Below are 144,179 nucleotides of genomic sequence, written 5' to 3'. Positions count from 1 at the left end.
CCTCCATGGCTCTCAGGCAACTTCCCCATCCAAAGGCTACTGAATAGTACACGATTGGACTCAATTGGTCCCCACGTTCCTGGGTTGGGATTGCTGTCATTTATCCTTCTCTCTCATGAACAAACAAAGTGAATAGTTTCCCATTCCCGTACCAGCTGAGAATTCTGAATTCTCCCTCTGTGTACCCAAACTGGTGCCGGAATGTGGCAACTAGGGGCTTTTCACAGTAACTTCATTGCAGTGTTAATGTAAGCCTACTTATGACAATAAAGACTATTTATTTATAAAGATTATTTATTATTTGGAATTCCTAAAGCTGGTGCTGAGCAAAAAGGCCTGTTCCAGATTCACAAAGGCTTTTTTCTGTCCTGTTGTAAGGATGATTTTTCTCTTTTGATTTCCAATTTCCCTTCAAAGGGTCATTCAATGATTGTGCTAACTGTGTGTATGAATCAATCCAACTTCTGTTAAAGTTACACAAACCCAAAAAAGATCTCAGTTCTTGGATAGTGGTGGGCTCTTTGGCAGCCTGAATTGCCTCTGTTCTATCTTGGGTAAGCTCTCTCTTACCCTTTGAAATTTTCTGACCTAAATAGATTACTTCTTGTTGAGCAATTTGTGCTTTGGCCATGCTGGCTTTATGTCCCCTATGGCTGAGATAGTCCAGAGGAACACGTATGTCTCTCTCATGATCCTCTTCTTCAGTGGTGGCCAACGGAATGTCATCTACATACTGGATAATGGTGGAGGGCAACTCAGGCAATTCCCTTAAATGGTTCCGTGTGTGAAACACAGTAGGGCTGTTATGAAAACCCTACGGTAGTCTTGTCCAGGTGTACTGTTGCTGTTAAATGGTAAAGGCAAATCATGGTTGCACCTCCTGTGCCAGTGTAACCGATCAAAAGCCATTGGCCATGTCTGTAACTGAAAACTACTCAGGTTCTGGTGTTAGGGCATTAAAAATGGTGGAAGGGTCAGCCACCAAAGGGGCTTTCTTATCAATACACAGGTTCGCCTTCCTGTAGTCAATGGTCAGGCACCATGTGCCATTTGCTGTTTTTACATGCCAAACTGGACTATTCGATGAGTTGTGTGTTTTAATCAATACACCCCTTTCCTCCAGTTGCTTTCCTACAAGTAGTATTCTCTCAATGGAGGATGCGTTGATGGTTTGGTGCATGGTGGGGCAATTCCAGTAAATGATGTCTGTTTGATGTGTAGTAGGCCACAATCATTCTTATCTTTGGCCCAAATTGGATGTTCGTCGAGCTGACCCTTCTTGAAGGTTCTAATTGACCATGTTACTTATCCATTCTCAAAGTTTAGAGAAGAATTCAATTGGGCGAGAACATCCAGACCCAAAATGGCCTGGTCCACTGGGCCTACCCAGACTGGAGAAAGCAATCACGTCAGTCAAATTCTATTAGCATGGGATGAGTTCTTTTGATACCTAATGCATCACCTCCTACGCCATGGGCTACAGTTATTTTGTGACCCAAAGGAAACTATTTTGCAGATTCAAGAGGAAGGCATGTTTACTCTGCCCCGTATCAAAAAGACAGTCTATTTCTTTACCGCCCACCCTCAATGATACATACAATTCATCCCTCCTGTTGTCAATCAAAAATTGAAGAGAGGAAGGAACAAGGGACTGAGGGTGGGATTTCCTAGTTTTTTGACGTCTCTATCAGTGCAGCCTGGTGCTGTGGTGACAATTTCCTCAACACACCCACAATACAAGACTCCTTATCAGACCTGAAAACGTATGGTGACAATTGGCAGGGCGTATACATCTCTCTATTTGGCTCTCTGTAATACATTCCTGTGGGTGGTTCTCTGTAATACATTTCTCCAGGCGGTGACAGTGGGCGGGGCCTGTACGGCTCCCTGTTCATCTCCCTGTACAGAGACACTGGGCGGGATACGTACGCTTCATTATGCGTCTCCCCGTAAGGACAGGCACGTCCCTGTCCTTTCATCCGGCACGACTTGGCCCAGTGCCCATCCTTTCCATATTTATGGCATTTCCCCCAGTTTTTGGTTTTAAACTCCCGTGGAGCATTTGAATTAGATAGGGCATTATGTGTTGACTTAAATGGTCAATCTTTAGGATGAAACTCGATCTGGGGAGCACGAATCCTAGTTTCCATATCCTGGTCAATGCAAATACGTCAATATATTAATATTGCCTCTGTTGTTGATACTCGGTCCCACTCAGGAAACACCAATTTTAATACATTAGACAAATCCATTCTCAAACCAGCAACAAAGGCAGCCTTCAATGGCCCCAAAGTTCTTGTGTCCTAAGTCTCCTGCCCCTCTGGCATTTCCATTCCTGAGTGCTCCTTCCATACTTCCTCAACCTTTCTTCATATTCTGATACTTCCTCTGCCTTCTTCAGAATACAAGCAGTGACTTTGCCCAATTTTGGTGGATTGTATTTTAACAGCCACTGCTTAACTATAGTCCACCCCTCTTCTAATTGTTTGTCAGCCCCCAGTGCTTCATTAACATCTTTGGAAAGCTGTCTACATTACCGACAAAACCTGGACTCCGTCCAACGGGTGGCAATTGTTAATGTGTCGTAATCGCTCAAGCCCCTCCCCTGTTCCCATTCCCCCTTTCTTGGGATTAGGTAATTCTGTCAATCTTTTCCGGATCAACTGGTTCATGAGCAAACTTGGCTCGGGTAATTCTTTGTTCCCTGTCCGAAGAGACTGTTCTCACTGACTCAGTCTTTTACTGTTTTGATTTTAAAGGGGCTAACAGTAAGCTGTGTGTCCTTCGGGACATTATTTTTTCCTTCCGGGGTGTCTCCTCCCCCTGATTAGTGTCTCCACCAGAGTCATTATAGGATTCCAAGGATTCCGAATCAGTTACAAAATTGGGTTCTGAGACCACCTCTGGTGGTTTCTTTTTCGAATGCTCTTGTTTAATTGCTTTTACTTCGGGATGAAATAAAACTGCTGTGGAAAAGCTTGCGGTTGCGGTTGGCTTCGTTTTCATTGGGATGGTACGTCTTAACGTCGGGAACGGCCTCTATAACCTCGCAGACTGGCTCAGGTGGGACTTCTGGAGTTGGATCAACTATTTCTAGGACAGGCTTTGGTTGTATGGGTGTCGAGGGCCCGTTGAAAAGATGTTCCTCCAGGTCAGGGATTTATCTGGTCACCTCTCTTTAAGTTCCCTATTCTGGATCAGAAGATCTTGTACTCCCAATTGGAATCCTGATACTTCTGCTTTAAGCTTCGTATTTTCCGATGCTAACCCGCCATTTTTCTAACTGTAGCTCATCTTTTTCCGAGTTCAGCTCAGAGACTTCACATCTGAGTCTCGCAACTTCTTCCTGTAAATTTTCTAGCTTTTCAATTTTGGGCTTCTCTCTGTTTAGCTCCTCACAAACTGTCCGTTGTTGCTCCTTCTGTTTTTTTATTTCGCGATCGTAGTTGGTACTTGCTGTAGTCTTGTTTTTCTTTCAGAGCTGGCTCATTACAATCAGCGACCATTTGGTCTGTTTTTTATGATGTCTCATATGGGTAGTTTTTTCCCCAAACTCTTTTTATATCACCAAGGGACCATTGTGTCCTTTGAAAGTATTGTGCTTTAGAAGTCTCTGTTCAATCTCTTTACCGGTTTCAGTCAAGTGAAATTTCTGTTCTATGTAACTCTTTGTTATCTGGAACATTTCTTCAGCAAATTATGTGGTGGGGGCTCAGCTGCCACTAGAGGTCGCAGACAGATTTTTGGCCGCCATTTCAACTCCGAAATAGTATTTTCTAACCCTGGGCTCAAGTCACAGACTATTCTTTAGTCAGGGGAATCACATATATATATATATATATATAAGGCTGTATAATACATATATACCAACATCAAACACCTGTTACTGGCATTGGGCCAATTTCAACCTGGACGTTTTTGTAAGGGGTGCATAGGAAGTCACCCGACTCTAAACGGCCGCAGATGTGAGCGTCGCTTATCTCGGCTCTGCCGATCCGCTGCCCGATGCCTCAATGTGGTATTCAGTCTCCTTCTCCCAGCACTCCTGGCTGACTCACCAAAATGTTGGAGCTCTTATTTTACCTCCTAAAAATAGTCGATAGTCCGGTTGATTGGAGGTATCAAAATACAATTTTATTGCTAATTATTCACTTGAATATAATTGGTTAAGAACTGAATCAAAACATTATAAATGAAATATCAACCGATGCATAAAAGAGTTGAACTCATGGCAAAGAGCATCAAAGATAAAATAAATCACTTTAAACACAAACAAACATATAGATGATTCAAGTATTCAAGAATTCAGGAATGCAGAAATTGAGGAGCAAGACATCAACCATGAGGTCCTACTTTTAAGGGAATTCGTATCCCTGGTTTAATCCTTTATTTACTCTCATTGGTTTCTAATTCTCAGCTAAGACCTCCTGGTTTGTTCAAATGGATGTCTGTTACTTAGAGGATGATTTATTTATTATTTTTTTAAAATAAATTTAGTGTACCCAATTGATTTTTTCCAATTAAGGGGCAATTTAGCATGGCCAATCCACCTAACCTGCATATCTTTGGGTTGTGGGGACGAAACCCACGCAAGCACGGGGAGAATGTGCAAAATCCACACGGACAGTGACCCAGAGCCGGGATTGAACCTGGGACCTCGGTGCCGTGAGGCTGCAGGGCTAACCCACTGCGCCACCGTGCTGCCCAGAGGATGATTTATTAATCAAACATTGGACATTACTTCAGATTGACTGGTGCTTATCAGCGTCAGCGTACACAGCCGTAGGAAAATTACTGGATATGTTTCTCATGCCAAAGCAGCTCTACCCGGAAACCTTGCTGTCACTGATTAGTTGGTCCATTCATATTGCTGAATACCCTGAAATACAATGGCTGATTCATTATGTGAAACATTGACTGAAACAATGTCTGGATTCCCACAGTCAATACACTTTTAATAATTTTTACCTCTCTGCTACATGGATTCAATTAGCACCCAAAACTATGAATAAATCAATACTCTATCAGTGGGGCAGTGCGGAGGGCGAGGGGGATGCAATATAAATATGAAAAGAAAGCCAGCTGCTTGTTGGTCTACCAGCTATGGGGGCAGGCCGCATCCAGGGAAATTCTGAGGGTGCGGACTGGATAGGGGGAAGTAGTGTTGGAGCCAAGAGGATAAATGAAGTGTTTAAGGAGTATTATGAGAAGTTGTACAGGGCTGAGCTGAGCGGTGAGGAAGGATATATGGAGAAGTTATTGGATGTGCTGGGGTTCCCAAGGCTGGAGGAAGAGAGGAGGCAGGCGTTGGAAGACCAGTTGGGGCTGAGGGAGGTGATGGATAGTATAAGGAGGATGAAGTCAGGAAAGGCCTCTGGACCAGATAGCTACCCGGCGGAGCTCTATAAGGGGTTCAGGACATAGTTGGCACCACATTTGCTTGGGATGTTATGCAAGGCACTGGAAAAGTGAGGGCGACCGGAAACATTGACACAGGCGTCGATTACATTAATCCCGAAGACAGGAAAGGACTTGCTAGAGTGTGGGTCATATAGGCCTATTTCATTGTTAAACATGGATGTGACAACGCTGGCCAAGTTAGTGGTGGGGAGGATGGAGCAATGTGTACCAGTGGTGGTTACAGAGGACCAAACGGGCATTATAAAGGGCATGGAGCTCTCCAGTAACATCAGGAGGCTACTAAATGTGATTATGACTCTCATCGGCTGGGCGGGTACTGGAGGTAGTAGCCTTGGCGGGCCGGGTATCGGAGGTAATAATCTCTATGAATGCGGAGAAGACTTTCAATCAGGTGGAGTGGAGCTACCTCTTTGTGATCTTGGGAAGGTTTGTGTTTGGCCCAAAGTTTGTGACGTGACTGTTGTATGCAGCACCGGTGGCGAATGTACGGACAAATGAGATGAGTTTGCTGAGTATTGGGTTGCATAGGTGTGCCTACTATTGCTGCAGCTGTTCATGCTGGTGTAGAGCCATTGGCGATGGCTCTTAAGGGGTCATTGGAGTGGCAGGGGATTGTGATGGGGAATGGGCAACACCGGGTGTCGCTGTAAGCGGATGACCTGTTGTTTGTGTCGGACCCGTTGGAGAATTTGGGGAGATTTATGGACATACTGGAGAGATTTGAGGCCTTTTCGGGATATGTTAAATGTTGGGAAGAGTGAGGTGTTCCCGGTGAATGTGCCGGGTTGGGGAGCCAACCTCGGGGCGTTGTCATTTAGGATAGCCAGGGATTGGTTTAGGTATTTGGAGGTTCAGGTGACGGGGGAAGTGGGTGATGATGTACATGTGAAATCTCATAATGTTGATGGAGGAGGTTTGTGGGGATTTTAGGAGATGGGATAGGCTGAACCTGCATTGGCGGGGAGGGTTGGACCAGATGGTTAAAATGAACCGACAAAAGGTTTGTATTCTAGACTCTCCTGATCTTTAACCCTCAAGGCCTTTTTCTGGAAATTGGAGGCAGTGATCTCGGAGTTTGTATGGGTGGGGAAGGTATCAAGGGCAAAGAGGGCCCTACTGCAGAGGCAGAAAGGGGGGCTGGCACTCCCGAACCTGTTGCATTATTACTGGGCGGCAAACGTGGAGAAACTGAGGCGGTGCTGGGAAGTGGGAGGGTTAGAGTGGGTTAGGAAATAGGAGGAGTCTTGTAGGGGTTCAGCTTGAGGGCCATCATGATGGTGCCACTTCCGCTGACTCCAGGGAGGTACACGGTGAGCCTACAATCAGGGTGTGGTATCAGCTGAGGAGACACTTTAGGATGGAGGGAATATCGGTGCTGGTGCTGCTGTGCGAGTGTCATAGGTTAAAGCAGGGGGGAGATATATGCCATGTATGAGAAGTGGAGGGAGGGAGGGTTGGTGAGGGCGGGGGATGTGGTGAGAGCTAATGTTTCGAGTGCAGGTGATCCTTTGTCAAAGCTTGACCAGCTTGATAACCAGCTTTGACAAAGGGTCATCTGGATTCGAAATGTTAGTTCTTTTCTCTCCCTACGGATGCTGCCAGACCTGCTGAGATTTTCCAGCATTTTCTCTTTAGTATCAGATTGCAGCATCCACAGTAATTTGCTTTTAGAGAGGTTTGCAGGTCTGGAAGAACTGCAGGAGAGGTTTGACTTGCCGAAGGGAAGTGAATTCAGGTATATGCAAGTGAGAGATTTTGCGTGGAAGGAATGAAGAGGGTTTCCCAAGCAGCTGGAGTATATACCATGTTGGAGCGGTTGTTGCTCCCGGATGTGAAGGGGGGAGGGCAGGATTGGTAATATATATGGTTGGCTGGGGGAGCAATGGGGAGTGCAGATGGTAAGAATAAAGAATAAATGGGAGGAGGAGTTTGTGGGGGGGGGGGGAGATCGGATGGAGAGTTTGGAATTAGGCGATGTGCAGGATGAAATCGACCTACTCGTGCACAAGATGAGTTTGATTCAATTCAAGGTGGTGCACAGGTGTATAGCTGTAGTGGGTGTACCTTTAAGAAATGGGTGTTTATTACTGCAGTGATGTCACACTGTGGGTGGAGCTGGGCTGTCTGTCTGCTTTTACTTTCATTTTGGGCTACCTATTACAGGGTGTGTTTAGTTTTGTTTTAGATTTGGAGAAGCTGCAGTCATAGCAAGATGTGTATAAATCTCTGCAAGCTAAAGAATGTTCATTTGGTGATTTCAAAGTGATAACTGTTCTCAGTAGTGAAGTTAAACCTGATGTCTTTTTGTAAAAATGGTTATTTTTGGCTTAGGTGTGTTGCAAGGAAGGATTAAGCGTTACTTATAGCGTACGGTATTCTTTGGGGATTTATTGGTGTTGATAGTTGTTAAGATGTTTACTGTGGGTTATAAAGTGTTAATTGGTTTCATAAATAAACATTGTTTTAATTTATGGGCGGAATTCTCCGCTCTCCACGCAGCATGGGAGAATCGCGGGAGGGCCTCCTGACATTTTTTATGCCCCCCGGCGCCCCCCTCGGAAAAATCGCCACTCGCAATTTTTCACGGCGAACGACAATTCTCCAAGCCCGATGGGCCGAGCGGCCGGCCCTTCACGCCCGTTTCACTACGGCAGCAATCACACCTGGTCGCTGCATTCGTGAAACGGGCGCCAGATGCCCGTTTGGGGCATCCAGGGGCCCGATTTGGACGGGAGCACCGCGACTGTGCTCCAGAGGGGACAGGCCCGCGATCGGTGCCCACCAATCGTCGGGCCTGCGTCCAAAATGGACGCACTCTTTCCCCTCCGCCGCCCGGCAAGATTAAGCCGCCACGTCCTGCCGGGTGGCGGTGGAGAAAGACGGCACCGCGCATGTGCAGGTTTGTGCCGTCTGCGAGGTGATGTCATCCGCACATGCGGGGGTTGGAACCGGCAACCCGTGCATGCGGGGATGACATCATGAAAAGCGCCGTTCGCGCGTCACTTCTGGCGGCCGAGGCCGCGGCCGGGAACGATGGGGGCCCGCTCCTAGCCCCCCGGGTGGGGGTGAATTAGGTGCGGGGAGCGGGCCCCAAGGCCGCCATAAACCATGGCCGAGTTCACGACGGCCTCCACGATTTTTGGCCTTAGCGGAGAATACCGCCCTATAGATTTCTGTTGCATCACATCTATAAAGTAGGTGTGCTCCCCATAACCATAATCTATTAAAGGTTGTGGGTCAGGTGAACTCCATGATACACTTTGGGGTTCTCTAAACCCTGGCCCATAACACAGGATGCTATTGAAGATTGTTGGGGTAGAGGTCAGGCCAGACAAATGGTGGCAATCTTTGGGGTGTTGGCAATGATGGAGGGGAGGGGGGCAGATGTCATGGCCTTCGCCTCTCTAATTGCCCGGCGAAGGATCTTGCTAAATTGGAGGTCGGATATGTCGCCGGGGATGGGGCCTGGCTGGGAGATTTGTATGACTTCCTTCGACTGGAAAGGTGAAGTTGGAGTTGAGGGGTCAGCGGAGGGTTTTGATTGCCACCATTGGTCTGGCCTGACCTCTACCCTCACAATCTTCAATAGCATCCTGTGTTATGGGCCAGGGTTTAGAGAACTCCAAAGTGTATCATGGGAGCTGTTTGTGACAATGTTTGAGGAATGTTTGCCATTGGGGGGAGTGGGTGAAAAGGGGGAAAACTGTACAAACTGTGAAGGGTCGGGGTGTTGAGAATGTTATTGATTTGTGTTGTATTTTTGAGCATGGTTGGAATAAAAAAAGATTTTTTAAAAAGATTGTAAATGTAGCAAATCAGTTTGTATGAATAAGAGTGTTTTTGTAAAAGAATAAGTCTGTGATAGACACTTGGAACTCTATATTATTTAATCTAAGCATGGTTCCTGAGGTCTGCCCTTAGTGGTTACTGGGTGAGTTGGCATGGTGAGGGTAAGGGCAATAGATAGTGATTGTGGCCTGGAATTAGGTTGCTGTAGGGCTTTATACCAGCCAGCGGTTGTGGTAGAGGGCTGTAGTTTGGCATAGAGGCCATAGGGGTAGGTAGAGTGGCATAGGGTGACTAGGATGGTATGGGGCAATGGGTGGGTCATTAGAGGGCCTGGGGTGCTCTGGTTGGCATGGATGAGGCATGGGGGATGTGAGGGATAGAGGGATGTTCTTTATTTTGATGCTTTAAAAAATATCTTTGACAAAATGCTGGTGTGCTGAGGTAGGTCTTCCACCCAGCCCACCTCCACTTTGGCAGCCTCTGCACTCATTCCAGGGTCTCCCGTCTCGACTCCCAGAGAACTCTACCACCCTGGAATGAAAATTTCGACTCCTGGGACATTTTCTTCCAGGTTGGATTTGCAGAGCCAGGAAATGTGCCAACTCTGCACTCCCAATTCAGAAGCGAAAATTTAAACCGTGATCTTAATGGTTTATTGGAGATGGCAAAGTTCAATAAATGTTTTGATCTTAGCTTTTAAAATGTGTTAGTCTCATCAATGAACCATAGAGGTCTACAGCCCAGACGTGATATAGTATTTACAGTGCAGAAGGAGGCCATTCAGCCCATCGAGTCTACACCAGCCCTTGGAAAGAGCACCCTGCCCAAGCCCACACTTCAACCCGACCCCCTTTTCCCAGTAACCCCACCTCACCTTTTTGGACACTAAGGGCAAATTAGCATGGTCAATCCACCTAACCTGCAGATCTTTGGACTGTGGGAGGAAACCGGAGCACCCGGGGGAAACCCACGCAGACACGGGGAGAATGTGCAGACTCCGCACAGACAGTGACCCAAGCCGGGAATCGAACATGGGACCCTGAAGCTGTGAGGCAACTGTGCTAACCACTGTGCTACCGTGCTGCCCTACGTTTGGCCCATTGTACCTGTGTTGGTCTTTTGCTGAAACAATTGCATCTCTTCATACTCTCCTGGTCTCTCTAAGTAGCCTTATATTTTTCTCTGCCTCAAATATTTTGTGAAATTTTCTCTCAAATTATGCAGTGGTCAATGAATGTTTTTCTACAGGGATGTTTTTCTACAGGGATCGGTTCAGACAATTTTCCAAGAAACTCTTGTCCATACAAATATTTCCTATTTTCTCACAATACTCTTCGTCATACTATTACATTTATCACCTGTTATCACTGACACCAGAGGCAACACCATTTTCCTATTCATTCTATCAACATTCTTGAAAGTTTGGAACATTTCCGCAGGAAATAGTCCCAGTATCTCAATATTCTGTTACAAGCGATGGCTTCGTATGAGATATCATCCTGGTGAATCTACACTTGAGTGTCGCTATTGTTTTGTATAATTGGATGCCCAAAATTGCAAGCAGCACTTAAACTGTGGCACAGCTGAGGTTTTATACAAACTCTTCATTACTTATTTTCTCTATATTTGTATTTATACAAATCCCAAATGTTATTACACATTGCATTGGCTTTATCTACCTGCACATTCTTTCTGTATTTGAATATCTTGGTCCCTCTCTGCGCCACACGCTATGCTGTGTCTTTCTATTAAGTGAAGCCTCAATAGTCAATACAAACTGAGAAAATAAATGGAACCAGCACTGATGTCTGAAAAATACAACTTCCAATGCTTCTCCATTCCAACAACACATATTTTCCTGTTTCCAGCCTGCCAACTGACTTTCTATACATTTCCTCTTGTTCCTTTCAGCTGAATTTTCCGAAGGTGTTTCTTGCAAGACACCTATCGAACTAAATACTGTATATATATACTGCATCCACTGTATTCCCTTTGTTTATCTCATTGATCACTTAAAATAACTCTATTAAGGGAAAGTTATAACTGACAAATGTAATCAATCCATGTCTTTGAGTAACTTGGGCATCGCCAAGATGTACTAACTTACCTCAGTTTGGATTCCAATGGCATGGAATTTAGATCGGTAGCATCCATTCTTTGCAATAGTGTATGTACAGTGAGCAGGCAGATCATGAACGCCAATCAACGTGCAACACTGATTTGATGCCAACTGGGTCATTTTGGATCTTCGTGCTCCAGGTTGCACAGTTGAAGCTGTATCCAGCAGCAGAAAGGACCTCCCACACCCATCAATACTATTTGAAAGTGTTGTCAACTATTGGTAGTTTAGTTGATGGTTGATTTCTTGGTGTTTGCTTCACATTGCCAAAGTCTGCAGGTATTGGTGTGGCAGATAATGGAGTTTAATCTGACTTCAAGGCTTCTGCACAAACCAGCTGCAGGAGGGAGGAAGGAAAGAAGAGTTTTCAGTAAGAGGCAATATCTGCCTGAGGTGTTCAGGAACCAATTTGCTACCTGAACCTCGGTGAGGGACATGTGTATGAACAACATTCTCATTGAATTCTGGAGCCTGGTACAGTCACAACTGTAACTTCGGAGTGGGGCAAAGAGCACATGGCCAACGCCTGTGAAGATGCCCATGGTGACAAATTTTCTGCATCTACATGGCTTCTTTCAGGTTGGACCTTGAAATATTGCCAAGTCTCATAGTTGTATAAGGGAAGTCCGTGTATTCTCCCTATTTGTTGAAAGCTTTTCATTCCAAGGTGCTGCCAATGGTTAGTCAGCAGCTTTTCGTCCTCAGAAGCATGGAGGTATCTCATCATTTCAACTGACTGGCTTATCTGTGAAAAGGAAGAAATGTGGGAATACGGCTTGCACCAAAAGTCCAAAATGACCATTTCCTTGTATCTGGCCAGAGAGAAGCAGGTCTAGTGATCACCCAGCTTCACAAGGATTACAGTTTTTCCCTTCGCGTGGGCACCATTGATGGCTTAGATAGGGCATTACAAGCCAAGTCAGGCCTTTAGCTGAATGGACAGGGATTATCCTTCAAATGTTCAGATGGTGCGCAACCATGAGCAGAGAATCAAGTAGATCGATGTCTATACTCAAAAGGATGGGATACGAGCTCTACACAAGGCTCTGTACAAGCCAGTGCTGGATTTTTCCATGCCTCATGACATTGACCACAGTCTTTCTGACTGGTTTCCAAATGCACAAAGTATTGTATTGTAATAATAATCACTTATTGTCACAAGTAAGATTCAATGAAGTTACTGTGAAAAGCCCCTAGTCGCCACATTCTGGCGCCTGTTCGGGGAGGCCGGTATGGGAATTGAACCTGCGCTACATCCCTTGGCATTTTTCTGTATGCTGCTGCTTTGAATTGCTCACCTAAGCCTTTTGCAGTAGAAGATAAGACATAGTAACAAGAGTAGACCATGCGTCCCATTGAGCCTGCTGCACCATTTAATGTGATGTCTCCTCTTTGGCTTTCCCACATGCTCCCTATCTCTTGATTACCTGAGAAACCAAAAAATTGTCTATCTCAACCTTGGATAATCCTCAACCTTCTGGGGTGGAGAATTCCAAAGACCCATAACTCTGAGTGAAGAAATTGTCTCCTCATATCAATTCTAAACGTTCATACATCAATCCTGAGACTGTGCTCTTTTGTTCTAGATTCCTCAGCCGGGGGAACAACCTCGGTGTCTTTCCTGTCAGAACCTTTCAGAATCTTTAATGTTTTAAGGAAATTACCTATCAATCTTCTGATCTCCAGAGAATATGGGCACAATTTACTCAGCCTTTCATCACAGCTATCATCTAGAAGGACAAGGGGAGGAGACACATGGGAACACCATCACCTGGAAATTCCCTTCCAAGTCACACACCATTTTGACATGGAAATATATCACTGTTCCTGCTTCCCGAACAGCATTATGGATGTACCTATACTGCATGGACTGCAGCATTCAAGAAGGCAACTCAACATCACCTTCTAAAGAGTAATTAGGGATGGGCAATTATTTCTAAAAGCTCTTGTAATCTGATTTTACTTTCCTTGATAATTTACTTCCAGTCCACCTTTTCCGTTTTACCAACATTTTGTTGCCACGTTGTTGGTTTCTAAAACATTCTCAATACTCAGACTTGCGACTTGTCTTTTTGCAAAATTATAGAATCATAGAATCCTTACAGTGCAGAAGAAGGCCATTTGGCTCATCGAGTCTGCACCAACTCTCTGAAAGGCACCCTACCTTGGGTCAGGCCCCCACCCTTTCCCCATAATCCAGTAACCCCACCAAACCTTTTGGGCAACAAGGGGCAATTTAGCATGACTAATCCATCCAACCTACACATCTATGGACTGTGGGAGGAGACCCAAAGGAAACCCATGCAGACACAGGGAAAAAGTGGAAACTCCACAGAGACAGTCACCTGGGGCCGGAATTGAACCTGGTCCCTGGTGCTTCAGCTTTTCTGTTCTACCTGTACATTAAAATGTTTTGTACCCTGGAATATTTATTTCTCAATCTTCCTCACTTTGTAACCATGAGCTGAATTTTACGGGTCATTGTGACTCTGCCACCCTGGCTAAATATTTGGGGGGGAGCCAGCCAATGATCTGGATGGCTAACCTGGAAGCAGGGTTGATTGCTTTAAGGGGAGACTTCTACCCTTATTTCAGGAGAAAGCCCTTCTTTAGAGAGCTACTGGCCGATTGGGCATGATGGCCACTTCTGGGACTACAGGGGTCCCACCATAACATGGAAATCAATTAAGTCTGGGGTCAAGGACTCAACTAGGGAGAGCTCATGTATAGTGGATAGAGTTGGCCCTTCTAACCTGTGGTCTTGGTATCTGCCCACATCCATTCTCACACTGGTCCTGTTTCTGAAGGAAATGACCTATATCCAGCTGAACCTTGATTCTCCATGGGGAAAATAACACGTGTGTATGTTTCATATAGGAGATGAGATCATGAAATCAAGACATGGCCCAACTCAAGATTGCCAGCAATGTCATGAAAATATGGCCTATGGAGTGCAAAGGCAAGGAAGTTATGCAAAATCTTCATATAACACTTTTTAAGCTTCATTTGGAATATTGAATTGAATTCTGGGCATCACACTTTACGAAGAATGGCGAGGCATTCAAGTGAGTGCAGAAGACATTTACTGGGAAAGGAACTTCAGTAATGTAAAGAAATTGTTTTCCTTAGAACTGATTACATAAATAAGGATAAATTGCTGCCAGTGGGAAAAAGCATTTAATTGCACAGCGAGGGGAGGTCATTCAAAAGCTTGGACATGATGGGCGGGATTCTCCCATCGCGGGACAGAGTGTCCGCACCGCCGTGATCGCCGTCGTGTATCACGATGGCGCGAAATGGCCGTGGGCACTAGCAATTCTGTCCCCCACAGGGGGCCAGCACAGCGCTGGAGCGGTTCACGCCACACCAGCCTCACTTTCTGGCGCGCACTGGGGGCGGTGCCAACCCTGCATTACTCAGTGACGATGTGCCAACCCGCGCATGCGCGGTGGCTTTACGGAACGCGCCGGCCCTGACGCAACATGGCGTGGGAGTTCTGGGGCCGGAAGCACAACAAAGTAGGCCCGGGGGGGGGGGGGGGGGGGGGGGGGGGGGGGGGGGAGATAGGCGTGGCGTGGCTGCGGTGATTCTCCGGCCCGGCACAGGGCTGGGAGAATTGCGCCCGATATATCTAATAAAACAAAGATAGACTAAAATATTAATATGGAGTGGAAGTTAGAGTATGAGAGAAAGCTAGCTAGAAATATAGGGTGGATGTGGAGAAGATGTGTCCTCTTATGGGAAAATCTAGAACTCAGAGTCACTATTTTAAAATAAGGGCATCGCTCAGTTAAAACAGGAATTAGGAGAATGTATTTCACTGAAGGTTGGGTCTTTGAAAAGCTCTCTCAAAAGCAGAACTAAATGGCTAATTGAAATCAAATGGGTGGAAAGTTATCAAGGTAGGTGGGAATGTGGAGTTCAGGTTACAATGAGATCAGTCGTGATAATTGAATGGCGGAGCAGGCTCAAGGGGTTGAGTGGCCTCCTCCTCCTAAATTGTATGTTTATAAAAGGGCAAAAAGTAAAGTCGCTGTAGTCCTTGTTGAGAATAGGTTGCTTTGTCCTTTGAATGGGAGAGCTGACTGGTGGTGATGTAACCTGAGGGTCACCATACCTCAGGCAAGGCACATGGTTGAGAAGATGGGGCCTTCATGACTAACCTCAGCCAGTACGGAAATTGAGCCCCGCTCTTGGCTTCATAATCCAGTTGTCCAGCTAACTGAGCTAAACTGGCTCCCAGGGTAAAAAGGTATGTAACTGGAAAATACAGATGGAAAGGAACTGATATAATGAGAGCAGAGGTGATATTTAGAAAACTGTTTTACTTGGCAAATTATTTTGATAATGAGTACACAGTCTGAAAGGATGATGGAAGCAGATTCAATGAAAACATTCAAAAGTAAAGAGACATTTGAAGGTTATGGGAAAGGCGTTAGGGATTTGGATTACAATTTCCTTGACAACCGACACGAATCTAGTCATAAACTCTCCTGAAGCCAAATTTCAGACAGTGTCATAAATATAAAAGCAAATTACTGTGGTTGCTGGAATCTGAAAAAGTACTGGACAATCTCAGCAGGATTGGAGGATAGCCAATGTTGGCCCGTTATTGAAAAAGGGTAGCAAGGTCATAATTATAGGTCATTGAGCTTGACGTCAGTGATAGTGAAATTGTTGGAAAAAGTTCACAAAGATAACGGGCGGGATTCTCTGACCCCCCCGCCGGGTCAAAGAATAGCCAGGGGGGCAGCGTGAATCCCGCCCCCGCCGGCTGCCAAATTCTCCTGCGGCGATGTTTTGGCGGGGTTGTGAATCACACTGCGCCAGTCGGTAGCCGCTGGCAGCGGTCCCCCCCCCCCCCCCCCCGGCGATTCTCCAGCCCACGATGGGCCGAGTGGCCGCCCATTTTCGGTGGGTCCCGCCGGCATAAATCACAACAGGTCCTTACTGGCGGGACCTGGCTCCATGGGTGGCCTGCAGAGTCCTTGGGGGGTCGCGGGGGGATCTGACCTTGGGGGGGTGCCCTTACTGTGGCCTGGCCCCGCGATCTGGGCCCACCAATCCGCAGGCGGGCCTGTGCCATGAGGGCACTCTTTCCCTCCGCACTGGCCGCTGTCAACCTCTGCCATTGCTGGTGCGGAGAAGAACCCCCCCTGCGCATGCGCTGGGATAACACCGGCACATACTGGCGCTCCTGCGCATGCGCCAACTTGCACCAGCCAGCGGAGGCCCTTCGGCACGGGTTGGTGTGGCGCCAAGCCCTTCCGCACCGGCTGGCGTGGCGCCAAACACTCCGGCGCCGGCCTAGCCCCTGAAGGTGTGGAGTATTCCACACCTTTGGGCGGCCCGATGCCAGAGTGGTTCATGCCACTCCTTGGCACCGGAGTGGCCCGCCCCGCTGGTTCGTGGAGAATCCCGCTCAAGATCTAAGTCATTTGGAAGTGAATGATCTTATTAGCGACAGTAAGCATTGTTTTGTACGAGGGGGGTCATCTAATCTAACTGAGTTTTTTAAGGAGTTGACAAAAAGGATTGACGAAGGAAGGGCTGTGGATGTTGTCTACATTGACTTTAGTAAAGCATTTGACAAGGTCCCTCATAGCAGGCTAGTGCAAAAGATTAAATTACACGGGGTCAGCGGTGAACAAGCGAGATAGATCTGAACTGGCTTGACCATAGAAGACAGAGGGGAGCAGTGGAAGGGTGTTTTTCTGAATGTAGGTCTGTACTTAGTGGTGTTCCACAGGGATCGGTACTCGGAGCTCTGCTGTTCGTAATATATATTAATGACTTAGAGGAAAACATAGCTGGTCTGATTAGCAGGTTTGCGGATGATACTAAGATTGCTGGAGTTGCGGATAGTGATGAAGATTGTCAGAGAATACAGCAGGATATAGATAAGTTACAAAATTGGGCTGAGAAATGGCAGATCGAATTTAACCTGGACAAATGTGAGGTGATACATTTTGATAGATCCAATTCAGGTGGGAGCAAAAAATAAATGGCAGAACCATCAGGAGCATAGAGACACAGAGCGATCTGGGCGTGCAGGTCCACAGATCCTTAAAAGTGGCAGCACAGGTGGAAATGGTGGTAAAGAAAGCATATGGCATCCTTGCCTTCATTGGACGGGGCATTGGGTATAAAACTTCTCAAATCATATTACAGTTATATAGAACGTTGGTTAGGCCACATTTGGAATACTGTGTCCAATTCTGGTCACCACACTGCCAGAAAAACATAGAGGCTCTGGAGAGAGTACAAAAAAGGTTTACCAGGATGTTACCTGGTATGGAGGGTATTAGCTATGAGGAGAGATTGAACAAACCGGGATTGTTCTCCCTTGAGAGATGGAGGCGCAACCTGATAGAAGTGTATAAAATTATGAGGGGTATAGATAGGGTGAACAGTTGGAGGCATTTTCCTTGTCTGACAGCCTCTGTGGAGAGAGGAGGGAGCTAACGGGTGCGATCCAATGGCCACGCTACGCTGGAAAAGCAGCTTACCCCAGTGCAATGTGGCCCATAACATCCGGCAGACATCACTCCCGGGATCAACCTGGCTCGGAGTGCCTCGTGAGATTCATTACAATCTCACGAGATATTGCGATGCAGGATCACTTTTTACAAATCTGCACATTGAGCAAGACAGTAAGTCTCACTCTAATATGCAGATCCCCAAGGTACCTGAGGCTTTGGGATTCATCGGGCGGAATTCTCTCCCCCCCCCCCCCCCCCCCCACCCCACCCCCACGCCGGGTGGGAGAATCGCCGGGGCGCCAAGTGAGTCCCGTCACGCCGCCCCGGCACCCGCACACAATTCTCCCACTCCCCCCCCCCCAATCCGGCACGGCAAGATTCACGGCTGGCCGCTGGGAGAATCGCCGCTCGCCGTTTGTAACGGGCGAGCGGCAATTCTCCGTCCTGAATGGCGATTCTCCGTCCCCTGGTTGCTGCCGGCAGGAACAGCGTGGGAACGCTGGGCGGGCGGCCTGTGGGAGGGGGAGGGGGGGTTCTTGCACCATGGGGGGCCTCAAAAGGGGTCTGGCCCGCGATCGGTGCCCACCGATCGGCGGGCCAGCCTCTCTGAAAGAGGACCTCCTTTCCTCCACCGCCCCGCAAGATCCATCCAACATCTTCTTGCGTGGTGGCTGTGGGAGGACGGCAACCTTGCATGCACGGGTTGGTGCCGACCAACCTGCGCATGCGCGGGGTGACATCATTTACGTGGCGCCGGCCGCATCATTTACGCAGCGCCGCCTTTACGCGGCGCCAAGGCCCGGCATGCGAAAATGATGTGGCGCCGCTCCTAGCCCCCCCCCGGGGGCGAGAGAATAAGGGGCTGGGAGCGGCCTCTGACACCGGAGTGAAACACCGTTTCACTCCGGCGTCGGGACTTAGGGCGCGATTCTCCGCTACCCACGATGGGTCGGAGAGTAGCGGGAGGGCCTTCCCGACATTTTTCCCGATCTCCCGCTATTCAACCCCCCCCCCCCCCACAGCCGCCCCACGCCACGAATCGCTGCTCGCCGTTTTTTTACAGCGAACAGCGATTCTCCCCTGGCTGATGGGCCGAGTTCCCAGGCCTTTACGGCCGTTTTCACGAACGCAAACACACCTGCTTTCACCGTTCGTGAAAACGGCCGCAAAGTGCCGTCCCAGACAACCATGACACCGATTGGCACGGCCGCACCACGGCCGTGTCAAGGGTGGCATGGGCCCGCGATCGGTGCCCACCGATCGCGGGCAGCGGGTCCGATACCCGCGCACTATTTGTTCCTCCGCCGCCCCGCAGGATCTGTCCGCGGGGCGGCTGAGGGGCATGACGGCCCGCGCATGCGTGGGTTTGACGCATATGCGTGATGACGTCATCCGCGCATGCGCGGGTTGGAGCCGTCCAACCCGCGCATGCGCGGGTGACGTCATCGTGCGCGTCAGCCGCCGTGACGCTTGGTGCGCGGGCTTAGCGACGGTCGCTAAGCCCGCGATGCCGTGCTTCACGGGGCCGCGCTGCTAGCCCCGCCCGGGGGGAGAGAATCGGGTCCCGGGAGGGGGAGCGGAGGCTGCCGTGAAACACGGCCAGTTTCACGGCAGCCTTTACGACTCGCTGCATTTGCGGAGAATCGCGCCCTAGTCTCCCGATGGGAGAATTGTGTCCATCCCCTTTACCTTGGAGACCTCAGACGAGCATCATTCATCGCTGGCCCCCACAAATGGGGACCAGATAGAATGGCATGGGGCGGGGTCTCCCAGGGGATCGGACGCCCCCAGCTGCAGGGTAGGGTGGTGTCCTGGCACTGCGTGTGCCAGTTGGGCATCCTGCCAGTGCCACTAGATGCCAGCCTATCACTGGTATGTTGCCCAGGTGGCAATGCCAGCTGGCATGTGCAATGAGGCTGGGGTCCCCCACGCGTGTGTTGGGGAGGTGCGGCGTGGCTGCAGTGCATTCAGGCTGGGGGGGGGAGGTCGGAGATCGCTTTGGAGGCCTCAGAGATCAGGCTGCCATTTAAAAATGTTGTCCCGGTCTCTCACTACACTGGGGAGTTCCGGTGAGCGGAGCTCCCCAGTGTATGACACGGGGCTATGTGCGGCCTCAGCCACAGGTTCCTCACTGAGATCCCTTATACAAATGCGCTCACTATGGGACTTTGTTCCCATTTGGTTGAATCAAACCTAACGTTTTGAGTCTGAATAACCCTTTGTCAAAGCTGGAGAGAACTGGAAATAGGGTCAGATTTAAACTGTTCTGGGGAGGTGCGATGTGGACCAGTGGAGCTGGATAGAGGGTCAGCAATAGGTAGCGATTGCCAAAAATATTGCGGACAGAAAGACAAAGTGAATGTAAATGGGGGTAATCAAAGCTAAGAATGGTGCTGATAGTGGCACATTAAGAGATCAGAATGTGTTAATGGTATAACAAAGGTAAGCAGTGTGTCAGAGGATAACTAGGAACTGGGGACAGTTCGCCCAAGTGGGGTGGGGTGAGGGGGGACAATGGTGAGGAAAAAACAGATCGATGGAAGAAATGAAAATAAATTGATTGAAATAAAAATGGGGCGAAGGTGGAGGAGACAGTTCACAATCTGGAGTTGTTGAACTCGGTGTTAAGTCCGGAAGGCTGTACCATGCCTAAGATGAGATGCCGTTCCTTCAGATGCACTGGATAAAGCTGAACAGAGTTGGCAGGGGTACAATGGACCACCTTCTGTGCTGTATCATTCTAATTTTAATTACTTTTATCCTTCCAAATCCCTCAACATACTCCCAAATTCAAAGCTGTGCCATTCTTTCTTTCTGTACTTCAGCTTTATAAATTCCCCTTCCATCCAAATTCTCAGTGTATAAAAATACAAACGGTGTACTTTTAATTTTAAAATTAAATTATGGGACATGGGCGTCGCAGGCCATGCCAGCCCTTGAGTGGGCAGTTAAGAGTCAACTACATTGCTTGGGTCTGGAGTCACATGTAGGCCAGACCAGGTAAGGATGGCTGATTTCCTTCCCTGAAGGACATCAGTGAACCAGTTGGGTTTTTACGATAATCAATAATGGTTTCATGGTCATCATTAGACTTTTAATTCCAGATTTTTATTGAACTCAAATTTCACCATCTGCAGTGGTGGGATTTGAACCTGGGTCCCCAGAGCATTACTCTGCATCTCTGGATTACTAGTCCAGTGACAATGCCACTACACCACCGCCTCCCAAAATATTTATTCAGAATCAATAAAATTGTTTTGTTTTTATGCAGGCAACTGCAGAAAATGCAAAGCAAAGTCCTATAAACAGTAAATGAAATGAAAATAATGACCAGTTAATCTGTTTCTGGAAGTATTGGTTCAGGGACAAATGTTGGTCAAGGCATTGGGAGAACTATCTGTTGTTGTTTGAATAGATCTGGTGGGATATGTGTTCTCATCTGACCAGGCAGTTGGAATATTAGATTTATTACCTCATCAGAAAAGTAGCCGAGTATTGCTTTGGTAATGCACACAAGTTTCAAACAAATTTATATGCTCACGCCCTGAAGTGGAACTTAGATTAACTGAGTCAGAGGCTGGAACATTACTATCTGAGCCAAACTGTCAGTGAGTAATGCTCTCCCTCACTTCTACTGCACAGCAAGGCCTTGTTTTACCCTCTTGAGTTATTATTTGTTTTTGTTATGTGTTTATAAGGGCCACAATTATTTCCTGTTAGTCATGGACTATTGAGAAAAATGTTTGTGTTGAACAATGGTTGATTCAGTAGTTAACCTCTGAGTCAGCAGTTTATGGATTGAAGTAAGAGTTGGCATCTTTGAGATGAGGCATTAAACTAGGATCCCTCTGCCTTGTCAATTCAATGTACATAGAACATAGGACATACATTGCAGAAGGAGGCCATTCGGCCCATCGAGTCTGCACCGACCCACTTAAGCCCTCACTTCCACCCTATCTCCGTAACCCACTTACCCCTCCTAACCTTTTTGGTCACCAAGGGCAATTTATCATGGCCAATGTACCTAACCTACACATCTTTGGACTGTGGGAGGAAACACGAGAACCCAGATGAAACCCACACAGACACTGGGAGAACGTGCGGACTCCGCACAGACAGTGACCCAGCGGGGAATCAAACCTGGGCCTGTGAAGCCACAGTGCTATCCACTTGTGCTACCATGCTGCCCAATGTAAAGCACTTAGACTTTCTCCACTATTCAGTGAAACATTTCTCTTTAACCAATTGTACCAAAAATTATAGATTAATTTGGTCATTCATCTAATTGGTGTTTGTGAGATTTTGCCCTGTTTCCCATAACAGTGATTAAACTTCAGGCGTAATCTGTTAGCTATGAAAATCTTTCAGACACCCTGAAGATGAGATAACACTATACGTAAATATAAATGGTTCCTTTACAGCATTTAATTTAATTACTGGTAACATGGGTGTTTTCCCAGGGAAAATGCATCAGCATAAAACAATTAATCGAACTATTAGCATTAGATCCAGCACTCACTAACGTTTTTATTGGTTTCTATGCAAAACATGTTTTTGATGGAATGAACCCTAAGCTCCTATCCAATTCACATTTCTGACAGGTAGATGATATATTTGTGATCTTTGAATCTGCAGCTGTGTTTAAGGATATTTTTGCACACCTTAAATAAACACAATCTGGAGCACAAATTCACTTTTGAGATGGAGCAGTCTAATGTGATCCCTTTTATCTACATGCTAGTTGAGTCACCCACAAATGAGTAAGCCGACCTTCACCGGTCAATATAAGATCAGTCTCATCAGCAATCTTCAAAATAGTGCCATGGTCCACCTTGCAGACAGAAATAGAAAGCATCAAGGATAACCTGAGGGACAATGTCTATTCCTGATCAGATTATTATTTGCTGTGTTGCACAAACTAGCAATGGATCAAATGTTGCCACTTTCGGACCTGAAAAGTGCCCAGTCTATCTTAAATTGCCCTTAAGTTATGGTGTCTCAAAGATTTGAACAGGTTAAGAAAGTTGCTTCATGCTGCTACTAAGCAGTGGCTGGGCAAGTGGTATTTTCTACCAACGTGATGTGGCCGTCTATCCAAAATGATATTCTGCCTAACAGAAAGTTGAACAGTCATGTATGAATTTTAGTGGCAGCATGATGCCAGATACATAGGTCAGCAATTGGCTGATGAAATCAGACAGCATGTTCTTTTGGTTGTTTGTATTAATGAAGTACAGACCGTACACTCCAAGAGGATCTATTCATAGCCCCTTGACATTTAATGGCTATGCCATTGCTGAATCCCCCGCTATCAACATCCTGGGGGTTACCATCGAACAGAAACTGAGCTGGACTAGCCATATAACAACTATGTCAGAGAGCAGGTCAAAGGCTCGGAATCCTGCAGCGAGTAACTAGCCTCCTGTCCACCATCTATAAGGCAGAAGTCAGGGGTGTGATGGAATACTCTCCACTTGCTTGGATGAGTGCAACTCCAACAAAACTCAAAGCTCAACAGGTAGGACCCTGGGGAACACAGAGGATCATAGGGATCTTGGTGTGCATGTACACCGGTCCCTTAAGGTAGCAGAGCTGGTGGATACAGTGGTTAAGAAGGCATACAGTATACTTGCCAATATTAGCCAAGGGTAAAAGGGTAACTGGTGATGGGCAATAAATGCTGGCTGAGCCAGCCTAATTTAAAGAAACGTACATTTGCAAAACAGAAAGCAACGTTATATGTTAGATGTGATTCCATGATTGGGCATCATTTGCTGCACAATCCTGAGTGTGCTCATACTAACACTAACAACTAACTTAAGATGATCATGCTACAATCTCAGCCGATGTTAATATTGGACAAATTAGTCCCAAGGTGGAACCAGACTTGATAGATCCTAACTTTTATTTTTTGTTTAGAAACAGGGAGGACAGCTACTGAACAGAATTGCAGGAGTAACAAAAGAATAATACATTTATTAACCAAGAAAAGATGAACTATAGTAGACTTCTCCTTCACCCACAACTAAAGATGTACACAGATTTGTAAGGATTACATAAATTGAAAAATCTATCTTATGCTCCAATGTTCACAATAAGTATACAGTCCTTGTAAACCAATGGACAACTTGATCAGACATTCCACACTCAGAAACCAAATGGCAGATTCCACCCAAAATAGATGCTTTGGATATCAGACCAACTTCCTCAGATGTTTGCCGCAGTGGGAACCAACTGGTCTCACTGCAACTGTGTCTTTTACAATCTCTGCTCTCGAAGAATCCTCTCCCAAATTATGCTTTCTCTTGAATGTTTTCACCAAAGATCCACCTCCAGGATTGCAACATCGCCCTCTGATGTTGTTCTTCCAGGCTTGCCATGTGCATTCAAGCTTCACCTTCTATGCAATTTCTCAGATATCCAGCCAAGCCAATAGAGCATCAGTCCTTTACAGGTATGTAGTAAGGAGTCACCACCTTTGGTTGTCTCTTTGGATCTTCTGGCTTTTCACAAGCTCACTTTATTCCAACTCTGCACTCTACAGCCCTGACTTTTAGCTTGGAGCCTCTGCCTCTGCTCCTCTCTTTAACTTCACTTAACAGGACCTTTTTCCAGATTCCTATTCTTTCCCTTTGATTAGAAAGTCTTTTCAGAACTTCCTCCTCTCCCTGTCCCTGGTTTTTGGAACATTTTCTTTAGTTTGGGATTGCTGCCTGTCCCAGCAGTTTCTGTGAACTGGTAGTTTCTTCCTGGTCATCTTCTCTCAACTGAAATGAAAGTGCTTTTTAGGTATCTGTGGGCCCGTTGCTAAGCAACAGCATACTTGTTCCTATTTAAGAGTTGGAAAACCACATAAAAAATGCAGATATACAAACTGCTTCAGACCCACAGTCTCCACTGTGAAATTAAATTAGGCCCAGGTTTCACTTTTTCTACCCACAAATATAAAACTAAACTTATAGCTTTATCTTATTCCTAAAACCCATAAATAATGATACTGCAGTCCTTATATGGAACATTAATTGTGATTAAGCAAATGCCTATCCTGATCTATGGTGGATGAAAATATTGAGAACATGGGATTGTCAGTTTTGACCATGTGTAGAAAATACCACACATTTGCAAGTGATTAATCACGACTTGTTATAAAGATCTTTTTCAAGAAGAAAGTAATTGAGAATTTTATTTTATTGCATCATGTTTCCATAAGCATGAAGTTCCATACAAAGATATTAATTGATCTATTAAGAATGTCAAAGGTGCTTTAAGAATGCAGAAAAGAGAGACATATTGCAAAGCTTTTCATCTTGCACTCAGGAGGACATGCAAGAATTCTAAATTTCAAACAATCATGACAATTTTTACTGCAGATAATGGACGCTCATTGATTCATAAGTTGGCTGAGACTTGCTGAGGCATTGCCATGGAGAAATTATGTAAAACTGTCTTTATTCCTTCGTAACGTGGCTCATTTACGCTTGTTAGAAATGACATTACTTCATTTAAAAGGAGCTGTTCTCTGCAAACCAAAGGAATATGTTCAAGCTTAGCACCTTTTTTGAATTATCCGTAGGCTTTCGGAGCCTATACTTCCCTGCTGATTTCTCCATGCAGACTCTGCACAGACAGTGACCCAAGCCAGGAATCGAACCCGAGTCCCTGGCACTGTGAGAATTACAGACCAGTTAGCCTGATATCAGTAGTGTGGGAAATGCTACAGTCTATTATAAAAGACGTGATCACAGAATATTTGGAAAGCATTAACGGGATTGGACAGGGCCAGCATGGGTTTATGAAAGGCAAAACAATTTTTCGATTTTTTTTGAGGATGTAACTAATTGATTCGATGAGGGACAACCAGTTGATGTGGTGTATTTGGGCTTTCAGAAGGGTTTTGATAAGGTCCCTCAGAAGAGATTAATGGGCAAAATTAAAGCACACGGGATTGGGGTAATGCATTGGCATGGATCAAGAATTGGTTGACGGAGAAAAAACAGAGATGGGAACAAATGGGTCTTTTCCAAGTGACAGGCAGTGAGTGACTAGTGGGATACAGCAGGTATCAGCTTGGGTCCCAGCAGTTCACGATATATATAAATGACCTGGAGGAGGGAACCAAATGTAACATTTCAAAGTTTGCCGATGACACAAAACTGGGTTGAATTGTGAGTTGTGAGGAGGATGCAAGGAGGCTTCAAGTGTTGTGTTCAGAGTAGAGACTTCTTACTACAGTTATACAGGCCTTGGTGAGACCACACCTGGAGTATTGCATGCAATTTTGGTCTCCCTACCTAAGAAAGGATATACTTGCCATGGAGTGAGTGCAGTGGAGGTTCACTAGGCTGATACCGGGGCTCAAGGATCTGTCCTATGAGGAGAAATTGGGCATGTGCTCGCTAGAGTTCAGAAGGATAAGAGGAGACCTTATTGAAACATATAAAACTCTAACAGGGTTGGCCAGACTAAATGCAGGGAGCATATTTTGCCTAGTTGGGGAATTTAGAACCCGGGGGCACAGTCCCAGGAAAAGGGGTAGACTCTTTAGGACTAAGATGAAAAAAGATTTCTTCATTCAAATGGAAGTGAACCTATATAATTTTCTACTACAGAAGGCTGTGGAGGCCAAATCGCTAAATGTATTCAAGAAATAGATAACTGGAAGGATTTTCCAGCTATTCTTGCCAGTAGGATCTTCCAGTGTCACCAACGGTGAACCCCCGCTGTGGGTTTCCCAGTGGGGTGGTGGATTTAATGGGAAATACCATTGACAGCAGCAGGACCAGAAGATCTCCTGCAGCCGGCCAATGATGGGCTGCCTCCCACTGCTGAGAAACAGACTGCAGGGGGCATGGAAACCCACCCAATGTTTTTAGACTCTAATGGTATCAATGGGGAGGAAGCGGGAAAATGCATTGTGATTGTGGATCAGACATGATCAAATTGAATAGCAGAGCAGGCTCAAAGGGCCAAATGACCTACCCCTGCTCCTGGTATTGATGTTTGTATTCAAACTTATTTTTATGAACTTGGGTATGAAAACTTTATGTTTATAAACATTTTTTTTCCAAAATCTTTTTATTGGCTTTTCTCATATTTATAAACAGTTTTTGATTATATACATTACATTTTTCTTGCCCCCTCTAATTTGCTTTATTTTACAGAGAGGTTTGTTTTGTCCTTCATTTGACTAACTGTATGTACATTTTGCTGCCCTCTGGATCGATCTATGATATTCCCCCTTCCTCCTCCCCCCTCCACCACCCCCATTGTTTTCTGCACCCTTACTCTTCTCTTGTGGTTTCCCCCATTTTCGCTCCAGAGTCCCCATACTACCTCTGTCCCCAGTTCGTCCTCCCATCTTTTCCTGGTCCCATCCAGTGGTATTCAGGGTCTGTCCAGTAGCTGTCCGTATATTTTCCCACATAGCCCTCCCCTTCTCGCCGCTTGTGCCTATCAGGTCCTATAGTAGTGTGCTTTCGGGGGCCCCGGGGTCCTATTGTCTCTTTGCGGAGGAAGTGCTTTGTTTAGAGGTGTCTCAATTCCTGTCTTTTTGCTAGTTTCCACCTCCTCGTCAATTTGTCCAGTGTCGCCAGTCTCGCCCTACGTAGAAGTCCCCAACCATCAGTGTACCCCGTCCAGCCTCCATCTTTTGAAGGTGGTATTTAGCATGGCTGAGGGAATCTGTGATTGCCGCAGATGGGGGCCATAGGGGACATTTTGGTTATCCCGAAGTGCTGTCTCAACTGGGTCCACATTCTCAGCATGGCTGCTACCACTGGGCTCGCTGTGTATCTTGTTGAGGAGGATGGGAGTGCTGCTGTGGCCAGGGCCCAGAGGTTTGTTCCTTTACAGGATGCCTCCTCTGTTTGTACCCAATCTGTGGTGGGTTCTTGTACCCATCCCCTCACTTTTTCTGTAGATGCTGCCCAGTGGTAGTATTGTAGGTTTGGTCGAGCCACATCCCCTCTGACTTTCCCTCTTTGCAGTGTTGGTTTGGGAATTCTCGGGTTCTTACCGCCCACACAAACGCCATGATTAGACTATCTATGTTTTGGAAAAAGGCCTTAGGGATGAAGATCGGGATGGATCTAAACAGGAAGAGAAACCTTGGCAGTACGCTCAGATGTGTTGGGCAGGCTGGGTCTACGTGGACTGCTTTTGATGCAGTAGTGAGAGAGACAGGCTTCCAACAGTTGAAATGCAACACGATTTTATTGATCAACTAACTATAATACATGCTTAACTGTGTGTTGACACTATGCTGACTTGACTGGAGACCTGAGACTAACCTGACCAGACTATCTGACTACCATATGGTGTTTGTACTAGTTGCTGCTCACGAGCTCTGACTATCTCAGAGGCTGGATCCCGAGAGAGTGGGTAAACTGGTGCCCTCTGGCTTTATAGTGGTCATGTCCTGTCTGGTGATTGGCTGCTGTGTTCTGTGTGTTCACTGGTCATCCTGTGTGTCAATCACTGCCTGTCTGCACTCCATCATATACCTGGATGTATATTATGAAATCTCCCCCCCGCTTTTTAAAACAAAAAATGTGTTCAGGTCAATAAATAATGAATATGTGTACAGGAACCTGACTATATACAGAATATGCGAACGTATATACATGGGAAGGTGTCTAGTACAGATAGAGGGCAGATAAAACATGAGAAAAAAAACGATATGTACAGGTGTGTAAATGATGAGATAACAAGGTAATGCAACATTCAGTCTATAAATTCAGTCTCTGTGGTGGGCGACAAATTCTGGTTGATTGCCTCAAGGGTGGGTCAGGGGCCGCCTGCAGTTGAATGGGTGGAACTGCCTCCAATGTGGTGGTCGTAGAGGCCTGTAGAAGAACTCACAGATCGGTGGTCTCGTGGAAGGACGCGTCCTGAGGAAGCAGTGTACGAGGCGGGATGTCATGGTTGGGTGGCGGGCGTGGAAGTCTATGCAGTGCCCGCCTGTTGCGCCGGAGAAAGGAGCCATCAGGCATGCGAACGAGGAATGATCTCGGGGCCACTTGCTTGACCACCACAGCTGTGGCGGACCAGCCACCGTCAGGAAGCTGAACACGAACTCGGTCAGCAGGGACCAGCTCGGGGGGATCTGTGGCATGGGCGTCGTATGCCGACTTGCATTGGGCCCTAGACTGCTGCATCCTCTGTACGACCGGGAAGTTGTCAAGGTCCGGAATGTGGATACCCGGCACCGTCGTTCGCAGTGTGCAGTTCATGAGGAACTGCGCTGGGGACAGCCCAGTGGACAGAGGGGTCGCTCTGTAGGCCAATAGCGCCAGGTTGAAATCAGAACCCGAGTCAGCAGCTTTGCACAATAGTCTCTTAACGATGTGGACACCTTTTTCGGCCTTCCCATTCGACTGGGGGTAGTGGGGGGCTGGATGTGACCTGCCGACAGTTGTACAGCCGGGCAAAATCTGACCACTCCTGACTGAAGAAACAGGGGCCGTTGTCATTCATCACCGTGAGTGGGATCCCATGCCGAGCAAAAGTTTCCTTGCATGCCTTGATTACCCTTGCTGATGTGAGGTCAGGCAGTTTGACCACTTCGGGGTAGGTGGAAAGGTAGTCAACTCGGAGGACATAGTCACGCCCCTTGGCACGGAACAGGTCAACACCAACTTTGGACCATGGGGAGGTCACCATTTCATGTGGCTGTAGAGTCTCTTTAGACTGAGCCGGCTGGAACCTTTGACACGTCGGGCAATTGAGGACCGTTTTGGGCAATATCTTGGCTGATGCCTGGCCAGTTTACTGCCTCTCGGGCTCGTTGGCGACACTTTTCGACCCCCAGGTGACCCTCGTGGATTTGGCCGAGGACCAAATCTCGCATGCTCTGTTGGATCACAATTCTGTCAAGCTTCGGGAGGAGGCCGTCTACCACCGTTAGATCGTCCTTGACATTATAAAACTGGGGACACTGCCCCTTTTGCCAACCATCCGTGAGGTGCCGCATGACCCGCTGGAGCAGAGGATCCCTGGCCATCTCCTCACGAATTTGCACGACCCTCTCATCAGTGGCCGGAACTTTGAAGGCACAGAACTGCACCTGCGCGTCTATTTGACAGACAATGTCAGTCTGCTCACACGGTGTGGTGATAGATCTGGAGAGTGCATCGGCAACAATGAGCTCTTTCCCCGGGGTGTAAACCAGATCGAAATCATAGCGGCGGAGCTTGAGGAGGATACGTTGTACCTGTGGCATCATGTCATTGAGGTCTTTTTGGCCAATGACCTTGTGAACCAATGGCCTGTTATCTGTCTCGACCGTGAATTTGGGGAGGCTATACACATAATCATAGAACTTGTCGATCCCTGTAAGGAGGCCAAAGCATTCTTTTTCAATCTGAGTGTATCGTTGCTCAGTGGGCGTCATGGCACTAGAGGCATATGCAACTGAGGCCTAGGAGGAGGAGTCATCCAGTTGGAGGAGCACCGCCCCAATGCCAGCCGGGCTCACGTCGGTGGATATTTTTGTTTCCTTGGTGGGGTCAAAAAACGCCAGCACCAGGGCCTTGGTGAGTTTTGCCCTGAGCTCACGCCACTCTTGCTCATGAGCGGGTAGCCACTGGAAGTCCGTTGTTTTTTTTACGAGATGGCGGAGGGCTGTGGTGAGTGACGTCAAGTTGGGGATGAACTTCCCAAGGAAGTTGACCATCCCTAGAAAGCAGAGGACAGCCTTCTGGTCCTCCGGGGTCTTCATGGCGTTGATCGCCGACACCTTGTCAGCATCCGGCTGCACGCCTTGCTACGAAATGTGGTCGCCAAATTTGATTTCTGATTGACCAAACGAGCATTTGGCTCTGTTGAGTCGTAGGCCATGCTCGTGGATCCTGTGGAACACTCGCTTGTGGTGTTCTTGAGGAGTTGTGGACCAGATAATGACATCGTCGACGGATACTCGCACCCCCTCGATGCCCTCTATCATTTGTTCCATTATGCTTTGGAACACCTCTGAGGCGGAGATGATGCCAAAGGGCATTCGCTTGTAACAGTAGCGACCGAACGGGGTATTAAATGTGCACAGCTTTCGACTGGACACATCCAGCTGTATTTGCCAAAACCCCTTGGAGGCGTCCAGCTTCGTGAAGAATTTGGCATGAGCCATCTCGCTGGTTAGCTCTTCTCGTTTAGGTATTGGGTAGTGTTGCCTCATGATGTTGTGGTTCAAATCTTTGGGGTTGACACAGATTCGAAGTTCCCCAGACGGCTTCTTGACGCAAACCATGGAGCTAACCCAGTCCGTGGGTCCCGTGACCTTTGAAATGACGCCCTGGTCCTGGAGGTCTTGCAGCTGCTGCTTGAGGCGGTCCTTGAGGGTTGCCGGCACCCGATGCGGAGCGTGAACCACAGATGTGGTATTTGGGCTTCAATAGGATTTTGTATCGGTATGGGGGTGTGCCCATACCTTCGAACACGCTATTGTATTGTGCTATGATGTCATCGAGTTCAGCCTAGAAGTTATCATCTGGCGAGGCTGTTGCCTGTGCGGATGACATGGTGTGAACCAGCTGCACCAGGTTCAGGAGTTTGTAGGCCCGAGCACTGAGCAGGGAAGCTCTGTCCGTTCCTACGATTTCAAAGCACAGCGTTGCTTTTAATGACCTATTGAAGCTAGCAAAGAGTTTGACAAAGCTTTGACAAAGGGTCATTGGACTCGAAACGTTAGCTCTTTTCACCCCCTACAGATGCTGCCAGACTTGCTGAGATTATCCAGCATTTTCTCTTTTGTTCTTAAATGGAAACTTAATTGTGATTAAGCAATATGCATGTCCTGACCTATGGGTATGAAAATATTGAGATCATGGGATTGTCAGTTTTCACCATGTGTAAAAAACACCTACTAATTTTCAAATGATTAATCATGACTTGTTATAAAGGTCTTTTCCAAGAAGTAAAAAAAATGACGATTTCATCTCATTGCATCATGTTCCCATAAGCATGGAGGTCCACACAAAGTTTTTAATTGAACTATTAACAATGTGGAAGGTGCTTTAATATTCCCTGCTGTACTGTTTCAGCATCTTCTGTCTCTTTTCAATCTGTGGTGTGGAGATGCTGGCGTTGGACTGGGGTGAGCACAGTAAGAAGTCTTACAACACCAGGTTAAAGTATGGGCAGCACGGTAGCATGGTGGTTAGCATAAATGCTTCACAGCTCCAGGGTCCCATGTTCGGTTCCCAGCTGGGTCACTGTCTGTGTGGAGTCTGCACGTCCTCCCCGTGTGTGCGTGGGTTTCCTCCGGGTGCTCCGGTTTCCTCCCACAGTCCAAAGATGTGCGGGTTAGGTGGATTGGCCATACTAAATTGCCTGTAGTGTCCTTCATAAGTAAGGTTAAGGGGGGGCGGGTTACGGGTATAGGGTGGATACGTGGGTTTGAGTAGGGTGATCATTGCTCGGCACAACATCGAGGGCCGAAGGGCCTGTTCTGTGCTGTACTGTTCTATAAATCCAACAGGTTTGTTTCCAATCACTAGCTTTCGGAGCACAGCTCCTTCCTCAGGTGAATGAAGGAAGGAGCAGTGCTCCGAAAGCTAGTGACTTTAGCCTGGTGTTGTAAGACTTCTTACTCTTTTCAATCTGGGCAGCTTGAAAAATTTCCAAATGAAATTGTAAGAGCATGGTACTGTTTCAGCAGCAAATTCAAGAGTTTTCTTCAAGAATTTTCTTCAAGAATTCACTGAGCTGGTAGGAAGTGTAGCTTGGAGGCACAATATGAGACCCCCTCCTCGAAAAGCCACATTATTTTCAGTTGTGTAGTTGGCATGTTTTTCCAAAAACACTCTTATCATTGAACTCCAAACGCAAAATGTCTAATAGTGCCATATCAGGGTGAGTTTATGTGCAGGTAGATTACTTTAGTCTGAAATATGTGACTTCATCAAAGTGGGAATGATAATTTGAAAATATGTTCTGCAGATCCAGAGAAAGAATGGTGACGGCAGCAGCTTTCAAGCTTCTTGTTCAGAGAAAAGAACATGAGAACCCGCCTCCTGGAGAGAGAGAGAGAGATCCAACACTCTGGAAATAATGGTCTGTGACTGCCAACCTCTGGACCGGTTATATTTGCTGCTAACTCTGGGGAAATCAGTGGCTCCCAGTCACGTGGTCGAGCAGCCGGCTGACGTGGTGGGAAAGAAGTTGCGAAAGTTTTGTTCAGCTTTCAGTTGCAGGAAAAGCGAGTTGAAATTAAAGGTTTCTGCTGGTGGTAAGTGAAAAGTATTCATCCCTAGCACTGTTTTTTTTTGGGGGGGGCACTTTCAAGAGTGGGGGTGAAAATTGGTTTTGCTTTTGAAGAAATCGGGAAGTAGTTTGCTTTAGCGATTATTCACCAGCATATTGAAAATCTGGTATAAATTCTGATGTGTCCGCCCGTCAGGTCACTGACCAACTGAGTCATTTCCAGAACATCAGTCAACTGGGACTGGTCTTCCTTCAAGCCAGGGAACTTGACAGTGTTGTTGTAACTAACTCGTGTAACAGGGCCATTGGATTGAAAACGGGACGGCGTGTTTGCTATTAATGTTCAATCACGGAAACGGTGGGTGGTGCATTTTTAAAATTTCCTCCTGAGATATTTTTGGAGAATGGGAATAAGAATGTAATTGCCGCCTGCCCTGTGACGGGTAATTTGTGTGGGTAATTTTGTGAATGTGTGACAAATCGGCGTTTCGGGTCGAACACCCGCTTGACAATTGGTCGGATTTTCCTCGGTGCAGATTGGGTTGTGTTTTCTGCAGCCGGCGCCTGACGCGCGCGACATTGATTTTACACACCTGAAAAAAATTGCTCGCTCCTCGGTCTACCCAAGACTGACCGAATCTAGGTGTTATGATGTTTAAATGTTGGCGGGTTGGTAATGACGGAATACTGAACTACAATTCCAGCATCAGAAAGGTGTGACGCTCAGGTGAGCAGCAGCAAATATGGTGGAGTCAGGATTTTTGTTGAGATGGGCTTTAGCTGATCGACCTTCCATACTTGCTGCAACGTAACTGCGAACATGAAAAGAGCCCGGGTGCTCTGTTGCATTCCCATTCTCGGTTGTGGTTTCTGCAGGTTTTCTTTTCATCCCCTGCTGGCTTGGGGATGCTGTTTTCCCTGACTGGAGAATTATACAAATATGAAACGAGATGGTTCCGCTTCCTTCCACTGTTTTAAAGGAACCCCAGTTAATGGTGCCACAGCATGGCTATATATTTGGGTATTTGCTCAGTGCAGTGTTGTATATGTGTTGTCTTTTTGGTTATAAATTCATTTTGGTCTGTGGTGCAGAGTAAAATCCATGTGAGTGGGTACTTTTGATGCGGTGGAAAAAAGTGGCTGCAAATTTCTGAAACTAATTACTGTAGCCAACTGATACATTGCTACCACATGGAAAGATGCTCACGTTGAAGGCAAATTACGGTTCTTTGTGTTATGGCAATAGTATTGTGTTTAAGTAAGTAATTTCACTTCAGTTTCTCATTTCCACGGAATGCGCCTTTTAAAAAATAAATTTAGAGTACCCAATTCATTTTTTCCGATTGAGGGGCAATTTAGCATGGCCAATCCACCTATCCTGCACACCTTTGGGTTGTGGGGGATAACCCCACGCAAACATGGGGAGAATGTGCAAACTAGACACACGGACAGTGATCCAGAGCCAGGATTGAACCTGGGACCTCGGCGGCGTGAAGCAGCAATATTAACCACTGTGCTGCCCTGCCATGGAATGCCCTTTCAAGGGAGGAAAAACTTATTATTGTGGCGCTTAGTTGGCCATATTACTTATAGCAGCGTTCCTACTGGAGACAAAACATTGCTTCATAATAGACTCCTGCTAAAGTTTGGATTTGTTTTCATTTGTGCATGGAATTGAGCATCATTGGAGAGGCCAGAAGTTGTTGCCCATTTCAAATTGTCCTTGAGCCACAGCCTTGAATTGGTGCAGCCCATGTGGGTTAGGTTCAGCTATAGTGCTGTTAGTAGGGAATTCCAGGATTTTGGCCCAGTGACAATGAAAAAAGGTGCTCGTTCCAATTCAGTGTATGACTCGGAGGGGATTTTGTGGTGATCGTGCTCCCATCCATTTGCCATCGATGGCCATCTAGGTGGTAGAGGTCATAGATTTGGAAGGGGCTGTTGAAGGAACGTTGGCGATTTGCTGCCATGCATCTTCTGAATAATACACCCTGTTGTCACTGTTACTGGTGGAGGGAGAGAATGTATAAGTTGGTGGCTGCTTTATGGGGAATGGTATCAACCTTGAGTGTTGATGGTGCTGAACTCATCCTGGCGACTGGAGTGCTTTTCATCACACTCTTGATTGTGCTTTATTAATTGTGGACAGACATTGGGGAGACAAGTGGCGAGTTACTCATCTCTAAATTCACAACCTCTTACCTGATTTTTGTAACTTGTGCTTTCAGCACACACATTGCACAAAGGTTATGAAACAGGGTTGGTTTATTCCATTGGCATCAAAGCAGTATCGACCCTCAAAGGAAGGCGCAATTCCAAGAAACAAACTTCACAGGAAATATTCACTGCCGGTGCTCCAGATCTCTGTCTTATAGAGGGCCTTGACTCCTCAATGCAATCGCTCTCACTCTCATGAGGCTTCTCCAACGTAAATGTAATACTAATTGGTTTGAATAGGTTTCCAATTCCCTTCCTGGTTCCTTAGCCACCTGCCATCCTTGGGCTTCAAGCTGCTCCTGCCTCACTGCCACTCACAAGTCCTTTTTGCCCAGGTGCTTTCTCCTTTACCTCATGGTATCTGGCACCACCCTCAGCTTATCAAAGACATTGCTCCCTGCAAGGAGGGGCCCATGGGCTGACAAGTTACCTGGATTGGTGTTTTACCCCAACATTGCCACCTGCTGCTGGAGACCCAGCTACATTTTATGGCCACAATGTATGTTTTTGGTCAATGGTAATCCCTATGATGTTTATGCTAGTTTTTATGGCAACAGTAATGCTGTTGCTTGCAGAGGGGAGATGATCAGAGTTCTTTTGGAGATGGTTGGCACTTAGAACATAGAACATAGAACAGTACAGCACAGAACAGGCCCTTTGGCCCTCGATGTTGTGCCGAACAATGATCACCCTACTTTAAACCCACGTAACCCGTATACCCGTAACCCAACAATCCCCCCATTAACCTTACACTACGGGCAATTTAGCATGGCCAATCCACCTAACCCGCACATCTTTGGACTGTGGGAGGAAACCGGAGCACCCGGAGGAAACCCACGCACACACAGGGAGGACGTGCAGACTCCACACAGACAGTGACCCAGCCGGGAATCGAACCTGGGACCCTGGAGCTGTGAAGCATTGATGCTAACCACCATGCTACCGTGTGGCATGAATGTTCTTACTTATTAGTCCAAGCCGCAATGTTGTTGAGGCCTTGCAGAATGGACTATTATCAGTATCTGAGGGATGGTACTGAACACAGTAATCAATAGTATTGTTCCGTTCTGGTTAGTGACTGTTAGCACTTAGAGAAATCAGGATGTCTTGTTTTACCAATAGAATTACAGCTCAAGATTTCATGTTTTTAAATGAAAGCAATCTTTATTGCATACAAAAGAAGCACCATTAAGTTAACAATGTGGTTTATAACTACATATCTTATGTACTCAGATTTGCTTCTTACTTTCCCCAAGACCTTTTTTATACCTTATGATATCTCAAGTTATTTATATTTGTGTGCACCAGCCAGAATGTCTTTGAACAGACCTTTAGATTAAGTATCCCTCATTTAAAAGCTCTTCTTTGGCCTGATGAACAAAATTAATTTTACAAACTTTCATCTTTTACCAAATGCTCACTGCCCTGACAGTGAGGATTATAGCTGTCATGTGTTGTTTTTCAGCTAAGTAAGCTAACCTGCTGCTGTGCAACCTTGCCTTTCTAGCTGTCAACCTTTTAATAATAATAATAATAATAATAATCTTTATTAGTGTAACAAGAAGACTTAAATTAACATTGTAATGAAGTTATCGTGAAAATCTCCTAGTCGCCACACTCCGGCGCCTGTTCGGGTACACTGAGAGAATTCAGAATGTCCAATTCACCTAACAGCACGTCTTTCGGGACTTATGGGAGGAAACTGGAGCAACTGGAGGAAACCCATGCAGACAAGGGGAGAACATGCAGACTCTGTACAAACAGTCACACAAGCCTGGAATTGAACCTGGGTCCCTGGCGCTGTGAAGCAACAGTGCTAAGCAGCACAATCAATCTGATCCCGGCCTTTTTAAGTACAATAGACTTCAAACCTGTTTTCATTGCTCTTACACTGTTTTCTACAGTTAAGACATTAATTACTAAAACATATATTCTAAACACATGAACAGTAGCTTAAGGTAGCTGTCCAAATTGTGTGAGAAATCAACCTGCACTCAGTCTTATTAAATAATTTGAAGCTTTTCATTAGTTCCACCAAAAGTAGCATCTGATTGAAAGGGAAAATGCTGGAAAATCTCAGCAAGTCTGGCAGCATCTGTAGGGAGAGAAAAGAGCTAACGTTTCGAGTCTGATGACTTTGTCAAAGCTAGCAGACAGAGAGAGTGGGAAATATTTATACTGTGGAGTAGGAATGAAAGATGAGTCATAGCCACAGAAACCCAGGGAAACTTGGTGCTAATGGCCACAGAAACCAAGTGGAAGGAGTGCTAATGGCAGTCCCCAGAGAGGACAAAAGATGTGAAAGGTCAAACAGCAGGGAAACTAACATCAGAGGATGAACTGTAGGTGTGGGGGGGAGGGGAAGGGGGAAGCAAAGAGGAGAAAGGTGCAGGAAAGAAAGAAATGGTAAAAGCAGTGTCGGCCCTAGGGTTGCTGGCGCCCCGGGCAAGCTGAACTTCGGCGCCCTTACAAGTATAATTTTTAAAAATTTTCACAAGGAGAAAAACTGAAAATGTAGAATAAAGAGTTTATTACAATATTACAAAATCGAGGCATTCAAATCTGTACAGAATCTGAACAAACTTGAGAAGCATACTATATTCCGTAAATTCACGATGATAAAAACTGTAGCTGTAACGAATTTTCTCCTAATAAAATGTATGAACAAATGAACAGCATTATTTGTGTTGCAGTTAGGCATGTCACGTTTATGTTCTTTTAATATAATAACTAAATATTCCCAGTTTTGTCTATATTACACGGTTTACACCAGCATTTAGTTTTTCTGAAATATTATTTCTTACTAACATCGACTTAATGGTAGAAGTGTACCTAATAGCTATATTCCCATCGAGATCACATCTGTTTGTAAAATTGTCTGTGGTACGTAAAAAATAGCTTCCTAGTCCAGGGGCTGTATTTTTACGTGGGTCCCGCACTTGACTTGACCGGAATTCAAGTAAAAATAGCCAACAGAAAATGATTTACGGTCACGTAAAAATAGACACTGCGTTGTAAAATAAATTAAAAACAGTCAGATAAATACTTCATTAAAAATTATGAAATAATTTACTTACATTTCACTATGCCCGCGCCCTCAGCCGCCCGCGACCCACCTTAGGTGACGTGTACAAGCTGACGGTTGTGGAAATTTCCTTGTCTTTGTCACGCACTCCTTGATGGCGCCCCCTAGCACATGGCGTCCCGGGCGACTGCCCGAGTTGCCGGTACCTTGAGCCGGCCCTGGGTAAAAGACAGTAAAATGAAATGAAAACAAATGGGTCAAGGTGGGGCTGATCATCTGAAGTTGTTGAATTCAATGTTCAGTAGCTATTTAAGTAGCATCTGATCTTTTGGTGAATCTGTAGAAATAAAAAATCTTCCAGTCAGTCTGTTTGTCAGCAGGAATGCATTGTAATATGCCTTTCGGGGATTGCAGTAGTACATCACTAGAAAGGAAGTGTGTCATGCAATCCAGGTTTAGTTTGGCTTTAGTTGCTTTCAGCTGAGTACATGTAGCTGTGATACCATCAAGCTTTCTGTCCATGTACTTTTGTTCATGTGTGCCTAGAATTAATAAATGAATCCACAACATGTTTACCAAATCCCTTATGAATGATTTTTGCTTTGATATCATTATCACATGCAGAACAAGAGTGCATGCAATTATCCGGTAATCATATATTTACCACCCTCTGTGTACAAAAACTTGCCTCGCACATCTGTGCTAAACTTTTCCCCACGCACTTTGAACCTATGTCCCCTAGTACTTGACTCTCCTCCTTAGGAAAGAGCATCTGACTATCCACTCTGTCCATGCCACTAATAATCTTGTAGACCTTTATCAGGTTGCCTCTCAACCTCCTTCGTTCCAGTGAGAACAGACCGAGTTTATCTAAACTGTCCTCATAGCTAATGCCCTTCACATCAGGCAACATCTTAGTAAATCCTTCTGCACCCTCTCCAAAGCATCTTCATCCTTCTGGTAGTATGGCGACCAGAACTGTACACAATATTCCAAATGAGGCAGAACTAAGGTACTGTACAGCTGCAACATAGAACATAGAACATAGAACAGTACAGCACAGAACAGGCCCTTCGGCCCTTGATGTTGTGCCGAGCAATGATCACCCTACTTAAACCCACGTAACCCGTATACCCGTAACCCAACAATCCCCCCATTAACCTTACACTACGGGCAATTTAGCATGGCCAATCCACCTAACATGACTTGCCAATTTTTATATTCAATGCCCTGACTGATGAAGGCCAGCATGCCGTATGCTTTCTTGACCATCTTATCCATGTGCATTGCCACGTTCAGTGATTGGTGGACATGCACGCCCACATCGTTCTGCCTGTCCATACTCACAAGAGTTCTGCTATTTACTGTGTAATTCCTATATGCATTGACTTTCCAAAGTGCATTACCTTACACTTGTCCGGATTAAACTCCCATCTACCATTTCTCTTCCCAAGACTCCAACCAGTTTATGTCCTGCTGTATCCTCTGACAATTCTCTTCACTATCTGCAACTCCACCAATTTTTGTGTCATCTACGAACTTACTAATCATATCAGCTACATTTTCTTCCAAATAATTTATATACACTTACGAACAACAAAGGTCCCATAACTGATCCCTGTGGAACGCCGCTAGTCACAGCCTTCCATTCAGAAAAGCACCCTTCTACTGCTACCCTCTGTCTTCTGTGCCCAAGCCAGTTCTGTATCCAACTTGCCAGCTCTTCTCTGAACCCATGTGACTTCACCTTTTTGTACCAGTCTACCATGAGGTATCTTGTCAAAGTCTTGACTACTGTCTTTCCCTCATCTGTCATCTTTGTAACTTTGTAACTTCCTCGAAACTCGATCAAATTCATGAGCCATGACCTCCCCTTCACAAAACCATGCTGCCCATCAGTAATAAGTCCATTTGTTTCCAAATGGAGTTTGTATGATTTCCTGTGTCTACATGGGTTTCCTCCGGGTGTGCAGTTTCCTCCCACAGTCCAAAGATGTGCAGGTTAGATGAATTGTCCAAGATAAATTGCCCCTTAGTTTCCAAAACATTAGGTGGGGTTAAGGGATAAGGTGTTGGTGCGTATCTAGATATGATGTGGAGATGCTGGCGTTGGACTGGGGTGAGCACAGTAAGAAGTCTTACAACACCAGGTTAAAGTACAACAGGTTTGTTTCAAACACGAGCTTTCGGAGCGCAGCTCCATCCTCAGGTGAGGAAGGAGCTGCGCTCCGAAAGCTCGTGTTTGAAACAAACTTGTTGGACTTTAACCTGGTGTTGTAAGACTTCTTACCGTATCTAGATAGGGTGCTCTTTCAGAAGGTCAGTGCAGGCTCGATGGGTCGAATGGTCTCCTTCTGCACTATAGGGATTCTATGACTTTGCTTAATGTGGTTCCTTCTTGAGATGGAAGGCAAACAATCTGTTATAGTGGAGCAACTGGCCACTGACTTGGATCGTCAAAGTCGTGCCTGAGCTTGGCAGTAATCCTTTTATATCTGGCTATCAGCCAGAAAACGGTTTGGTCAAACCCCCAGCCTACGTCAGTATCATTGACATTTCACTCTACCGTGTCCCCGATACAGTGACAGCTCCTAACCTGGCCACTTCGCCCTGGGGTTAGCTCTAATCACTGCTTGAATCTTGTACCAGCTGCTGTTTCTATTGTCATCCATAGTTAAGAATAAAGAGAAGTAAAATATGACATGTCAGATAGGGACACAGTGGGGAATTAAGAGGTGAAAGATAGCAGTGAAGGAAGAGAGAAAAGAGGCATAAAAGTGAAGGATGATAGAGGCAGAGACTCTGAAGTGAAGCTGGAGGGAGCAATTCAAAATATATTGACAGTATGATTTCAGCTTTAAACAAAAGAACTTTCCTTCTACATGTTGAATGCATGTGCACACATATTGTGCATGTGCACACTCGCACATACATACATGCGCACTAAATATACATTTAACCGAATGTACCCACCTACTCCACAAACATCCAACAGTATTCCAAAAATTTCAGCACTCCTGGATTTTTAAATCTAATTTTCTGCAAGATTTGGAAAAAGAATGAAAACTAGGCTTTTAAGATCGCGAGATCTTTCTACCAGTGTAAACAAAACAAGTGCAGAAATGACAAGTCAACATATTAAATGGAACATATTTCTCTCGAGACTTCATAGTGATTTCATAGAATCCCGACAGTGCAGAAGGAGGCGATTCGGTCTATCGAGCCTGCACCAACCTTCTGAAAGAAAACTTTCCCCCAGGCCCTCTTTCCCCTGTAACCCCACCTAAACTTTGACCACCAAGGTAAAAGTTAGCATGGCCAATCCATCTCACATATACACATCTTTAGAGTTAGTTTGTGTGTGTCTGGTTATTCAGACTGGACACCTTTTCACTATTGTGTTTGAAATTGCTTTGGTCACTGTGAGGGTAGGAAGTGGCTTTTTGATGCAGAGATGGGTTTTTAAAATTGAACACTGACACCAAACTGGCACAAAGACAACAGAAGTCTCTGAAAAACAAGAGACTGCAGGGAGAGGAGGTTATATGTTGAACCATGGGGCGAAATGTAGAGGAATTAACTTGCTTGAAGTCAAATATATAAGTAAGGTAGAGAAGATCTTTATTGTTGTGCAAGAACTGTTGAATTAAGGGTATCTGATAATAACTGTTACCATGTACACATACCTATTGTGGAATAAAGCAGCTTAATGATTCCAACCAAACCATCTTTATTCAGTGACAACTCTTTTTGGAGAGATTAATTAAATGCATGTGCAAAAGTCATAACCATCCAGTTCAGATTATACTGGGTCTCATCCTTATGCTCCTTGCCCATTATCTTCCATGTAGATTGAGGCAATTGTCGGTCAGCTCTCATAAATCTGGGATACTTTCAAGTAACTGATGTAATTGAATCCAACCAGATGTCTGGTGTGCCTTATTTGTAACACCGATAGGGAGCAGAAGAAGCCATATTTGATTCCATTCTGTGCAATTAATTCATCAGAGTCCGTTATTTGATAGGGATGTTGGAACCCATTTCCGTGCCTGTGAACAAGGGGAAGGCAAAATTCTATTCGTGAGCGCATGAAGCCCTTTGGCTAAGTATAAATGTGGGTATGAACAGGATTGAGCTGCTCCAAGGTAGAATAACATAGTGGCACTTGCTGTATACATGCTTGTTAGCTCACTTGGCTAACAAGTGTGTGGTCCAGGATAATGCCGATACCATGGTTTAGATTTCTGTTCCTGCTGAGATGGGCTTGCCTTTCCGTCATGCTGTTGAGTGTGGAAGATAATGGTAAGCCACTCCAGAAAAAGCTGACAAAAAAACAGCTCCGGATGAGGCATCAGCAGATAATGAAGCAAGGATCTGCCTTCAGGCTGAGCATACATGACATGATAGGACTTGTTGTTTGGCTTGTGTGGCCAGTTGGTTGAGCGACTGCTGGGCTGCTGAGGTGAGTGAAATTATCCTGGCATGAACTGACTCCATAGAAGAGCAGGAAATTCCTTTCCAGTTGGCTGCTTAATTAGTTCTTAATTGATAAAGCTTTTACTTTTTAAAAAGATCACAGTTTTTCCAATGCATCATATAATTTTTTTATTTCTCGCATTGTATTTAAAAATTAATAGTTATTCTATGTTCCAAACATAATTGTTTCGAGGATGTTCCTCACGTGCCTGTGCTGACAGATGAATGTCAGCTTGGGGAACAAAACAGCTGTAGCTCAGAGTTCCTACCTCTGGTGACTATGGTGCTGTGTGTATTAATATTTAGAAGATTGGGACTCGTAGTACGCATGTTCATGGCCATTAGTCACGGCAATAGATGCTCAGAAAGTGGAAGTTCCAAAACCTTTTGAGAGAGATGAGATGCTGAAAGCATTTCCTTTTAGTGGGGTAGCAAATTACTGCTACAAAAATGGAAAATAGAAGGAAAGCAAACCAAACGCTTGGCAGAAGCTGGAAACAAAACTTTGAAAGGAGAATTAATGAAGAAACTAGGAGCATTGCTTTTCTTGAGGGGAAGAAACTAGTTGCAGCACTTTGGGAGTACAGGAAGAGAAAGAGGAAACTGTGATTGACACATTGTAGGGTCGGAGAAGCAGTTTGCACCATTTGGCCCTTTGGGCCTGCACCATCATTCAATGTGGTCATGCAAGTTCAGTATCCCTCCTGCTTTCTCTCCATACCCCTTGATCCTTTAGCCACAAGGGCCATGTCCAACTCCAACAAACTGGCTCAACTGCTTTCTGTGGTAGAGAATTCCACAAGCTCACAACTCTCTGAGAGAAGAAGTTCTTCCTTGCCTCAGTCCTGAATGGTTTACCCCTTATTCTTAGACTGTGACCCCTAGTTCTGGATGCCCCCAACATTGGGAACATTCTTCCTGCATCTAAAATCCAGTGCGTACAAGCCCAGTCGATCCAGTCTTTCTTCATATGTCAGTCCTGCCATCCCGAGAATTAGTCCGGCGAACCTTCGCTGGCCATCTTCAATAGCAAGAATGTGCTTCCTCAGACTAGGAGACCAAAACTGCACACAATCCTCAAGGTGTGGTCTCACCAAGGACGGTATAACTGCAGCAAGACATCCCTACTCCTATACTCAAATCCTCTTGCTTTGAAGGCCAGCATGCCATTAGCTTTCCTCACCTCCTGCTGTACCTGCATGCCAACCTTCAGCAACCATGACTCGTTGCACTTCCCCTTTTCCTAAACTGCCACCATTCAGATAATCTGCCTTAACGTTTTTGCCACCAGAGATAATAACGTTACATTTATCCACATTATATTGCATTAGCCAAGCCCACTTAGCCAGTCTGTCCAAGTCATCCTGCAGCCTCTTTGCATCCTCCTCACAGCACACACTGCCATCCAGCTTAATGTCTGCATATTTGGAGATATTGCATGCAATTCCTTCGTCCAAATCATTAATGGATATTGTGAACAGCTGGGGTCCCAGCACTGAACCCTGCGGTACAGCACTAGTCACTGCCTGCCACTCTGAAAAGGTCCCATTTATTCCCACTCTCTGCTTCCTGTCTGCCAACCAGTTCTCTATTCATGTCAGGATATTACCCCAATATATGAGCTTTAATTTTGCTCACTAATCTCTTGTGTGGGACCTTGTCAAAAGTATTTTGAAAGTTCAGATACACAACATCCTTGTCGATTCTACAGGCCACATTCTCAAAAGATTCCAGAAGATTTGTCATGCATGATTTCCCTTTAGTGAATCCATGCTGACGTGGACCAATCTTGTCCCCCACTTTCCCTATTCTCAGTTATTTCACCCTTAATAATTGACTCCAGTATTTTCCCCACCACCGATATCAGGCTAACCAGTCTACAATTCCCTCTTTTCTCTCCCTGCTTTTAAAAAAAAAAAAGTCGGGTTACATTAGCTACCCTCCAATCCATTGGAACTCTTCCAGAGTCTGTAGAAGGCGTCCATTATTTCTAGGGCCTCTTCCTTAAGCACTCTGGGGGCATCAGACCCAGAGATCTTATTGGGTTTTAATCCCATCAATTTCCCTAATACAATTTCCTGACTAATAAGGATTTTAACATGAGTCAGGAATGGAAGAAGTGTTAGCTTGAACTGAGGGTTGGTTGGAAGGGGAAAAAAGTGTCAACTTGAATAAGGGAAGAAGGTATGAACCTGAGTATGAACTGTGAAGGTTAGCTATAGGCGCTTCATCTGCATAAAATGATTGGGAGTCGGAATTGGTACATCATTCCTTCGAACTGGGCCCAGATGGGGCACTGTAAACTGAGGCTGTGTGTTTACAGGGAGGAATGTGACTGGTGAGGTAGCATTTTTCGTAAGCTAGGACTTTCTGGTGTTCTGAAAATTCAAATGTCACTTTATTTTCCTTTTCTCAATTAGCTCTGGACTCTCGGCTGTTCCACACAATTAAGAGCCATATCTTCAAGGCTGAAGCTGTGGAATTCTCTCCTGACTCTGTAATTCTCGCTCCTCAATTCTTGTTTCTTTGACTACTTTTAATCATCTAACTAATGTATCCGTTCTTGGCTCAGGCGGTCAATTGTATTATTGCGCTCCTGTGAAGTGTCTTGAGATACTCTATTAAAAAGACATTTGTAAATGAAAATTATTCCAGAGTCTGCTGTTTGATGATAATCAGCTTGGTTTTCCACATTGGCATTTATGTAGTGCTCCCCTTTCTTGCCCCCACTTTTCAGAACAAATTGATAACTGTTTAATATATTCATGGAATAAACCAATTTCTTTGGAGTTAATTCTATCCATTTGGGTTTTGTCACAATCGCAACAATCAAATCAGTGGTGAGGGATTTGGAAAATTATTCAGTTGTCACCTTTTCTGTATCTTTCTTTATACTTTAATGTTTGATTTAATCTGTCACCTTGAGGTCTGCCTGCTGAAAGTAAACATTGAATTTCTGACACTTAATACCTGTATGCAACAGACTGTGGGAACTGATATACTGTTTCTGTGGTACTTTTCACTTCTCCAAACTCCTAGATATCATTGATTTCATTTTCCCTTTTAGAATCACTTGATTCTGACACCCCTTTTTTTACATTTGAAGAACATAAAGTAAGAATTAGGAGCAGGAGGAATTAATTGGTCACTTGTCCCTTGAGCTTTCTGCACCATGCAACAAAATCATGGCCGTGCTTCTACTTCAACTCTACTTTTCTGCGTTACTATCCCCATACATCTTAATTGTTTTAGGACCTAAATAAACCTTATTGACCTCTGTCTTGAATATTCTCAGCAGCTGAGAATCAACTGCTCTTTGAGATAAAGAATTAAAAATGTTTAAACTCTTTGAGTGAAGGGGTTTCACCTCACCCGTGTCCTTCATGGCCAACTCTTTTTTAGACTGTGACCTCATATTCTAGACTCCCCAGCCACCGGAAACATGTTCTTAACATCTACCCTATTAAGCCCCTGAAGAATTTTATATGTTTCAATTAGATCACCTCCTGTTTTTTTCTACGCTCGAGGGAATACAGTCTCCTCAATGCCTTCTCTAAGGACAATCCTCTGTACCCAGGAACTATTCCACTGAACCTTTGTTACATATGTCCTTCCTTTGGTCAAGGGACCAAAACTGCCAACATAGTTAAGGTGTGACCTCACTGATGCCTTGTCTTGGTTGTAGGGTTTTGGAACCCAGTTGCATTTTATGTTATTGAAAAATAGCCGGATTCTCTCTCTCTCTGACTGACTAAAAATACTTGAGCACCAATTGTGATGTTTCAGGTCAAAACATCAAACCAGATGGGATAGAATTTCCTGACGTACACCTGATCTCATGCCATGAACCCTAGAGCAATGGCTGAATCAGTTCATACTGTTTCTGCTGGACTCATCTATGCTGAAGCTGCTTGCAAATTGTGCTCGGACCCTCCCCGCTGCTGACACACCTGGAAATAAGCAGGCGGAGTTTATGCAAGTTTCATCAGCACAATCCAAGCAGAATATGCTGAATCATCGCAAAAGGTCGGGCAAGTTTAATGTGCTTGAGGTATGCCCAAAACAACTTGTGTTTGTTGCCATCTTTCTTTGCGGGTTCATGAATCAATTCACCTAAATCAGGTCTCGCCAGCTAAACCGGCCAAGCCCTCAGATTGATGGAGATTATATTGATTGTGTTGGTTGAGGAAAGAAAGTTCTTCAAATTGCATTCATTTTCTTTGATTACCAGCACTAGTAGGCACGTTTTAAAAAATATGTTCACATTGAGATGCACTTAATTTCGGAAGAAACTTACAATGTACACCAATGAAGCAACTGAATACTTATTTTAAATTGGGACGTTCACAGGTAGGGCACAAGATATCCTCAATAAAAATGCATTTTTTTTTGATAAATCCATTTCCAGTTGTAGTAATGACATGTCATCACTGAGGAATTATTTTTAATGGGCAGAAAGAAAATGAGTGATGGCCCTGTTTGATTGCACTGGGTTCATGGGAGGATTTAAGATTTTGAATTTGTGATTATGCAAATTAAATACAGTCAAATTTTCCCAGTATGATTTTAAGTGCATTTATGATGATGCTACAATCTTCCTTCTTGTTCCTATCTTCCACACTGTGAGCAGTTCCTTTTTTATAACCCCAATTCCCAAAGTGGATGTCACCGCCATAGTTTTCCCCAGATTGTGGATATAATTAATGGCGCATGCTGGCAGTAAATGCCCAAAGAACACTTTAAATCTATAACCCTTCTCCACCAAACACACAGGAAATGTAACCTTAAAAGAAATGCAGCACTAATAATGGAAGAGGTAACGATGAAATTTCTGATCATCATTGCAAACTACTTGGTTTATTTAGATTGTTACCCCGTGATAATCCTTGGAGATTATTGTTTTACGATCTTTAAATATTCATTGTTCTCCATACTGAATGAGCACAGTGACGATCCTAATCTTTTAGACAAAAGTGGAGTATTTTTACTGCCATTAGATTTTTTTGCAAAATAATGAACAATTTTATTGAGGTATTTTTGGCATATAAAACAATGACACTGTACAGAAAGAAAAGCAAATAACGCATAGTGCAAACCATGACTCCATTCTCTCAAGGACCTGCCTAAACCCTGATGGTGAATCTCTGAGTCCCTCCATGCCAACAGTATTAGCTGCCTGGCTATTACGGAAGCAAAGGCCAAGACGTCGGTCTCCTTCTCCTGGACCCCCGGGTCCTCCGACACCCCAAAGATTGACACCTCAGGACTCATTACCACCCCAGTTTTTAAAACCCGGGACATGATGTTCGCGAACCCTTGCCAGTACCCACTGAGTTTAGGGCATGACCAGAACATGTGCACGTGATTAGCCGGCCCACCGGCGCATCTGGCACACTTGTCCTCCAGCCCGAAGAATTTACCCATCCGGGCCACTGTCATGTGGGCCCGGTGCACGACCTTAAACTGGATCAGACTAAGCCTGGCGCATGTTGCGGTCGTGTTTTCTCTGCCCATAGCTTCTGCCCAAATACCGCTCCTCCATTTCTTTTTGGAAATATCTGAGACTCTGCCCTCACCTACTTCTCTGCTAGAAACTACCCTGTCCTACCTCCCCTTTGGCAGAAGGCGTGGGAAGGACTGCATCAGTCTGCGCATGAAATCCCGCACCTCTGTTGCTCGTTGTGCTTTTACTTAATTTGCTCTGTTTAATCACCTTGCTCTAGAGTCGCCAGGTATCTTTATGATACCACCACGAGGTTCAAGTTCAAGTGCTGATCAATAACTCAATACACCAGTTAGTAAGGTTCAAATCAAAACACATTTATTATATACACAGTCAATCGCTACTCATGCATAAAATACCACTCACTAGACTATCTCTAACACTAAAAGGCTAATACTTAGCTTTGGAAACTGGCTCACCAGGTCAGGGGAACAAATGGCATTTCGTTCGATTCTGAGTCTGCAGGCTTCAAGCTTGTATGGACTGGTAGGTAGGAGCGCCTATCTCGTAGTGTGCGTTGACTGGACACTTGGTTGGTGCAGCTGCTAGGCAGGTCAAGGGTTGTTTCGAGCTGCTGAGAGACCCTGCCAAGAAGGACGAATTGAACTTGGGGACTCTATTTTATAGTCCCTAGGGGCTTTGCGCCCTTTTAGGCAGACCCCGTACCTGGTTCCAAGTGATTGAACTAAGTTCTGATCACTTGGATCGATTTCTCCAATACTGGAGCTGTTCCCTGATCGCTGGGCAGTTCCTAAGTGTCCGTTGGCCTTCCTTTGTCTTGGCTCCTACTGGCGCCGAGGAGTCTGGTTTAGTCTTGATTACTTTAATGTATCCAATTGTTCCCGGGATCGCTTATTACTATGCAGATGGTTTTTGGTTTCGGTTCCGTCTGCGTTCTGCAAATTCTAATATACAGGAAACTTTGCACCTGCTTGTTTTTCCCTGCGCTTGACTGAATTTCCCTGTATTCTTAGCGGGTGTCCATTTTGGAGTCGGGAAGTGGCCAACCCAGGTGGCTACACCTGTAAGTATCTAAAGTCGTTCTCGCCCTCCAGCCCAAACTTCTCCTCCACCGCCCTCATGCTCGGCAAGCTCCCTTCCGGGAACAGATCACCCACCCTCACAATGCCCGCCATCCGTCACAGTCGATACCCACCGTCCATGTTCCCCGGGGTAAATTGGTGCCGCAGATTGGGGTCCACACCGATGCTCTCACTTTCCCTATATGCCTCCCCCATTGGCTCCAGATCCGCAGAGCCGCCATTACTATAGGGCTGGTGGAGTACCGCGCCGGCAGGAGCGGCAGAGGCACCGTAAATAGGGCTGCCAAACTGGTGCCCCTGCACGAAACAACTACTGCCATTAGTTAAAGGTAAAAATAGAACAAAATAAAAAACATTAAGATTTTAAACTTTTTCTAATTTAATCCACTCATTTAAAAAAAAAAAAATTATAATTTTGGGATGAATGAGTTATAATAAATGCTTTGAGTTGCAAACAATTAATATGGCTGATTTTCTTTACTCGCCGCAGATATCTAGACTAATATTCAACTGTAATTTAAAATTATTTTAGTTGGGAGTGTAAAAGAATGAATCCCTGAATTATTTCCACCTTTATCTGCTTCCCCTCCTGCCCACCACCCCCACAGCATGGCATTGTATCCTGCTTCTCTCTCTCATTTGTTTTCCCACTTACAGAATCATAGAATTTGCAGTGCAGAAGGAGGCCATTTGGCCCATCGATTCTGCACTGGCTTTTGGAAAGAGCACCCTATGCAAGCCCACACCTCCACTCTATTCCCGTAACCCAGTAACCACACTTAACCTTTTTGGACACTAAGGGTAATTTAGCATGGCCAATCCACCTAACCCATACATCTTTGGACTGTGGGAGGTAACCGGAGCACCCGGAGGAAACCCACGCAGACACCGGTAGAACATGCAGACTCCACACAGATAGTGACCCAAGCCGGGAATCGACCCTGGTTCACAATTTCCATCACAAGAGTTGTGTCAATGCCTACAACAGGTTATGTATTGTTCATTTGTCATGTCATTTTCATGGTAATAACAAAATAATTTATCTTCCCTGACGTGTGTAATTTATGCTGATACTTGTGTGGAACATAAGAACAGACAAAATGGGAGCAAAGATTGGCCATTCGGTTTCTCAAGTCTACTCCGGCATTCAATAAGATCACAGATGATATGTCTGTGATTTTAAATTCTACATTATCATCTACCCTGATACTTTGATTCCCTTGCCTAGCACTAATTACCTACTTCTGCCTTAAAAATATTCAGTGACCCCGTCTCCAACGCCTCCTAAGGCAGAGAGTTCTAAACTCTCAAAGGATCAAATTTTACCTCGAGGTTATTCAAAGAAGTTGTGGATAGCTTGGGAATAAAATAATTTAAATCAACTGCGTACCATCCAGAATCGCAGGGAGCATTAGAAAGGTGGCATCAGACATTAAAGACAATGTTGAGGGCTTATTGTCAAGATTATCCAGAGGATTGGGATAAAGGATTTCCATTCGTACTGTTTGCAATTAGGGATGCACCTAATGAGTCAACCAAATTTAGTCCTTTTGAACTAAGTTTTGGTCATGAGGTAAGAGGACCACTTAAATTGATTAAGGAAAAATTGGTGAGTGAGAAATCAGAAATTACATTATTGGATTACGTGTCAAATTTTAGGGAACAATTAAATAGAACAGGTGAATTGGCTGGACAACATTTAAAAGTTGCACAAAATGTGATGAAACGGGTAGCAGACAAGAAATCCAAAGTTCGTAGTTTTGCCAGTGGAGATAAAGTTTTAGTGTTGTTACCAGCTGAACCTTTAAAAGCTAGGTTTTGTGGACCGTATCAGATTGAAAGGAAATTAAGTGAGACAAATTATGTGGTTAAAAACACCGGATAGAAGGAAAACTCAGTGTGTCATGTGAAGATGCTGAAAATGTACTTTTGAAAGGGGAGGAGAGAAAAAGGAAGGGGTCTTAATGATTCTAACTCAAAGTGACAAACCAAATCCAGATGACTGAATTTGACATACCTCAAATTAAATTTGAAAACGAGGGTGTTTTTAAAAATTGGAATAAATTGTTGAGTTACCTTCCAGAGGAAAAACAGACTGACCTGAAAGTTATTGATATCACATGTGCAAGTTTGCAGAGAGAAATTGGGAAGTACTAAAATGGCTATACATGATGTAGATGTGGGAAATGCTGTTCTAATCAAATGCTGTTCTAATCAAACAACATCCATATAGACTTAACCCTTTAAAATTGGCACAGGTTAACAGAAGAGATTGAGAGTATGCTTAAAAATGGCATAATTGAGGTGGATTGCAGCCAATGGAGCTCACCCATAGTGATGGTACCTAAACCAGACGGTATCCAACGGTTTAGTGTGGATTATAGAAAGGTTAATGCAGTTACAAGAATGGACTCTTATTCTATCCCACATTTGGAGGTTTGCATTGAGAAAGTGGGACAATCGGCTTTTATTTCCAAACTGGATTTACTTAAAGATTACTGGCAGGTACCTTTATCTGAAAGGGCGAAGGAAATTTCGGCTTTTGTGATGCTGGATGGTATATACCAATTCAAAGTTATGCTATTTGGCATGAAAAATGCCCCAGCCACATTTCAAAGTTTAACTAACAAAGTTGTTTCAGGATTACCCAATTGTGCAGTATGTATCGACAATCTGGTAATTTTCAGCCAGACATGGACAGAACATTTGAAACATCTGATGGAGTTATTTGATTGACTTCAGGTTTGATGGTAAAACTAGCCAAAGGTGAATTTGGAAAAGTCCAAATCACTTTTCTGATACCCTCAAGACAAAGGGACATAATGCGATTTCTTGGCATGAGTTCATTTGATTGAACATTTGTGCAAAAGGTTTGTCGCGTGATGGCTCCACTGTTGGACTTGCTGAAGAAGCGTAATAAATTCTCAGTCTCAACAGGCATTTGACTGCCTGAAAGTGGTGATAACCAATGCTCCTGTGTTGAAGAATTACAAGGGACTCTGCGATCAGATTGAACTAAAATATCTGACTTTAAAGAGAAATGCCGAGGCGTAGAGGAATGGACGGATCGAGCAGAGACCTTCTTGTTGAAAGAGACTGTCAATCGAGAAAGATTTCAGTTGGAGGAAGAAGAACAAAAATTGACCATTATTGTACCTGTTTGCTTGTGTTGTAAGTATATTTACTCTGTGCATTTCTTAAAGGATAGTGAAAAATGAAACCATCTTGAAATTGATGGGTTTTTTTTTCTTGGGGGGAAGGTGTCATGTGGGAGTACCTTTTGAGAAATGGGTGTTTACTACTGCAGTGATGTCAAGAGAGTGGGTGGAGCTGGGCTGTATGTCAGATTTTACTTTCATTTTAGGCTGTTTACTGCAGGGTGTGTTTTAGTTTCGTTTTCAGAGCTGGATAGCTGCAGTCAGTCAGAAGGTGTTTGAATCTCTCTGTAATCTAAAGACTGTAAATCGAGTTTACACCATTTTTTACAAATTTAAAACTAATAACAGTAGTGACTTTAACCTGATGTGCTTCTGGTAAAAGGTGTTTTAAGTCGTATGGATGTTAAAAGTAAAGCTTAAATAATTACTTAGCGTTGTATTCTTTGGGAGTTGTATTTGAATTGATGGTTGCTAAGATGTTCACTGTATGTTTTGAAAAGGTTAACTTCATAAAATAAACATTGTTTTACTTCAAAAAATACTTTTCAGTTTCTGCTGTACCACACCTGTAGAGTGGGCCGTGTGCTCCCCATACCACAATCTGTTAAAAGTCAGGTGAACGTCATGATACACTTTGGGGTTCTCTAATCTCTGGCCCATAACATTGGATTTATAAAAAGCGTTCAATAAGATACCGCACAAAAGGTTACTCGATAAGAGAGGAGTCCATGGTGTTGGGGTAGTATATTAGCATGGAAAGAGGATTGGCTAATTGATAGAAGACAGAGTTGGGACAAGCGGGAAATTTTCAGGATGGCCACTTGTAACTAGTAAGTGCCACAAGGATCAGTGCTGGACCACAGTTATTCAGAATATATATTATGACTCGGACAAGGGAAATTATTGCACCATTGCCAAGTTTATGGATGTCACAAAAATAGGTGGGAAGGCAAGTGGTGAGGATGACACAGTCTCGAGAGAGTATGGACAGGTTAGATGAGTGAGCAAAAACTTGGCTGATGTAATATAATGTAGGAAAATGTGAAGTTACGCATTTTGGTATGAAGAGTAAAGGAGCTGAATAATATTTAAATGGAGAAAGGCTGCAGAAAGCTGTAGCAAAGAGGGATTTGGAGGTCCTCGTGCATAAATCACAAAAAAATAGTACGCCATTTCAGGTAATTGGGAAGGCAAATGGAATGTTGGCCTTCATTTCAAAGGAATGGAGTATAAAAATAGGAAAGTCTTGCTAAAACTATACAAGTTACTTGTTAGATCACACTGGAATAATATGAACAGTTAGGTCCCCGTATCCAAGGAAAGATATACTGGCAGTGGAGGTCGGCCAGAGGAAGTTCATTTGGTTGATCCTGGGTATGGAGGGATTTTCTGATGAGAAAAGATTGAGTTAGGTTAGGCCTGCACCCATTGGAGATTAGAAGAATGAGACATTAAGGATTCTCAGGGGACTTGACAGGGTAAATGCTAAGTTTTTTTTCCCCCTTGTGTGAGAGTCTAGGACCAGAGGGCATAATCCCGAGTAAAGGGTCGCCCATTTAAAAAAGATGAGGAGGAACTTCTTCTGAGGGTGATGTGCTAGGTCTACGGGGACTGCGTTTACTGCAGTGGTGGGAGAGACAGGCTTCCAACACTTGAAGAACTGCAACTCGATTTTATTGAACACTTAACTATAATACATGCTTTAACTGTGAGTTGACACTCTGCTGACTTGACTGGGAACCTGAGACTAACCTGACCAGACTATCTGACTACCATATGGTGTTTGTACTAGTTGCTGCTCACGAGCTCTGACTGTCTCAGAGGCTGGATCCCGAGAGAGTGGGAAAACTAGTGCCCTCTGGCTTTATAGTGGTTGTGTCCTGCCTGGTGATTGGTTGCTGTGTTCTGTGTGCTCACTGGTCATCCTGTGTGTCAATCACTGCCTGTCTGCACACCATCATATACCTGGATGTATATTATGGCAGAGGGTAGTGAATCTGTGGAATTCTTTACGGTAGAGGGCTGCAGAGACTGTCATTAAATATGTTCAAGATAGACAGATATGAGATAGACAGATTTTTAATCAGTAAGAGAATCCAGGTTCATAGGGATAAGACATGAAAGTGGAGTTGAGAATTAGCATATCTGATCAGTCATGATCTATCTCATTGAATGGCAGAGCAGACTACTTCGGCTCCCACGTTTAATAATGTCTTAAGGTCTTATAACGAATAGTTCACATGAGATGGTACTGCACCAACTCAGGGCATGAGTACATTGAACCTTGAAAACTTTTTCCAAATGTTCTCAGGGCTGGCACTTCTACCCGTTCTCCCTTTAAAGAAACGTGTTCCTACTCCTCCGGCTCAGAGATCTATATTACCCATGCATGAGCAGAGCTAATTCTTGCTATTACAGCTGGTAATACAATTCACTTCTGATTGGGCACCGCTGAATTCAGATGGCAGAGTTAGACCCGTTCAGCACAGTGTTTAGTGCTGAGGCCTGATAATCATGACCTCAATGTAGCCAGGATGGTTGGTTAAACAGAGCACTACAAATGCGAGTGCAGATTTTAGTATAGCAGTGAAGTCCCTTTTTTTTGAGGCGTGTTTACTTTTTTGTTCAGCATTTTCTCAGTATATTAAATGGTAACTAAATAGTCTAATCATTTTTTTTCAAATTAGCATTGTACTATCCTAACTTATGTTTACATAATGGTGGAAAAAAACAAAATGAATGCATTACAGGAATTGTTTGGCATACACTTTCATTATTTTTTTCCACAGGATATGGCTGTGCGCCTGTCTTGCCAAGTGATACATTTAAACAAAAACTGCAAACCCCTGGCTAATATTTTTATTTTATTCCAAGGAAAGTAGTGACCATGATGAATGCCTTAAACTATGATTTTCCAGTATTAAAAATGTGGGTGGCATGATATCACAATGGTTAGCACAGTTGTTGAGCACCAGTGTCCCATGTTTGATCCCTGCTTGGGTCACTGTGCTGAATCTGCACGTTCTCCCTGTGCTTGCGTGCGTTTGCTCTGGGTGTTCTGGTTTCCTCCCACAAGGCCCAAAAAGGGGCTCGTTTAGCGCAGGGCTAAATCGCTGGCTTTGAAAGCAGACTGAGGCAGGCCAGCAGCACAGTTCAATTCCCGTACCAGCATCCCCAAGCAGGTGGCGGAATGATGCGACTAGCGGCTTTTCACAGTAACGTCATTTGAAGCCTACTTGTGATAATAAGCGATTTTCATTTTTCATTTCATTTTTCAAAAAACGTGCTGTTAGAGGGAGAATTCAGAATGTCCAATTCACCTATGTACCTGAACAGGAGCCGGAATGTGGCGACTAGGGGCTTTTCACAGTAACTTTATTGCAGTGTTAATGTAAGCCTACTTGTGACAATAATAAAGAGTCTGGGGCCAATGCCAGGAGCTCCCGCCGCAGCCGGAGCTTGTGAGCAGGGCATGTTGGATGGCTCTCTGAGGGATGAGAGGTGGGGGTGGAAGTGGAGCCATGGGGGACCGGAGGATGCTGGTCAGGAAGCTGTAGGTTTTTTATATAAATGTTTTTTATTGGGTTTTTGAATAAATTATATTTACCGTTATGTACACCATATATATATATATATATAAGAAGGGAATACGCACAAAAAACAAAAACAACAACAAAAAAAATTTGAATAAAATAACAGGGAGGGAATTATGTGCTAGCTCAACAACAGCCGGTCTGTAAAATTGGCAGTATTGTTTTTAGCACATAAGTAGGCATCTGTTTGTGGATGTGGGGGAAACTGGGGGGGGGGGGGGGGGGGGGGGTACATATACATTTGGACACCGGGGAAACAAATACAGAGCAATTACAGAGGGCGATACGCAAATGGATTTGGTGTTGGTGTTGTCGCTTGCTTCTCCCGGATGGTTTGCGCTGCCGTTGTCGTCTTGCGGTCACCTCCGCTTCAGCCGTTCGTCCTGTCTTTCACCCAGATTTTCCTTGTTCTCTGCTTCTGTAGATGCCACGTTTGTTATTGTTTCCCATTCTCTCCTTCCGGCTGTCATTCCCTTGCCTCCCCCCCCCCCCCCCCCCCCACCCCCACCTCACTGGTTCCCCTCAATTGTTTCCTGTCTCCTCCCTCTTCCACCCCACCCCTCCCCTTCTCCTAGGTCTATCCCTCCCTTCCCCGCCTCGACTACTTTCCCCTGATTCTTGTCTACCTGGCTATTCTTCTGCTTGTTTGTTGGCCACAAACTGAATAATTGGGTGAATGGCTCCCACGGTGGAAGCCGTGGTCTGACCCTTGAATGGCGAATTTGAATTTCTCTATTTGGAGAGAATCCGAGAGGTCGGACAGCCAGTCTGCAGCTTTGGGTGGTGCTGCTGACCGCCAGCCGAACCGGATTCTACGGCGGGTGATCAGGGAGGCAAAGGCAAGGGCGTCCACCTTCCTCCCCAAGAATACATCTGGCTGGTCTGATATCCCGAAGACCGCCACTTTCAGGCATGGATCCACCCTCATCCCCACCACTTTGGACATTGCCTCGAAGAAGGCTGTCCAGTACCCTGCAAGTCTAGAGCAAGACACACGTGGGCGTGGTTGGCCGGGCCTCCTTGGCACCATTCACATCTGTCCTCCACCTCCAGTAAGAACCTACTCATAAGGGTTCTTGTTAAGTGGGCTCTCTGTACAACTTTTAGTTGCGTCAGGCTGAGCCTTGCGCATGTGGCGGTGGAGTTGACCCTATGCAGTGCTTCGCCCCAGAGTCCCCACCCTATTTCAATCCCCAGGTCCTCCTCCCATTTTTTCTTCTTGTATCCACTACGGTGTCGGCCCTTTCTACCAGTCGGTCAAGGAAGCCGTTGTTGATTGACTGTCCCTCATCCTTGTCCATGCCTTACAGAGCCTCGACCGCTCTGGTGGTGCACTCCAGTAAACCCCTGCTTTGTGGTTGTCTCCTGTGCCGCCCACAGCATGGCACAGCAGGGCACATGTGCTGGAGGTGAAGGAGGAGGAACATGGTCTCGTCAGAGGAAGGTGACAAGGAGGGCCCGGACCATGATGGTCTGGAGGACAAGCCCGGGAAGGACCCGCAGGACTCATTGGAGGAGAGTGGACAGGCGGCAACTGCGAGGGTCCAGCATGCTTGGAGGTGCAGGGAAGCCCTCATTTTTGCCTGATTCGCTTAGGGCATGACTAAATTTGCTGTCTCCACCTCCCGGGGGGGGGGGGGGGGGGGAGATTTGGGGGTGCTGGTGGCCACCGTCGCCACCCCACAGGGAGGCTCTGGGTTGGCATCCAGCACTCCCTCCTCCCGGTCAGTGCCCGTAGGGCTCTGGTCACTTTGGGATGGTTGGCAGCTGAATTAAGCTCCGGATGCCCCTGCATCTTCTGGCTCTGCCAGCCCTGGCAGCTCCCCAATGTCTGCACATGGTGTTGATGCCTTCAGTGATGTGAGCAGACCATGCTCTGCAGTACCTCGCCAATGTCCAACTGTGTCTGGGTCATGGTCCACAACAACCAGGACTTGCGCCTCAGCAATGCCCACCTGAGACTGGGACATGACCCCCAGCTACCGGGACATGCTCCGCAGCGCCTTGGCAATGCCCACAGCGTCTTGGCAATGCCCACCTGAGACTGGGACATGCTCCATTGTACCTTGGAAAGGTCCATCTGTGTCAGAGTTATGTCCCCCAGTGACTCTGGACATGCTGTCGAGGTGCTCAGCCATGGCCATCACTGACTGAGCCAACCTTTGGACACCAACACTCATGATGCTGACATCATGCTCCAGGTTCTCCACTGCGGTCACCAATCTCGCAGTGTTGGTCTCACATTGTCGGCGCTATCTCCTGCGTCCGCAGCCTTTGGGACTCTTCCAGTCGGCCTGCGAATTTCATGGCTGCTGGCTGCACCCTATCCACTGTATCAGCTCCAGGTAAACCTGGCCCAGATGCTCAGCATCTGACTAGGACTCAGCTGGGTCCTGTGATCCAGCAGACCTCCGACTGGTGTCTCGCCTGGGCGTTCCTGTCTCCAACTGATGTGCATCAACATCTGTGTGGTGCTCACCAGAAGCCTGTCCACTACTTTCGCCCACCGAGGTGTGTGTCTGCGCTGGTGGAGGATCAGATGACCGCCGTAACGTGATTATGGTTGGCCTCAGTTCCCGCATTGCTGGCACTACCTCCTGCGCTCTTCCAGTTGCCTCTGGACATGCTAGAATGTCACTGATATTCCCCTTCTCAATCTCTCAGCTGCGCCCTATCGATTGTAACATCTCGGGTAGACCTGGTCCAGGTGATTATGGTGGCATCCTCGGCTCTCGTGCAAGGTGTTCCATGGGGGGCAGAAGGGTGACCACCCCAGATGGGCTGGCACCATTGGATGGTAATCCTGTGTGAGACTGGACATACTGATCATTGAAAGGGAAGGATCACCATGCTGGCGTGAACAACTCACATGGGACGCGTCATCTGGATGGGGCCAGTGGATACTCGTCTCTGCAGCGCCGGCCCATCTCGACATCGATGATCGACCTGTCCTCGGCCATCTCTGCGATCACGTGGGGGTGAGGGCTCTGATGTCTGGCACCCCAACGCCTGTCTGGGCTCTCTCTGTCTGTTGTGGGCCAACTTCTCCTGCAGAGAAACAAAGGGCATCGTGAGCCGCATGCTTCATGCACCGTGGAGTGGGGGAGTTACCATGGGGGGGGGGGGGGGGGGGAGGGGTGAAAACAGGCGTGGGCACAACTGGGAATGAGCGGGCTGGGGCATGGTATGGCGCTGGGTGGGGGCGGTGGTAGGTGAATGGTTGTTTGTGGGGGGAGGGATGGCCGGGGGTTGACGGGCGGGACCGGTGCCAGGAGGCCAATGCCAACTCACCTGGGTGGCCTGATGGAGGTAGTTTAGCTTCTTATGGCACTGGGTGCTGTCCCTCCTGGTCATATTACCCGAGCTGATGGCTGCTGCCACTTCCTTTTAGGTGGCACTGGCTGCCTGTGGCTGATCCTTTGTGTCCCTCAAGGGAAGAGGGCATCCCATCTGGACTCCACTCTGTCCAACAGTCTGGCCAGATCGACATCTCCGAATTTCAGAGCTGATCTCCTTGGTGACATGGCTGCGTGCAGTATAGGGTTTGCTCTGCAGGTTCGGTTTAAGTACTGCTCCCCATCATTATTCGGGAGCTGCCGGACCTGGTCCCAGTGAATCTGCCGACAGGATAGTCATTTCAGCGTGAAGCTCGTAGGCCCTAGTTAATTTAACGGATTAATGTTAAATACCGGTGACCGCCTTGCCAGGTCAGCTGTTGGGAAACGCCCGGCATTTCCTACTCGCTACCACACTGAGCGATTTCAGTTACATTGCGCCCGACTAAGTGTGGTTCGACAGTGGTGGGAAACTCACTGACAGGCCCAGGAAGAGCCTCTTCGTCAAACTCGCCTGAAATTATATGTGGGAATGTTTCCGTTAAATCGTGCCCGTAATCTTTCAGTTTACTGAATGCTTCTAAACTATTTTAGCACGAACTCTCAAAACAAAACCATCTCTCTAGAATCCTTTGTTTCTGGAATTGCCGACATCACATCTCCATCTCTAGTTAAGTAAGTCCGCCTGCTGTTTTATGGACGTACCATCCCAGCAGTTAAACTCTTAAATCAACATGATTTCAACCTTTTGAGGGCATTAGACTCCAATCTTGATTTAATTGCATTTATTCATTCTTTTTTCAATGTTATATTTTAGTTTTAGGAATTAAAAATTCTGTGCTAAAACACCAAACACATGAACCACAAATTAAATATTTGCAACAGTGTGTGGTTAGAAAAATCTATAATACTATGTATAAAAATGGAAGGTGGGTTAATTTGCTCTAACTGGGTGAGATGCAAGCAAAATTGTAGTTAATTTTTAAACTTGTGCAGTATTCCACAGCAATTGCATGATCGAGATAGCAATGCCATCTATCATGTGTAGGTTTAGGTAAAACAGATTCTGTTGCTTATTTTGAAATACTCAGCAATTTGGATACAGGAAAAGGCATGAATATTTTTATATACAGATACTTGAGTTATGTGTTATGCTGTGGAAAACGGTGAGAGTTCTTTCCCTCCCCCAATTTCCTGCCATGAAGGCTGTGATTTATGTTGAAATGTGATTCTTCAGATGGTGATAGCTCTTTGCTGCTTTGCTCAACCGTCCTTGTTTCATGCAAGGTCAGGCAGGAAGTGTGGGTGTAACATATTCGTGTCTGATCCTCTCCTTTTTTATGCGTTCAAATGTATTTTTTGTGACAGGATGACATTCAACATGGGAACATTGGCTGATTTGTTTTTCAGTTCACCAACTTCCAGTTGCCACATTTCCATCTAGTCACTGGTGATTAAACTTTCTAATAAGCTTAGCCTTTTTGAACAAATGGCTGTTATGTTGAGCGAGCACTCCACTTGAGCATAATCGATGATCCGAGCAGAGATTGGGAATATTTTGAGAATTGATTTTTTTTTTCCACCCCTTGAATTTCTGCGGAAACTCCAGATCGGAGTTGTTTCATGGCTGCCTTCACAGTTTACCAGGCTCAATAAAGGACCCCAACTCTGCCCCTTCTGTACCAACTTCCATAATTTTCCCAGCTTTCAACAGAGAGAAGTTGCTGCAGAATTTCACCGAGCTGGGGGAATGAAATGAAGAACAACTTTTGATAGCTCTGGTGAAATTCTGACTGTACCTGATCTGACTGCATGACTTGGTGCTCCCATCAACCCCTCCTACTGCTGAACTCCATTTCATCAATGTTATACATCTCTGTATATTAGATAATTATAGGACATAATTCTGGCCAGGGATGTACTTGGGTGGCTTGCAAATTCTTAAAAATTGAGCACTAAAGTAATCATGAGGCTAAATCTATAGCCAGGTATGTAATGTATTATTATTGTGTTTTAATAATTGTATAGATCAACACTTGTATGACACAACTCCAACTGTGGGGTGAGATCTTCCAGCTGTTTATGCTGACATGCAGTGAGGAGGCCAAGTGTAATGACCTCCAATTAGCATTATTGGTTGGTCAATTGAAGTATGAGCTCCCTCAATGATAGCTCATTGAGGGTGCCCATATAAGCACCTGTGTAGGCTTTGTGATCCAGTCTTAAGTTGACTGGAATGCTAGCAGCACTGTTGGAGCTGCTCTTGTATCTAGTTATTGGTAATAAATATTGGTGTGGTGACAGGACTCCTGCCTCCTGTGGATTATTACAGTGGCGACGAGGTAAACAAAGAACTTTGCGGAGACCAGCTGCCGCACTCGGAGGGTAAGCCTTGCTATTTCAAAAATGCCGTTTTTTTGGGAGGTGAGATGCATTTGACCCGACTAATAAGGACTGGTCCCAGTATGTGGAGAGAATGTGTTACTTCTTCCGGGCCAACGATATAATTACGGACAAAAGGAGACGGGTTATCCTGCTGTCGCGTGCGGACCCTCCGCTTTCACCATTATACGTAATCTGACTTATCCTGATGCACCGGACACGAATTCTTTCCAAGAATTAACGGAATTGGTGAAAGAGCACCACGACCCAAAACCACCCCTCATTTTGCGTAGGTACAGATTCTACACAGCGAAGCGGGAAGACAGGGAGTCAGTCACAAATTTCTTGTCCCCCCTGAGAAGGCTGGCGGAGAAATGTGAGTTCGGCCCGACGCTAAATGAAGTGCTTTGGGACCGGTTAGTGTGTGGCATAAATGACCTCAATACAGAAGCGCCTGTTGGCGGAAACGCAGCTAGACTGCAGGCAGGCGTTACAGCTCGCACTGTCGCTAGAAAAGGCAGCAAGTGGGGCGCAGGAACTACAGGGCACGCCAATGGAGGTAGACACCTGTGAGACGGACTACCACAACGGGCCCAGCTACCATATAGCCGCTCTCAGGAAAAGCCTGAGGAAAGAAATTCTTGGTAGTGTGGATGAGCAGAGGGATCTCGGTGTCCATGTACATAGATCCCTGAAAGTTGCCACCCAGGTTGATAGGGTTGTGAAGAAGGCCTATGGTGTGCTGGCCTTTATTGGTAGAGGGATTGAGTTCCGGAGACATGAGGTCATGTTGCAGTTGTACAAAACTCTAGTACGGCCGCATTTGGAGTATTGCGTACAGTTCTGGTCACCTCATTATAGGAAGGACGTGGAAGCTTTGGAACGGGTGCAGAGGAGATTTACCAGGATGTTGCCTGGTATGGAGGGAAAATCTTATGAGGAAAGGCTGATGGACTTGAGGTTGTTTTCGTTAGAGAGAAGAAGGTTAAGAGGTGACTTAATAGAGGCATACAAAATGATCAGAGGGTTAGATAGGGTGGACAGCGAGAGCCTTCTCCCGCGGATGGAGGTGGCTAGCACGAGGGGACATAGCCTTAAATTGAGGGGTAATAGATATAGGACAGACGTCAGAGGTAGGTTTTTTACGCAAAGAGTGGTGAGGCCGTGGAATGCCCTACCTGCAACAGTAGTGAACACGCCAACATTGAGGGCATTAAAAAATTTATTGGATAAGCATATGGATGATAAGGGCATAGTGTAGGTTAGATGGCCTTTAGATTTTTTCCATGTCGGTGCAACATCGAGGGCCGAAGGGCCTGTACTGCGCTGTATCGTTCTATGTTCTATGTTCTATGAATAGAGGGCCAAAGGAAAACCCCAGAACTACGCCCAAGTCTGCCAGGACTAACTGGAGACAGAGAGAAGTACCGGCTGAGGCTCCCCAAACAGAGAAGGACTGTTTTTGGCACCAGACAGAGTGGGGTAACAGCGACAAAAACCCTAGAAGGAGGTGGCAAAAGAGGAATAGCAGGTGGGGACGCAGGGAAGTATACAACCTAGACGCCCCATCCTCCTCCGAAGGGGAAAAATTCTATAATATTGCGATGAAGAAAGCAGAACCTATTAAGATTACCCCACGGGTGAACGGTCGGCCGACAATAATGGAAATAGACACTGGGGCAGCCGTATCCGTAATTGGAGTGGCAGCATTAAAAAAAAATCAAAGATGGACTCCAGCCACTAACCGTAACAAAAACATCGACGAAACTTAAAACCTACACGGGGGAACCCGTGGAAGTTCTAGGCACGACTCATGTACCCGTGGAATATGAGAAACAATTGCTCAGATTACCGTTGATGATAGTAGAGGGCTCCGGACACAGCTTAATTAGATGGAACTGGCTGAAAGACCTAAAATTAGATTGGATGAAAATTTTCCAGAGTGGAAGCGGGCAGTTGAGTGGAGTACTCCAAAAATACCCAGAGGTCTTCCAAGAAGGTTTGGGGGAAATCCTAGGCGCCAAAGCAACTTTGCACGTGGACCCAGAAGCCCTTCCGAAATTTTGTAAGGCCAGGGCGGTACCTTTTGCATTAAGGAAGAAAGTAGAGGTCGAAATAGAAAGGTTACGGCGCGGCGGCATTATCAGACCAGTACAGTTCTCGGAATGGGCAGCGCCGGTGGTACCAATTTTGAAGTCAGATGGCTCGATACGTCTCTGTGGAGATTTCAAACAGACGGTAAACAAATGCGCACTGCTGGACAAATCCCCGATCCTGAAAATAGACGACCTATATGCCAAATTGGCAGGTGGGCTTTTGTTCATGAAACTGGACATGAGCCACACCTACCAGCAGTTAAAACTGGACAACGACTCCCAGAAGTTCGCTATGATCAACACCCTGAAGGGCCTTTTCGTTACACTTGGCAATCTTTCGGAGTGTCATCAGCCTGCGCTATATTCCAGTGTACGATGGAAAATATTCTGCAGGGACTACCGCAGGTGGTGATTTATTTGGACGATGCCTTAATTACAGGTAGGACGAACAGGGAACACTTAAGGAACCTGGAGGAAGTGCTCAGGCGTTTCGCAAAGGCAGGCGTACGGCTTAAAAGAGAAAAATGTGCTTTTCTGGCCCCACAAGTGACGTACCTGGGATATAAAGTAGACGAGTCGGGCTTACACCTATTGGAAGACAGAGTAAGGGCAATAAAAGAAGCCCCAGCTCCCACCACGGTCCAGGAGTTACGATCATTTCTAGAGTTCGTAACCTATTATGGTAAATTTATTGAAAATAGGGTGTCCATCCTGGAACCCCCTCCACCAGCTACTAAAAAAGGGGCAAGAATGGAAATGATCCGCCCGCCAATAGCAAGCATTTAGGGACATTAAGGAACAGCTGTCATCCGAAAATATCCCAGAGCATTATGACCCAAGGAAGGAGTTGGTGGTCACTTGTGACGCATCCCCTTATGGGGTAGGAGCCATCTTAGCCCATAGAGGAAGGAATGGGGAAGAATAGCCTATGCTTCGAGGACCTTGGCGATGGCTGAGAGGAAGTACGCCCAAATCGAGAAGGAAGCCCTGGCGGTGATATTTGCAGTAAAAAATTTTCACCAGTATCTGTACGGGCGGAGATTCACCATCGTGACGGACCATAAGCCGTTATTAGGGTTTTTAAAAGAAGACAAGTCAATATCCCCGATCGCATCAGCTAGAATTCAACGCTGGGCATTGCTACTGGCGGCGTATAGATACGTTCTGGAGCACAGACCGGGAATGCGAGTGGCAAATGCAGATGCTTTGAGCAGACTTCCCCTCCCGGACACCCCGCCGCTAATACCGAAAGTAGAGGAGACAGTAATGACTCTAAATTGTTTGGACACCCTACCAGTAGACGCACAACATATTCGGTTGTGGACGCAAACAGACCCAGTTTTAGCCAAGATGAAGCATTTACTGCTAACGGGGGAACTGGAAAAACCAGTGGAGCCCCAGATGCACCCATACTGGAGCAGAAGGGACCAAATAACCGTTGAAGACGGTATCCTATTATGGGGAGCCCGGGTAATAGTCCCAGCTCAGGGCCGCGGGCAATCTTAACCGAGTTACATCACGGACACCCAGGGGTGTCTAAAATGAAGATGCTAGCTCGAAGCTACATTTGGTGGCCAGGATTGGGTACAGACATAGCAGCCTTGGTACGTTGGTGCCAGGAGTGCCAACAGGGGCAAAGAATGCCACCAGCTGCGCCATTGCACTCGTGGGAATGGCCAGGCAGACCGTGGACCTGCCTGCATATTGACCATGCCGGCCCTTTGATGGGCTCAATGTTTTTGGTGATAGTGGACGCCCACTCCAAATGGTTGGACGTCCACCGGGTAAGCACAGCATTGACAATCGAAAAGTGCAGGGCCTCGTTTGCAACACATGGACGTCCGGAGGTATTGGTGTCGGACAGCAGAACGACATTCACACTGGGGAATTTGGAAAATTCCTAAAAGAAAACGGAGTCCGCCACATCAAGACGGCCTCTTACCATCCAGCGTCCAATGGCCTAGCAGAGAGAGCGGTCCAGACACTAAAAGCGAGACTCAAGAAGCAGCCGGCAGTGTCAATGGACACCAAGCTCTCCCGCTGGCTGTTTGATTACAGGACCACACCGCATTCCACAACGGGCATACCGCCAGCTGAACTCTTAATGGGAAGGCGGCTGCGAACGAGGCTGAGTCTCCTTTTCCGAAATTTAACGGGGAAAGTGGAGAAACAACAGGAGACCCAACGCAGAGGGCATGGTAATAGTCGGCAGCAGAGACATTTGCAGGTGGGGGCACCGATTTGGGTCAAGAATTATGGGAATGGACCAACGTGGGTCAAAGGCACGGGAGAGTCCCAAACAGGGCCCATATCCTATGAAGTTTTGATAGGAGGTAAGGTGCTGAAGAAACACCTAGACCAAATAAAGGCAGCGGAACCAGACCTGGAGGCAGCCGAAGCAGGACCGACTCGAGCTGGGATAGCCCAGACAGAAAAGATACCCACACCCCAGCCCCGAGCATCTTCTCCAGATCCCGTCATCCAGTCAGAGTCGGAGATGGACACGGTCGACGAAGGCCGCCGCGACACCTCTCCCCGAGGAGGAGGAAGAACAACTTCCAAGGAGGTCGTCAAGAAAAAGACGGGTACCTATAAGGTACATCCCGCCCACGTCGGAGAACGACCTGGCGGACGACACAGAGGTTACAGACCCGGACATGAGGAGCAGGAAGAAGCTCCGAGGAATGCCAGCTGGCAGGAATTCCTCGGACCTGGGGGGGGGGGGGGGGGGGGGGGGGGGGGTAGAATGACCTCCAATTAGCATTATTGGTTGGCCAATTGGAGTATGGGCTCCCTCAATGATAGCTCATTGAGGGTGCCCATATAAGCACCTGTGTAGGCTTTGTGAGCAGTCTTTAAGTTGACTGGAATGCTAGCAGCACTTTTTGGAGCTGCTCTTGTATCTAGTTATTGGCAATAAATATTGATGTGGTGACGGGACTCCTGCCTCCTGTGGATTATTACACCAAGGAATCTTGCCCGTTATCTGTGACCCAAACATTTTAGAAGTTGCTGAAATTTAGTTTCACAAGCTTCTGACTCCTTGTACCATTTTGATGACATCCTCTTTCCACATGTGCACAGTTTGTACATATGCAAATGAAATTTTCCAGCCGCGTCAGGGGCTAGTGTTGTCACTTTAAAAAGTTGAGGGGAAGGAACTTGAAACAAGCCAACCAAAACCAAAGGATGCTGGAGTGTGCTAATTGCTAGCAGTTAATTTTTAAAAGGGACTGCAGATGTGAGGGTCATAAATTACCCTGGTGCCTAATAGCTAGGTTTTTTTTTAGAAATTGAGTATGAGAGATTTACTTATTTTAAAAAAAAATTAACAAACGCAATTTATGTAGATGGAGTGTGCCCTTCCTGGGTTCTGTGGGGAGTTCCTACGAGTTTGAGTAATTTCTGTGGTTTTTAAAATTGATGCATATTTCCATTTTTGTTTCTTAATTCCAGGAAGATGACTGCTTCAGTTTTTGCAGCTCTCTTTGGATTATTTGCATTGGTGTCGACCTTGCGTCAACAATCTAGTCCCACTAAAGGTAGGTGCAATGAAATTTGAAGAAATGTTGTATTCCGATTATACTGTGTTTATCTTCATCACACGAGAATAACCACAGTCTAAATTTTCCTATTACTCAAAAAAGACAGTGGGTGGGTGTTAATTATACTCTGTAATATGAGTATAAGAAAGTTATGTGCACATTAGACACCTACAAACCTTGTGTGTGAGAAGTTAATGGAAAGTTGAGATTTTCCATTTGTGTAGATATTTAAAAGATAGTTTGACTTGTATTTCTTGAATTTTTAAATGACGATCCAGCATACTCTCAAAGGATATTTATAAAATTGATAAAGATGAATAACAATGAAGACTTGTGATATTGGATTTTTTTTTTGATGCTTCTGTCTGTTGCTCGTTATGCTTTCTCTTTAATTGCTCTGTTTTAATAACCTTTGCTCTAGAGTCGCCAGGTATCTTTCTGAAACCACCACAAGGTTCAAAGCCAAGTGCTGATCAATAACTCAATACACCAGTTAGTAAGTTTCAAATCAAAACACATTTATTATACACAGTCAATCACTACTCATGCATAAACTCTACTTATTAAACTAACACTGCTACTAAAGGCCTATACTTAGCTTTCGAATGACCCACCAGTTCAGAGGAACAATGGCCTTTGTCCGGTTCTGAATCTGCAAGCTTCAAGCTGGTATGGAATAGTAGCTAGGAGCGTCTATCTCGTAACGTGCGTTGACTGGAGACTTACTTGGTTGATGCAGCTGTGGGCAGGTCTCTCCTCGCTGAGAGTCACGGTCAAGAGTTCTTTGAGAGCTGCCAAGAGAGGGAACTGAACTTGGGAACACTACTTTATAGTCCCCAGGGGTTTAGCGCCCTTGTGGGCGGACCCCGGACTTGGGTCCCAATTAATTGGACCATGTCCCAATCGTTTCTATCGATTTCTCCAATACTGGAGCTGTTACCTGATCGTTGAGCAGACCCTATGTGTCCGTTGGCCTGCCTTTGTCCTAGCTCCCGCTGGCGCCGGGGAGTCTGTCTTGGTCCTGATTGATTCAATGTTTCTAATTATTCCTGGGGATCGCTCATTAGTATGTAGATGGCTATTGGTTTTCGGTTCTGTCTGGGTTCTGCAAATGTTAATACACAGGAAACCTTGCACCTGCTTGTTTTTCCTGTCGCTGGTCAATTTTCCTTGTATTCTTTGCGGGCATCCATTTTGGAATCGGGACGTGGCCACCCCAGGTGGCTACATGTCTTACTCAGAACTGATCTTGTGAGTATGTCTTGCTCTTGTAATTCAGAGTGTGTCTAAAGGTGCAAAGTATCTAGCCTTGTGGTTGCATCCAGGATTAGAGTGTAAGCTTCATTGAATTTACATGATACATCTTTTGTTCCGCATCCTTGAAACATTGGCAGCATAAACACACAACTTGAATTGTGTGACTTGAAATATAAAATACAATTTTGATTTAAATTGAAATAATAGCAGAAAATCTTTATAGCAGATTTCAAATTGATTCCAAATCTTTTTAACTTTCATCTTGCAAAAATAATAACTCTTCTAGTTCCCATTGACCAGAAAGTGAACTGGACCAGCTCTGTAGATACTGTGGCTACAATAGCAGATCAGAGAATAGGATTTCTGCGGACAGTAACCTGACTTCCCAAAACTTATCCACCACCGACAAGGGACAAGTCAGGAGAGTGATACAATATCTCCACTTGCCTGGATGAGTGCAGTTCCAACAACTCTCGAAGCTCAATATTATCCAGGAGATAGCGACCCGCTGGATTGGCATCAGCTTCACCACCCATTCTGAACCACTGCTGCACAGTGGCAGCAGTGTGTACCATCTACAAAGTATACCACATAAACTCATTAAGGGTCCTTTGATAGCACCTTCCAAACCTGTCACCACTACCACCTAGAAAGAGCAGGCCAGCATATGCGTGGAGACATTACCATCCGCTAGTTCCCCTTCAAGCCATGCACCAGACTGACTTGGAATAATATCAATATTGAGCTTCTCGAGTGGTGTTGGAGCTGCGCTCGCTCCCTGCCCGCCGCTCGCTCGCTCCCTGCCCGCCGCTCGCTCCCTGCCCGCCGCTCGCTCCCTCCCTGCCCGCCGCTCGCTCCCTCCCTGCCCGCCGCTCGCTCCCTCCCTGCCCGCCGCTCGCTCCCTCCCTGCCCGCCGCTCGCTCCCTCCCTCCCCGCCGCTCGCTCCCTCCCTGCCCGCCGCTCGCTCCCTCCCTGCCCGCCGCTCGCTCCCTCCCTGCCCGCCGCTCGCTCCCTCCCTGCCCGCCGCTCGCTCCCTCCCTGCCCGCCGCTCGCATCCCTCCCTGCCCGCCGCCGCTCGCTCCCTCCCTGCCCGCCGCTCGCTCCCTCCCTGCCCGCCGCTCGCTCCCTCCCTGCCCGCCGCTCGCTCCCTCCCTGCCCGCCGCTCGCTCCCTCCCTGCCCGCCGCTCGCTCCCTCCCTGCCTGCCGCTCGCTCCCTCCCTGCCCGCCGCTCGCTCCCTCCCTGCCCGCCGCTCGCTCCCTCCCTGCTCGCCGCTCGCTCCCTCCCTGCCCGCCGCTCGCTCCCTCCCTCCCAGCCCGCCCCTCGCTCCCTCCCTGCCTGCCGCTCGCTCGCTCCCTCCCTGCCTGCCGCTCGCTCGCTCCCTCCCTGCCCGCCCCTCGCTCGCTCCCTCCCTGCCCGCCCCTCGCTCCCTCCCTCCCCGCCCGCCTCGCGCTCGCTCCCTCCCCGCCCGCCTCGCGCTCGCTCCCTCCCCGCCCGCCTCGCGCTTGCTCCCTCCCCGCCCGCCCCTCGCTCGCTCCCTCCCTGCCCACCTCTCGCTCCCTCCCCGCCTCTCGCTCCCTCCCTCGCTCCCTCCCCGCCTCTCGCTCCCTCCCTCGCTCCCTCCCCGCCTCTCGCTCCCTCCCTCGCTCCCTCCCCGCCTCTCGCTCCCTCCCTCGCTCCCTCCCCGCCTCTCGCTCCCTCCCCGCCTCTCGCTCCCTCCCTCCCTCCCCGCCTCTCGCTCCTTCCCTCCCTCCCTCCCCGCCTCTCCCTCCCTCCCTCCCTCCCCGCCTCTCCCTCCCTCCCTCCCCGCCTCTCCCTCCCTCCCTCCCCGCCTCTCTCTCCCTCCCCGCCTCTCTCCCTCCCTCCCTCCCCGCCTCTCTCCCTCCCTCCCTCCCCGCCTCTCGCTCCCTCCCTCCCTCCCTGCCTCTCGCTCCCCGCCTCTCGCTCGCTCCCTCCCTCCCCGCCTCTCGCTCCCTCCCTCCCACCCCGCCTCTCTCTCCCTCCCACCCCGCCTCTCTCTCGCTCCCTCTCTCCCTCCCTGCCTCTCTCTCGCTCCCTCCCTTGCTCTCCGCCTCTCGCTCGCTCCCTCCCTCCCTGCCTCTCGCTCGCTCGCTTCTCGCTCCCCGCCTCTTGCTCGCTCTCCACTTCCTGGTTTCTCTTTCTCTCTGCCTCAAGCACTCTCCGCCCCTTGCCCAGCACTGAAATTAATCTACATTTTCAGTAACAAAAGCAAAATACTCCAGATGCTGGAAATCTGAAATAAAAACAGAAAACGTTGAGTTTTTCCCCCCAGCGTTTTCTGTTTTGTCTCTGATGACAATGTTGCCTTGAAACAACCCATTAGATATTTGTGGCTAAGTGTAGACCACTCCCTTCTTATCAGTGCTACATGGAGTTTTGTAATCAATGCAGTTTGCTTCTGATTCATATGAAGATGTCTTTTTGAAATCCTCACAGCTTTTTACTGGTTCAAAGTATTGTTAAAAGTATTCGAGGTATGTTTAGACAGTTACTCCATATTGGTGTCCAGTGCCTTTAACTGTTGTTACATTTTATATTTGTTTGTAGAATCATGCTTAGAAATGGATGTTGGTTTAAACCGCTACTTTGTTCTGGAAGGAGAAGGAGTTATTTTGCCTTGCCCTGAATTGAATACAGAACAGAACTACAGTGTTACGTGGTATAACAACGAAACATCTGAAGTAATTATAACAGACGAGGAGCGAAGGATCCATGTAGAGAATGATTCGCTTTGGTTTCTTCCTGTATTGTTGAAAGACGCTGGCCACTATATCTGTGTCGTACGGTAAGTCTCCATAGATCTGATTTATGTGCCGAGATGGTGCAGACTGCAGATGCGCCTTCTAGGCCCAGAGCTGCTATAGATCATGCACCAAGGCATTCTGCAACCTCTTGCATAGAAAGTCAATAAGCTTCTATCAGTTAAGCTGTAGCCACCCTGTATCAGCACAAGGCAAGTTAAGAGCACAAAAGGAATGTGCATAAGCGACTAATTACCTTTGTGTGTCAGATGGCATAATTTCATTCACAAATATGTTTCGCTATGTTTTTGTGTTTTGTCTTTTTACAATGATATAAAGGCATCAGTCACTCGTAAGGGATTGCGCAAACACTTGAGGCTCCATTTATTGAGACTAAGCAATTGGGAGCATTTCTACAGAGGCATAAAGTTTGAAGACATCAGAGCTATGCAGTGTGCTCTGCTGAAACAGAAGCAAAACTAAAACTGGATTGCATTACATACTTCCTTTCTGGTGATGTTAAGCTGCAATCCCTTAAAGGCATATTGCAACAGTATTTGCTTTTATAATTTCATTTTGGCCAGGCAGATGGTCAGTGATGGAAGGAAGGTCAGGTGTCGGACCTTTGGAGAATGGGCTTTCTGGTCTTGCACTCGGATGAGTTTGCCACAGTTGAGCAAAAAGGGGCTGTCTGTGTTGCCTCTAGAGTTCATTTTTCTCCTGCTCCTCGGCTACTAACTGTACAGTTGAAGATAAAGATTGTGTATAGAGCAGACCACCACGAACCTTGACAATTGCTTTGTTGATTACCGCAGGATTTCTCCAGAGTGATACTAGCAGTGAAAATGTGTTTTCAGTGTGCCAGGAGTCTGCCCCAAGCACTTTCCATGTTGCAGCAAGCTTTTATTATAAGTATACTATACAAATGTGTGTGAGTTGTGCACTAGCATCAACGGCCATGTCGTCAGTAGCTAGCTCTTGCTACCAGTAGCTACTTTTCAGTATGCCATGATGACTCCAATGTTAATGCATTGTGGACTGCAGCAGAACAAAGTCCATTATGACTGTTACAGAATACTGGGCATTGACCTGCTTGATTCACTGACTACAGCTAAATACCAGCTGAGCATTGAGGGAATCCAATCCCTTTTGTTCCATTGTACAGAAGGATTGCGACAAATGCAAAGTGACTTCCATGCAGTGAGTATCACCATGGGAGACTCTGGAATCTTGTTTCAACTGTTTGTTTCAGAGAATGTGATGTAGTCAGCTCCCTTTGAATAGAGGCCCTCAATGGCCTCCCTTACCCAATAGCATATGTCAAGCTGCAAGATACTACAAACATCTCTAGCTCCAGCCTGGAAAAAGCCAAGCATGTCCAGGTTATTGGGAAGATCGTGTTCTCAGGAACAGGCAAGGTGATACTTGCAAAAGTGCAGGATTGGTACTTGGCATTCCAGAACTTGAACTGCCAGAGAACATGATGGTGTTTTATCAATTCTCCCTGGAGAGTTTCTTGTTGAAGAATAAATGACAAATTTAAATGTTTTCTCATTTCAGTATTTGAGTAATAAACATTTTTGGTCAGCAATTATGTAAAAATCATTTCAACTCTTCTTTTTACATGCAGGTATCCAACATCTTGTGAAAAATGTGCTGTTTTATTAACAGTTACTAACTCTACTAGTCCTTCATGTAACCAAAATAGATTTTTCTATGGGTCTTCTTCATATGTTAGGACTTCTAAAAAGATTTCTTGTCCAGATATTGATGACTATGTGACCCCAAATGAAGAATTAGAACTACATTGGTACAAGGTAAGGAATAGTTTAATGTCTGTATATGTAAAATATAAATTTATATATTTTAATGTATGTATATAATGAACCAGTTTACTGCTGGAAGTTACTGTGTCACCTAAAATAATTAATTTTGGGACTTTGCCCCAGTTGTTTTGTTAAATATTAGGCCCTCTGTGCCCCACCTGATCATATTCCATCATCCCCTCCGCAGCCCCATGCACCCCCTATGCCCACACATATTAACCCATGCCCCCCCCATCCACCCCCAATGGCAGCTCAAACACTCCATAACAACCAATGGCTTCCACCCCCTCCCAATGACCCTTCATATTTCTCAGTTCTGAGTTCAAATAGCCTCGCTGAGTTTGAGTTTCATAATTTGAGAGTCATGACCCGCTCCCTTCCCCCCACTAGCGAAAATCGTAAATAAGACCATAAGACACAGGAGCAGAATTCGGCCCATCGAGTCTGCTCCGCCATTCAATCATGGCTGATATTTTTCTCATCCCCGTTCTTCTACCTACCCTCCATAACCCCTGATACCCTTATTAATCAAGATCCTATATCTCTGTCTTAAAGACAATGATTTGGCCTCCACAACCTTCTATGGCACTGAGTTCCACAGATTCACCACCCTTTGTCTGAAAAAATTCCTCCTTGTCTCAGTTTTAAAGGATTGTCCCTTCAGTCTGAGGCTGTGGCCTTGGTTCCTAGTTTTTCGTACCAGTGGAAACATCCTCTCCACGTCCACTCTATCCAGGCCTCGTAGTATCATAGAACATAGAACAGTACAGCACAGTACAGGCCCTTTGGCCCACAATGCAGGGCCGACCATTTATCCTAATCTAAAATCAACCTAACCTACACCCCTTCAATTTACTGCTGCCCATGCGCCTTGTCCAAGAGTCGCTTAAATATCCCGAATTACTCTGATTCCATCACCTCTGCTGGCAGTGTATTGCAAGCAGTCACCACTCTCTGTGTAAAGAACTTACCTCTGACATCTACCCTATACCTTCTTCCAATCACCTTAAAATTAAGTCCGCTCGTGACAGCCATTTCCGCTGGGGAAAAGCCTCTGGTTATCCACTCGACCCATGCCTCTCATCACCTTATACACCTCTATCAAGTCACCTCTCTTCCTTCTTCGTTCCAGTGAGAAAAGCCCTCAAACTCCCTTAAACTTTCTTCATAAGCATAGACTGCCTTCCAGTCCAGGCAGCATCCTGGTAGATTTTCTCTGCACCCTTTCCAAAGCAACCAGAACGGCAAACAATATTCCAAGTGTGGTCTAACCAGGGTTTTATAAAGCTGCAGCAAAACCTCACGGCTCTTAAACTCAATCCCCCTGTTAATGAAGCCAACACACTTTATGTGCCTTCTTAACAAACCTATCAACCTGGGTGGCAACTTTGAGGAATCTACATACGTGGACCCCAAGATCCCTGTTCCTCCACACTTCCAAGAATTCTGCCTTTAACCCTGTATTCAGCATGAATGAATGAATGAATCACTTCACATTTATCTAATTTGAACTCCATCTGCCACTTCTTAACCCAGTTCTGCATCCTGTTAATGTCCTGTTGTAACCTGCAACAGCCCTCAACACCATCTACAACTTACTAACCCACCCTTTCACTTCCTCATCCAAGTCATTTATAAAAACCACAAAGAGCAGAGGTCCCAGAACAGATCCCTGCAGGACACCACTGGTCACCGATCTCCATGCGGAATACTTTCCATCCACGACCACTCATTGTCTTCTTTCGGCCAGACAATTCTGTATCCAGACAGCCAAATTTCCCTGTATCCCAAGCCCCCTAACTTTCTGAATGAGCCTACTATGGGGAACCTCATCAAATGCCTTACTGAAATCCATACACACCACATCCACTGCCCGACCTTCATCAATTTGTCACATCCTCAAAGAATTCAATGAGGCTTGTGAGGCATGACCTGCCTCTCGCAAAGCCATGCTGACTATCTTTAATCAAACTATGTTTTTCTAAATAATCATAAATCCTATCTCTCAGAATCCTTTCCAATATTTTGCTCACCACAGACGTAAGACTGACTGGTCTGTAATTCCCAGGGATTTCCCTATTCCCTTTCCTGAACAAGGGAACAACATTCACCTCCCTCCAATCATCCGGACCTACTCCAGTGGAGAGTGAGGACGCAAAGATCATCGCCAACGACGCAGTAATCTCCTCCCTCCCTTCCCGTAGTAACCTTGGGTATACCTCATCAGGCCCAGGGGACCTATCTATCCTGATGTTCTTCATAATTTCCAGCACATCCTCCTTCTTAATATCAACCTGTTCGAGTCTATTAACCTGGTTCATGCTGTTCTCACGAGCAACAAGGTCCCTCTCTCTAGTGAGTAAAATATTCATTTAGGGCATCCCCTATCTCCTCCGACTCTAGGCACAAGTTCCCCCCACTATCCCTGATTTACCTTACTCTCACTCTGATCATCCTCGTATTTCTCACGTAAGTGTAGAACGCCTTGGGGTTTCCCTAATCCTTTCCACCAGGGCTTTTTCATGCCCCTTTCTCGCTCCCCTAAGTCCATTTTTGAGTTCCTTCCTGGCGACCTTCGTAACCCTCTAGAGCCATGCCAGATCCTTGCTTCCTCAAACGTATGTAAGCTTCCTTCTTCCTCTTGACTAGAAGCTCCACTTCTCTTGTCATCCAAGGCTCATTCAGCTTAACCATTCCTTCCTCGTCTCAGTGGGTCAAAACTATCCAGCACTCGTAGCAAGTGCTCCTTAAACAGCCCCCACGTTACGGTTGTGCATTTCCCCAAGAACAACTTTATGCTCCTCAGATCCTGTCTAATAGCAGTATAATTCCCCCCCCCCCCCCCTTAAATCGTCCCCTACCTGTCTGTTCCTATCCCTCTCCATGACTATGGTAAAGGTCAGGGAGTTGTGGTCACTGTCCTGCAAGTTTCAAAAAAATCCCCCCTCATCCATCTAAGCTCCAGCGAGTACAGACCAACCGTTCTCAACCGTTCCTCATGCGACAAGCTCTTCATTCCAGGGATCAGTTTGGCCCCATTCCAAGGCCAGCTCATCCTTCCTTAGATAAGAGGTTCAAATCTGCTCACAATACTCCAAATAAGGTCTGACCAGAGCCTTATACAGCCTAAGAAGGACATCCCTGCTCTTGTATTCTAGCCCTTTCATCATGAATGCAAACATTGCATTTGCCTTCTGTCATGAGAATGTCACTTTAAGAAATGTTTGCCTGCTCATGTTACTGCAATGATGTCAGAGTGTGAGTGGTGCTGAGCTCTGGCTCTGCTTTTTAGTTTAACTTTGAGAAAAGCTTGGATGTGTCTGTTTTTTATTTGTTTTGTTTCAGTGTTGGAGCTGAAGCCAGACAAAGCAGGTGTACTGTTGTTCTCTCTGCGATATAAAGACTATCTCTTGATCATTTGGAGAATTCAGAGTGATAACAGTTCTCAGTAGTGAATTTAAACCTGATGTGCTTTTGTTTTAAAGGTTTTTTAAAAATTCTTATGGATGTTAAAAAGAAAGTAAGGATTACTTAGTGTTGTATTCTTTGGGGGTTGTATTTGAATTAACGGTTGCTAAGATGTTCACTATGTTTTAAAAAGGTTAACTTGAGTTCATAGAATAAACATTGTTTTGCTTTAAAAAATACTTTTCCATTTCTGCTGTACCACACCTGTAGAGTGGGCCGTGCGCTCCCCATACCACAATCTGTTAAAAGTTGTGGGTCAGGTGAGCTCCATGATACACTTTGGGTTCTCTGAACCCTGGCCCATATCACTTCCTAACTGCTGACTGAACTAACATGTTAACCGTAAGTAAATCTAGAACTAGAACTCCTAGTTCAAATGGGGGCAGGACTTCCAAATCCAAGTCCCGTCTGCCATTTTTAATGGTCGCAGGAATGGAACACAAAAATGTCGGCAGGCCATCAACATTCCTTCACTGTCATTAGGTCAAAATCCTGGAGCCTTGGGTGGACCATAGAGGTTCAAGAAGGAAACTCACCACCACCTTCTCAATGATAATTAGGAATGGGCAATAAATGTTGGCTTTGCTAGCATTGTTCACTTCTCCTGAATGAAAAACAGAAGAAGTGTTCCATTAGAGCTGTTCGAAAGACGCATCAAAACTAAATTGGAAACTAGCTTAGCCTTGTGCTGCCATTTTCCCAGGGAGAAAGCCCTTGGGCTGGATTCTCCGCTGTCGGGATGTTCCGTTTTGCCGGCAGCCTGGCAACCCCATTGACCAGCCGGTGAAACGGAGCATCCTGCCGGCATGCTGAACCAGAAATCTGGCGCGGTGGGTTAGAGAATCCAGCCCTGTATAGTTGGCTGGCATAAGCAAATGGAAAAAAATATAGGGAAGCAGCCTTAATCGTATTCCTTTTTCTTTACCCTGAAGAAATATTCGACATCAATGCTATTCGTTTAACGCTAACATTCAAAACAGAGAATGAAAAAGATGGTGCAAATAAAAATGGTTCTGTAAGAATTGCTACATATGTCTCGAACAGAAGGGAATAATTTTTCAATTTTAAAATGGTTTTTGTGGTGTGCTCTGAGGCTATTAGTTCTGCCCATACAGTTTTCTGATGCTAAAAAGGAAGCCTTTAGAATGGAAGCAACCCCGGGACATGAAGGTCAGTCACATTTGTGCAGGTGGACGTCCTCAATCCTGGCTGGAAATTCCAGACTCATGTTATAGATAATTATGTTATCGATATGTTATAGATAATGAATTACAAATTTGCTATTTTGTGGGCATTAAAAAGATGTAGCTGAAATAACTTTATCTGCATATGCTGTGTTTGGTATGTTTTGTGTGTTGTGCAATTTGCCAACCTTGGAAAATTGGCAGAAATGGCCTAAAGCTTTAAAAACACCACACCATATATGGTAGTAACCAGATTTTCTTCCACATTTCCTGGTAACATTCTGAGATCTCAACTTTCAGGCATTGATCCAAAAAATTATGGTTAAAGATTTGCTCATTTAAGCAATTTAAAGTCTTGCTCTGCTTGTTTTCTTTCCGATTAAAGTTAAACTGGAGTCTGGGTCCTTGCAGAACTTTGGGACCATCCCCAAAAACTCATATCCCATATGTGAACACATAGTGAGTATTGGCAGTGGATGATGTAGATGTGGCAGGGAAATCTCATGCTGAAATCTCATCTTTTTTTGCTGTGTTTCCAATGTATGGCCCACTAAATTACAGCACAGGTTTCTACCAGATATGGAAACAATATTGAGCATTATTTTGTCCTTTTTTGAGGGGACACTGGTGAAAGCAGGACAAAAACCATGATGCACTATTTGCTGACCCCCTTCAGTCAACATCTGGCCCTGTCCACTTTTGAAGAGAACAGGTAATCAGTGCTCCCAATCAACCGAGGCAAGACACTATTTGAATGTGTAAATTGGAGTTCTTCACTCTGTATCACTCTGAAGAAATGTTGCTCCATTGAACACAAAAATCCAAGGAATAGGACGAGGGGTTAAACCCTTTGGCTCTACCTTCTCACGCCAACCCCACATTTCTTAACACACTTAGTAGCCAATTACATTGCATCTATCCTGTCTCTATCCCTTTAAGTATTTTATAAGTTTGAATGTAATCAGCTCCCATTCTTTGAAACCCTAATCTCTCTTCATTGGACGTTGACCGACATTGGCTCCTGGTCAAGCAAGATCTTGACTTCAAACCAATACATGGCCTGGAACTCTCTACGCTCATCTAATTCTAGTCTCTTGTGCATTTCCAATTATAATTACTCCAACATTGGTAGCTGTGCCTGCAGGTCCTAAGCATCGGAATTCTCTCTTCACTTCTCTGCATTTCCAAATAATTTTCCTCCTTCACAACATTTCTGAAAAGTTAACTTTTTGTCACAACCTAATGGCACGTTTAGCGGGGTGTTTCCCAGTGTTTGCAGCACTGATAAGACCATGCCATTAAACGAGACTCTGTTCTTTTTTTGGACCTCAGTGAAGAAGGCCCCATCGAGGCCGCACTTACCTTCATTTCCTGCACTGAGGGGCTCCGCTCGCCAGTGCAAGAAGAGATTGGGGCTCCATTTTTAGTTTGGCGCCGTGCGGGTGTTGGATCACGCCAAATATCTCCTTAAGTGATTTGGTGTCATGCTTTGTTCTATAATGCTCCTGAAGTGTTGTGGGATGTTTCATTACTCCAAAGGTGCTGTTATAGTCTTCGGTTGAGGCAAGTGCAATTTACAATTTACATGTTATCTTTTAAATGCAGCAATATCTGCCCTAACAATAGCAAAGATCGAGTGAAAGGGATTTCAAGTTGACCTGGGATCAGCCAACGTTGAGTGCACATTTTGGTCTACCATTTTCTGACACTGGTTTAGTCAGTGCAAAAGATCTGGGCTAGGGGAGCCATGATAGTAGAATAGTACAGGTAAATCCCATTTTTTACAAAGTAGGTCAGTGCCCAGTTCATTCCATTTATAAAAAATAAAAAAAAATTCCTTAAAAACTATATTGTGTTTCCGTGGGGAACGCTTCAGCCTAATTAACCCTGTCAGCAGGGTGGAAGCTGTACTGCAGGACTGACCAGCCACAGGAAATTTCATTCGAGGGTGCCTATTAGTTTATATGAAGTGTGAAGTCAAAGGAAAGGGTTGAAGGTGCAGAAATAAGAAGCGAAGGAGTTGCTCAATGCATACAGTCCGAATACTGTTTTGAGCAAGGATTTCTATTGTAAGGTTGATAAACAATTGATATTTAAATTAGAAATGGTGAGATGTTTGAGGGAGCAAAACTGTCATAGTAGTTGGCAGAGAATCGGATGTGATGAGAGTAATTCTGTGTGGGGACAGTTTGGACAGGAAGGATGATGAAATGTGGGATGACTTTGGTCAAGAGAAGCAGCTCGTGCCTGTAAACCATGTAAGGGCTGGAATATTAATAAATTAATCCTTTTTGAGGAAACTGATATGTGTTGGAGTGTGTTATGAAGTGGGGCTGTAGTAGGTGATTTGGTGGGTGTTACATCAGGAAGTAGTTAGCGGAAGAGGTAGATAGATAGATAGAGAAATACAGCACAGAACAGGCCCTTCGGCCCATGATGTTGCGCCAAACTTTTGGCCTAGGTTAATCATAGAATTTTGGACACTAAGGGCAATTTTTCATGGCCAATCCACCCAACCTGCACATCTTTGGACTGTGGGAGGAAACCGGAGTACCCGGAGGAAACCCACGCACACACGTGGAGGATGTGCAGACTCCACACAGACAGTGACCCAAGTCGAAATCGAACTTGGGACCCTGGAGCTGTGAAGCAGTTGTGCTATCCACAATGCTACCGTGCTGCCCTTAAGAAGTTAACCTACACCATTATTCTACCCTAATCCATGTAACTATCCAATAGCCGCTTGAAGGTCCCTAACGTTTCCGACTCAACTACTTCCACAGGCAGTGCATTCCATGCCCCCACTACTCTCTGGGTAAAGAACCTACCTCTGACATCCCCTCTATATCTTCCACCATTTATCTTAAATTTATGTCCCCTTGTAATGGTGTGTTCCACCCGGGGAAAAAGTCTCTGGCTGTCTACTCTATCTATTCCCCTGATCATCTTATAAACCTCTATCAAGTCGCCCCTCATCCTTCTCCGTTCTAAAGAGAAAAGGCCGAGCACCCTCAACCTTTCCTCGTATGACCTACTCTCCATTCCAGGCAACATCCTGGTAAATCTCCTTTGCACCTTTTCCAAAGCTTCCACATCCTTCCTAAAATGAGGTGACCAGAACTGCACACAGTACTCCAAATGTGGCCTGACCAAGGTTTTGTACAGCTGCATCATCACCTCACGGCTCTTAAATTCAATCCCTCTGCTAATGAACGCTAGCACACCATAGGCCTTCTTCACAGCTCTATCCACCTGAGTGGCAACTTTCAAAGATCTATGAACATAGACCCCAAGATCTCTCTGCTCCTCCACATTGCCAAGAACCCTACCGTTAACCCTGTATTCCGCATTCATATTTGTCCTTCCTAAATGGACAACCTCACACTCGTCAGGGTTAAACTCCATCTGCCACTTCTCAGCCCAGCTCTGCATCCTATCTATGTCTCTTTGAAGCCGACAACAGCCCTCCTCACTATCCACAACTGCACTAATCTTCGTATCATCTGCAAATTTATTGACCCACCATTCAACTCCCTCATCCAAGTCGTTAATGAAAATCACAAACAGCAGAGGACCCAGAACTGATCCCTGCGGTACGCCACTGATAACTGGGCTCCAGGCTGATTATTTGCCATCCACCACCACTCTCTGTCTTCTATCGGTAGCCAGTTTGTTATCCAACTGGCCAAATGTCCCACTATCCCATGCCTCCTTACTTTCTGCACAAGCCTACAATGGGGAACCTTATCAAATGCCTTACTAAAATCCATGTACACTACATCCACTGCTTTACCTTCATCCACATGCTTGGTCACCTCCTCAAAGAAGTTAATAAGACTTGTAAGGCAAGACCTACCCCTCACACATCCGTGCTGACTATCCCTAATCAAGCAGTGCCTTTCCAGATGCTCAGAAATCCTATCCCTCAGTACCCTTTCCATTACTTTGCCTACCACCGAAGTAAGACTAACTGGCCTGTAATTCCCAGGGTTATCCCGATTCCCTTTTTTGAACAGGGGCATGACATTCGCCACTCTCCAATCCTCTGGTACCACCCCTGTTGACAGCGAGGACGAAAAGATAATTGCCAACGGCTCTGCAATTTCATTTCTTGCTTCCCATAGAATCCTTGGATATATCCCGTCAGGCCCGGGGGACTTGTCTATCCTCAAGTTTTTCAAAACTCCCAACACATCTTCCTTCCTAACCAGTATCTCCTCGAGCTTACCAGTCTGTTTCACACTGTCCTCTCCAACAATATGGCCCCTATTGTTTGTAAATACTGAAGAAAAGTACTCGTTCAAGACCTCTCCTATCTCTTCAGACTCAATACACAATCTCCCGCTACTGTCCTTGATCAGACCTACCCTCGCTCTAGTCATTCTCATATTTCTCACATATGTGTAAAAGGCCTTGGGGTTTTCCTTAATCCTACCTGCCAAAGATTTTTCATGCCCTCTCTTAGCTCTCCTAATCCCTTTCTTCAGTTCCCTCCTGGCTATCTTGTATCCCTCCAGCGCCCTGTCTGAACCTTGTTTCTTCAGCCTTACATAAGTCTCCTTCTTCCTCTTAACAAGACATTCAACCTCTCTTGTCAACTATGGTTCCCTCACTCGACCATCTCTTCCCTGCCTAACAGGGACATACATATCAAAGACACGCAGTACCTGTTCCTTGAACAAGTTCCACATTTCACTTGTGTCCGTCCCTGACAGCCTAGGTTCCCAACTTCTGCACTTCAATTCTTGTCTGACAGCATTGTATTTACCTTTCCCCCAATTATAAACCTTGCCCTGTTGCACACACCTATCCCTCTCCATAACTAAAGTGAAAGTCACAGAATTGTGGTCACTACCTTCAAAATGATCCCCCACTAACAAATCTATCACCTGCCCTGGTTCATTACCAAGTACTAAATCCAATATGGCCCCCCTCTGGTCGGACAATCTACATACTGTGTTAGAAAAGCTTCCTGGACACACTGCACAAACACTACCCCATCCAAACTATTTGATCTAAAGAGTTTCCACTCGATGTTTGGGATGTTGAAGTCACCCATGACTACTACCCTGTGACTTCTGCACCTTTCCAAAATCTGTTTCCCAATCTGTTCCTCCACATTTCTGCTGCTATTGGGGGGCCTATAGAAAACTCCCAACAAGGTGACTGCTCCTTTCCTATTTCTGACTTCAACCCATATTACCTCAGTAGGCAGATCCTCCTCGAACTGCCTTTCTGCAGCTGTTCTACTATCTCTAATTAACAATGCCACCCCCTCACCTCTTTTACCATCCTCCCTAATCTTGTTGAAACTTCTATAACCAGGGACCTCCAACAACCATTTCTGCCCCTCTTCTATCCAAGTTTCCGTGATGGCCACCATATCGTAGTCCCAAGTACCGATCCATGCCTTAAGTTCACCCACCTTATTCCTGATGCTTCTTGCATTAAAGTGTACACACTTCAACCCATCTCCTTGCCTGCAAGTACTCTCCTTTGTCAGTGTTACCTTCCCCACTGCATCACTACGTGCTTTGGCGTCCTGAATATCGGCTTCCTTAGTTGCTGGACTACAAATCCGGTTCCCATTCCCCAGCCAAATTAGTTTAAACCCTCCCGAAGAGTACTAGAAAATCTCTCCCCCCCCCCCCCCCCCCCCCAGGATATTGGTGCCCCTCTGGTTCAGATGCAACCCGTCCTGCTTGTACAGGTCCCACCTTCCCCAGAATGCGCTCCAATTATCCAAATACCTGAAGCCCTCCCTCCTACACCATTCCTGCAGCCACGTGTTCAACTGCACTCTCTCCCTATTCCTAGCCTTGCTATCACGTGGCACCGGCAACAAACCAGAGATGACAACTCTGTCTATCCTGGCCCTTAACTTCCAGCCTAACTCCCTAAACTTGTTTATTACCTCCACACCCTTTTTCCTACCTACGTCGTTGGTACCAATGTGCACCACGACTTCTGGCTGCTCACCCTCCCCCTTCAGGATCCTGAAGACACGATCCGAGACATCCCTGGCACCCGGGAGGCACCATACCTTTCGGGACTCTCGCTCGCGACCACAGAATCTCCTATCTATTCCCCTAACCATTGAATCTCCTATTACTATTGCTTTTCTATGCTCCCCCCTTCCCTTCTGAGCCCCAGAGCCAGACTCAGTGCCAGAGACCTGGCCGCTGGCGCCTTCCCCCGGTAGGTCATCCCCCCCCCCCAACAGCATCCAAAAGGGTATACTTGTTTTGAAGGAGAACGGCCACGAGGATCCCTGCACTGTCTGCCTGTTAGTTTTCTTTCCCTTGACTGTAACCCAGCTACTCTTGTCCAGTATCTTTGGTGTGGCTACCTCCCTGTAACTCTTCTCGATAGCCCCCTCTGCCTCCCGGATGATCCGAAGTTCATCCAGCTCCAGTTCCTTAACACGGTCTCTGAGGAGCTGGAGTTGGGTGCACTTCCCGCAGGTATAGTCAGCGGGGACACCAGTGGTATCCCTCACCACCCACGTCCTACAGGAGGAGCATGCAACTGCCCTGGCCTCCATCCCCTCTTACTTTACAGAATATAGCTGCCCCGTAGACAAACTGGACCTCCGCCCTCCGACTCTGCTTCCAGTCAGCTGTACTCTAAACTCCTGGCTCCCTTCACGCTCTTTGATAAATATAGGAAATGAAATGTAAGGAGCACCTTACTCCCTCCTCACTTAACTCCCTCAGTCACCAAACTCTCACTGTCGCACTCAAATGTCACAAGCTCAGCACTCCAGTGCAAACAAAGTCTACACTGTAACTAGCTCCTATTTATACTGTGACTCTAGCCTCTGAAAACTGGCCTAATCCAATTAACTAATTAACAAGCTCCAGATGCAAGTAAGTACAAGTAGAACCTTGTTTAAAGCTGATTCAAAATTCACCTTCTTATAGACCAAACAGCAACTTTTAAGTTAATTAACTAAATAAAAGAAATACTAGACTTTAAATAAAAATGAACCCTTATACTCCCTCAGTCACCAAACTCTCACTGTAGCACTCAAATGCCACAAGCTCAGCACTCCAGTGCAAACCCAAAGTTTACCCAAAGGTAAAAGCAAAGTTTCCTAAATTTGCCAGATTGAAGTTGCATTCTTCTTGTAAATGGCATTTCCTACAGAACAATACCATCTATGTAATATCATCACTTTAATCATTTTAGCCAAGCAAATGCTCCTATAGTAAATTCAACAGCGAAGCTGACAGCCTCTCAATTACTTTTAAAGTACGGAAGTACGTTTTCGACTATAACTTGAATGTTTCAGCCAATATAAATTGACCCACTACGGAAAGGAGATGAACAGCCACATTCCATTTCAAGTTTGCAAACTTGTTGAGAAAATGAGGATTTGTGGTAAATTAGTATTATGTAAAAACGGGATTCGCCTGTAATTGTGTTTGCTGTGTTTTTGCAGAATTGTGAGCCTGTTACGAATGGAAGAAAATATATCTACCATAAAGGTGACCACCAACTTACAGTAATAAATGTGGAACCATCAGATGCAGGAAGCTATGTGTGTGAACTGTGGTTTGTGCATAATGGTTTACAATATAGAACGACAAAAACCATTGACTTTGATGTTAAAGGTACGTTTATTGTGTTACAAGATAATGGGAGGGATTCTCCCATCGGGAGACAAACAGCCGATGCCGGAGTGAAACCCGGAGTGTTTCACTCGGGCGTCGGAGGCTGCTCCTCGTCCCCTATTCCGCGCGCCGGGCCTTGACGCTCGCGTCAAAGCGTCGGGCCGGGACTGGCGCGGCCGGCGCCGCCGAAGTGACGTCAGTCGAGCATGCGCAGGTTGGCTGGCACCAACCCACGCATGCGCGGTTGCCGTCTTCCCCTCCACTGCCCCGCAAGATATGGCAGCTTGATCTTGCGGGGCGGCGGAGGGAAAAGAGTGCGTCTTTTAGAGACGCCGGCCCGACGATCGGTGGGCACCCACCGATGGCGGGCCAGACATCTGCTGAGCACGCCCGTGGTGCTCGATCCTCCCTCCGCCCCCCACACTCACCGGTTGCGCGCTGTTCACACTGGCAGCAACCAGGTGTGAACCGGTCAGGTTCGGCAGGCCGCTCGGCCCATCCGGGCCGGAGAGTCGCCGTGAGAAACAGCGAGCGGCGATTCTCCGAGCGGTCTGTCGCAAAGCGTGACACAGCATTTGGGGGGGTAGAGAATCGCGGGGGGTGCCAGGGCGACGTGGCGGGATTCGCCCGGCCCTCTTGCGATTTCCCCCCCCCCCCCCCCCCCCGGCGTGGGGTGCGGAGAATCGCGTCCAATATGTTTGTTTTGGAAAAATTATGTAAAATGTATGAGTGTAAATACTGCAATAGCTGGTTAACAAAATGCATGCTGTAAACTTTCAAATTAAGTTTTTTTTTTGCCTATCACTGTAATGCTTTCTGATAGAAAGCAAATTTTTTTTTTCCAATTATGGGGCAATTTAGCGTGGGCAATTTACCTACCCTGCACATCTTTTGGGTTGTGGGAGTGAGACCCATGCAGACACGAGGAGAATGCGGAAACTCCACATGGACAGTGACCTGGGGCCAGGATCGAACCTGGATCCTCGGCACCATGAGGCAGCCCTTAGAAAGCAAATGACTATTGTTACAACACGTATTTGTTATGGCACAGTAACACAGCGGTTTGCACTGTTGCTTCACAACACCAGGGTCCCAGGTTCAATTCCAGCTTGGGTAACACTCTCTGCGGAGTCTGCACCCCCCCCCCCCCGTGGTATGTGTGGGTTTCTTCTGAGTGCTCCGGTTTCTTCCCACAAGTCCCGAAAGACGTGCTGTTAGGTAATTTGCACATTCTGAATTCTCCCTCCGTGTATCCGAACAGATGCTGGAGTGTGGCGACTTGGGGCTTTTCACAGTAACTTCATTGCAGTGTTAATATAAGCCCACATGTGACAATAATAAAGATTATGGATTATATAACACCACTTCTGCATGGCTGTCAAATGCACCAAAATGACCAACTCTCTGATGGTAACAAAAAACCACTGTACTCTTCACTTCCACATTTAAATTCTTTACTCTTGTTATACTTTTTTTTTAAAATTCAGCCAAAAAGGTACTGTAAACAACAAGAATTAGTACTTTCTAGTTGAAACATTAAACCCTTAAATTTCATTTTTTCTAAACTTAGCATTGCAAATTATTTCCGTCAACTCACACATTTAAAAGGTGTCTGGATGTGCACCAAAGTGTTGTAACTTGCAGAGCTAAGGTCCAAGTACGAGGAAGTGGGATTAGGTTGGATTGCTCGTTTATCGGCTGGTGCAGACACTATCGTTTCCATAGAATTAAATATTCATCTGAACAATTTAATGGATTAAATGCATAATTAAAAAATATTTCTGGTGAATGCATGTATAAATATTTAACCATTAGAATGTACTGAAATGATTGACTCCAGCAGATAGTTGTTTAACAAAACAATACCACCACCTACTGGAATAGATTAGTTTCTCATCACCAATTTGTGCCTCTCTGACAGGCTGAATATAGCATAAAGTAATAATCTATGGTGGAGTATCCTAAGGTTTACCCCTCATTTATATCTACAGAGAATTGTAAAACATAATTGCATTTTTGACTTTGTCAATCAAATACAGTTTTCTCAAAATGTCCCACTTTATTATTTTGCTAACAGCATGGCTTTTATTTTCACAGGCTGCAAGGCTAGTGTTGGCCCAAAGATTCTACATCCAAAAAATGGTACAATTGAAATAAAACCTGGTAAGTTTATTTTCGTTCTGAGAAATAGGCAAGGCTGTTTTTATTGCACTTTGATTATTTGTTTTGGCTCCTTTCGGAATGCTCTTTATCCCACTCCCTGGAAAAGCCTAGCTCGCAAAGTTATTTTGGATATAAATTATAGCAGGCCACCAGTTTAGAAGCAAATGATTTTATGTTTGAGGAAATAGTATTGGATGCCACCATATGGTTCTTATTTAATTGAGCCTGTTAAGGAAACGTATGTAGCCATGTAGCAATATATGTCTGAAATTTCACAGGTATGTTTGATTCTCAGTCCAAGTTGAAGAATTGTTTTGAGATGCTCAATTCTCTTATGGATTATTAAGTGCTTTTTGAACTCTAAACACCATGAAATTCAGTGGAGAATTTGTTTTCAAGGTAACTGAAGAAGGAAATAGCAAGGAAGGTGGGTAAGGCTGCTGTGAGAGATGCATAAAATAATATTCTTTATTGCCACAAGTAGGCTTACATTAACACTGCAATGAAGTTACTGGGAAAAGCCCCTAGTCGCCACACTCCACTCCAGCGTCTGTTCGGATACACTGAGGGAAAATTCAGAATGTCCAAATTACCTAACAGCACGACTTTCGGGACTTGTGGGAGGGAACTGGAGAACCCGGAGGAAACCCACGCAGACACGGGGAACGTTCAGACTCCACATAGACAATGACCCAAGACGGGAATCAAACCCGAGACCTTGGCGCTGTGAAGTGCTAACCACTGTGTTACCCTGTCACCCATGGTAATGACGTTGGAGACATCAGGAGTGGTGAGGCCATGAGCAAGATTGAAGCAACTATAAATAGATGTAGATGAACTGATATGGAAGGAGAATTATAGAGTGGAAAGGATGATCATTAATTCGGGTGAAAGAATCAGGTTATCTGAAATGGAGATTTCAATCATTGAGAATGATGAGTTGCTCAGTGCTGTCAAAGAAAAAAACCTAGACAGACTAGATAAGAGGTGAAACTAGCGAGTAAAAGGAGATTTGACAAGGATGTCACCATGCTTTAGTAAGCTTTTTACATTCTTTTATTATTGAATATTCTGGAGCTTGTTCGGACTGTCTTGTATATATTTCAGTTGATCCCTGTACCATAACCATATCTAATTAAATATTGCAAATGCTCTCTATCTGGGGCAGATCTAGAATATGTTGCAAATTTACCAGGGTGGGTTAATTTGTCCTTCATCTGATCAGGGAGAATGAAGGGATAGTAATCCCATGCCTTGAGGCAGGAAGCAGGTGAGACAATTGACCAATATTGTGTTTGAGGCAATGAGTGACTTTGACATTCAACTCCTCGAATGGGAAATCAAACACAATAATCAAGGGCTGTCATTCGTCAACTTCATTGAAAAGCACTAAAGAAACATGTTAGTTGTTATCATTCAATCTCTATAGTGAAGAAGGAGGCCATTTGGTTCATCGAGTCTGCACCGACCCTCCAAAAGAGCACCCTACATAGGCCCACTCCACTGCTCTACCCCCACAACGCCCACCTAATCTGCATATCATTGGACACAAAGGAGCAATTTAGCATGGCCAATGCACATCTTTGGACTGGAAAAAACCAGAGCACTCAGGAAACCCATGCTGGCACAAGGAAAATGTGTAAACTCCACACAGTTACTCAAGGCTGGGATTGAACCCAGGTCATTGGTGCTGTCCTGCAGCAGTGCGAACCACTGTGCCACCCTTTGGATTGGATTGTTATTGGTTTCAGAGTTACTGAAGTTGAGGCTGCCAAAAGTAACTACCACACCCAATTCCTGTGAGCACTGTTCATTGCCCACATGCCAACACTCACAACAGAGTTGTGACTTGTCCAAAACGGTGTTTTCACGGTGGTGGCGCTTAGCCACACCGGGCAACGGTGTTCTGCTACTGATGAATATTGCAAAGCTTGTGGAAATCCAATCAGATAATTCATGTTTGTTACTCAATTACTCAATACCACCAGAAAGGTACCCCGTATGTGTACCACAGCAAAAAGGCGAGAACATGTAACTAATGGAGAGATGGATGAGCCTGAATATACAATTGTGTTCTCTTTCGGATGCAACGACCAGTCACGTGTGACAGTGACCTTTCAGATGCTTTCCTAGGTAAACGAGGAATTGTGAATATCATGGGGGACAAAAGATTTAACAATTTCAGGGTTGCCCCATTCTCTGTAAATCAAGAAATACAATTTTTTTCCCCTTACCAACTTTTACAGGTGCACCAGAGAAAGCATCCTATCTGGCTGCATTGCAGCCTGGTATGGCAACTGCTTGGCCCCAGACCGCAAGAAACTTTGAGAGTCGTGAATACCGTCCATCACATGAACCCGCCTTCCAACCATTGACTCTATCCGATACCTCCCGCTGCCTTGGGAAAATGGGCAGCATAATCAAAGACCCCCTCACACCCAGCTTACTCGCTCTTCCAACTTCTTCCATCGGGCAGGAGATACAAAAGTCTGAGAACATGCATTAACAGATTCAAAAACAGCTTCTTCCCCACTGTTACCAGATTCCTAAACGATCCTCTTATGGACTGATCTGATTAATACTACATTCCTGTATGCTTCACCGGGTGGCTATGCATTTACGTTGTGTACCTTGTGTTGCCCTATTACGTATTTTCTTTTCGTGTACAAAATGATCTGTTTGAGCTGCATGCAGAAAAATACTTTTCACTATACCTCAGTCCATGTGACAATAAACAAATCCAATCCAATCACACTGAAAAGTCTCAACTTTTGAAATGCCAGTCTCGTTCAAAGGCATTACAATGAATGCTATATTCTGTCATATCAGCAAATACACATGATACACCTATCCATTTCCACACAGCAACAGACGTGCACATGATTGCAGTCACACACATGATTCCTATGCAGACCAACAACATCCTTGAATTGTATATTGATTGCTTCACTGGTTCGGCAGACTGAAAGGTTTTACATTCAAGTTCCAAGTAGACCAGCGTGCCCCCAGTCACACATCAATGTGGTGAATACCATTTCATGTCAGGAAGCAGACAAAGAATTTCAGCATCCGCATGACCTTGACATTTTTAACAAATTTGGAGATAAACCTACCCCTTGGATCTCATCCACAAAAGTTGTCAAAGAACCGAAAAGTGTGAGGCAGATTAGAGCCTGTATTAATATATGGCTACCAAGCCAAGACATATAGCAAGAAAGATACTTGACACCCATAGTTGTTGATTATATCGAATTTGCATGTTGCTGAATACTTCACTAAACTTAAACTCTATGCAGAATACTATCAAATCAAACTTAGATAATAACCAAAGTATCTTGGGTGGGATTTTCTGTTTCTGAGACTTGAGTGTTGACACCAACGCAGAATTCATGGACTTTCACGACAGAAAACTGGTACCACACTTGTACCGATTCTGCTACTATTGAGGGGCTAGCACTGGTGCCAGGTGGAACACAATCGATTCCAATGAAAAATGGTGTGGGATTTGCCGGGTCCGTGATTGACACTTGGGAGGCTGACAAGCTGCAGCCGCAAATACACATTATACTCCCCGCGCACACTCATCCCAGGCAACAAGATGGGACTGGTTGTGCTGGAGCATGCCCATATAGATGATGGGTCCACTGGGGTCAGAGGGCACCAGGCATGGTGCCCTGGGGGGGGGAGGGGGGGGGGGGGGGGGGGGACCTATAAGACCCATGGCACTAAGTTCAATGTGGGCTGTTAGCGGTGTGCGCAGCTACATGGCTGCCTTGCCGGCTGTGGCAACGGTGTTCCATGCCCATCCACTCCGACCCCACAGTTCACCTCCTGGCCACCCTCCACTACTCGCCCTGGCAGAAGACCCGTGGCCAGTGGCACAATTGTCAGCAAACTATGGTGACGTTGGACACTTTCCGTACCCCCTCTCTCTCTCTCTCTCTCTCGCTCAGCACTTGCCACGCCAGTTTCACAATTTTAAAAGCACAAATGAACCATGCCATCAGGAACTTGGCCTATCCGAGGCGGAGAATCAGAGAGGCCCTGGAGAATACCGGGTCGAGCTGCTAATGATATGCAAACGTTGTCTACTGTATGTGCATTCTGGAATCCATTGACACCGCTGTTGAGGTGCTGGAGCATTGTGATTTGGTGTCAAATCGGCACCTGCTGCGATTTTGGCATCGGAACCGATTCTCCACCCAATCGCCTTTCCCAATTTCTGCGTTGGCTAACGGAGAATCCTGCCCCATAGTTCCACAACATCGAGGTTTTTCAATACAAGAGTCTCGACTTTGGAAACAATTCAGCAATTAAGGTGTTTGAGTATGTGATTCAGTATGTACTTCAAAGATTGAGTGGTAACACTGTCATCTACATTCACACTGAAAGTGAACTCAAGACATGTCTATGTGCGTGCCTAATTCAATGTCTTGGGGAATGCAGCCTCACCTTAAGCAAAGACTTAAGTGCTCATTCAATGAAAGCAGAATCAAGTTCTTTGGTTGTATGTTCAGCAGTGAAGATGTATCACCTGGTCTATGGAAAATTGGAGCCATTTAATAAATTTAAAAGAAAATTGTTCATGAGATGTAAGACGAATGGAACCAGCGTATTTTTGGAGTAACCCCCAGATACGACATTCGGAAGGTACAGCCCCTGGTGTTAAACCCAAGTGGTGAAGTCTCAGGTTTGAACCTTCCATGGAAAATCTGGACAACCCTCAACAACTTGAGGACAGACCAGGGAAGATGTGATCACTTTCTCCAAAAGTGGAACATGAGGAACAGATCAAATTTCAACTGGCTAGGCAAGCCAGACCATCACCTACATACTGAACTTCTGCCCTAAGAAATCAATTCATGGTGGTATCATAACTATTCACAGGCAGCACGCTGGCATAGTGAGTAGCACTGCAGCCTCACGGCACTGAGGTCCCAATTCGATCCCGGCTCTGGGTCACTGTCCGTGTGGAGTTTGCACATTCTCCCCGTGTTTGCGTGGGTTTCACCCCCACAACCTAAAGATGTTCAGGCTAGGTGGATTGGCCAAGCTAAAATTGCCCCTTAATTTGAAAAATGAATTGGGCGCTCCAAATTTATTTTTAAAAACTGTTCACATTGGGCAGCTAAAGGTGTTGAATGGATTGTTAGCTATAACTGCTTCCCCAGACATATTGAATACAAACCATTCTGGGGCCAAATGCCCAGCTTGGCTACAACTATTTAAATATACTTTGCTTGTGGACGAAGTAATGATTGACCCCAGCAATCAGTCCAGCAACCCATGAACTTTAACTATCTCAGAAAAAAATCAACCTATATGGGAAGAGAAGGATAGAAATAGAACAATTACGCAATGAAGAATAAGTCACAATTTTCATGGTTTCACTGGTGTATTTAGGTTCTCAATGTTTGTGTAGGTTTTGATTTTCAGTGTAAGGAAATTCATACATTTTTCTAAATGTTTTTTATTGAGTTTTCATATTTTATATCCAACAAATTACAAATTATTAGAAAAAAAAAACGCAAAAATTAACATGTATATTTACAGGTAAGCATCTTCATAATAACAACTGTGGCCGCCCCCTTTAGCCGGCATACATAGAACATAGAACAGTACAGCACAGAATAGGCCCTTCGGCCCTCAATGTTGTGCCGAGCCATGATCACCCCACTCAAACCCACATATCCACCCTATACCCGTAACCCAACAACCCCCTCTTAACCTTACTTTTATTAGGACACTACGGGCAATTTAGCATGGCCAATCCACCTAACCCGCACATCTTTGGACTGTGGGAGGAAACCGGAGCACCCGGAGGAAACCCACACACACAGGGGGAGGACGTGCAGACTCCACACAGACAGTGACCCAGCCAGGAATCGAACCTGAGACCCTGGAGCTGTGAAGCATTTATGCTAACCACCATGCTACCCTGCTGCCCATTCCCCAATATGGCCGAGGCACATGTTTATAGGCATTTATTTACAGTTTGGTTTTGGTCCTTAGCTAGCTATCAAACCCCCATAACCAACCCGTAGCCCCCCCCCCCCCGGGCTACCTTCCCCCAATTCCCGTCCATTTTCCCCTGATTCTTGGCCACCCGGCTATTCTTCCTCTTGTACGTTGGCCACAAACAGGTCCCGGAACAATTGCATGAATGGCTCCCACGTTCTGTGGAAGCCGTCGTCTGACCCTCGGATGGCGAATTTGATTTTCTCCATTTGGAGAGATTCCGAGAGGTCGGACAGCCAGTCTGCAGCTCTGGGCGGTGCTGCTGACCGCCAGACAAACAGGATTCTACGGCGGGCGATCAGGGAGGCAAAGGCAAGGGCGTCCGCCCTCCTCCCCAGGAATAGATCTGACTGGTCTGAAACCCCGAAGACCGCCACTATCGGGCATGGCTCCACCCTCACCCCCACCACTTTGGACATAGCCTCGAAGAAGGCTGCCCAGTACTCCACAAGTCTGGGGCAAGACCAGAACATGTGGGCGTGGTTGGCCGGGTCTCTTTGGCACTGTTCACATCTGTCCTCCACCTCCGGGAAGAACCTACTCATACGGTTTCTTGTTAAGTGGGCTCTATGTACCACTTTTAGTTGCGTCAGGCTGAGCCTTGCGCACTTGGAGGTGGAGTTGACCCTATTGCAGTGCATCGCTCCAGAGTCCCCACCCTATCTCAATCCCCAGAGGAAATTCATACTTGACAATCATGTGCTTGCTGGGTGTTACAAATGTCTGCCCTTAGTTCCACAGATCGGGTATCCTGTTGTGTACAAATGTTTGTTAAATTATAACAATTCTACTTCAAGCATTTTCCAGGTGAATTCTAGACATTTATTCTGTCCATGTGTTGACTTTCCCTCTGTTTGCCAGAATATAGGTTTTTCATTAAGTTAACTTTATTTAATTTTGTTCAGGCCAGAATGCATCTGGCATTGTGTAGTTCCAATTTACAACCTTTTGGTGAATAAGAATGTTTCTATTTTGTTTGTTCAGGATCAAAATTTAACTTATCTTGCACAGTATATACAGGATATTGTGAACCACCTACAACATTAATTTATTGGACAGTACAGGATAAGTTTATTGAAGATTATTTCAGTAACCATCTTCAAGTTGAATATAGGTATGTAGCTCTAATTTTATCAGGGTTTGAACAAGCACATCATTTACTGTCTTCGAACTGACTATAACTTGTATAATGTTGAGTTTATGTATATAAATTTGTTTCCAGTCAGAGGAACAACAGCGAACGAGGAAACTATTATGAGTCGAAAATACTTTTTCCTAATTTCAAAGAAGAATATTATGAGTCATTTACATGTGTCGCCCAAAATGGCTTGGGCTTTCAAACAGCAACTGTTAAATTTAGAAAAACAGGCAAGTAGTTAATTACAATATTTAAGAAGTTACAATTGTCTTTATTCTAAATTTCATTTGCTATTCTTTTATGTATGACCTCTGGTATCTTTCATATATTATGAGACAGCCTTGCTTTTTCACTCATCAATATGACTGATGATTGATATCATCCACTGATACAATAAACCGATTAATCAGTCTTTCGTTCTCATATTCATAAAGCAGAATGCACTGATTTGCACTTGATCATGTTGCATGATTGCATCAGATAGTCTTCAAATATTTTTGTATATGAATTTCTGAATGAATATTAATAGATAAATGTTATTAAATATGGGATATACCCTACATATAGTGTACAACATAATGGAAAGCAAATTGTGACATACTCCAAAACTCACCATCATATGCCATCTTCATTTTCTACTTCCACCTTTTTAGCATATTTGCCCCTTCTTCCCAGGATTAGTGGCTGTGCCTTAAGATGTCTTAATCCCGCTCTCAGGAATTCCCTTCCCAAACCACTACCCCCACCTCTGCTCCTTTAAAACTTTCAATAAAACCCATTACATTGACTAACTATTTAATCAGAACTCTTGACCTTGCACAGTGTTTATTTTCTTTTTTCCTTGTGCTTCCATGAAGTGCCCGGAAATGTTTTACAATGCTAAAAGCACAATGTAAATGCATTTCAGTAAGAAGTCTTACAACACCAGGTTAAAGTCCAACAGGTTTGTTTCAAACACGAGCTTTCGGAGCACGGCTCCTTCTTCAGGTGAATGGAAAGGCTTGTTCCAGAAATGTTTATATAGACACAGCTGTGTCTATATAAACATTTCTGGAACAAGCCTTTCCATTCACCTGAAGAAGGAGCCGTGCTCCGAAAGCTCGTGTTTGAAACAAACCTGTTGGACTTTAACCTGGTGTTGTAAGACTTCTTACTGTGCTCACCCCAGTCCAACGCCGGCATCTCCACATCAATGCATTTCTGGCAGCTCTGGGTCTGTTTCCATGATCACCCCTCAAATCAGATGTCTGTCGGGTGTGACATTGGTCCTGCTACTGGACTTGGCAGAGCAGAGTTTATGATTTCAAATCTCAAGATGGCATAGAATGCCAGGTTGCATTGTGCAATTCCACTCCTGCTTGCCAAAATGCAGCCAGCACTCCTCCAGTTGCAGCTTCCATTCCTACTTCACAGTCATCTCTGTTTAGTCACCCCGGTGACATTATCTGCAAGCATAACTCAACTTCCACATTAAGGCTATCAATGCTACCCCTCTCCCTCTTCTCTTGACTATAGCTATATCTGGGCAATTAGGATGTGGGAGAACAAATGGTAGATAGGTCAATATTTTCTTCAACTGAATGCAGGAAGAATTTGGCTTCAGCCATCCTTTATCACTGACAACATTTTCCTTTGGTTACTCAGAGTGAACCAGATGACAGCAAAACCACTTCCATATCAATCTTTATTTGATTGCCTTTAAGCCCATCCTCTTAAACAAGCTTTACACCATGTCATGCCATTTCTTTAAATATGCCTTTTAAGTAAACATTTTGTTTCCTATAAAATGAAAGTTTTTATTCAAGTCAAAGTACTTGCAAATTTTTGCTAACATTTTCTATGTACCATGATCGATCTTTTATTTGCAAAGTGATATTGCATTGAAGAGTAACTAATGCTGGCCCATAACCTTCTGGCTTCCCAGTGTCAGATTTGGGGACGCTCTGAGGAATCCCTCTTAGAAATTCCCAGGTAAGGGGTCCAAGAAATTTCCAGGTAAGGGAGCAATTGTCCAGGTGGGGTAACTTTCCTTGGTCAATTGCACTGTGCTGAGAACCATCTGACAAAGCTACTTAAATCACTAACTTTGGATGGTTCTACCAGTGGTTCTCCCCCCCCCCCCCCCCCCCCCCCCCCCCCCCCCCCCCCCCCCCCCCCCCCCCCCCCCCCCCGGCCACACACACACACCACCACTCTGTGCTAATCCCAATCCACTTAATATAGATGCTTATCTTCTCCCTGGCCTGTTATTTTCAATGGGACCTTTAAACTCATCTGGTTTACAGCAGTTAGTCCCTTAAGTAGCAGCATGGTAGCACAGTGGTTAGCACAGTTGCTTCACAGCTTCAGGGTTCCAGGTTCGATTCCCGGTTTGGATCACTGTCTGTGTGGAGTCTGTAGGTTCTCCATGTGTCTGCATGGGATTCCTCCGGTTGCTCTGGTTTCCTCCCACAGTCCAAAGATGTGCGGGTTTGGTGGATTCCCGGCTTGGATCACTGTCTGTGCAGAGTCTGTACGTTCTCCCTATGTCTGCATGGGTTTCCTCCGGGTGCTCTGGTTTCCTCCCACAGTCCAAAGATGTGCAGGTTAGGTGGATTGGCCATGATAAATTGCCCTTAGTGTCCAAAAAGGTTAGGCGGGGCTACTGGGTTATGGGGATAGAATGAAGGTGTGGGCTTAAGTAGGGTGCTCTTTCCAAAGTCTGGTGCAGACTCGATGGGCCGAATGGCCTCCTTCTGCACTGTAAATTCTGTGATGCTATGATTTGCCGAGATTCTTTTGCACTGAACGCTGGAATTAGGGACCCACTGCACTAACTGAATCCTGCTCGGCCTGAGCGAGGAAAGGGATGTGGAGTGGCAATCTTACACTGATTGCCGTTTCGAGGCAGCTTTGGCCCATATGCAATTAAGCCCATTATGATTGGAACCACCCTGGAATCCACTTTGTTGTTTCCTTTTCAAACAAAGTACTTTGCCATTTTAATGAATTAGGCTAGAGAAATAGGGAATGGATTACTTTCAAGTTGAAGGGCAAGCCCTGTACACATTATATTTCCAGTAGCAACTAAAACAGATTATCCACTTTTGAGAGACAAGTTACGTGATTCTCCGTTGGGAGACTAGTTGGGGAGTCTCTGGGGGGAGACGGAGCTCCCTCTAGTTAGGGGGTGTCTTTGGGGGGTAGGGGCTCCATTTTCAAGGAGTCTCTGTGGGGAATGTCTCTATCGGAGGGGGGGGGGGCATTTTAGAGGGTCTCTGGGGGAGGGGGGGGCGGGCTGGCAGAGGGGTCGACGGCCATGCATTGTGGGGGCAGGGCGGGTGGCAGTCGGATGAATTTGGGGGAAACTCCCTTAAGGTGTTGCCCCCTTGGCCCACTGAGAGGTCCATCCCGTCAAGGCCAAGCTGGCAAATGTCATAATATACATCCTGGTATATGATGGTGCACAGACAGGCAGTGATTGACACACAGGATGATCAGTGAACACAGAACACAGCAGCCAATCACCAGACAGGACACGACCACTATAAAGGCAGAGGGCACTAGTTTTCCCGCTCTCTCGGGATCCAGCCTCTGAGACAGTCAGAGCTCGTGAGCAGCAAGTAGAACAAACACCATATGGTAGTAAGATAGTCTGGTCAGGTTAGCCTCAGGTCTCCAGTCAAGTCAGCATAGTGTCGACCCACAGTTAAAGCATGTATAATAGTTAAATGTTCAATAAAATTGAGTTGCATTTCTTCAAGTGTTGGAAGCCTGTCTCTCTCACCACTGCAGTAAACGCAGTCCTCACAGACCCAGCTTACCCAACACATCAGTAAATACTTGTCGTGATTCTCGCCCACGTGATTCCTGGTCCACCAGTCCAGGGAATCTCACAGGCCCGGAGACTCTGGTGCCCAGCCTGCTAAGTGGATGCAAATGGGTCATTAAGGTCTATTTACATTCTTCCGCTAGCGAAGCCCCATCCTGCTTTCCTGTTGGTGCCCGATTGTACACTGCATCGTGAACCTTGCTTTGGCGTCGCGAGACCGAGAATCCAGGCCAAGATTAAAATGTATTGAATAAATCAAACGTTATCACAGAAAAGACACTGGCCTATGAAATTGGCCAAAGTTCTTTTTATCTGCATGTTTCATGATGGTGTGCGATTGCTACCTAATTTGTCTATCTCAATAAACTCTGACTATTGTTGCCTCCTCTACCAGAGTTGTGCAGTCAGGAATTTTTAGTAAAATTATGTTTTGTTTCTGTTCTGCTCCAGATTTTACCAAGGAGATCGTAGCTGCATTTGGTGTTTTTACCTGCGTGTTATTCATTTGCATATGCACTTACAAGTTTTTTAAGATTGATATTGTCCTGTGGTATCGTGATACGTTTCCTGTGAAATGTTCTGAAAATGGTAGGTGCAAATTCAGAATCAGTTTAACCTAATTGCAAACAAGTGAGACATATTCAAAGAATTTCAGTGCTGCATTCTGGTAACTTATGTTAGTGCTTTGTTCACTTTCAGATGGCAAGAGCTACGATGCATATATCATCTATCCTCAAAGTTCTTGTTCTTCATACTGCACTGATATCCTTGCCTTCATTATGGATGCACTGCCTCAAGTTTTGGAATGCCAGTGTGGATATAAATTGTTTATACCTGGAAGAGACGATCTACCTGGAGAAGGTGAGACTAAAATAATAAGAATCTTTATTAGTGTCATAAGTAAGCTTACATTAACACTGCAATGAAGTTACTGTGAAAGTCCCCTAGTCTCTGTCATAATATCCACTCGTATATCATGAGATGCAGACAGGCAGTGATTGACACACAGGATAACCAATGAACACACACGACAGAACAACCAATCACCAGACAGGACACCGCTGCTATAAAGCCCACAGGGCATTAATGCTCTCTCGCTCTCACACAGGACAGGGCCAGGGAGATAGTTACAGTGCACAGGCCAATGAACATCATCACCATGTGATAGAGAGCTAGTCTGGTCAAGCCAGTAGGAGGTTATCCGTTAGGTTAATAGAGTGTCAACCCACAGCAGATTATGTACAGCAATCAACAGGTTCAATAAACAGCGTTGGACCATCTCCTGTGTCGGAAGCCTGTTTCTCGTTTTACTGCACCCAGTTGCAGTCGATGTGAAACCAACACAGATAACATGTCAGTCACCACACTCCGGCGCCTGTTCGGCACCTGAAGGCAAATTCAGAATGTCGAATTCACCAAACAAGTATATCTTTTGGAACCGTGGGAGGGAACCAGAGCGCCCGGAGGAATCCCACGCAAACAGGGTGAGGCAGACATGGGGAGAATGTACAAACTCGGCACAGATAGTGGCCCGAGCTGGGAATCGAACCAAGGTCCCTGGCACTGTGCAGCAGCAGTGCTAACCATTGTGCTACCGTGCTGCCCATATGATTCATTGGACTCAGTGGGAAGTGGTCCTCATGCTTTGCATTGTAAGTAAATATATATATATGGGATTGCTTCAACTCGTTCGATTTACTCCCAAATAATTTCAAGAAACCCTGAAGGCACTAGATACTGCAAAGGCTACAGGTCCTGACACTATTCCAGCAGTAACACCAAAACCCTGCGCTCCAAAACTTGCCATGCTCCTAGCCAAGCTGTTCCAGTTCAGCTGAAACACTTGATACCTTCCCCATAATGTGGAAAATTGCCCATGTATGTCCTGTCCTCGGAATCCAGGACAAATCCATGACTGGATAATTTCTGCTGCACTGGTTTATTCTTGATCATCAATATCAGCAAAGTATGATGTCACCAACAGCACTATGAAATAGCATTTACTCAGCAATAACCTGCTCACTAAGGCTCAGATTGGGTTCTGTCAAAGCCACCCATCACCTCATTACAGTCTTGGTCAAAACATTGGTAAAAGAGCTGAACTTGAGAGGGGAGGTGAGAGTGGTTGTCCTTGACATCAAACAGCATTTGATCGAGTGTGGCATCAAGAAGCCCTAGTAAAACTGAGGTCAATAGGAATCATAGCAAATCTCCACGAGTTAGAATCATATCTAATAGGAAGGGAGATAGGTGTGGTGTTGAAGGTCAATCATCCCAGCAGATGTTCCTCAGGGTAGTGACCTAGACCCAATCATTTTCAATTGCTTTTGTCAATTACCTTTCTTTCCATCATAAGATCAGAAGTGGGAATGTTTGACTCTGATACTCAAGCAGTCTATGCCCATACGCAGTATTATCTGGGCAATGTTCAGGTTTGGGCTGATAAAGGGCAGCACGGTGGCACAGTGGTTAGCACTCCTGCCTCACGGCGCCGAGGTTCCAGGTTCAATCCTGGCTCTGGGTCACTGTCCGTGTGGAGGTTGCACGTTCTCCCCGTGTTTGCGTGGGTTTCGCTCCCACAACCTAAAGATGTGCAGGGTAGGTGGATTGGCCATGTTAAATTGCCCCTCAATCGGAAAAAATGAATTGGGTACTCTAAATTTATTTTTAAAAAGGCGCATTCCGTGGAAATGAGAAGCGGAAGTGAAATTACTTACTTAAACACAATACTTTTGCCATAACACAAAGAACCTGAATTTGCCTTCAATGTGAGCATCGTTCCATATGGTATCAATATATCAGTTGGCTGCAGTAATTCGTTTCAGAAATTTGTAGTCAATCTTTTCCACCGCATCAAAAGTACCCACTCGCGTTGGGTACTCAAACTAAACAGAATAAAGGTTTGGGCTGATAAGTGGAAAGTAACAGATGTTAGGAAAGAGTTAAGTTCCCCAGCATACCCAGCATTTAAGTTAGAATTGACATTTTAACTTTTTAAAAATTGCTTAATAGATTTCACTTAATGTTTAAATAGACTGCATCATATAAATAACGGGGATACAGGTAGCACTGGGTGAGTTGATGGAGAAGTGATCACTACACAGAATAAACCTGGATTTGATTAAATCAAGATTTGCTTTCTAGTCTTATTGGCAGAGCTAGCTTTGGAGCTTTACAATGGTTGCAGAGGCTACTTCTTAAGATTTCTTTGGAGGAACAGCTGCAATTTTGATTTCTAACCTGGAAGAGTGTTTGGATTAACTTGGAAAACAAATGGCTGAATCTAAGGGTAGAGTAACGACTTATGACTACCACTCGTTGTTTGAAGAGTGTCAGCCTTATGACCAATGAAAGAATGAAGTTACCGTGTGGATAATGGTTACATTGGCGTCCAATGCCACAACCTCCTCTGCCTCACCTTCTCCTTCACCCTCAAGCGAGTCTCCTGCAGCATCACCACATCAGCATTCAAACCTTTGATCTCTTGATTAGGCCTCCCAACCCCCTCACGTTCCACATAACTATCCTAACCGGGGGTTTCTCACACCCCCCTCCCTTCTTATCCACCATCATCATAACACCGGGCCCTGTCCCATGTGTCTGACCCTATCCATTGGCATGCCCCACTAGCCAGAGCCTTCAGCTTCGCTGGATACTCCACACCAAATCGCACCCCGCTGTTGTATAATGCCATCATAACTTGATCGAAAGCTGCTTGCCTCTTTGCCAGCTCCACTGTCAAGTCCTGGTATATGCGAGCACCAGCTCACTGCATCACCTGCTTCTGTTCAAAACCCCCTCCTTCATGTGTTACTTATGGAAGCAGATGATCACTGCTGGTGGCGGCTCATTTAACTTTGGCTTTGACCTCAAGCGACCAATGTGCTTGGTCCAGTTCATACCGAGAGGGTTCCTCAACCTCCCCCATCATTTCTGCCAACATCATAGCGAAGTAATCCTTTGGTCTCGAGCCCTCCACCCCCTTCGGCAAGCCCACAATCCTCACATGTTGCTGCCTCGAGCGATTCTCCAGCTTTGCTCAAAGCCCCTTATTGGCCTCGACCACCTTCCGCAGCTCATCCGCCATCAAGGTGAACTGATCGCTGTGCTGTGACATGGCCTCCTCCACTCCCTTCATCTTCTCGCCCGATGTCTTTGCCACAGCTACTCTCACCGGTGCAACTGCCTCCTAGACCAATGTCTTCAAAGCCACTGCCATCTCCTTCCTCAAACACCTCCATGTGCTTCGCAAACTGCTTCTTCAGCTCCAAAGACATCACCTCAGTCATCCTCTCTGCTGTGAGCAGTGCAGCCCCACCCGGCAGCCCAGCCTCTGCCATCTTGATAGCTCCCTAACTCAATGGTGAACACTCACTCCCTCCTTCTTGTCGGCTGTTTTCCTCAATCCTTTGCCTTCCTTGCATCTTCCTTCATTCAATCATTCGCAAATTGCTCCCCGGGCCGGACTTTAAAACTCCTAAAAACAGGCCTCAAGCAGGAGCCGCCCAACCTGCTACTTCCCCTCTACATGCCGCCACTGGAAGTCCCTCCCCTTTATTTATATGGTGAAGTCTATTTAAACATTAAGTGAAATCTATGAAACAATAAAAACAATTAAAACACCAATTCTAACTCAAATGCTGGGGAACTTAACTCTTTCCTAACTGATACCACCTTTTTATTTGCTCAAACAATTTCTTGAACTTTGGGATCATTTAGTTTAGTACTTAGCTGTAATATATCAAAACTGTCATCAAGTCTTGATTGTCTATTTTTTAAATTTGAGTACCCAATTCATTTTTTCCAATTAAGGGGCAATTTAGAGTGCCCAATCCACCTAGCCTGCACATTTTTGGGTTGTGGGGGCGAAACCCACGCAAACACGGGAGAATGTGCAAACACCACATGGACACTGACCCTGAGCCGGGATTCGAACCTGGAACCTCGACTGTGAGACTGCAGGGCTAACCCACTGCGCCACCGTGCTGCCCCTTGATTGTCTATTTAACCAATTCAGTTGGATATAAATTAACCTTCAGAGTTCCTCTTTTTCCATTTTAGAAGCCGTCGTATCCTTTTGTGAGGCCCGACCACAAGTAATTGCTATAGGTTAATATTTTCAAGTAAGACAATACTGGAGGAGTCATTCAACCTGTACACACATTTAATTAACTTCTAGAGTTCCCCTCCGCACTCCGGAATTTCTCTTTGAAGGTGATGTCCCTGTATGAATGCAGCTTTATTATCTATTAAAAATAAATAACCTTTATTGTCACAAGTGGGCTTACATTAACAGTGCAATCAAGTTACTGTCAAAAGCCCTTAGTCGCCACATTCTGGTATTGACTTGTATTCCCAAGCATTTGTGGCCAACAGCCCCAACATGATCTTCAAAGTAACTTTTCTTGCTCAGGGTGAGTCTACCCTTACATCTTGGTCAGCAACGTTTTTTTTCAAAACCTTGTGTTGCCATGATTGTTTTACCATCTGTGCTATAACTTTCCTGGACGTTTCCACTTGTTAACACCATCTCCCTTACAGTATGCCACGTCTCCCTGTCTGAAAATAATTTCTGACGGTCGCACATTGTGCCTCGAAGCTCTCTGAGTTCTTTCTGAAATTTCTGCTTTAAGGAATGCTCTTCTACCAGTGTGGAGTGCATTCAAATGCTCAGAAAAGTTATAGCTAATTCGTAGTCTCACCCCCCTCCCCAACCTGGAGGATGATCATTCATGACTTGGGTATTTGGGGATTTCTACCAAAAACCAACTGATAAGGGTTGTAGCCCCCAACCATCTGCAGCAAATGATGGTTTGTACAGCCTATGCTAAAGCCAAAGCTTTTTTTAATAAACATTTTATTGAGGTTTTATAACAACAACAATATAAACAATGTACATGAAAATATAAACATAGTGCAAAAGCCGTCTTTCTCCCTTACAGGTCCCACCTTTAGTAACCCCCTACTCTGAACTAAGCTAACCCCCAATCTCTTCCCCCCCCCCCTTGGGCTGACGGTTAATTTTCGCCAAAGAAGTCGACGAGCGGCTGCCACCTCCGGACGAACCCTAACAATGACCCTCTCGAGGCGAATTTGATTTTCTCCAGAGAAAGCCATGTCAGTTAGCCAGGTCTCCGTCTTCGGGGGCTTTGGGTCCCTCCAAGCTAATAGTATCCGTCTCCGGGATGCCAGGGAAGTAAAGGCTAGAATGTCTGCCTCTTTCTCCTCCTGGATTCCCGGGTCTTCCGACACTCCGAAAATCGCCACCTCTGGACTCGGTGTCACTCTTGTTTTTAACACCTTGGACATGACATCTGCAAACCCCTGCCAGAATCCCCTAAGCTTCGGGCATGCCCAGAACATATGGACATGGTTCGCTGACCCTCCCGCACACCTTGCGTACCTATCTTCTACCCCAGAGAACCTGCTCATCCGGGCCACTGTTATGTGGGCCCGGTGAACGACCTTAAATTATATCAGGTTGAGCCTGGCACATGTTGTGGACCCGTTGCCTCTAATCAACGTGTCCGCCCAGAGACCATCCTCTATCCATCTCTCCTCCTAACTCCTCTTCCCAGTTGTGTTTCAGCTCCTCGGTCTACATCTCCTCTGACCCCATAAGCTCTTTATAAATGTCCGAAACCCTCTCTTTTCCCACCCACATTCTGGAAACTACCCTGTCCTGAATCCCCCTTGGCGGCCGGAGCGGGAACGTTGAGGCATGCCTGCGTAGGAAATCCGGCACCTGGAGGTACCGAAACTCATTTCCCCATGCCAATCCAAATTTCTCCTCCAGCTCCCTCAGGCTAGAAAAGCTCCCCTCCATAAACAGATCCTGCTCTGCCATCTCCGCAACCCTCCATCCAGCCTTCCTCGGGAAAATCGGTGATATTACAGATTGGAGGCCATACCGATGCTCCCTCCGCTCCCACATGCCTCCTCCATTGCCCCCAGACCTTCAGGGCTGCCACCACCACAGGGCTGATGGAGTACCGTGCCGGCGGGTACGGCAGAGGCACCATTACCAACACCCCCAAACTGGTGACCTTGCATGATGCCGCCTCCACATTCCTAAACCGACCCTCCCCCACTTCCTGATCATAGCTATATTCGCCACCCAATAATAATTACTAAAGTTCATCAGAGCTAGCCCGCCCTTTCCCCGGCTCCGCTCAAGCATCCCCTTTTTTACTCGTGAGGTCTTAACCACCCATACAAAGCCAGTGATCACCTTATTGACCCGTTTAACGAAGGACCGTGGAATAAATATGGGGCGACACTGAAACACAAACAGGAATCTCGGGAGGAGCGTCATTTTCACTCTGCATCCTCCCAGCTAGTGACAAAGGAAGCGCGTCCCTCCTTTGAAAATCGTTCTTCATTTGGTCTACTAATCGGGCCAAATTTAACTTGTGTAGCCATTCCCATTCCTGTGCCATCTGGATGCTTGGGTATTGAAAGCTTCCCCCTGCCACCCTAAACGGGAGCTTCCCCCAATCGCCCATCCTGCCCCCTTGCCTGGACCGCAAACTTCTCACTTTTCCCCATATTTAGTTCATATCCCGAAAACCGGCCAAATTCTCCCTGAATCCTCATATTTTCTTCCATCTACGCTAAAGCCAAAGTTAATTTACAATTTGGCTATCTGCCAAAATTTTAAAAAGCATTTCATCTATCACAGCATGATTTCTCTCGCACACCGAGATACTAAATAGGTTTTCTGCAGCTATATTCATAACTATAATGTTGAATTTCTCACACATATCCTGAAATTTATCGTTTGCAATCCATTTATCCATTGTCTGTTCCACAATTATTTTCTTTACTGCATATAATCGGCAACGAATTAAACTAGCTGCCAAGTCTACAAAGTGCAAAATGAAAATGTTCTTTTCATTATTCCACATCTTAAGATCCTTGGCCACAACTTAATTAAAATCTCTCACTAAGTGTTTAGTCGCTATGTATCGGGATGGCGTTCTTCTATACTTATATATATCACATCTGTCACTTATCTGTTCTCCACGTTTGGTGTACTCCTCATCTCTTATACCCACAATTTTGAATCTTGGATGGGGGAAATTGCTAATGCAACTTAACACAATCAACTTCTTGGCTTCTGGATCCCTGCTCTCTGATGCTAACAGTATTTTCTTAAATGCTTTACAAGAAAATTTAGAATTCATTAACGGAGTGTCCTGACTCTAAATTGTACGTCCACAGTTTTCCCAAATACGACAGCCTTGTCATTTATGTGCCTCCTTCGACGGTCGACTCAACAGTAAAATTATTTAGTTGGATATGACATTTATTCTAATAGTGAGGTGGTTGTGGCATTGGATGCTGAGAAGGCGTTTGACCAAGTAGAGTGGAGGTATTTGATGGCGGTTTGGGATGGGCTACGATTTGTAGATTGGGTAAGGCTGCTGTATAGGAAGCTGAGGGTGAATGTCCGCACGAATAACATTAACTCAAGGTATTTTGCACTGCATTGGGGGGGCCAAGCAGGGATGTTCTGTGGCTTCCTGTTGTTCACACTTGTGATTGTGCCATTAGCTATCGCGTTGAGGAGTTTGGAGGTCTAGAGAGGGATGGGGAGGGGGGGGGGGGTGGCGGGTGATAGAGCATCGGGCCTCTGTATGCAGACGACTTGCTGTTGAATGTATCGGAACCGAGTGTGTTGATGGGGGCATATCGGAGCTGCTTCAAGTGTTTGGGTCTTTTTCAGGATACAGTAGTCCCCCTTTATAACGCGGGTGTTGGCGTCCAAGACAGCCACCCGCGTTGCAACCGAGCCGCGGATATCCACGATGGGGGTTTTAAATTTATTTAAAAATCTATGCTAGCGCTTCCTATTGAGAGTCTACGGGGGGCGGGGGGAGAGGTCAGACCCCCATAGACTCACAATGGGAAGCGCTAGCATAGATTTTTAAATACATTTAAAACCCCCATCGTGGATCCAATTAAAATTTCAGCGGCTGGCTCACTTTGAACCGGAGAGGGAAGCTGCTCTCACTGAAATCAGCCGGCCGCTGAAATTGACACTGCCCGCTGCTCTCTCTCTCCAATCCAACTTTTAAGTTTTAAAGTTTCTGATTGGAGGGAGAGAGCAGCTGGCAGTGTCAATTTCTTTTTTTTTCCTCCGGCTTGCCCCCTCTCCCCCCACATCCTCCAACTAGACCCGTCTCCCCCCACACCTTCCGGCTCGCTCCCTCTCCCCCTCTCCCCCACACCCTCCTGCTCTCCCCCACAGCGTCCAGCTTGCCCCCTGTCACCCCACACCCTCCGGCTCGCCCCCGTCCCCCAACACCCGCAGGGCCCCCCTCTCTCCCCCAACACCCGCAGGGCCCTCCTCTCTCCCCCAACACCCGCAGGTCCACCCTCTCTCCCCCACACCCACAGGGGGGTCTCCCCCACACCCGCCCCCCCCCCCCCCCCCGCCCCCCCACCTCTCCTCCCCCCCCCCCCCCCCCCTCTTCCCCCCCCCCCAACACCCGCAGGACCCCCCTCTCTCCCGCAACACCCGCAGGGCCCCCCTCTCTCCCCCACACCCCCAGGGGGGTCTCCCCCACACCCCCAGGGGGGTCTCCCCCACACCCGCCCCCCTCCTCTTCCCCCCCAACACCCGCCCCCCTCCTCTCCCCCCCAACACCCGCCCCCTCCTCTCCCCCCCAACACCCACCCCCCTCCTCTCCCCCCCAACACCCGCCCCCCTCTTCCCCCCCCCCAAACACCCGCCCCCCTCCTCTCCTCCCCCCCCCCCCAACACCCGCCCCCCTCCTCTCTCTCCTCCAACACCCGCAGGTCCACCCTCTCTCCCCCACACCCCCAGGGGGGTCTCCCCCACACCCGCCCCCCTCCTCTCCCCTCCCAACACCCGCCCCCCTCTTCTCCCCCCCCCCCAACACCAACCTTGCTGTCATGGATGACCCTATCAGGACCAAGGAGTTCCAAACAGCATCACTTAAGGGATCAATTCAGTGCAAAAACCTCGCCATCTTGCGATCCTCTTCTCCCCGCCCACCAAACACCCGCCCCCCCCCCCCTCGGCAGTGTCAATTTCAGCTGCCGGCTGATTATTTCAGTGAGAGCAGCTTCCCTCTCCGGATCAAAGTGAGCCGGCCGCTGAAATTGACACTGCCGGCTGCTCTCTCCCTCCAATCCAACTTTTAAGTTTTAATGTTTCTGATTGGAGGGAGAGAGCAGCGGGCAGTGTCAATTTCAGCGGCCGGCTCACTTTGATCCAGAGAGGGAAGCTGCTCTCACTGAAATAATCAGCCGGCCGCTGAAATTGACACAACTGACAGTTGGGGTCCATTAGCCCCCCCGCGATATATCGCGGACCGCGGTATTGCGGAGCGCGGTATAACGGGGGACTACTGTGTAAACTAAATTTACATGAAAGTGAATATGTTGGGGTGTCTTGGCCATAGCTAGGGGTGGGGGGGGCTACCGTTCCGTAGGGCGGGGACTCACTTTATATATCTGGGGGTGCAGGTGGCACGGGATTAGGAGGGTGCTCCTTGGGTATAACATTACTAGTTTGGTGGGGAGGGTGAAGGTGGACTTGGTAAGGTGGGGTGGTCTTCCTCTGACGCTGGCACTCGGGTCCTTTTAGGGCATCAACATTTCCCAATCTAACCCCATTTAATTGATACTATGCCACTCTATCTTTTCTTCTGAAAGTGATAACATCACATTTATCCACATTAAACTGTATCAGCCATGTATTTGCCCACTCACTCAACTCGTTTAAGTCACCCAATTGTTACAACCTGCCACTTTGAAAAAGACCCATTTATTCCTACTCTCTGTTCCCTGTATGCTAACCAATTCTCAACCCATGTCAATATATTACCCCCAATCCCATGAACATTAATTTTGCACACTAAGCTGTAATGTCAGACTTTTATCAAAAACTTTCAGAAAATCTATGCATCGCACCCACTGGCTCTCCCACTATTCTGCTCGTTACATCCTCAAACAAATCTCCAGTAGGTTTGTCAAACATGACATGGATGGCAGGGTGCTGCTTGAGTAGTCTGCAGGACAGCTCACTCCATTTTGGCATAAATCCACAGATGGACATAAGTCCTTCTGCACATATGACCACAAGGGTGGCACAGTGGTTAGCATTGCTACCTCAGCATCAGAGACCCGGGTTCAATTCTGGCCTTGGATGACTGTGTAGAGTTTCTACGTTCTTCCCTTTCTACGAGGGTTTCCTTCGCTGCTCCGGTTTCCTCCCACATTCCAAAGATCTGCAGGTTAGGTGGATTGGCCATGGTGAATTCCTCCTTCGTGTCCAAAGTTTGGTGAGGTTACGGTGATTGGGCGGAGGCATGGGCTTAGGTGGGGTGCTCCTTTGGAGAGCCGGTGTCAACAAAATGGGCCAAATAGCCTCCTGTACTGTAGGAATTCTTTTATTATATGTTAGTGAATGTCATTAAGAGTAGGGGAGTGGAAAATCTGGGGGGGGGGGGAAATGGGCCGCAGCAGCTAGTGAGTGAGACCGGGATGAGGTGAACGGCTCAGAAGAAGTGAGGGGGGGAATTGTGGTGCAGAATGATGTGTTGGGGGGGGGATGATGACATGGAGGATGGAATGGGAGTGGAGGAGATAGGAGGCTGCATGGGAAGGAGAGAGGGTGGGTACAGGGTGGTCCAGGAATTATGGCATGGCAGGGGGAGGTGGTCATACTGGGAGGTGTGCAATAGGGATAGGATGACATACTTTCATTGCAGTATTAATGTAAGCCTACTTGTGACACTAATAAAGATTTTACATAGGTAGAAGCGGTCTGATATGAATGGGGTCTGCTGGGGAGATAATATTAAAGGGATAAAAGTAATAGAATAGGGATGGCATGAGATGGGGATTTGAAGAAGTACTTTTCTAATAAATATACTGATTTCATCAATTGTTTTGGGAGTCTAAGCTAATTACTGATAACTTTTTATTGCTGATTTTTATTTAATTAGCAAATCAGATTCAATAATTATAATGTTGGGATTTGAACTTGTATCTCAAAATGATTGATTCAAGTCTCTGGAATGCAAATCCCGTCGTAAAACCATTTTGATGCCATACCCAACAATTTCAGTCCAACTGTGGTATAAATTGAGATTTTGTCATTTTTTTTAATGCTCGCATGGAAATTAGCACGTCAGAACTCGAGTGGTCTTTTTTTTTGGCCAAAGAGAGTTGATCCTGTGCATTGAATCTGCTGTGCAACGTCTGTGGGTATTTCAGATTACCATTGGTGCGGACATTGATTAATTCAATGTACTCGCACAGAGTGTTGAAGTGAACATGATGCTGAAATTAATATCAGTTGAAAGTTATTGTAAATGCAAAGTCTTTTTTACGTTTGATGAAATTAAAATGAAGAAAGATTTTAGTAGTCTAAGTTTTGACATTTGATATGGGTGGTAGTATCTTTTATGGACAGTTGTATGATTGAACTTACTTCTGTATCAAGGGTACAAGAAATACAGTTACATTGAAACAAATGATACATTCTAAATTTATGGGAAATAAAAATTGATCTTTGAAGCCACAAAAATTCCTTACAAAAATGGGGGTCACCTTGTACACCGAGCATAAAATGTGAACAGCTGGTGTGGATGATCGTCATTTTGAAGCATGAAAGCAAACATAACATCGGCAGTTCATAGTAAAAAAAAAGTGGCATGGTTTATTGCATGAATTAATTCTACAAAGATACCTTTAGCCACAATCTAAGCATTTTAAAACTGTCACACACATCGTCTTCAACATCTAATGCAAATAGTTCATTGAAACCAGAGTAGCTATGGCATCATCAATAGAATCCCACTCTAGATCAGATGTGGTGCTTTCACTTTCAAAATGATCCCTGCACAACAAATCATCATCATCTCCATCCATTGAATTGGATAGTCTGCATTTTACGAGCAATCTGATGATACTTGGTGCTCTAATAGCCTGAGATGTTAATGAAATCACACAATATTAAGCTGGGCAGAATGCATATTTCCACTCTGAGAAGGTTTTTTTCTTGATCAACCATCCCCTTATTCCATTTGCTGCGAGCATGACCCTTGAATGGCTTGTTGAAGCATGCATCCAAAGACTGAATCAGATATGTTACAACCCCCAGCACCTTTCCAGCATGACAGTATCCTTCTCAGAAAGCCCCATCGGGTTTAAAAGGTTCTGAGATGGTCGATGGTCCAGTGTGAGATCTGCAGACTCTGCCGCAAGAGGCGCAGATGGTGATTGATTGATTGGGTAGCTGGGTTGTCTGCCGATTTGTGCGTTCTCTCTGATGTCTTAACTTTTCCGATGCACATTCCCAAAAAATCTCTTGATGTGTTTGGAGCCTTCCCAGATTAATCTTTTTTCCGGGTCTCCCATGTGTGGATCAGGTTTGACCTCTTCAGGAATGTTCTTGAAGAATCCCTGAAGTGTTTTTTCTGCTGTCCTTGGGAGTCTCCAAGTAGCACAGTTGGTTTGGGAGTCATAAAGGCATAAAAATTACACCTTCCACCCAGTGGAACTGATTTTGAGTGATTAATGCATTGGTGCTGGGCAAGTTGGCCTGGGAGGGGACACTGCTATTTGATCACCTTTCTTGCCACTGGATTTAGAGGGTTTTTTGAAGGCATCTCAATGGTAACACTCCGGTATTTTGAGGTGTCTTCTATAGGCTTATGAAGTTTCTGAGACATAGAGGAACACTGGGATCACTACTGCCCAGTAAAACATGACGTTTGTCTAGCGTTTGAGATCCTGGTCCTCAAATACTGGGGGTTTAGTGAAAGGACAATTTTCCCATATGTTTTGGAGAAAGAATCGACAGTGACTGGAAGCAGCATAGCTTGAACATTTTTCCACCTGCTCTGTAGATTATCTTTGTGCTTGTGTGTAGATTTCTGGTGATGAGATGCAGTATTGCAGCGAGAAAAAATGTAGAAGAGAATTGGTATAATGACACAAGCTTGTTTGCCCTCAGTCTTCACTGAGATAGGGTTTGTGGTGGTTCCGGTGATTTGTTCCACTTGGGTGCATGCATGCACATTGCATTTCTGATGGTGATGCAACTATTTTGATGATTTTTTAGGTCATAATCAGAGAGATTCTTCTCGAGGCCAGGCTTGTGGTTGGCTCTGATGGTATAGTTTGTTTTTGGGGCATCATCCTCAGGAATGATTCCTCCCCCCTTCATTCTCGCAGCATTCTTTCATTGACACCTTGTTGCAGCTGTTATTTAACAAGTTAGCAACTGTTATTTTTTTTTCAAATTTAGATTACCCAATTATTTTTTCCAATTAAGGGGCAATTTAGCGTGGCCAATCCACCTACTCTGCACATTTTTGGGTTGTGGGGGCGAAATCCACGCAGACACGGGGAGAACGTGCAAACTCCACACGGACAGTGACCCAGAGCCGGGATCGAACCTGGGACCTCAGCGCCGTGAGGCGGTTGTGCTAACCACTAGGCCACCGTGCTGCCCTAGTTAGCAACTGTTATGACGTTTAGTTTGAAAGCACCTTTATACTGCATTTATTTTGCTGGAGGTCCCATTTCTGTTCATCACTTGCCATGCTATATTCGGTCTGCTCTGTGTGAATGTGTCTTAAAATCCTGTGCAGCTTCCTTGCAACACCACCCATTTCACTTGCTTAATCCCGTGTGCCATCTTAATGGTCATTAAAACTTGCAATTCTGGGTTGAAAAATTGAAGCTAATACTACCAATGTAAGTATAGAAATGTGTAGCTGAAAATGGCTTCGAGCTCATATCTGAAAAACCTTGAACACTGGTGCTACAAAGATGTGTCAATGTATGCACTGCAATCTATGGTACTTGAATATCTGGTTAGACTAGATATATTATATTAAATAATCATGTTAGAGCATTGTAATGAAGTCCCATTCTGCTGAGAATTGGGGTGAAGAGAATCATTTGGATGATAGTGGGCAAGGAAGTGTCTGGGCCTTCAACGACTGCCCACCCCATCACTCCCTCCCCTAATCTGAGAACTGTTTTCCCCAAATTTATTTGGTTCCAAATTTATTGAAAGAGGCACAGGAACAGATTGTTAAGGGGTATGAGGGAAATATCAGTGGAGTTTCTGTGTGTAGCTTGGTAACTGCCTGCAGTGGTGTGGATGCTCTTGCCCACATGTAAGTAATGTGCAATCCCAGCCTATGCATTCTGACTAGAGTTAGTGTTGGAGGACACTGGTGGGCTCAAACCAGGTGTATTAGTGTCATCACAAGCTGCTGATTTTCAAGCACAGCAGTTTTGCTAGAAGGCCATTGCTCTGTTTATCTTGTGCTTTCTCCATTCCTTTTCAGATTACTTTGAACAGGTAAAAACAAATATCAAAGACAGCAGAAGACTGATCATTCTGATGACAAAATCTTTTGATAAACAGTTGTCCACTATGTTTGAACAGCAAGTTGGATTGCACGATGCACTGTTATTTGATCAAATGGAAGTTATTCTGATTGAGTTGGAATATCATGATGATTACAGTGACTTTCCAGAATCAATGAGGCATATTATCCAAAAGAAAGGAACTATTAAGTGGAAAAACAGTGAATGGGGAAAAGAAACTTCATCGTTAAACTCAAAATTCTGGAAACAAGTGAGATATAACATGCCACCAAGATCTTCACGGTCCCATTGTAAGATTGAGTATTACTAGACATTATCTTTCAAGAAATACAGATATTTAGGTATTGTACAATGAGTAATGAGGTAAATGGCAGAGGTGGATATTTCCGAGCACTCAGAGAATTTCCTCAGCTCCTCTCCCACAGTAACTTTGGTGAAAGTTTGATGGAAATTCTGTTTACAGTATTACAAGCTTCAAGGAAATTAACCCCTTAACCTGGTATCAAAGTCTAAGTCTTTTTTGAATTGTCTGTGCAGTTTTAAATGTGGTGGATTTTTAATTGACATTTCGTTATGTCATTTTACAGCTGCACAAAGCAGATGGGAGCATTGATAAATGACACAAATGTATGTTGTCCATATATAGTGCGTAAATAAAAGTATATACAGCGTGGTCAACAAATGCATTCCAAAAGCAAATTTACAACAATATAATATGTTGGATTTGTTTTAAAAGCAAGAAAATTGTTTTTTGAAAGTTTGACTTGTGTTGTGCATCCTATTGTTGATAAGTTGAAGAATTTTGTGCAACTAAAATCCTAAAAATACCCAACTTGGCTATTAAAAGTTGATAATGAGGAAGCAGGGAGGAAGGGACAATTTGCATGAAATAAAATGATGAATCATAGATGAAGTAAGTTTTCCTAGACATTTCAATGTTCTTGTTGAAAGGGTCCCTTTTAAAATATATATATATAACAACAGATCTCCAATAAAATAAATTTGCTTCATAAAAATCTTTTGAAAATGAATCAGGACCTAAAACGACACCGGATGATGGAATGATCGTTAAGATCATTTTATCATTTAATCCACATACCTCTGAACTTTCTTATTTTGTGGCCACTTTTTGTAAAATGTTCTATAGCATACAGAGAAAGTAGTGTTAGCAGATTTCTGTGCACAGTCCTTCTGCACATCCTCTGTAAATCTGCTGAGAATTAGGTCAGGGACAATATATGATGGATCACTGACTTCTCTGTTGGATTCTGCAGAACCAGTGCCCTGTAGTCGTTTCCAAGCTCACGTCAGTGGTGGTGACCCTGTGACTAAAGTTCCCTCTTTGACAACATGGTGGAACAGCTGCAGCTGGTGTTCCCAGTGAAAGGAGATGAACTGCCTGTTGTGAGGGTGGAATAGAGGCCTATCTGGGGTCCTGACTTGGGTCAGCACGTGTTCAAATTTTTTTCTAAGGTTAATTTTAAGGCCCCACCTGAACTGAATAGCATGTTCAAATAGCGGCCCCAGAAGCCTCTCCTGAATGGTCAGCGACGTCACATTTGCAGTTGAACTATCTCTCGGGTTTCCAAGATACTCACAGCAGTGGGCACCAGCCACAATTATAAATCATAGTGGGGGTCAATGGTTGAGGGACCTGGCAGGCCAAGCACAACATTTTAGTTCAGCATCTTTAGTATTCATTTCCTGGTACCAATTTCAAATTAGTAATGGAACATAGAATGTGCAGTTTGATAGGACTGTGCTTTTTATTTATACATTGTATTCTTGATTCCCATAGTATTGAATTGTATTCTGACACTCGTAGTCATTACTTTAATAAAAATTAACTATTATGTATAGATTCGCACTTTTCAAATAATGGGGCTCTTTGTTTTCAAATAGATGTCCTCCATATGTGTATCCTCAGCTCATCAGCTCAAAGTTGATTTGCTATAAACGTATACTTTATTTGGTGCACGTAGTCAACCACTCACTCACTTTGATATCACTTACTTTGATAGCAGATGTTTATTATCTAACCATACCAAATATGTGTTCCAATAAAAAGTGTTGTTGAAATGCAGGTTTGTGTTTCCTTGTATTATCTATACTGTTATAGGTGATGGGGTGAATTCTAGCCTTCCAAAAATGTGATTTAGGGTACATATTCATAGAATTTACAGTGGATAAGGAGGCCATTCAGCCCATTGAGTCTGCACCAGCTCTTGGAAAGAGCGCCCTACTTAAGCCCATGCCTCTACCCTATCACTAACCCAGTAACCCCAACTCACCTTTTTTGGACGCTAAGGTACACTACCAATGATTTTCTACCTATTAAATGCAGACTTGACCCTCCTGAATTTTTCAGTACAGCTATTTCTAGCCTCCTACTTTGTTCAATGTGTTTTGCTTGTTAGCCTATACATTTCTGATGGAAATGGTATATCATCGTTTCACATCTATCAATCTGAACTATGCAGTACCACTAATGTACCTGATAGGTGGTACTGGCGAGCTTGTAAAAGTAACTATTCTTATCGGAGCCACCATCAGAAACTTACAGTGGTTGAGCTACAGTGCTTGTTTGTACTGCTAATGAAAAACACTGCATCCGTTTCTTTGTTATGTTGTCAATAATCTGTTTTACAACACCAGCTTTAAAGTCTAACAGGTTTATTTGGAATCACGAGCTTTCGGAGTGTCACTCCTTCGTAAGGTGAGTTGGACTTTAACTTAATGTTATAAGACTTCTCACTGTGCCCACTCCAGTCCAACGCCGGCATCTCCATATAATGTCAATAATCTGTCCAACTTTACACCACCTCTACTAGCCCTAAATTATTAGACTGCTTGTTTAAGGGCAGCAGGGTAGCATTGTGGATAGCACAATTTCTTCACAGCTCCAGGGTCCCAGGTTCAATTCCGGCTTGGGTCACTGTCTGTGCGGAGTCTGCACATCCTCCCCGTGTGTGCGTCGGTTTCCTCCGGGTGCTCCGGTTTCCTCCCACAGTCCAAAGATGTGCAGGTGAGGTGGATTGCCCATGATAAATTGCCCTTAGTGTCCATAATTGTCCTTAGTGTTGGGTGGGGTTACTGGGTTATGGGGATAGGGTGGAGGTGTTGACCTTGGGTAGGGTGCTCTTTCCAAGAGCTGGTGCAGACTCGATGGGCCGAATGGCCTCCTTCTGCACTGTAAATTCTATGATATGAGAGCCACCTGATGTGTGTCTGCTCAGCACATCACCATCACCGGACATCCCTCCCAATTTAATATTGAGAGGACCAAAACTATTAGCTTCAGTCCCCCGTCACAAATCTTGTCCCCTAACTACCAGCTGCTTTCCTCCCCGGCAGCAGTTTTAAGGCAGTTTGCAGTTTTGGTGTTAAATGATGCACAAAAGAGCTTCCAATCACATATCCATGTCATCAGTGAGACTGCCTATTATAATCTGTAACATGGCTTAATTCTGCCCTTGTCTCAGCTCATATGATGCTGAAACCCTCATCCACGTCTTTGGTAACTCTGGACTTGTGTATTCCATTGCAATCCTGGCTGCCGTCTCATGTTCCACCTTTCCAATCTTGACATCATCAAATGCTCTGCTGCTCATGTCCTATTTCACATCAAGTACTGCTCCTATATCTTGCACTCGCTGACCTACATTTGCCCCTGATTACCTAATGACTCAATTTTTAAAACTTCTTAGCCTTGTTTTCAAACCTGGCCATGGCTTTGGCCCTCCCTAACTCTGTAAACTTCTCCATTAAGACAAAGAACAAAGTAAAGTACAGCATAAGAACAGGCCCTTTGAACCTCCAAGCCTGTGCCGACCATGCTGCCTGTCTAAACTAAAATCTTCTACACTTCCTGGGTCCGTATCCCTCTATTCCCATCCTAGTCATGTATTTGTCAAGATGCCCCTTAAACGTCACTATCGGCCCTCTTTCCACCACCTCCTCCGGCAGCGAGTTCCAGGCACCCACTACCCTCTGTAAAAACTTGCCTCGTACATCTCCTCTAAACCTTGCCCCTCGCACCTTGAACCTCTGTGAGAGAGGGAGAGCCTTAATGCCCTGTGGGCTTTATAGTGGTAGTCTCCTGTCTGGTGATTGGTTTTTCTGTGTCGCGTGTGTTCATTGGTTATCTGTGTGTTAATCACTGCCTGTCTGCATCTCATGATATACATGAGTGGATATTATGACAGTCTGATTAGTAAGTTTGCGGATGACACAAAGGTTGGTGGAATTGCGGATAGCGATGAGGACTGTCAGAGGATTACAGCAGGATGCAACATGACTTGCCAATTTTTATACCCAATGCCCCGGCCAATAAAGGCAAGCATGCCTTTGCCTTCTTGACTTGCCAATTTTTATATTCAATGCCCCGGCCAATAAAGGCAAGCATGCCTTTGCCTTCTTGACTACCTTCTCAACTTGCCCCTTTCATTGACTTGTGGACCTGTACACTTAGATCTCTCCGACTGTCAATACTCTTGAGGGTTTTACCAGTCACTGTATATTCACCACTTGTATTAGACCTTCCAAAATGTATTACCTCCATCTGCCATCTCTCCGCCCAAGTCTCCAAACGATCTAAATCCTGCTGTAATCCTCTGACAGTCCTCATTGCTATCCGCAATTCCACCAACTTTTGTGTCGTCCGCAAACTTTCTAATCAGACTGTCACAATATCCACTCATGTATATCATGAGATGCAGACAGGCAGTGATTGACACACAGGATAACCAATGAGCACACACAACACAGAACAACCAATCACCAGACAGGAGACCACCAATATAAAGCCCACAGGGCATTAAGGCTCTCTCTCTCCGACACGGCTAGGGACATAGTCGCAGTGCACAGGCCAATGAACATCATCACCATGTGATAGAGAGCTAGTCTCGTCAAGCCAGTAGGAGGTTATCCGTTAGGTTAATAGAGTGTCAACCCACTGCAGATTATGTACAGCAATCAACAGGTTCAATAAAACAGCGTTGGACCATCTCCTGTGTCGGAAGCCTGTTTCTCGTTTTACTGCATCCAGTTGCAGTCGATGTTAGACCAACACAGATAACACATCATGGTACCAGAGAGCTATTAACTCTAACAAACCTACCTCGAGTGAATCTGCAACGACCAGCACACAGCCATCCAGCGGCATGGAAAAGATCCAACCTCCTCCGCAACTCCGAATCTCCAGCAACCCCGGCGCCAACTGGAAAGTCTTCAAACAGAAGTTCCTGCTGTATATCGAGGCCTCCAACCTCGAGGCAGCATCGGATGCCCGAAAGATCGCGCTGTACCTGTCGACTGCGGGGGACCACTCCATCCACATCGATAACTCTCGCGTTTGCCGATGGCGAAGACAAGGTGAAGTTCAAGACGGTTCTGCTGTAATTCGACAACCACTGCGACATTGAGGTGAATGAGAGCTTGAACCATACATCTCCCAACAGAGGCTTCAGGGTAAGGAGGAACATTTTCAATCCTTCTTGACCCATCTCCGCATCCTAGTGCAGTCATGTAATTATGACTCGACGGCTGATTCCATGATCCGGGATCAGATTGTTTACAGGGTCCAGTCCGACAACCTGCGGGAACAGCTCCTCAAAATCAAACAGTTGACCTTCTCCGTCGCCATCGTAACGTGTGGTGTCCATGAGCATGCCAGGAATCGTTACTCCCGCATCAGGACGGCAGAAAATGCAAAACTAGTCTCCCACGAGGCAGAAAGGGTGCAGGCCATCGCAAAAATGCAAGGCTTGAGCATCGAGGAGAGTGGCCGTTTCGCGCGCTTTTCCCGGGTCCCTATGCATGCGCGCCACGACCGGATGGAAGACTAGGCCAAAGACCTAGATGCGCATGTGCGATGGATGACCGACCGAACTGCGCGTACGCGATGACGCACGGAACGCGCTGATGTCAGCGTCATGACGTGTCCAAATTGTGGCTCCGCCCTTTTAATGGCAATGTCCAGCCATTCCAAAGAAAGGCAATGTCTACAGTGTGGAAAGCCTGGGCATTATGCGGCATTATGCAGGTCCGCTCCACCGACCAACAGCCAGCGATCCCAGCTGCAGCGCAGACGTGTCCACTGCGTACAACAAGGCATGCAGGATTCGGATCCCAACAGCCCAACGGACCCCGATGCTGACTGCCTCGAGTCTCCATACCGGGTGGGCAAAATCAACCACACGCGAGCTGCCCTCCACCGTGCCTGCAAACCGCCTTTCAATCCTCACTGTGGATCCTGACAATGAGTGGTGTGCTGTCGTCACGGTTAACCAGTCTCGCATCTGATTTAAATTGGACACTGGCGCATCTGCAAACCTCATATCACTGTCGGACCTCAACAGCATCCGAGACCAACCTAACATTCTTTCACCAGCCTGCCAGCTCCTTGACTACAATGGCAATGCCATAGCTGCCAGTGGATCGTGTCAGCTAGCTGTATCTCGCAAGGCAATCAAAGTGGCGTTACGATTCGAGATCATCCGGCCTGACAAGCATCCCTGCTCGGTGCTCGCGCATGCAAACTCCTAAAACTGGTCCACGCTTCCATACCATGTCCTCTACACCGGCGACTGCCTCGCCCAATGTAAATCTCCAGGCTGAGATAGACGACCTTCTCACACAATACCACAACGTGTTTGATGGAATGGGCACGCTCCCATGTCGTTACAAGATATTGCTCAAACCGAATGCCATCCCAGTCATCCATGCACCGCGCGGGGTGCTGGCCCCTCTCGAGGATTGTCTGAAATCGCAGCTACGAGTGCTTCAAGACCAGGTTATCATCTCAAACGTCACGGAACCAACAGACTGGGTCAGCTCCATGGTCTACGTCAAGAAGCCCTCTGGTGAACTCCGCATTTGCATTGACCTGAATCGTAACATCATGCATGAGCACTACCCGATTCCAAAGCACGAAGAGTTAACCTGTGAGATGGCTCATGCCAAATTCTTTACCAAGCTGCATGCCTCCTGTGGGTTATGGCAGATACAGCTGGAAGAGTCCAGTCGGAAGCTGTGCACGTTTAACACTCCGTTCGGCAGGTATTGCAACAATCGCATGCCTTTTGGTATATCAACTTCTGAAGTATTTCATCGCATAATGGAGCAAATGATGAGATGAAATGAAACAAAAATCGCTTATTGTCACAAGTAGGCTTCAAATGAAGTTACAATGAAAAGCCCCTAGTCGCCACATTCCAGCGCCTCTTCGGGGAGGCTGGTACGGGAATTGAACCCGCGCTGCTGGCCTGCCTTGGTCTGCTTTCAAAGCCAGCGATTTAGCCCTGTGCTAGATGGAGGGCATCGAGGGGGTGCAAGTCTATGTGGACGACGTGATCATCTGGTCCACGAAGCCCGAGGATCACTTCGCTCGCCTCAAACAAGTTTTCCAGAGGATACATGAAAACGGCCTCCAGCTCAACAGGGCCAAATTTCCATTTGGTAGGTCCGCTATCAAGTTTCTGGGTGACCACATTTCACAGCAGGGTGTGCAACCTGACGCTGACGAGGTGCTGGCAATCAATGCCATGAAGACCCCAGAGGACACAAAGGCGGTCCTCTGTTTCCTCAGGATGGTGAATTTTCTGGGGAAATTCATTCCCAACATGGCATCCCACACCACAGCCCTCCGACATCCCGTAAAAAAGTCGACAGTGTTCCAGTGGCTTCCCGCACATCAAGCAGAGTGGCTTGAGCTGAAGGCGAAGCTCACCACAGCCCCACTACTGGCATTCTTTGACCCAACCAAGGATACCAAGATATCCACAGATGCAAGCCAGGACGGCATTGGGGCGGTGCTCCTCCAGCGAGACGACTCCTTGTCCTGGGCTCCAGTGGCATACGCCTCCAGGGCCATGACTCCGACCAAACAATGGTATGCCCAGATCGAAAAGGAGTGCTTGGGTCTCCTGACAGGAATAGTCAAATTTCATGACTACGTGTACGGCCTGCCAAAGTTCACGGTGGAAACAGACCACAGGCCTTTAGTCTACATAATCCAAAAGGATTTAAATGACATGACACCTCGGCTGCAGCGAATTCTTCTTTGTCTCCGCCGATATGACTTAGAACTCGTCTACACACCGGGTAAGGAGCTGATCATCGCCGATGCCCTATCCCGATCCATCCCATGCTGTGTGAACAGGGCGACTTCATTCGCCACATTGAAGCACAGGTGCAGAAGTGTGCCAGCAACCTCCCAGCCACTGATTAACAAGTCATACAAATACGCAAAGAAACTGCCAAAGGTCCCCTACTGCAGCGCGTGATGAAGCACCTCACCGATGGCTGGCAAAAGGGGCAGTGCCCCCAGTTCTTCAACGTTAAGGACAGGCTGACGGTTGTTGAGGGGATCCTTTTTAAACGAGATAGAATCGTCATTCCCCAAAGCATGCAAACCATGGTGCTCAGACAGATCCATGAGGGTCACCTGGGGGTCGAGAAATGTCGATGCAGAGCTCGGCAGGCAGTTTACTGGCCTGGCATCAGCCAGGACGTTGCCAACATGGTCCTCAACTGCACAACATGCCAGAAGTTTCAACTAGCTCAGCCTAAGGACGGGCTGCAAAAGCACGATATCGTGACCTCTCCGTGGTCCAAGGTGGGGATAGACTTCTTTCGCGCCAATGGGTGTGATTACGTGCTCCTGGTTGACTACTTCTCCAGCTACCCGTAAGTGGTGAAAGTGTCGGATCTCATGTCCAAGTCCGTCATCAGAGCCTGCAAAGAGACATTTGCCAGGCATGGGATACCACTCACAGTAATGAGTGACAATAGTCCATGGGCGCGATTCTCCGCTCCCGAGGCCGGGTGGGAGAATCGCGGGAGGGCCGCTCTGGCACCCCCTGCGATTCTCCCACCCACCCCAAAATGGCGTGTCGCGTTTTACGACACGCCGCTCAGAGAATCGTTTTTCACGGCGACCCGCGATTCTCCATCCCGGATGGGCCGAGCTGCTTGCCGTTCCCGACCTGTTCACGCCGGCGGCAACCACACATGGCCGCTGCTGGCGTGAACATAGCGTGAAAGGTTGGGGCGGAGAGGGGATCGAGCACCACAGCCGTGCTCGGAAGGGGACTGCCCCGCGATCGGTGCCCACCGATCGTCGGGCTGGCGTCTTGAAAAGACGCACTCTTTCCCCTCCGCCGCCCCGCAAGATCAAACCGCCACGTCTTGCGGGGCAGCGGAGGGGAAGACAGCAACCGCGCATGCAGGGGTGGGGTGAAGGGGGAAGGGGGGGGAGTCCCGAGGGGGGGGAGTCCCCCGAGGGGGGGAGAATAGGGGGCGAGGAGCGGCCTCCGACACCGCCGTGAAACACTCCGGGTTTCACGATGGCGTCGGCCGTTGCAGAGAATTCCGCCCACATTTCTACAGCCAAGAGTGGTCCGACTTTGCACGTTCCTACACTTCAGGTATATCACATCCAGTCCCCATTACCCGAAATCAAACGGGAAGTCCGAGAAGGGGATCCATAATTGTCAAGCGGTTGCTGTGTAAGGCTGCAGACTCTGCCTCGGATTTCCACCTGGCGCTATTGCCATACAGGGCAACCCCTCTGTCGACTGGTTTGTCTCCGGCGCAGTTATTCATGAACCGCGACCTGAGGACGACTGTTCCAGCCATCCATGTTCCAGACCTTGACCACCTCACAGTGCTGCAGAAGGTGCAGCGATCCAGGGACCAGCAAAAGATCACGTATGATGCTCATGCCACAGATCTGCCTTCGCTGGCTCCAGACAATGTTGTTCGCGTTCAGCTGCCTGAGGGAGGTTGGTCAGCCCCAGCTGTTGTCGTCAGACAGGCTGCTCCCAGGTCTGTCGTTGTCCAAATGGCTGATGATTCCATTTTACGGCGCAACAGGAGGACACTGCGTGAAGTTCCCTGCCCGTCACCCGACTGCACTTCTCCGCATGCCGTCGTGCCTCCTCCGGACATCTTGCACCACGAGGCACCGATCTGGCAGCGATGCCACCTGCCCACAAGGTTACTGAGATGGCAGCCATCCCGCCTGTCCAGGTGCCGATGTCCCCCCCTCCACCTCTGCGGCGATCGACGAGAATTCTTCGCCCAACACAAAGACTGAATCTATAGACTTAAATCTTATAAATTTTGTTCAGTTTGCTCTGTATCTGCACGATAGACTCCTTCCCATGTATATATGTTCATTCATTCCCCACTTGTACATAGTTATGCATGCATATACAGCCATGTTCCAAAAATGTTTTAAAAGGGGGAGATGTCATAATATCCACTCAAGTATATCATGAGATGCAGACAGGCAGTGATTGACACACAGGATAACCAATGAACACACACGACACAGAACAACCAATCACCAGACAGGACACCACACTATAAAGCCCACAGGGCATTAAGGCTTTCCCTCTCTCACAGGACACAGTTAGGAAGATAGTTACAGTGCACAGGCCAATGAACATCATCACCATGTGATAGAGAGCTAGTCTTATCAAGCCAGTAGGAGGTTATCCGTTAGGTTAATAGAGTGTCAACCCACAGCAGACTATGTACAGCAATCAACAGGTTCAATAAAACAGTGTTGGACCATCTCCTGTGTCGGAAGCCTGTTTCTCGTTTTACTGCATCCAGTTACAGTCGATGTTAGACCAACACATAACACATCACAAACCAGTTACATTTTCCTCCAGATCATTTATATATACTACAAACAGCAACGGTCCCAGCACTGAACCCTGCAGAACACCACTAGTCACAGCCCTCCAATCAGAAAAGCACCCTTCCATTGCTACTCTCTGCCTTCTATGACCTAGCCAGTTCTGTATCCATCTTGACAGCTCACCTCTTGATTCCATGTGACTTCACCTTTTGTCCCCGTCTGTCATGAGGGACCTTGTCAAAGGCCTTACTGAAGTCCATATAGACAACATCCACTGCCCTACCTGCATCAATCATCTTTGTGATCTCCTCAAAAAACTCTATCAAGTTAGTGAGACATGGCCTCCCCTCCACAAAACCGTGCTGTCTCTCGCTAGTACATCCACTTGCTTCCAAATGGGAGTAGATCCTGTCTCAAAGAATTCTCTCCATTAATGTCCCTACAACTGATGTAAGGCTCACCAGCCTTTCGTTCCCTGGATTACCTTTGCTACACTTCTTAAACAAAGGAACAACATTGGCTATTCTCCTGTCATAGACATAGAACGTACAGTGCGGAAGGAGGCCCTTCGAGTCTGCACTGACCCACTTAAGCCCTCACTTCCACCCTATCCCCGTAAACCAATAACCCCATTTAACCTTTTTTTGGACACTTAAGGGCAATTTAGCATGTCCAATCCACTTAACCTGCACGTCTTTGGACTGTGGGAGGAAACTGGAGTACCCAGAGGAAACCCACGCAGACACGGGGAAAACGTGCAGACTCCGCTCAGACAGTGACCCAGCGGGGAATCGAACCTGGGACCCTGGCGCTGTGAAGCCACAGTGCTATTCACTTGTACTACTGTGCTGCCCAATACATCACCTGAAGACAGTGAGGATCCAAAGATTTCTGTCAAGGCCTCAGCAATTTCCTCTTGCCTCCTTCAGTATTCTGGGGTAGATCTCATCAGGCCCTGGAGACTTATCTACCTTAATATTTTTCAAGACGCCCAACACCTCGTCTTTTTGGATCTCAATGTGACCCAGGCTATCTACACACCCTTCTCCAGACTCAAAATCCACCAATTCCTTCTCTTTGGTGAATACTGATACAAACTATTCATTTAGTACCTTGCCCATTTCCTCTGGCTCCACACATACAATCCCTCCCCTGTCCTTCAGTGCGCCAACCCTTTCCCTGGCTACCCTCTTGCTTTTTATCTATGTGTAAAAAGCCTTGGGATTTTCCTTAACCCTATTTGCCAATGACTTTTCATGACCTTTTAGCCCTCCTGACTCCTTCCTACTTTCCTTATATTCCACACAGGCTTTGTTTGTTCTCAATCTTCTAGACCTGACAAATGCCTCCTTTTTCTTTTTGACGAGGCCTACAATATCTCGTTATCCAAGGTTTCTGAAATTTGCCACATTTATCTTTCTTCCTCACAGGAACATATCGGTCATGAATTCCTTTTAACTGACATTTGAAAGCCTCCCACATGTCAGATGTTGATTTACCCTCAAACAGCTGCCCCCAATCTAAGTTCCTCAGTTCCTGCCTAATATTGTTATAATTAGCCTTCCCCAATTTAGCACATTTACCCTGGGACCACTCTTCTCCTTGTCCACCAGCACTTTAAAACTTACTGAATTGTGGTCACTGTTCCGAAATGCTCCCCTACTGAAACTTCTACCATAATAAAAGCAAATTACTGCGGATGCTGGAATCTGAAATGAAAGAGAAAATGCCGGAAAATCTCAGCAAGTCTGGCAGCATCTGTAGGGAGAGAAAAGAGTTAACGTTTCAAGTCCGATGACTCTTTGTCAAAGCTGAAACTTCTACCACCTGGCCAGGCTCATTCCCCAATACCAGGTCCCGTACAGCCCTTTCCCTATTTGGACTATCTACATATTTTAAGAAGCTCCTGGATGCTCCTTACAAACTCTGCCCCGTTCAAGTCCCTAGCACTAAGTGAGTCCCAGTCAATATTGGGGAAGTTAAAGTCTCCCATCACAACAACCCTGTTGCTTTTTCTCCTTTCCAAATCTGTCTACCAATCTGTTCCTCTATCTCCTGCTGACTGTTGGGAGGCCTGTAGTAAACCCCCAATGTTGCGACTGCACATTCTTATTCCTGATCTCTACCCATACAGCCTCACCGCCCTCTGAGGTGTCCTCCCGTAGTACAGCTGTGATATTCTCCCCAACCAGTAGTGCAACTCCTCCACCCCTTTTAAATCCCCCTCTATCCCGCCTGAAACATCTAAATCCTGGAACGTTTAGCTGCCAATCCTATCCTTCCCTCAACCAGGCCTCTGTAATGGCAACAACATCAGAGTTCCAAGTACTAATCCAGGCCTTACATGTTATACTTGTTTCATTAAAACATATGCACTTCAGGCTTCCAGTCCTGCTGTTTTCAGCAACATCTCCCTGCCTGCTCTGCCTCAGGGCCATACTGGCCCTATTCCCTCCCCTCCACCTTGAATGAAATGAAAATGAAAATCGCTTATTGTCACGAGTAGGCTTCAATGAAGTTACTGTGAAAAGCCCCTAGTCGCCACATTCCGGTGCCTGTCCGGGGAGGCTGGTACGGGAATTGAACCGTGCTGCTGGCCTGCTTGGTCTGCTTTAAAAGCCAGCGATTTAGCTGAGTGAGCTAAACCAGCCCCTTTTCACCTTCTGACCTATTGCTCCGGTACCCACCAGAAGATACCTTTTGTTTTTCAATTTCTGGCCTCTTGTGCATCCCAGACTTTAATAGGTTAGCCATTGGCAGTTCTACCTTCAGCTGCTTATGCCTTGCACTCTGGAATACCTCCTTGCCTCTCTGTGTGTCTCTTGTCTCCCTTGCCTCCGATAAGATGCTCTACTATCCCTTTGTGCCTTGACATCAAACTTTTATAACACCCTGCGAAGTGACTACGGATGTTTTACTGAATTAAGGATGCTACATAAATTTATTCGTATGTCATATTATTTCCTTTCAGTTCTATTGTTATGGACCAGGGTTTAGAAAACTCTAAAGTGTATCATGGAGTTCACCTGACCCGCAACTTTTAATAGATTTTGGCTTTGGGGAGCACACGGCCCACTTTACAGGTGTGATGCAACAGAGATCTAAAAGTTTTTAAACAAAAACAATGTTTATTCTATGAATCCAGTTAACATTTTAATATCGCACAGTAAACATTTTGTCAACTACAAACACTGATACTTCCCCAAATACAATGTTCTACAGGTACCCTTAGTAACTTTCCTAACCACATCCAAAAGCCCAAAACACTTTTTAACAAAGATAGGAGCTTTAGATTCTCTACAGAAACACATATTACTTTGAAATCATCAATGAGCTGAAACATTCTTTAGCTTATAGCGAGAAAGATCAATGCACACATCTGCTTGGTTCACATGCAGCTGACAAAATGAAAACGAAACTGAACACCGAACCAAAACTAACTTTTAGCACAAACAAAGTAAAAAGCAGAGCAGAGCCCAGCTCCACCCACACACTGACATCACTGCAGCTATTTGATAAGCACCCATTTCTTAAAGGTGCATCCACCTGACACTATTGTTAATAGTGTTGCATTATAGTTGCTAAACGTTTGGACCATAAATGCAGCACATCACCATTGTTCTCAACAACAATATTTAATTGCAATTGAATTGAAGAACTCCAAGGTGCATAATATATTTAGAAGTTTCTATCCACACCACCCCCCCCACCCCCCCCCCCCCCCCCAATATTTGTGTGTGGCAGGAGGAATTGGGTCTGGGTTCTAAATCTCACATTCCTGGTTCACGGAGGCACCTTTCCATCTAAATCAGCATTTTCTTCTGCACAGATGATTTTTCTGAGGTAAGTGTCTGAAATCTAAAGTATGCAGATGGGACCTTGTAGAAGCAGGTCTGAACCTTGTAGATTAGTTTGGATAGCAGAGGACTCTTTTAGAGAGGCACAATCAGCATTTGGATATGGTTTTGACAAACATTTGGGAGAGGTAATGCACCCTTTAGGGTAGGTCAGGTGCCTAATGGGATTGTTAAAAGTAGAAATAATTGTGCATAAAACGTGTACAAACTAATCGGAATTGGCAAAGCTGGCAATGGATTTATCTGTGCTGTTGTTTATATTAACTAAAGTGAGGTTTAAAATAAAACAGTGCTTGATATTTCACTGTTGGAATAGGATTTATGCTACAAGACTGATTTTGCAAACTAAAATCACAATGGGGTACCTGTTCAGTGAGCAGGTCGATCCAAGTGGTTGTGGAATAGAAATGCTTGTTTTCATAAGAGATTAGTTGAAGGAATTGCAATGTTTGAATTTTTTTCCCCATAAATTATTTTCTTTAAATAATCAATAGACATAATTTTGTCAGCATGGCTCTTGAGGTTTCCTTATGGATACTAAGTGAGTTAGCATGGTGGGGCACATGTTGGCACTAAGATGGGATGTGTCTGTCAAGTGCAAGGGGATGGGTTGTACATGGTTATAAAGGGTCAGAGTGATGACAGGGACATGGGTTGGGGTGTAGGATGGTGTTAGGTGCATGAGGATCATTCGGAATGGGTGGGGAAACTTGGGTTGGCACGGATGGGGTGTGGATCAGAACCAATAATATGAGTATGTTGGGGTGCTAAGGTAGGTGGGTAATGATAGCTATTCGGGCTCAGAAAAGGTTAATAGCAAGCTGAACCCATATACACACAAGCAGGCAGAGCTGATCGTGCTAGGTACTAAGTTAGCCTCTACTCTGAATGTGAAACATAAAGAATTTTTATCTCCTGAAATTCTGGTCGATGGGTTTCTTTCAGGTGATAGGAATGTTATATTTTCTTGGTTGAAGGTGGTGATGAGGTCACTAAAGCTTACATATAACTGCCCTGACAAAGGAGGTCAAAAACAATAGTGCAAGAAGTCATAAGTTTGATATCTGAGCAATTTGCGCTCTGTATTTGGTACCTGATGGGATGTTGAATGTAATTCAGTTCTTAGTGAACTTGAGAGTTTCTGCCACATACAAATGCTATAAAAATAAGTAATTGTGTGTATGTGCTGCAGCTGATCAGCCTCTGTGAATGCCTATGTATTTCAGGTTGATTCGGTACTGAGTTGGTGGCGTAGTGCCATGCCAACTCACTGGACTATTAATCTACTGACCCAGAACAATGTTCTGGGGACCCAAAATTTGGAATTAAAAAGTTTATTGGTAACCATCCAATAATTGTTGATTGTTGTAAAAACCCATCTGGATCACTAATGTTCTTTTAGTAAAGGAAACCTACCATCCTTCCCGGTCTAGCCTAAGTATGACCCCAGATCCAGAGCCTGACTCTTAAAATGTCCTCCATTACGATCCCCAACAGTGGCTAGGACAGTGGACTAAAACCCCAATATTTTATTTTAAGACTGTGCGGAAGAATGATTTGATCCAGGAGTGATTGCATGAGGAAAAAATATGGCTTTAGTATTTCTAAAACAATACTTTATTGTAAATACAATCTAAAAATTTTAACTACACCTGAAAAAGAACAGCTTTCAATTAATCCTTAACATGAATACTCAATTTCCCATTAAACAACATAGAAACATAGGAATTAGGCAATTTAGCCCTTTGAGCATGCTATGCCATTCAATCAGATCATGAATGATTTCTTCCTGGTCTTAAATCCATCTCACTTCCTGTTTTCCATATCTCTTTAACCCATTTTTCATCAGAAATATATCTATCTAATTGAAACCATTTACTGATTCTGACTCCCATTGCACTATGGGCAACGAATTCCACAAATTCACTACCCTGTGCATGAAGTAGTTACTCCTTATCTCTGTTTTAAATCTACTGCCTCTCAACCTATCTCTGTGACCTCTCCAGATGCCCCACAAGGGGGAACATTTGGTCTACATTTACTTTATTAACCCCTTTTAGTATTTTATATATCTCAGTCAGATCTCCTTTATTCTTCTAAATTTACAGCGCGTATAAGCCCAAACTGTTTAATCTCCCCTCATACATCAACGCTTTCATCCCTGGCATCAATCTGGTGAACCTCCTCTGAACTGCCTCCAATGCCAACACATCCTTCCTCAAATAAGGAGACCAAAACTGGACATAGTACACCAGATGTGGTCTCACCAACACCTTATACAATTGCAACAATACGTCTCTACTTTTATCCTCGAGTTCTTTTGCAATAAATGCTCAAATTCAATTTGCATATTTAATTACATGTTGTACCTGCGTACTGAATTTCTGCGACTCCATTAACGAAGATGCCCCTTTTCAATCTGTTTTCCATTTAGATAATTTGTATTTCTATTTTTCAGTCGAAATGGATAACCTCATACTTATCCACATTAAATTCCATCTGCCAAATTTTGGCCCATTCTCTTATCCAAATGTAAACTCTTGATCTCCTGTTCACTGCCTGCTTTCCTATCTATTTTAGTATCATCCACAAATTTTGATATGTTACACTCTGTCCCTGCTTGCAGATCATTTCTATAAATTGTAAACAGTTGAGGTCCAAGGACTGACCCTTGCAGCACCCCGCTAGTTACTGTTCGCCAGCCAGAGAAGGACCCATTTACCCCAACCCTCTGCTTTCTGTCAGTCAGCCAATCCTCAATCCAATCTAGTACTATACCCCCAATCCCAATCACCTGTGATCTCATCCTCTGGATCAGTCTTTTAAGCAGCAACTTGTCAAATGTCTTCTGGAAATCTAGATATACCACTGGTTCCCCATAATCCACCTTGCCATCTTCAAAGAACGCAAGCAAGTTTGTAAACCATGACTAACCCTTCATAAAACCACGCTGACAATGGTGGATTGAGCTTTGTCTCTCCAAATTTTCAGTAATCTGTTCCTTAATGATTCCATGCCACAGAAGTCGAGCTAACCGGACTGTAGTTTCTTACCTTTTGCCTCTCTCCCTTCTTGACAGAGGCATCACATTAGCATGTTTCCAATCCACCAGGCCCTTTCCAGAATCCAGGGAATTTTGAAATATCATAACCAATGCATCCCCTATCTCTGCTGCCAACTTCTTTAATACCCTAGGGGGCAGGACATCAGGTCCTGGAGATGTCTCTGCCTTTAATCCTATAAGTGTATTCAATACCTTCTCCCTAGTGATGGTTATGGCACTAAGTTCCTCTGCATTAACTGCAGTCTTTGGAAAGTTTTTGTTATCCTCTACCGTGGAAACAAAAGGCAAAGTATTGTTTCAGTGCCTCCGCCATCTCTGTGTTTCCCATTATTACCTCACCAGTATTGTTCACTAAAGGACCAACTTTTACTTTCGCTATTCTCTTCCTCTTGATATACTTGTAGAAGCATTTATTATCAGTATTTATATTTTTGCTAGTTTTCTTTTGTAGTTCAGCTTAGCTCTTTTGATTTTATTTTTAGTAGTTGTTTGATGATCCTTAAAGTGCTCCCAGTCCTCCAGTTTACCACGAGCTTTTGCAGTATGGCATGCCCCAGCTTTTGCCTTCATGTCTTCCTTGACCTCCTTGTTTAGCCATGGAACATTTTTCTCCCTTTTACAATTCCTCTTTGTCTCCGGGATATATTTTAATTGAGAGGTACAGTATTTAATATCTCCCTGAATATCCACATTGTTCCTCAATTGTCCTACCCTCGATTATTTGTGCCCAGTCTTCAACTGGTTGTTTCAGCCTCTTCCTTGTCTTCAGACAAGACTGCTCTGCATTTAAAATATTGTTTGTTTTGTTTTGAACTCTCCTACTTGGAAATAATTGTGCACTCAGAGTGAGGCAGGTCAGAACTCAGCTCCTCCCTCTCTCAAATCTTCTCTAAACACACTGCCTCTCTACCTTTCCAGAGCTCCACCCAGCAATGACCAAGTCTCCCCAAGGCATAAAAGCAAATGGGACGGTATTCTCCATTTCTGAGATTAAGTGTTGATGCCAAGGGAGAATTCATGGACTATTACGACAGAAAAATCGTCACCACATCTGCACTGATTCTGTTGCTATTGATGGGCTAGCATCGGTGCCGCGTGGAACACAAGTGATTTGAATGAAAAACGGTGTTGGATTGGCCGGGTCTGTGATTAACACTCAGGAGGCTGACAAGCTGCAGCCACACATAAACGATTCTCACCCCACACACAGACCATCCCAGCCAATAAAATGGCTGTAAGGAGAGAAGCTCCACGCTTCACTCATACCGAACTGGAGACCCGCCTGGATGCTGTGGAGGAGAGTACCCTATACCCCGGTCCGGGAAAGGAGGCGCCCAGCCACCGCCATTCGTCATGCCAGGGTGCAGGTGGCAGAGATGGTTTGCGTCATGGGCAACATGTGTCGGGGTGGAGTGCGGGGATGGGGTGTGGGAGTAGGGTGTGGGGGTGGGTTACCCATACAGCTAGTGACACTGGTCACAACCAGGAGTCAGAGTGGATGGTCATTGGATGTGCAGCAAGATGATCGCCTTAATGGAGGTCCATGCCTGAACACTGCCCCAGTCCCGTGGGGGGGTCCCCCGATCCTGACAAGGCTTCCCCTACCTCAGCCAGCATGGCCAGTGTCTGCCCTGGCAGCCCTCAGTCACTCCTCCATGGCCTACCGCCTCTCTCTCTCTCAGCAGCAACCACACAAGGTTTACGATTTTTAAAAGCAAATGTGGATTGTGCCATCGGGAACTTGGCCCATCGGACGTGGAGAATCGCGGGTGGGCCCATTAATGATATGCAAAAAGTGTTTAAATACCCACGGAGTGAAATGTATTGACGCAGTTTTTGTGGTGACGTGGAATCATGAATCGGCTTCAAACTGACACCTGCCGATGTTTTGGTGTTGGAAGCTATTCTCTGCCCGATCGCACTTCCCGATTTCAGCAACGGCTAATGGAGAATTCCGCCCATGATCTCTGCAGGCTGCAAAAGCACATTAACTCCTCAGGAACCTCCCCAATCAAACCACAGTCCATTGGCCTAGACTGAAAAACACAGTTCTGCATCAATTTCACCTGCTATTTGCTAGAAGCAAAACAAAATCCTTTTTCACACCATGATCACTGCAGACACACACTATACTCCCAGGCTTTTAACTCGTACCAATATTTAGAAGCCAATATTCCTAAAATCCTCCATTGCCACACCTCTGAAATGGCCTAGCAAGCTATTCAGTTGTATATAACCAGTATAAAGTCTACACTGCCAAAATGGGGAGAGCTGTCTCAGACTAGTCAAGCAACAGCCATACTGATACAATCATACCTTACAGACTATGTCCCAGATACCACCATTCACCACCAGCAGAGGTGGCAGCAGAGTGGTATACAGTGAGGAGGGAGTTGCCATGCAAGTCAAACATAGGCAAGGAAACCTCTTGCCGATTACCATGTACTGACCCCTGCCCCCATCTAATAAATCAGTACACTTCCATGTGGCAAGGTACTCTGGGTGGGGGACATTGAAGTCCTAAGGAGCTATGAAGGCCAGTATACCATATGCCTTCTTTACTGCCTGTTGCACCTGGATGCTTACCTTCAGAGGTTGGTGTATGAGGATACCAGGTCTCACTGCACATTTCCCTTTCTTAATTTTTAGCTGTTCAGATAATAATCTGCCTTCCTGTTTTCACTACCAAAGTGTCTAATCTCACATTTATCCACATTATACTACATCTACCGTGCATTTGCCCACTTAGCTCTTTCCAATCACACCGAAGCATCTCTGCACCCTCAGCCTCCCACCCAGCTGTGTGTCATCTGCAAATTTGGGGATATTACGTTTAGTTCCATCATCTAAATTCTTAACATATATTGTGAATACTTGAGGTCCTAGCACCGATGTCTGTGGTACCCCTCTAGTCACTGCCTGCATTTGGAAAATGACACATTTATTCCGACTATTTGTTTCCTGTCTGCCAACCAGTTTTTTTATCCATCTCAATACATTACCCCCAATCCCATACGCTTTGATTTTACATTCTAATGTCTTATGTGGGACTTTGTCGAAAACCTTCTGAAAGTCCAAATACATCACATCAACTGGCTCCCCCTCATCACCTCCACTAGTTACATCCTCAAAGAATTCCAGTAGAATTGTCAAGCATAGCTTCCCTTTTGTAAATCCATGCTGACTCTATCTGATTCTACCACTGTTTTCCTCTTTTTAAAAAAAAAAAATCATTTTATTGGCATTTCTCATATTTATAAGCAGTTGTACATATACACATCACATTTTTCTTGCCCGCGCTTATTTCCTTTATTATACAGAGAGGTTTAGTTTGTCCTTCGTTTAACTGACCCTATGTGCATTTAGTTGCCCTCTGGATCAGTCTATGGTTCCTCCCCCCTCCCCTGCCCCCCCTCCTTCCGGACAGAATGGAAAAAAAAGAAGGGGGGTAGCTTCCCCCCCCCCCCCCCCCCCCGTCATCTCTCATGATCCCCCCCCCCCCCCCTGGGTTGCGCAGTTCTTTGGTATCTCATCTATCTTGGTGTTTTAAAAAAAATCTTATTAGGTTACTCCTCATTGCTGGCCTGGAACAGGTTTTGGAACAGACCGACAAACTGCCCCCAAGTATCCAGGAAGCCTTCCTCTGACCCTCGGGTGGCGTGCTTAAGCTTCTCCAGGTGGAGAAATTCCGAGGGGCCAGCGAGCCAGTCTGCAGCTGTGGGCGGTGCTGCGAATCGCCAGCCGAGCAGGATTCTACGGCGTGTGATTAGGGAAGCGGAAGCAAGGCCATTGGCCCCCTTCCCCATGTGTAGCTCTGGCTGCTCCGATACCCCGAAGATTGCCACTATTGGGCACGGCTTCACCCTCACCCCCTTAACCTTGGACATTGCCTCGGAGAAGGCTGTCCAGAACCCAACAAGCTTGGGGCAAGCCCAAAACATGTGGGTGTGGTTGGCCGGGACCCTCTGGCACCGCTCACATTTGTCCTCCACCTCCAGGAAGAACCTGCTCATTCGGGTTCTGGTCAGGTGCGCTCTATGCACCACTTTGAGCTGCTCTCTCCCTCCCCCGTTTGGGTTCACTGGGAATGCCTCGCTTTTGCCCAGGTTAAGTTTGTAGCCCAAGAAGGTTCCAAACTCTTTCAGTTTTTACAGTATTGCCTTCAGTCCCTCCTGTGGCCCCGAGACATAGAGGAGCAGGTCATCTGCATGGAGTGAAACTCTGTGCTCTCTGTCTCCTCTCCGGATTCCCTTCCAGTTTTTCGCGTCCTGCAGGGCTATCGCCAGGGGTTCGATCGCTAGCGCTAACAGGAGTGGGGACAGGGGGCAGCTCTGTCTTGTTCCTCTCTGCAGCTGGAAGTATTCAGAGCTGGTGGTGTTAGTTCGGACGCTTGCTTTGGGAGTGTTGTACAGGAGCCTCACCCAGGTGGTGAATGTCGCTCTGAGCCCAAACAGTTCCAGTACCTCAAGAAGGCATTTCCATTTGACTCTGTCGAAGGCCTTTTCTGCGTCCAGGGAGATGATCACCTCTGGTGTTCTCTCCACGGGGAAGGGGGGGTCATTATTATGTTCAGCAGCCGCCTGATGTTCGCTGTGAGCTGCCTACCCTTGACAAAGCCCGTTTGGTCCTCTGTGACCACCTCTGGTACACAGCCCTCCAGCCCTTTGGCCAGGACCTTTGCGAGTATTTTCACATCCACATTCAGCAGTGAAATGGGTCTGTATGATCCACATTCCGTCAGGTCTTTATCTTTTTTGGGTATCAGTGAGATTGTGGCCTGCGCTAACGTTGGGGGGGGTGGGGGGCCCCTTGCCAGTGCGTCCGTGAACATGTCCCTTAGGTGTGGGACCAGGACTGGTGCAAATATTTTGTAGTAGTCTGCCGGGAACCCATCGGGTCCCAGCGCCTTTCCCGCCTGCATGGAGCTGATGCTCTCCATGATTTCTCCCAGGTCTATTGGTGCTTCCTGCTCCTCCCGTCTGTCTTCCCCCACAACTGGTAGTTCCAGTCCGTCTAGGAACTGTTCCATCCCCGTGCCCCCGTTGTGGGGCTCGGAGGTGTACGGTACCCGGTAAAAGGTCTCAAATGCCCGATTGACCTCCTTTGGCTCTGTTACCAGTCTGCCTCTGCTATCCTTTACCTGGGCTATTTCCCTTATGGCTGCCTGCTTTCTCAGCTGGTGAGCCAATAGGCGGCCAGCCTTGTCTCAGTGTTCGTAGAAGGTGCCCCGTGTCTGGCGGAGTTGGGACACGGCTTTCCTAGTGGATTTGCATTTGCAGCTTTTTTCTCTCCGCCAGCAGCTCTACAGTTGGGGCCTGTTGACTTCCAGGATGGAGTCCACCAGTTGTTTCCTGGCCACCCTCTCTTCCCTATCTCTGCTTGCCTTCTAAGCTATGATCTCTCCTCTAATCACCGCCTTCAGTGCCTCCCAGAACGTGGAGGGCGAGACCTCCTTGTTTTGGTTGTTACTAACATAGTCGTCTATGACCTGCAATGTTTTTTGACAGAATGCCTTGTTGGCCAGGAGGTCCGTGTCCAGCCTCCATATGGAGCGCTGGGCATGGCCTGTCTCCAAACTCACATCCATACAGTGTGGAGCGTGGTCAGAGATAACGATTGCGGGAAGCCCAGGGCGCGGGCCCGGGTCGAGCCGCCGCAGGTGCAGATCTTGGTGGTAGTAGCAAAAAAGATTAGATAACGATCGCTGAGTACTCCGTTCCCATGATCCTTGGAAGCACCGATGTCCCCACTGCAAAGAAGTCGATACTATACGGGTGTATACCTTGTGTACTTGTGAGAAGTATAAAAATTCCTTCTCTCTCGGGTGCAGGAACCTCCGTGGGTCCACCGCCCCAATCTGCTCCATAAATGCTCCTAGTTCCCTGGCCATGCCAATCATTTTCCCTGCTCTGGGGTTTGATCGGTCGGTCAGTGGGTCCTGGACACAGTTGAAGTCACCCCCATGATCAGTCGGTGTGTGTCAAGGTCGGGGATTTCCGCCATGGTCTTCTTTATGAATTCTGTATCGTCCCAGTTGGGAGCATACACATTTACCAGTACAACCCGTGCCCCTTCCAGGACACCGCTGACCATGACGTACCATCCCCCTGTGTCCGGAACTGTCTTGGTTTCTGTAAGCCTCGTCCTCTTGTTAACTAGTATTGTTCCACCGCCCCCCCCCAGCCCTTGTCCCATAGCATGAATGGTACGTCTGTCCCACCCAGCCCTTTCTTACCAGCAGTCGGTCCTTCTCCCTCAGGTGCGTCTCTTGTAGGTAGATTATGTCTGCTTTTAAGCTTCTTAGGTGGGTGAAGACTCTGGATCTTTTCACCGGCCCATTGAGTCCCTTTACGTTCCAGGTAACAATCCTGGTGGAGGGCTTTTGACCCCCCGGTCCTGTGGGATGACCCATACTTACCTGGTGGACGCGCCCCTGCACTCCGGGGTTTCCCTTTGCTAGGGGGCCGTCCAAAATGGCCATGGTCACCCCTCTCACCATGGGGTTAGGCCCCAGGGCTCCAAGGTTTCCTTTTGTTCAGGGGGTACCCCACATGGCCACCAGCTATGTGTACGTCACGTGGCTGCGCCCCTGCACTCCAGGGTTTCCCTTTGCCCTGAAGCCCTCCTGAGTGGCTGTTTGTGGCGCCATCTTGGTTCCTCACCCTGCTCCATGCCTGCCAAGGCCTGTGTACCTCACCCTTCTCTTTGCTTCCCTTTTTTTCTGCGCTCTCCCACGACTCCTCTCCTCCCCCCATAGTCCCTGTTCCTCTTCCCTCCCCTGTGTTCTTCCCCCCCCCCCCCCCTTCTGCCCTGTCCCACCCCTCTCTTTGTGCCAGGCACTCCCTCTCCCCTGAGAAGCGCACCGGGGCCCTCTTTTCTTCCTGCCCTCCTGCGTTAGCACTCCTCACTAGCACGGTGGCCCCCCCACCACCCAGTACTTGCCCTGCTCTGGTCCTGTTTTACCTTCCTTTTGCTAGCCCTTGTCTCACCCTCCTGCCCGCCTTTCTCACCCTCATTCACTTTGCTTCACTCCCCCCCCATTGCATTGAGAGATGGAACAAGCCTGGGAACGAGTTAGCACAGTCCCGCGCAGTAAACACGTGCGTACAGTTTGTGATCTTATTGTCTCTGTTTGCAGTCTGCCCTTCCTTTCTTTTCCATCCCCGTCCCTTTCATGATGGCCGCTGCGGCTGTCCCTCCCCCAGTTTGTTCGCTCTAATGAACTCCTCCGCTGCTGCTGGGGTGTTAGAAAACATCTCCTTCCCCTCAAATGTTACCCAGAGTTTGGCCGGGGAATAACATCCCAAATTGCACATTACTTTGTAGAGTGCTGATTTGGCCCTGTTGAACTCAGCCCTTCTTTTGGACAGGTCCACCCCAATGTCCTGGTACACCTAATCACTCTGGGCTGGTCCCCGGCTTTGGGCCTGGGTCGGAGCGACCAGTGCGCCATGTCGATTTCTGGGGGGTTTGGAAATTTCTCCCTTCCCACTAGCTTGCCCAGGATTTGGGTGACGTAGCCTGTTGGGTCTCTGCCCTCCATCCCCTCTGGCAGACCCACTATTTTAACAATCTGCCGTCTGGACCTATTTTCCTGGTCCTCCACTTTCCCTCTTAGGCTCCCCTGGGTCATTACCAGCTTTTTCACCTCGGTTTCCTGAGTTATCATCCTGTCCCTCTGGTCCGAGGCGGCCCTCTCCAACTCCCGAATCGATTTCTCCTGTGCCTCCACCTTCCTTTCCAGGCCATCAGTGGGTCGCTGCATTTTGTCCGGTGTCTCCGCCAGCATCTCCTTCATCATTGTGTGGAGCTCCGTCCTGAGAGCCTCCCTCATGGCGTTTGTCTCCGTTTTTATCTCCTCCTTTATGGCATTTATTTCTGTTTTCAGCATGCTCCCCCTCCCCCTGTGCGGTGGGGGGGATGGTCACCGCGTCCTGTTCCTGCTCCGCGGCTCGGCTCGCCAGCTTTTCCGCTTCCTGGTTCGCCTGAACCTCCGCCTCGTCCCGTGGGGTCGTCTGCCTGCACGGCCGTAAATCCTGCTTTTTTCCTTCGCCTTCGCTGCTGCTCCTGCTTACATCTCGCCGTCCCCCCATTTTATTATTGTTTGCTGGCATATTTCTGTTGTGTGCCTTTCTCTTTTTTTCCTGGTTTTTGGTGCGAAAAATAAATTATTTTTCTCCCCCCCAAAGAAAAAACCCACCAAGGGTTTTTTCTCCTTTTAAAAAACGTCTTTTTTGTAAAAAGGAATTTTTGTTTTTAGTAAGATTTTTTAAAAAAGTTTTTTAAATTTTCAGGGGAGGAAAACAAAAAGGTTGAATAAAAAAATTATTATTTTGGTTTTGTCTCATCCTCTCCGTGCTCCGACTTTCAGGCAGTTTCTTGTTGCGATCCCCATTCCTCCTCCACGTGCAGCTCACCGCGACCAGTCTCTCCTCTTTTTCTTTCTCTTCAGCTCCGTGAAATGGAGCTTTGGTCTTATGGAGCCTGGGCTGGGCGAGGGAGGCAGGGCCAATTTCGCGGGGCTTTAATTTTTTTTTTAAAAACCCACCGGGAAAACCTTCGAACAAAGCCAAGATTTTGTGGATCTGCGGGAGCCTCTTTGCTGCGGCCACTCCGTTCTAGATTGCCACCGGAAGTCCAATCCTACTACTGTTTTCCAAGTGCTCTTTGATAATGGATTCTAGAATTTTCCCCACTATCATCATCAGGCTGACTAGTTTATAATTTTCTGTTTTCTCTTCGCTATCTTCCAAACTACAGGAACTGCTGCAGAGTCTATAGAAACTTGGAAGATGTCCACCAATGCACCTACTATTTCTCAGGCCACATCCTTAAGTACTCTGCGATATAGATTACCAAGCCCTGGGGATTTGTCATCTAATCAATTTCCCCAGCAGCAATTCTCTGCTAAGACTGATTTCTTTCAGTTCCTCCCTCAAACTAAACCCTGTGTTCCCCAACATTTCTGGAATGCGATTTGTGTCCTCCTTTGTGAAGACAGAACCAAAGTATGTATTTAGTTGGTCAGCTATTTCTTTGTCCTCTATTATAAATTTCCCTGTTTATGTCTGTAGGGGACTGACATTTGTCTTCACCAATCTTTTTCTCTTCACGTATCTCTAGAAATGTTTATAGTAAGTTTTATGGTCCTCGCAAGCTTACTCTCGTGCTCTATTTTCCACATCTTAATCAGCCCCTTGGTCCTCCTTTGCTGAATTGTAAACTGCTCCCAATCCTCAGGCCTGTTGTTTTTTCTAGGCCAATTTGCATGCTTCTTCTTGGATCTAATATTACCTCTAATTTCGCTTGTAAGTTATGATGTCATGATATGGCCATCTTTCCCATTCTATTTTTGCACAAGAATGGAATAAACATTGCTGCAGTTCACCCATGTGCCCTTTGAATGTTTACCATTGCTATCCACTCTCATCCCTTTAAGTAAAGTTTCCCAATCCATCATAGCCAACTTGCGGGTCATACCATTGCAGTTTCCTCTTTTAAGATTTTAAGTCACAGAATCAACTATGTAACTCTCCATCTTGATGAAGATTTCTATCATATTGTGGTCAATCATCCCCAAGGAACCTTACAACTAGATTGCCAATTATTCCTTTCTCATTGCACAATACCCGATCTAAAATGGCCTGTTCTCTAGTTCGTACCTCAAAGTATTGATCCACAAATCCATCCCGTATACACTCCAGGAATTCCTCTTCTCTGGTATTGTGATTAATTTGATTTGCACAATGTATGTGCAGATTAAAATCACCCATAATTACGGATGTTCCTTTATTGCATGCGTCTCTAATTCTTTGCTTAATGACTAGAAGGGCTGGTTTAGCACAGTGGGCTAAACAGCTGGCTTGTAATGCAGAACAAGGCCAACAGCGCGGGTTCAATTCCCGTACCAGCCTCACCGAACAGGCGCCGGAATGTGGCGGCTAGGGGCTTTTCACAGTAACTTAATTGAAGCCTACTTGTGACAATAAGCGATTATTATTATTATTATTATTATTATTATTATTCCCAACATCAACACTGCAGTTTGGGAATCTATATGTAATCCCATTAATGTTTTTTGCCCCTGAGTGTTTCTCAACTTTACGCATCCAGATTCCACATCGTTGGAGCTAATGGCCAGAATTCTTCAGTTTCTGGGATTCTCTAATCCCGCCAATAGTGCACCACCGCCTGCGTGTTTCCCGGTGGCATGGCATGGCTTCCATGGGAAATCCCAATGGTAAATGGCAGGATTAGAGAATCCCACCACCAGTGAATGGTGCACTGCCAAGAAACACATGGCTGGGGGGCCATCTATCCTCACTACAGTATTGTGTTAATTTCCTCTTTAACCAGCAATGCAACTCCACTGCCTTTTTCTTTTAGTTGGTCCTTCTTAAATACTGGATGTTTAATTCCCATCCCTGGTCATCCTGCAGCTACGTCTTCATAATCCCTACTGTATCATACCCATTTACATATTTGCACGATTAGTTCATCCAGTTTATTGCGACTGCCCCTTGTGTTTAGGCACAAATCCTTAAGGCTTGTCTTTTTAACATTACTTGTCCCGTTCTCATTCTCACTTTTTTTTCAGTGTGGCCCTGTTTGATTCTGGCTCTTGATTTCTTAGCCTAGCACTTTTATGATTCCCCTTTCTACCTTTTGTCTTTGTTTTTGATTCCCCCCTCCTCTGACTCCTTGCATAGGGTCCCAGCCCACTGCCATTTTAGATAAAATCCTCCTCAATGACTCTGGCAAATATCAGACCTGGTCCTGCCCAGGTGTAACTAGTCCAGTTTGTACTGGTCCCACCTCCCCAGAACCAGTCCCAATGTCGCAGGAATCTGAAACCCTCCCCTCACATCACCTCCTCAGCCATGTACTCATCCGATATGTCCTGTTATTCCCACTCTGACTAGCATGCAACACTGGCAGTAATCCTGAGATCATTACCTTTGAGGTTCTATGTTTCAACTTGCCTCCTAACTCCCTATGTTCTGCTTTTAGGACCTCACCCTTTTTTTAACATATGTCGTTTGTAACAATGTGTACCACGACCAGTGGCCGTTCACCCTTTTCGTCCAGAATGTCCTGTAGCTGCTCAGAGATATCCTTGACTCTAGGACCAGGGAGGCAACATGCCATCTTCAAGTCCTACTTGTAGCCAAAAAAATGCTGATCTATTCCCCTTACAATTCAATCCCCTATATCTATTGCACTCCCACACCTTTTACTCCTTTCCCATTCAGCAGAGCCAACCATGGTGAGAGGCCATTCCCCTCAACAGTATCCAAAGTGGTATATCTGTTTTTGCAGGGGAATGGCCACAGGAGATTCCTGCATTGCTTGCCCAACCCTCTGGCTCTGCCTGGTGGCCACCCATTTTCTTCCTGCTTATGGAGTCTTAGCCTGCGGTGTGGCCACCTCTCTATACTGTAAGAATGTTTCCTGTTTCTTTCCTTTTTCCCCATTTATTTTATTATTTTTGGTCCATGGGCCCATAATTGGAATGTGCCTTTAAGCAGACGAGTTCTTTCCAGGACAGTGTGTTCCTAGGTTTTGTATTTTGCAGAGGAGAAACCAGACTCATCGGCGCCAAGTGAATCTTAGGAGCCAGTTTTGGAGGAAGTGGGTTCGATTGGCTAACTTGCAACTGATGGGTTGGCCAGGGACAATGTTCTGCCTGACGACAGTCAGTAATTGGTTCCTGCTAGGTGGCTTTTTCGGAAGGAACCTGCCAGAAGCCTCTAGATCCTCAAAGGAAGAGGAGCAGTCTTCCTCCCTCGCTCTGCTGCCAGTGGCCTGCTGTCTCTGTGAGTCTGCAGTGAAAATTGTTACAAGCTGAAGGAAAAGAAAGTACCCAACTGAAGACCTAACCCTGAAAAAGAAACTAACTGGAAGACATTCATCGGATTCAAAGATACTTTATCCTTTTATTTTATTATACTTTACTTACCTCTCAACTACCCTTTCAAGAGGGTTCAAGAGAAGACTTTAGACATTTAAGTGAGGATGTTGACGTTTGAATGTTGCCTTCTCTGCATTCATGATGTAATGGGAACTTTTTCTTTTTTTTGTTGCTTGTTATGCTTTCCCTTAATTTGCTCTGTTTTAATTACCTTTGCTCAAGAGCCGCCAGGAATCTTTCTGATACCACCACAGGGTTCAAAGCCGAATGCTGATCAATGACTCGATACACCAGTTAGTAAGTTTGAAATCAATACACATTTATTTACACACAGTCAATTATACTCATGCACAAACTCTACTCACTAAACTACAACTGCTACTAAAAGCCTATACCTAGCTTCGGGTGCCCACTCAGTCAGAGGAACAATGGCCGTTGTCCGGTTCTGATACTGCTGACTTCGGACTGGTATAGAATAGTAGCTAGGAGCGCCTATCTCGTAGCGTGCGTTAACCTTAGACTTACTTGGCTGGTGCTTGGCGGGCCTCTCGTCGCTGAGAGCCTAGGCCAAGGTGAAGATGGAGAAGCTAAGAGTTCTCAAGAGCTTCTAAGAGAGCAAACTGACCTTGGGGACTCTGTTTTATACCCCAAGGGGTTTCGCGCCCTTCTGGGCGGAACAATGGACT

General features: G+C 46.0%; 1 protein-coding gene across 6 annotated transcripts; it reads left to right on the top strand.

Annotated features, from left to right (window-relative positions):
- Positions 1-32,803: 32,803 nt before the first annotated feature.
- On the top strand, positions 32,804-116,093 carry LOC119977556 (interleukin-1 receptor type 1-like). Of its 6 annotated transcripts, XM_038818633.1 has the most exons (12): positions 32,806-33,034; positions 67,294-67,379; positions 67,804-67,878; positions 71,206-71,443; positions 73,030-73,216; positions 85,322-85,493; positions 87,591-87,656; positions 94,659-94,788; positions 94,897-95,042; positions 99,074-99,211; positions 99,323-99,484; positions 113,968-116,093. In XM_038818633.1, exons 4-12 carry the CDS (start codon positions 71,220-71,222, stop codon positions 114,318-114,320), a joined length of 1,578 nt encoding a protein of 525 aa, XP_038674561.1. In that variant the 5' UTR covers positions 32,806-33,034; positions 67,294-67,379; positions 67,804-67,878; positions 71,206-71,219; the 3' UTR covers positions 114,321-116,093. The 6 variants fall into 6 exon arrangements, with proteins under 6 accessions (XP_038674560.1, XP_038674561.1, XP_038674556.1 ...); XM_038818632.1 differs by lacking the exon at positions 67,804-67,878 and having other exon boundaries at positions 32,804-33,034; positions 94,686-94,788; XM_038818628.1 differs by lacking the exon at positions 67,804-67,878 and having other exon boundaries at positions 32,807-33,034.
- The last annotated feature ends 28,086 nt before the right edge of the window (positions 116,094-144,179 follow it).

This window comes from Scyliorhinus canicula, chromosome 14 (genome assembly GCF_902713615.1).
Source record: "Scyliorhinus canicula chromosome 14, sScyCan1.1, whole genome shotgun sequence".
Classification (NCBI taxonomy): domain Eukaryota; kingdom Metazoa; phylum Chordata; class Chondrichthyes; order Carcharhiniformes; family Scyliorhinidae; genus Scyliorhinus; species Scyliorhinus canicula.
The sequence above is the reverse complement of the archived record's forward strand: the minus strand, read 5'-3'. Positions and strand labels throughout refer to the sequence as shown.

Coding starts and splice junctions, on each gene's coding strand:
- LOC119977556 (XM_038818628.1), top strand. CDS start 67,298: ATGACTGCTTCAGTTTTTGCAGCTCTCTTTGGATTATTTGCATTGGTG. Junction 95,043..99,073: donor TGTTAAATTTAGAAAAACAG/GCAAGTAGTTAA, acceptor GTTCTGCTCCAG/ATTTTACCAAGGAGATCGTA. Junction 99,485..113,967: donor AGACGATCTACCTGGAGAAG/GTGAGACTAAAA, acceptor ATTCCTTTTCAG/ATTACTTTGAACAGGTAAAA.